At 42.5% G+C, this 144179-nt stretch overlaps 3 protein-coding genes across 4 annotated transcripts; 1 reads left to right on the top strand and 2 right to left on the bottom strand.

The window, feature by feature from the left end:
* Positions 1–22630: 22630 nt before the first annotated feature.
* On the bottom strand, positions 22631–55363 carry UBE2F (ubiquitin conjugating enzyme E2 F (putative)). 2 transcript variants are annotated; one of them, XM_033171157.1, is made up of 10 exons: positions 55247–55363; positions 53520–53653; positions 49440–49469; positions 49006–49071; positions 46896–46963; positions 39772–39842; positions 36206–36263; positions 33316–33348; positions 27798–27860; positions 22631–24636 (listed from the first exon to the last, which is right to left on the bottom strand). In XM_033171157.1, exons 2-10 carry the CDS (start codon positions 53635–53637, stop codon positions 24586–24588), a joined length of 558 nt encoding a protein of 185 aa, XP_033027048.1. In that variant the 5' UTR covers positions 53638–53653; positions 55247–55363; the 3' UTR covers positions 22631–24585. The 2 variants fall into 2 exon arrangements, with proteins under 2 accessions (XP_033027048.1, XP_033027057.1); XM_033171166.1 differs by lacking the exon at positions 49440–49469.
* An 8628-nt stretch (positions 55364–63991) lies between these two features.
* On the top strand, positions 63992–107040 carry MREG (melanoregulin). Its single transcript, XM_033171146.1, is given in 7 exon segments — positions 63992–64123; positions 74734–74893; positions 104716–104766; positions 104768–104820; positions 105101–105263; positions 106499–106504; positions 106506–107040. Coding segments are annotated over 7 exon segments (657 nt in total). The 5' UTR covers positions 63992–64028; the 3' UTR covers positions 106635–107040.
* Positions 91925–100576, bottom strand: LOC117059405 (UDP-glucuronosyltransferase 1-1-like). Its single transcript, XM_033171133.1, is given in 6 exon segments — positions 91925–92253; positions 93401–93620; positions 95009–95096; positions 98160–98291; positions 99609–100101; positions 100103–100576. Coding segments are annotated over 6 exon segments (1659 nt in total). The 5' UTR covers positions 100531–100576; the 3' UTR covers positions 91925–91955.
* Positions 107041–144179: the final 37139 nt, after the last annotated feature.

The following is a 144179-nucleotide window of genomic DNA, read 5'->3' as shown; positions in this document are numbered from 1 at the left end:
GACAACTGTTCTTAGCTTCAGCAAAGCACAACAATTTTGTTGGTGGTTTTATCCCAGGTCGTATTTAGGATCATCATCCCTCCCTTCCCTGATGACTGGCAATGACAATTTCCAGACAGATGTCAGGTTCAAAACCCGCAAGAATAAATATGTTATAGTTCTAGCCATTCCTGGGCAGGACCAGCCCAACCACTGTAGTCCATGCGCTGGTGACCTTGAGGCTGGATTGCTCAATGCGCTCTGTCTGGGGCTGGTGTTTGGTCCGGTTCGGAAACTCCACCTGGTACAGAATGCTGCAGCCTGATTGCTGGTGGGAGATTATGGTTGAGAACATGTGACACCACTGTAGAAACAGCTGCGCTGGCTGCCCATCTCCTACCAAGCCAGCTTCAAGGTTCTTTGATTGATTTTCAAAGCTCTGAACAACTTGGTTTCCCAGATATCTCAGGGATCACCTGAACCCATCTACCCCAGCTCTGTCGCAGAGATCAGGGAATTAGGCAAAAGAAAAACCACTAATTTTTTGCCATCCACTCCTTTTTTTTTACCCTGCATCTACATGACAACATCACCATATTGCTTTTTTCCTGTGTCTCCCTTGTTGTTCTGCTCAGCGGCGTAGGCATGGAGAGGGGCGGGCCAGAGAGGAGGGGTGACATACCTCCTCGCTGGCCTGCCCCTCTCCATACCCCGGCTCCACTCAGGGAGCCCAGCGGTGAAAAAGAGGCCCTTTCAGCAGCTTTCTTCGCCGCTGGCTGGAGGCGCCGATCGCGGGGGGCGGTGCCCCGCCCTGTCGCCCCCCCCAGGTCCGCCCCTGGTTCTGCTATTGCTTCTGAGGCACAACCTCCACAGAAATAAAGGCATGGTGATAGGTTCACACACCTAAAATGTCATTCGCTGCACATCTCATCTTGAAGAAGCATAGAGTGCTTCTTCAAGCATACAGTGACATATTAGGTAGTTGAATGAATCATCATGCTTCTTCTGTATCAGGGTGTGGTACCCTCCAAATGTTGCTAGCCTAGAGCTTTCTTCATCCCTGACCATTAGTCCTGCTGGTTGGGGTCGATGGGGATTGGAGTCCTGCAACTTATAAAATACATCACGTTGACTATACTCAGGCGCCCCTACTTTGTTTAGCAGTGTGTGTGTGTGTGAACACACGCATGAGCATCCACACAAGCGTGTGTTCAAATCAGTCTTTTAATTTAAGCTACCAGTAAATGCTGTATTGCCTGCATTTCTTTTTTTAAAAAACAACATAACCACAGTGCTTAAATAAAAGAAGCGTCTGAGTGCAATCGCTAGAATGGTGCATAAAGTTAAATTGAGGCAAGATGGAAGTTCTGTGAGATCACCTGCTTCAGAAGCTGGTTTTTGGTGATCTATGGTGGTACTGCCACTCTCCCACAGAGCCAGGCAGAGGTTGACAGATGTCCCCTTTGGAATTGGAGGCCCGGGCCAAGTGACCCATATGACACCCCCCCCCCCCCGTTTGGGCCTGCCCACCTCTAAGTTCACAGTGTGGGGCAGGTTTTGGCTCTGCACTAACTTGGGAGGTCTTGGCAGGGGCAGGCATGTTTCACCAGCTTTGGCAGGTATATCAGCTGTAAGCCTATTCGCAGATCATTTGAGCACTATACACAGATTGCTTGATCACTTATCTGTAGCTTTCCATTTTTCCTATGGGAGCTGCTTCTGCATCCCTTCCTCACATGTGCTGGTTATGCAATCCGTTGCCCAGCCTTTGGAGCAGTGGGTTGCATGTTGTGTCTTGTCAAGTTCATTTTCAGCCTCCATCTGTTTAAAGAATGTTCATCCACATGGAAGATCCTGTGCACTTAGGAATGCTGTCTCATTACAAACTAATTGAGGTCAGGTCTCTGGGTCCATTAAGCACTGATGCCTTTCAAACTGCACAATGATGAATTCTTGCCTGCAAGGGACACAATGAACAGTATCAGACTGAGTCATGCCTGCAGTTCACTTGAGGGAAGGACTCACAGTGGGGCACAACTTGTAGTCAGAGAAGTCTAAGGGATTCTGCTCCTCTGCCAACTTTTCAATCCTTTCCTTTCCCCCCCCCCCCCAGATAGGCTCTTCGTATACTGGGAGGAACTCAGCTGCCAAGAAGGATAGAATCATAGAATCATAGAGTTGGAAGAGACCCCAAGGGCCATCCAGTCCAACCCCCTGCCAAGCAAGAAACACCATCAAAGCATTCCTGACAGATGGCTGTCAAGCCCCTGCTTAAAGACCTCCAAAGAAAGGGAAAGAAGAGCATGATGGAGGCACAAAGAAAGGGAAAGAAGAGCATGATCAATGGTGGAAGCATAAACTGCCTGTGTGGCAGAGACTCAAGCACCATCAGTGGCCCCAGATGGCCTTGCTATAGCCTCTAGATACATGACTTAGGCCTGATCTACTCTTGTCAGGCGGTAGAATGAACGGCATCACCTCAGTATCCTTTTAACACTCACCAACTCTCCCTGCAGGTAGAAGTGACACCTGGCTTGAGAGCAGTACATGTGAAAAGGATCTAGGAGTCTTGGTAGACCACAAACTTGACATGAGTCAACAGTGTGATGCAGCAGCTAAACAAGCAAATGCAATTCTGGGCTGCATCAATAGGAGTATAGCGTCTAGATGAAGGGAAGTAATAGTACCACTGTATTCCACTCTGGTCAGACCTCACCTGGAATACTGTGTCCAGTTCTGGGCACCACAGTTCAAGAAGGATACTGACAAGCTGGAACGTGTCCAGAGGAGGGCAACCAAAATGGTCAAAGGCCTGGAAACGATGCCTTATGAGGAACGGCTTAGGGAGCTGGGTATGTTTAGCCTGGAGAAGAGAAGGTTAAGGGGTGATATGATAGCCATGTTCAAATATATAAAAGGATGTCATATAGAGGAGGGAGAAAGGTTGTTTTCTGCTGCTCCAGAGAAGCAGACACGGGGCAATGGATTCAAACTACAAGAAAGAAGATTCCACCTAAAGATTAGGAAGAACTTCCTGACAGTAAGAGCTTTTTGTCAGTGGAATTTGCTGCCAAGGAGTGTGGTGGAGTCTCCTTCTTTGGAGGTCTTTAAGCAGAGGCTTGACAGCCATCTGTCAGGAATGCTTTGATGGTGTTTCCTGCTTGGCAGGGGGTTGGACTGGATGGCCCTTGTGGTCTCTTCCAACTCTATGATTCTATGATTCTATGATAGCAGATCAGGGGAAAATATTCTAGTCAATCCCACCCCCTGCGCTGCTAGTATTCCTTCTGCCACTTCAGTATTCTGTCACCACATCCTCATATCATTGTGTTGCATGTATAGAATTGCCTGAATATTGTTTTTTTGTAAAGAAAAGCTATAGAAGCTGTAGAATTCATAGCTCAGTTGGTAGAGCATGAGGCGCTTCATCTCAAGGTCATGGATTTGAGCCACACGTTGTGCACCAGATTCCTGTATTGCAGGGGGTTGGACTAAATGATCCTTGTGGGCCTTCCAACTCTACAGTTCTAAGATTCTATGTCAGCCCCCACCTGCAGCCTGAAGTAGTTCCCTCTAAACACGTTTACTTCCTCAGTGAGCCCTTGAGACCTGCACCATCAGATTAAAAGACTAGATCATTATCAGCCTCCTGTAGTGCAAAACACATTTGGGGTGCATTGTGTATTGTGTGGTGGTTGCCAAACATGCCCTGATGTCATGGCATGCATTCCCTGGTCCCATTAGCAATGTGGGGCAGGGAGTTAAGGAAGACCATTACATCAGGCCCCATGTCGGTTGTCCTATAAAAGGGAGAATTGCAGTTCAGGCCATTGTTATCCTTGTGAAGCAATGACTGTGTATGATGTTATTCACAACAAAGTCTGCAACTAGCTGTTTTATGAAGCTCATACAGTGCTGGGATAGCTCAGAACAATAGTATATTCCTAATTTGATATGAAGGCAAGCAATTGCTGGTATCCAGAGCCCCTGAAGGATTTCCTTGTGTAAGTCAACACCATAAAGAGCAGGATGTCTGAAAATAAATAAAGCTCCTACCTGAGCTAGTAAGATTTAGCACAATATTTTGCAATGTATAGTATTTTGCTGGTGATGGCTTGCTGCTGAGGCAGAGAGTGATGCTGCTTGATTTTAGAAATCCTACTGACTACTGTGGCTGTAGGCCATAGCAAGGTCCTTGTTCAGAAACCAGAGAGAGGGTAACTGTTTCTTAACATTAAAATGTCAAAATGGGCCAAACGAGAAATAGTGAGGGCAGCCATGTTTGTTGCTTATGGGTCTGCCCCATTCACACATTATGTGTGAGTTCAAAAGTCTAATATTTACCACAAAAAGTGCAAGCTGGTAAGGGGAGCTGGACTGTTCCCACTGCCCTACTATAATTTTATTAGGACAGGCACTGCCCTTCCATCCCAGTGCAAATCAGATGCTAGGCTACTTGTTTCACATAGTTATTGGGCTGAGCTGCTGTTACAAATACATCAGTTGCTCTCAGCAAAAAAACCACGAAAATTAAAGAAGTCTGGCAGGCTGTGGAACGGGCATGCAAATAGAATTTGTCAGAAGTGCTCCATCCTGGCTGTTTACATTAAATGACAGGCTTAGGTATTTTCTTACAGTTATATTTATGCCCGAGTAACCACTACATTTCAAAGAGCAGGCTTGAAGAGAACATGGCAAAGAGGCATCCCTAAGGAAAAAGGTCTGCTATTCTAACCCACTTACCTGGGAGTAAGCGCCATTGACCTCTGTAGGACTTACTTCTGAGCAGACATGGTGAGGATTGTGCTGTTCATAATTCATAATTCAGAGACACTGAATCCTCCTGAGCAAAAGATATTTGGACACAATGAACAGTGACATGTTTCTGACATTTACTGCAAACTTTCCTCTTTGCTCAGGCATTTCCTGATCATTAATGCTGGATTCTAAAGTCCTCAATTTCTTGAACACCTGATATTTTCACTTTAAAAAATCAATTTAATTTTTCATCATTATGAACTGCTTCAAGACTTTCTAAATGGTAAGTGGTATAGAAATAATTCTAAACGATCATAAAAGATGGAAACACCCGCTTTCCCCCCTCCCCCTCTTCTTCCTAATTGTTTAAACCAATTCATAAACCCAGAATTTTTACATTGTTTCAACATTTATTATGCTATTTTTGTGATTTACAAGTGACATTAAAAACTTGGCATACTTATTTGTATAACAGGTAGGTAGCCGTGTTGGTCTGCCGTAGTCAAAACAAAATAAAATAAAAAAATTCCTTCCAGTAGCACCTTAGAGACCAACTAAGTTTGTTCTTGGTATGAGCTTTCGTGTGCATACCAAGAACAAACTTAGTTGGTCTCTAAGGTGCTACTGGAAGGAATTTTTTATTTTGTTTTGTTTTTATTTGTATAACATTATTCTTGTTTATAAAACCCAATAAAATAAAATAAAATAAAATAAAAAAAGATGGAAACCAAACTTTAGTAAAAGGCGAAAGATTTATACGATCTGAGGAGAAACCAGAGTTTTTACTTCCGGCGAGGGCGCCATTGCTGGCGGTCGTGGGTTGCCTCGGCTGCGAGGCGACCCTGGCCTCCCCGGGGGTTTGGAGCTCCGCTACCGCGCAGCGGGCTCCGTTAAGCCGCGGGTAGAGCGTCCCGCGGTGTGGGCACTCCAGCTGGCCCATTTCGCGCTAACCCTTTCTCTCGTGCCCCCTGTAAAGGGGGCACGGGAGTGAAGGGGCTATGGCGCGGGGCTGTGGAGGCTATGCCTCAGCCGGGGAGGCTAAGCGGCGCCGGCCGCCGGCAATGAGCGAATTCGTTCTTCTGGATTTGAAGTAAAAAGAAGAAACCGTAAGCTGTAAGTACGGACTTTATTCGGACTCTAAATTTTTGTATTGGGCTTTTCGGGAGGAACGTTAAAAGGAAGCCCGTTCCTTCTCCCTGCCGAACGAAGAAATAAAAATGTTTTCAGCTGCTGCTGCATTAGCTGTTACATTGTTTCTACAGAGCTTGTTGTTTTGACAAGTATGACCGGTCAAATCCCCGTGGGGGAGGACTTGGAATTTGGAGGTGTTTCTTCCTAAAAGTTGTTGGATTATAAATTCTACACCCTGACCAGGGGGAAAATGGCGGCTGAAACTTTTGGTTTGAAGATGGAAAAGTACTGAACTTTGTTATTTCCTGCCTACTTCTGACATGCTTGGTTTCGTTTTTAAGCTGGCTTTAGATCCGGGTATAACCCAAGGACAAAAGATAATATTATTGAAGTTAAAACTCTTGAACTGGAGATTGGAACTATTGAACCAGAGTGTTGATGGAGTGTTTTTCGGGAAGGGAAAGGCATATAAGAATCTTGTTAATCTGGAAGAAAACCTTGCTAGGGACCTTGAGGAAATATTTGAAAAACAAGATACAGAAACGGTGCAACTCCAAGAAGTGGAAAAGCCCTGTGAGTGTGAGAGACCCAGAGCTGAACTGAAATATGCTATATCCGATTCCTGGGGTGAGAGCCCAGGAATGAAGGTAAAAAGATTTTGGAAATTACAATTAGAAGATGACTGGAAGTTTGAAATGGAGTCGCTGGATGGTGATGCATCGTATTTCTTGAGGAGCTCTGCAAGGATGTTCTGGGACAGTGTTTTTGGTCACAAAGGAAAAGAGGACATTCTGGACAATGAGGTTGGAAAAGATCAGAAAGAGGTCTGGCGGGTGACCCCGGGTTGGTTTTGGAAAATGCCAAGAAGAGGGGTAGGGTGAAAGACTTTTTATAATGTAACTAGGACGGCTCATCATGGTACCCTGAAGTCAGTGTGTTAAGAATTGTTTGATTTGGTTTTATGAAGAGATACTTGGATTGTTTTTCTATAGCAGCAGTTTTAGTAAAATAAGGACTTAAAATTTCTTTTAAGAAGTTTATATGTATTTTAAGAAGTATATATTCGTTTTAAGAAGTTTATAATAGTTTATATTATAAAGCCATTTTTTGTTTTAAGAAGTTAGAGTTATGAAGTTAATTTTTTCTTTTTTATTGTATTAAGAAGTTACATTTAGATATTTTGATGGTAATTCATTTAAATTTGGGAGATGAGAAAGTTATTAAAGTAAATTGGAATTGGAAGCACAGGAGAGAAATGGGGGTAGTCCCCCAGTTAGATTTGAAACAAGATTTAATTAAAATAATGAAGAGTTGGTGTTCCTGTTTAGGTGTAGGTATGTATGTAGGTTTGTATTGTTTTTCTTTATTTGCTTTTTATTTTTGTTTTATCTTTTATTGTATTTGTTGTTTATTATGATGTGTGTGTCTGTTTTGTTTGTATGGAAAACCAATAAATTTTTATAAAAAAAAAAAGGAAACCAAACTTTAACTATGAAAACATCCAGGCCAAATGTGGACTGAATTCCTATTTTGGGTATGTCCTCCTAAGACACACCCCAAGACACAACAGCAGCTGTTCATCTATGCTAAAAGACTGAGAGGCCAAAGGAACAGCTGCCTTGAGTCCAAATATGCAGGCAGTTGAGGCTTCACCTCCAGATGCTGTAAACAAGTATGGGAAGAGGGTGTTCAACTTATTTTTTTACCTTTCGTTTAGAATGTTTAAATCTATTCTTGGGCAGGAGGCTGGAGAGTAGGAAGAAAAGCTGGCACACAAAGTTCACAAAATGAGCAACCAAAGAGACAATGGGGATGGACTAAATCTCATGGAAGATCTACTAACAGAAGGGTTTTGAGATACTTAGCAGAAAGTCCTGGGACTTCTGGGGAGGCATCATGGCCCGGTTAGTCATCTCGGTTGACAGAAATAATTAAGTGGTGTTTAACGATAGATACAATCTATCATATTATCTCTGAGGAACAGAGATAACAGGGAATAACTTCCAAATGCTCTGAAAGGATTGCTCCCTGCCCTGGGAGAGAGCCTCTGCTAGTCAGTGTTGATGATAGAGGGTTAGATTAACAAAAAGACTGTCACCACAACAGCAGCTAGAATTTTGATAGTTAAAAACTGGAAGACAGAAGTAATACCAACGATTGAAGAATGGCAGATGAAAATGATGGACTATATGGAGCTCGCAGTGATGACCGGGAAACTTCATGACCAGAGGAAGAAGAATGGAAGAAATTTAAACTGTATTAAAAATTATTGTATGATTGATAATTAGATATAATTTGGAAGGAAAGTCAGACTGTAGATGTAGAGTTAGGTTAAGTGTTTAAGACAGATGAAATATGAGTTAAGATAATAGTTAAGATTAATTAATTAGATAAGTTTTATAGTAAATAAGGTTATGTAAGATGTTTAGAGGTTACTAAAGATGATAGACAAAGAACGCAGGAAGAGGAGATTGGAGGAAGTCAATATACAATATTAAGGACAGTTATTAGTTATTATTAATGAGATTTTTTGTTTTGTATTGTGGTTGTCGTTTTAGGTTTGTTTTTATTGTAGGTATGTTTTTATTGTAGGTTTGTTTGTATTGTTGTGTTTATGTTTGATTGTGTTGTAGTTGTTTTTGCTTTATAAAAACCAATAAATATTTTTTTTATTTAAAAAAAAGATTAACAAAAAGACTGTCTTAGTAGAAGGCAGCTTCTTGAGTTTCCTAAGGCAGGAAGGATCCCTCCGCTTCCTTTGTTTATTTGGAGCATGTTTTCCAGGTCCAATTCTATGTATATTTACTTACTCAGGTGAAAGTCCCACTACCCCAAGGGTAGGCAACCTAAGGCCCATGGGCCAGATGCAGCCCAATCGCCTTCTCAATCCGGCCCACGGACAGTCCAGGAATCAGTGTGTTTTTACATTAGTAGAATGTGTCCTTTTATTTAAAATGCATCTCTGGGTTATTTGTGGGGCATAGGAATTCGTTCAATCCCCCCCCCCCAAAAAAAATATAGTCCGGCCCACCACATGGTCTGAGGGATGGTGGACCGGCCCACAGCTGAAAAAGGTTGCTGACCCCTGCATCCTCAGTGAGGCTTACCTTCAGGTTAGAGTGTACAGGATTGCAGGCTTCAGGCAACCAGGAGAGGGAAATAATAAAGAAACAGTACCAGTTTGGGTACAGGCAAACTGTGAAGCTAAATGCATGCTTCAGATATATTATTGCAGTAAAAGAGCTGCCAAAGCCAGACCACATGCTGAAGGCAGCCTAGTTAGCTGAAGAGCTGCCAACAGCGATTAAATTCTGATTTTTAATAAGTGCAGGCAACAGAAAATTTACTGCAGAACCTTCTATTTATGGAACCTTTCAAATTCTAGCAACAAAGGATGGAACAGCTGTGAATTCAGGAAAGCTGGAATATTAATGGGAAATTAGCATAACAGAGGACGGATAGAGGTCTGACAGAAAGCTCCTGAAAGGAACTGCTTGTCCTTTTTAATTACCCTGTTTACAATTTGTTTAACTGATTTAAGAAATACTTGCATGGAAACATAGCCTATTTCCTGCCTCAGGTACACTGAGGCATAATGTTAAGGCTACAATCCTATATGTGCCTACCTGGGAATAAGCTCTTGCACACCCCTCACCTCAGAAACTTACCTTTGTTTGAGTGGACATATATAGGATTTGCTGTTAAGTGCCTTGAATCTAAGCTGCCACATTCTTTAAAAAATACAAATTGCAACAGCTGGGTGTATGGGTGATAATTAATGGCATCAGATGAGGCATGGGAAATGAATTTAACCCCTTCCTCTCCTGCTACTGTCCTTGGATGAAATCTCAGTGCTCAAGTAATAAATTATTATTATTATTATTATTATTATTATTATTATTATTATTATTATTACCCCGCCCATCTGGCTGAGTTTCCCCAGTCACTCTGGGCGGCTCCCAATCAAGTGTTAAAAACAATACAGCATTAAATATTAAAAACTTCCCTAAACAGGGCTGCCTTCAGATGTCTTTTAAAAATAGGGTGGCTGCTTATTTCCTTGACATCTGATGGGAGGGCGTTCCACAGGGTGGGCCCCACTACCGAGAAGGCCCTCTGTCTGGTTCTCTGTAACCTCACTTGCCAATCCTGTGCATGCCAAATAGTGTAAATAAGCTTTTCTAGTAGAGATACCCACCCAATAAGCTAAGCAGAGGAAGTGACTCTTTTAACTTGAAAAATTCAAACCAACCAAAACCAATCAAGATGTCACAAAACAGCAATCAAGGGAAAAGAGAAAAAGGCTGCAAAAACTATGCGCACTTATTAGGAAGTAAATCTGATTGGCCTCAATGGGGGCGGACCTGTAAGAAAATATGCATAAATATAGTTTGGTTAAATGGAGCACAACTCTCATGTGTCTTTAACAGCTGTGTGATAAGAAGAAATTCAGTTTATAATGCTCATCCTGCTACTTTATAGAATCATAGAATTCTAGAGTTGGAAGGGACCCAAAGGGTCATCTAGTCCAATCCCTGCAATGCAGATGACCACCCAGCCTCTGCTAAAAGAATTTCCAAGGAAAGAAAGTCCATCACCTCCTGAGGCATTCTGATCCACTATCAAACAGCTCTTATTGTCAAAATGTTTTTTCTTGATGTTTAATTAGAATCTCCTCTCTCGTAACTTGACGCCATTGGTTCGGGTCCTGGCCTCCAGAGCAGTAAAAACAAGATTGCTCCATCTTCCATGTTACAGCCCTTGAGATAGTGGAAGACGGCTATCATATTGCTTATCAGTCTCCTTTTATCCTGACATACCCAACTTCCTCATGGCGCTTGATTTCCAAACCCTTGAGCATCTTGGTTGCTCTCCTTTGCACACGTTCCAGCTTGTCAACATCCTTCTTAAATTGTGGTACTCGGGACTCTAGCTGTACTCGGGACTCTAGGTGTGGTCTACTGACCAAGGCAGAATAGAGTGGGACTATTAGGCCTACTTCCCTTGATCAGGATGCTAGTCTTGATGCAGCCTAGAATAGCATTAGCTTTTTTTGCTGCTGCATCACATTATTGACTCCTGTTCAGCTTGTGGTCTACTAAGACCCCTAGATCCTTTTCGCATGTACTGCTGTTTGAGAACAGCAGCTGGGAAGAGAAGAGTTCTGGGATATTTTTAAAAAAATCTATATATATATAAATGTTCCCATTGTGTACGTGGCGGACACCGATGTTCTCCGTAACCGCTGGACCAAAGCGCATCAAATTAGTACAAAGCGTAACATGACCATCGAGGAAGCATCTGGCATAATAAATTTTTTAAAAAAACCACACCTGTCATGCCTAAAATATAGAATAAAGGCAAAAAAATGGTGCGCCTATTACAGTGTTTTTCAACCACTGTTCCGCGGCACACTAGTGTGCCGCGAGATGTTGCCTGGTGTGCCGTGGGAAAAATTGAAAAATTCAAGAGAATTACTTTATATATAGTCAATATAGGCACAGAGTTAATTTTTTAACATTTTCTAATGGTGGTGTGCCTCGTGATTTTTTTCATGAAACAAGTGTGCCTTTGCCCAAAAAAGGTTGAAAAACACTGGCCTATTATACCTCACCAGCAAAAGGAATGAAGACTCCAACAGCATCCAATAGAAAGGCAGATGGCCTGTCGACATCATCAGACCTGCCAGAGCAACAATGCCTGTGCCCTCACCTAAAATGGCCGCCGCAGCTTCGCATGCTCCGAGGGGAAAAAAACAACACAGAGCAGGAGGCATGCCTGAGAGGTTGCACTGAGTAAGACCAGCTCTGAGGGGATTTTTTCGCTGGGGTGTGTGATTTTGGGACTGGGTAATTTTGGAACTGGGGTGGGGGAGAATGCTCTTTAAGGTCGCCATTGCCCTCTCCTAAAATGGCCGCCGCAACTTTGCATGCTTGGTGTTTTTACATGAGTAGAATGTGTCCTTTTATTTAAAATGCATCTCTGGGTTATTTGTGGGGCATAGGAATTAGTTCATCCCCCCCGCAATAGGCTATAGTCCGGCCCACCACATGGTCTGAGGGACAGTGGACCGGCCCACGGCTGAAAAAGGTTGCTGACCCCTGCTCTAAAGGGACAGGGAAGAATGAAAACAGGAGCTTCCAGAATACTCTTGGGGTCAGGAGAATTTTAAAAAGCAACAAACAAACAAACAAACAAACAAACAAAAAACCAAAACTTACAGCAACGCGTGGCTGGGCCAGCTAGTAGTTTTATAAGTTGTGTGTCTTTGTTTCTCAATTTGATTTTTTTACATAGTTTTGTATGTTTTGTGGTGTTTTACGCATTGTGGTTTTCTGTTATTTTTATTGATTATAAATTGGTAGTTCTTTATTGTGGTTGATAAGTGTGAACTGTTTTAATTATTATTTGCTGATATTTAATTTTACTGTTTACTATTAGGCTGGATCTAGACACAACGAAGAAGCATTTCAGTTAAACGTGTTGTAAACTCATACAACAAAATCCGGTTGTGTCAAGGGCTGGTCTGAATCGGGAGATGGGGGAATGCAATCGCAGGAAGATCAGATTCTAACAGAAGAGGAGGGGGAATATTCGACACCCCCACCGCACCCCGTTTTCAGAGTCTCACTTAGCAGAGACAGGCAGATTCCAAGAATGCACAGTTGAGACAAGAACTACCCAGCTTTGAGATAGTAGCTAAGCAACCGGAAGGAGGGAGGCAGCTGGAAGGAGGGGGGGCGAGCCAGGAGGTATGAGCGTGTCAGAGAACAAAAGAGATGCAGGGGAGGTGGGACATCCTGTTGGAAGTCTAAGAAAGATTCCAGCATAGTCAATTTTCCCCAATTGTTTGGAAACAAAAAAGCTTCAGGTGAAAATGTTCTCTCCCCCAAGGGAGTCCCCTGCCAGAGGCTATCTTCAGGTTCTACCTATGAATCCCTGCATCCTCCCCCTTCCTCTATGGGTAGGCATAGCAGTCCTGGGCTTAGGCCAACAGCACAGGAGACAGGCACCCCAGGAGAGGAGGCCCACTGAAAGATCTTAAAGGGACCCCTGACCATCAGGTCCAGTCGTGTCCGACTCTGGGGTTGCGGCGCTCATCTCGCTCTATAGGCCGAGGGAGCCGGCGTTTGTCCGCAGACAGCTTCCGGGTCATGTGGCCAGCATGACAAAGCCGCTTCTGGTGAACCAGAGCAGCGCACGGAAACGCCGTTTACCTTCCCGCCGGAGCGGTCCCTATTTATCTACTTGCACTTTGACGTGCTTTCGAACTGCTAGGTGGGCAGGAGCTGGGACCGAGCAACGGGAGCTCACCCCGTGGCAGGGATTCGAACCGCCGACCTTCTGACCAGCTAGCCCTAGACTCTGTGGTTTAACCCACAGCGCCACCTGGGTCCCTTCTGAAAGATCTTACATATTGGTGAAAACTGTGGGAATGTTTAGGAATGTGGATGAGGATATATTGTTTAAGATATCCTATCCCAGCTTGTGTAAACAAGCTCCAAACTTAGCAGAGTTTCATTCCCCTTCTAAAGCACAGCAGAGACGGTTGCATAGGCTTGCTAAAGCCATATATATATATATATATATATATATATATATATATATATATATATATATATATATTCCTGGTATGTTCCCCTTCTTCCTTCTTAAAAACACAACACAGTACTGTTTATGAGATATAAAAGAGTTTACTTATAGTCATCCTGAGTTACAGCATATTCTCAGAAGGCAGTCTAGTTTAGATAAAAGTATTTACATGTAGTGAAGCTGGTTCCATAGGGGAACAGGCTTCACCTGTGCCCCTCTCGGCTGCAAGCCAAGAGCGCATCCTGCTCCTTGAAGAGATGAGTCCAAAAGAGAGAGATGGAGACTGGCCCTTGTGCTTTTGTGTAAACCTGCCCAGGTGAAACCACACCCATCTCCAGTTACATAGAGGAAGTTGCCTCAGTCCAGGTAAACAGGAAGTTAAGGCTGGAGGACTGAGACACCTTCATGTCCACTCTAGCAATGTTGTGTTTGACTGCTCTGTGTTTACATCTCACAAAAACAACCTGGGGCATGGGTGGAAGTGGGCCTGTGAAGCAGCAGATATGAAAGAAATCTGTACTTCCAGCACCCCAGATGTGAATCTGTGCCTTCTTGGACTGTGCTGTCAGATGTGGACCCATGGAAGATAGAACCTTTGAGGTTCCCTTCCCCTGACATACAGCACAGGGGTATGTTAAAAGATCAAGATTGGAACCATGATAGTGTGGAGTTGGCAGTGAGCTTTGGACATTCAAATAACTCTTAAGATGTGGTCAAGGTTGAGAGGATAAAGTTCAGCAATGCACAGATTACATTGGAAGGTTGTTGTTCATTTGTGTCCGACTCTTCGTGACCCCATGGACCAGAGCACGCCAGGCACCCCTATCCTCCACTGCCTCCCGCAGTTTGGCCAAACTCATGTTAGTAGCTTCGAGAACACTGTCCAACCATCTCATCCTCTGTCGTCCCCTTCTCCTTGTGCCCTCCATCTACATTGCCTACATTGGAAGGTAACCCTGCCCTAAACTTCATTTCAGTATGGTTTCCTTCCCCCACTCTTTGTGCTATTGATAGATGGCATGGGTATGTCGCCAATGGCCAGCCTGTTGAGTGCTATCCTGGGTTGCCATATGTCCAGTTTTCCCTAGACATGTATGAGATTCAAAGGGTGAAATCAGCAGGAATTTTTTAAAAAATCAGCAAAATGTCTGGGGTTTTGCAAACAGAACCAGGGAGAGAGAGAGAGAGAGAGAGAGAGAGAGAGAGAGAGAGAGAGAGAGAGAGAATCACTCTTACCTTTCTCCTATATCTATGGACGCACCTGCTCTCTGTACAAAGGCTTGCTTTGCAAGCAGAGCCAGGAAGTGTGCATGCAAGAGTCACTCTTCACCCTTTCCTATCTCTATGGTGTGCCCACATGGTGCATGCTGGGATGGGGCAAATCAGCTGATGAATGGCTCTCCTGCAAGGTCAGGGAAAGCCCCCCCCCCACACCCTTTCTGGTTTCATTGCATGATTTTAAAGTAGAGGAAAGGCAAGAGGTCTCCCTGGTGAGTTGCATCTGGGGCAGGAGAAGATTCTGCAGCTGTTTTGGAGGCAGCGCTTCAGGATGAGTGGTGGGAAATCCTTCCCCCGCCTGTTTAGAACAAGGCTCTCTCTCTCCCCGCTCCACTGTCTCCAATGAATGAACCCGCCCTACAGTGAAGCTTTGCAGAGTCACCTTTCACTCTTCCCAAGGGGCGAAGGACCTGGTGTGGCTTCTACACCCTGATGCGTCTATAGGGAGAGCTCATACCTCCCTCACCGGCTGGATTTGCCAGGTCCTACAGTTTGCAAAAAGAAGAAAAGTGGCTTTTTTTTAAAAAAAAAAGGCAACCCTGGGCGGAAGGGTGTTGTTCTTTTTCAAAGTTTAAAAAAGCATTTTTACCCCCCTCTTTTCCCCCTTCATCATCTCACTTTCAATTATTGTGCTGCTGTTATTGGTTACTGCATGCTGCAGATCTTTCGGGTTCTGGCAGATCAGGGCTTGATACCCCAACTGGCAGGAAGCAGCATTTTTAAGGGGGAGAGACGAGATCAAGGAGTGCAAGTGGGATAGTGATGAATAGTTTGGCTACCTATAAAGACCTCCACCCACGTGGCTAATATTTATGTACCGTGAAATAACAGACCGTGTTATTTCATATGCGTGTGTGTGTGTGTGTGTCTGCGCATGAGCTGTCCTCTTTTTTGCTCTTGAAAATATGGCACCCCCCCCCCCCCAGCTGCTATCCACATGCACACCAAAGCACAACCAAAGAGCAACGCGTCTTCGCTTCAGGCGGAGGGATGCACAGCCCAGCATTGTTGCAGAGCAACCATGGGATGGGTAAAAGAAAGGAGAAAGTTGGAGTGGGGGCTCAGACTCCGATAACAGAAGAGGAGGGAAAAGAGTCCGTGTGAGCAGAGAAACAACCAAGATTGGAAGATTGGCAGGATTTAAATTAAATTAAAAACAAAACAAAACACGGAGCTATTTGAATTCCAATAGGCACAAGATAATGCTTACTGAACTTGACGTTTTTGGTTAACCTTTTCTCTTTAAATTGATTTCTAGCTGTTAATAGTTTGCACCTAGTGCAACTTCGCCTGGCTCTGCTGCTTCTAATTTCACCCTTCTGCCTTCTGCTAACCTGTATTTGCTGCCAATTTCATGCTGCTGCAGACCTGATATTGTTGCTATGTGATGCTGTTGTTGACAAGGTGCTCTCCTCTCCAGACAGTCATTTTTGTGTGTGGGAGGGATTCATAGACATACTGGAAGTGTGCCATTTAAGTGGATGAAAGCACTCTGTCGCCCTAGTGCAACAAATCTACTTTTAAAAAATCCCAAGATTTTTTGCAGTTCAGAAAGTGCGGGTAAATGCGTTGAAAAGTGTGGGATGGCTAATGTGAAAATGAGTAAGCCCTGTACAAACAAATCAAGATGAATGTTCATTGTTCTTGGAAATATAGCTGAAGAAATGCTTCGTAAAGACTGGGCATAGCCTAGTACAGTTGTTCTCAAAGGGTTTGGCAGGAGAGGATGGCAAGTGTGGTGGGAAGATTGAAGGGCAATCAATATATTTTGGGAATGATCCATGTTCTTATGTCACTGCCTTGTTTTATACTTTCTGGATGTCCAGTGATCATATTATAAAGTGGTTAGTTGTGTTCTTTTATAAATCAAGCACTGATAGTTGTTGTCACTTTTTGTTTTCCAATGTATTTCTTATCAGTAAAAAAAAACTGATGTGGCACAAGCATATTTTTATTCCGAAAATGTGGCTCAGAAAAAAAAGTTTGAGAACCACCTCATAAGTTTTTGTGCAAGTAAATCAGGATGAATGATTAACAGATTGTCAGGAGGAGCCTCATGTCACTTTGATGCCACTGAACTGAGCTTGTGAAATATGTTGCAGTTGAGCTTGATGAGTTATTTTACTCCTCAAATGTATTTTGTCTTTGAACTGAACTTGCTATTAGTACTCCTGTCAACTGGATCTTTTAAACAAAAAAAAACTATTAAGAGGCTTACTCTTTTGTTTTCTTTTCCTAATGGGTACTGTCAGCCATACTCATAGACTTAAGTCCACTGATTACAATTCTAATTATGACATACTGGTAGTTGGATATTACCCAGATTCTGAGAGTATGGATTCAAGTCCATTGACCAGCAAAATTAGGTTTTATTTTGATATGTTTTTATTTTGATACATGTCAAAAAGGGAGAAAAAGATATGGAAAAAATGGAAGAGGATGGGAGGGGTAAGAGCTTTATTTTCAAAGGTTAAAACTATGAAAACTGTGAAAATATGTGAAAAATGTATTAAAAACCTGAAACCAAGTGAGGAAATGTTAAGTTCATTAATGGAACATGTGAGTTTTGTTAATAATGTTTTATAGAAGGTGGTTGTTTTACTGATGATTTGTTAATTGTTATTCCTTCTTTGCAGGAGGTTGGACTAGATGACCCTTGGGGTACCTTCCAAATCTACAATTCTATGATTCTAATTATTCTAAGTGATTTATGTTTTAATTGTGATGTTCTAGTATGTTAGTTATGTATTGTTCATAAGCAGCTTTATGACCGAGTGAAAAGCAGTATTGAAATATGATTATTTCAAACTTCTTGCTCTCTATAATATTTTGCAATCCCCCCCCAAAATTCTCACCAGTTCAGAATTCCCCCCAAATGCAATATCTCTGAAAATTGTAATTGCATTGCACAACTGGAGACTAAGAAGTGTGGTGGTTTTGTACACCACTGTCAGTTTTCATTTTTTTAAAGTTCCAATTGTAACAATAATCACAAGTTAATTTTATTGGTTTCAAATTATACGGACTGACATTATTATAATCACTGATATTTTATGCTACCTGCCCATTACACCTTACAAGGATTCACAAGCACTGCAATAGTTTTTTTATAACAAAAATTAAGGCTTTAATTTTGTGCCCACATGTGCTTGAGAGAAAGTCCACTGAATGCAGTGGATATTTATTTCTGAGCAAATATGCGTAGAATCATGCTGCACATTCAGCTTACTAGTCAAATAAATCAAAGTGATATAAAACTTTAAAAAAAGTACTTGATTGTGTATCTACTCTACAGGATATGAAATTCTGTTCTGGGACACGTATTGCTGTTTTCTCTGTTGTTGGTTGATTGAATCTCCCTTTGGCTCAGGCTTTTAAGTGCACCTTACCTTTTATAAAAGCACTTCAGGACCATCTTCCTTGTAATTTCCTCTTCTTTGAAATCAGATCCCACTCATCTTCATTCCTTAATAACTACTAAGATGATGGTCATCTGTTTACACACCGTTATTTCCCTTGCACTTAGTTTTCAGTCTTTGTAGTCCACAACTATGTCATTTCATTTACAGACATACATGCCATGTTCATCTCTGCTCAGGGCAAGACAAAATGTTACAGAGAGCGTTATCTACAAAGCCATTCCAAATTTTGTAAAGATAGAAATACTGGTTAGTAGGGGGATGCATTGGCCACAACAGTAGGCTTTTATCTGTACCTTTAGGAAGCAGACTGATTTCTTCAGAGCTGTTCTGTGTCCTTCCAGTTTGGCTTGTTATTTGGGACCAGATTAGATGCATAAAAAACAAAGCTTATTCCCATTTTCTATAGTCATACCTTGGATCTCAAACGCCTTGACTCCCAAACAAATCGGCTCCCGAACAATCAAAACCCGGAAGTGAGTGTTCCGTTTTTCGAACGATTTTCGGAAGCCAAACATCCGGCGCTTCCTGCAGCCAATCAGCTTTGGAAGTCGGACGGACTACTGGAACGGATTCCGTTCGACTTCCAAGCTAAGACTGTAATGGGGAATCTAAAAATGGCTGTAGCTCCATCCACATTTTCACAGAATTGAATGAAATTGGCAAATCCCTGGGAAAGTCTGGAATGGAGAAAATGTCACATCCCCATAAGGAGTCTTTTATCCCAATGATCACTGGTACGGGATGTGCTCTGTGCCTCGCAACAGATTTTTGGGGATAAAGCCTCTTCTCTCATTGACTTGAATAGGGAAAGGGGTGGAGGCCCTGCCCCCATTCATTCATTCATTCATTCATTCATTTGATCCTGCCTTTTTTCCTGACAGGGATTCCAGGCAGCTTACAGAAAAACTAAGAACAGTTAAAAACATGGAAAAATAATAATAAAAAACAATCAAACATAGTATATTTAATACATTTTAAACTTATTTAAGAGCAGTTTACTTGATTTACTAGTCAAGTTGCATTTGCTTCCCCACTAAGAGGTCTAAGTGGAATCTCTGCGTGCCTAAGCCCCAATGAGTTCAACTAAGGGAAAGGAGTACGACAAGGCTGTATATTGTCTCCCTGCTTATTTAACTTATATGCAGAATTCATCATGCGAAAGGCTGGGCTGGATGAATCCCAAACTGGAATTAAGATTGGCAGAAAAAATATCAACAACCTCAGATATGCTGATGATACAACCTTGATGGCAGAAAGTGAGGAGGAATTGAAGAACCTTTTAATGAGGGTGAAAGAGGAGAGCGCAAAATATGGTCTGAAGCTCAAAATCAAAAAAACTAAGATCATGGCCACTGGTCCCATCACCTCCTGGCAAATAGAAGGGGAAGAAATGGAGGCAGTGAGAGATTTCACTTTCTTGGGTTCCATGATCACTGCAGACGGTGACAGCAGTCACGAAATTAGAAGACACCTGCTACTTGGGAGAAAAGCAATGACAAACCTAGACAGCATCTTAAAAAGCAAAGACATCACCTTGCCGACAAAGGTCTGTATAGTTAAAGCTATGGTTTTCCCAGTAGTAATGTACGGAAGTGAGAGCTGGACCATCAAGAAGGCTGATCGCCGTAGAATTGATGCTTTTGAATTATGGTGCTGGAGGAGACTCTTGAGAGTCCCATGGACTGCAAAAAGATCAAACCTATCCATTCTCAAGGAAATCGGCCCTGAGTGCTCACTAGAAGGACAGATCCTGAAGTTGAGGCTCCAGTACTTTGGCCACCTCATGAGAAGAGAAGACTCCCTGGAAAAGAACCTGATATTGGGAAAGATGGAGGGCACAAGGAGAAGGGGACGACAGAGGATGAGATGGTTGGACAGTGTTCTCAAAGCTACTAACATGAGTTTGGCCAAACTGCGGGAGGCAGTGAAGGATAGGCGTGCCTGGCGTGCTCTGGTCCATGGGGTCACGAAGAATCGGACACGACTGAACGACTGAACAACAACAACAACAGCAACAAGCTTACTTCTACTTTCCTGGGAGTAAGCCTCATTGAATTCAGTAGGGCTTGCTTGTGAGTAGAAACGCAAAAAGCCCTCATCACACCAATCCCTTTTTATCAAAGGAATGGAGGGAGGGCAAGAAAGCAAATAAAGTCTCCTTTAAATAATAATAATAATAATAATAATAATAATAATAATAATAATAATAATAAACCCTTCCTTTTTGATATGGAGGAAAGCTAGGGGAAACCAACCATGTAAACACCACCAGAAAATAAAAACAAAAACTGTTCCCCCTCTTTTTTTCACTGGTGGGGGTGAGTGTGAGAGAAGAAAGAAGTGCTTTCCAGTTCTTTGTCTAGTTATTTATTTACTTTGCTTTTACTTTGCTGCTGGATCTTCTCTTATTGGTTAGTAGGGAGAGAGCAAACACAGCAGAAGACAGGGTGCCTGCAAATTATGTGCAAAGTATCGGGTGCAGCTGAGCTACCCCTTGGGAAGCTGTCAAGTTTCCACCTTTTGTTCAATGGTATATTGCCTTGTTGAAACACTTATCACAAGGTTATTTCAATTCAGATGGAGAGCAAAGCCCCATTGCAAAGCCCCAACATACTCCAAGATCCCACTCAGAGGTTTCATGTAAATGTTAAGCAGAATGAGGGATAAAACTGAAACCTGAGGAACCACACACTGAAGGCTCCACAGAGCCGAAGAGTATTCCCCAAGTATCACCCCCTCTGGAGACGACCATCCAAGTATGACTGGAACCACCACAGAATAGTGCCACCCACCCAGAACCTGGATAGCCACTACAGAAGAATACCATGGTTGATGGCAGAGGACATTATACAGGGCAACCAAAGCAGTTTCTATGCCAAAACTGAGCACAAAACTCAATTAAAATGGATCTAGAAAATCAGTTTCCTCTAAGAGCACCTGGATCTGGTCCACAACCACCCACTCAAGGGGAGATTAGCAACTGGCTGGTAATTACTTGTTGTTGTTCAGTCGTGTCCGACTCTTCGTGATCCCTTGGACCAGAGCACGCCAGGCACTCCTGTCTTCCACTTCCTCCCACAGTTTGGTCAGACTCATGTTGGTAGCTTCGAGAACACTGTCCAACCACCTCGTCCTCTGTCGTCCCCTTCTCCTTTTGCCCACCATCTTTCCCAACATCAGGGTGTTTTCCAGGGAGTCTTCTCTTCTCATGAGGTGGCCAAATACTGGAGCCTCAGCTTTAGGATCTGTCCTTCCAGTGAACTCAGGGCTGATTTCCTTCAGAATGGATAGGTCTGATCTTTTTGCAGTCCATGGGACCATAATTCTGGGAAAACCATAGCTTTAACTATACGGACCTTTGTCGGCAAGGTGATGTGCTTTTTAAGATGCTGTCTAGGTTTGTCATTGCTTTTCTCCCAAGAAGCAGGCGTCTTTTAATTTCATGACTGCTGTCACCATCTGCATGTAATCTAATTACTTAGATTTTCCAAAAAGGCAGGGACCATTATTAATCACCTTCCTGGCCCAGCCAGCTGCCCCCTCCCTGCTAGTTTTTATCAGCTAAGAGAGGCAAGGGTCCAGAGCACGGGGTCACACTGGATTACCCAAGGACACTGTCCACATCCTCAGTCCTTACTAACTTAAACTCATCTAACATAACATGACTATACAGTGCTCTGAACGCCTCTCAAGTTTCATCTGCTATAACACTGGAGTCAAGGTCCTGGCAGATGCAAGTGATTTTATCCTCAAATGCTTTGCAAAGAAGTCACAGCAAACTACTTTCAGTTCTGTCTCCTCCATTACGCCAGAGTGTAACAGGCCCCACGCTACTCAGAAAAGCTCTGCTGGGTGGCACAGTGAGGATGCAAAGTAAGCCTTCTTTGCTGCCACTAGGTAGGCTTAATGAGGAGCCCTCACCAGTTTTCAGTTGCATTGGAGTTTTCTTAGACTTGCGTTCCAGCCGTCTCCCATCTTGTTTCCTTGGCCTAAGCTCTGGGATACACCAGAGAGCCAAAAGAACTCCATGAAGTGGAAGAGGGTGCTCTGATCGTGTCAACAGCCCACATCATTTGGATATTCCAGAGGTCAGTTGGCGCTTCGACAGGAGTGCATCATATCAAATGGGAAAAACTCAAGAGCCACCTAGAAACCCATTGGATTCATCAGCCTCTTAGGGTGGCCCATTCTCCTAGGTTCCCCACTTCTGTGGAGGGGAAAATGTGCTGAAAGCCTGAATCTCAACAGGAAGTGATCTGACCATGACAAGGGACTGATGTCAACATCCCCCTACTTTCAGATCACCCTCTTGCTGCCCAGTTTTTGTTTTGCAAAACTAGTATCTGACATCAACACAATATCAAAGAGCATGAATTACTGAGCACCCATTTTAGGATATTTTCTTAAGGTGAAACGTTCCTCCCAGAGACATGACTGGATGGTCACTTATTGGACAAATCAGCAGATGGTAAAACTATGGATAACTTTAATCATACCTAAAGAAATGTATTTCCACATTATACATTAACAGGGGAAACAGTCCTTCAGGCTATATTCATGTTACTGATTTCAAAGATGAATGTGCAGTGGCTCTTATCTTTCCTGATGTTTCAGTATTTTCTTTTTAAGAAAGGGGGAAATGCTTCTCATGAAAACTGCCCTGATTAGGAATAATCTCTTTCATACTTTTCAATATAATTACACATTGCTTTATAGATTCAAAGGAATATCTTTGAATAATTTCTCAGAGGCCCAACTCTGCACACCAACATCAGTGACTAGAAAAGGTCATTTACCCAAGTTCTGAGTAGCAGCATTGCAAGTTAAAGGAACTATATGTTTTGCAACAGATCTTTAAGACATACTAGGTACAATCCCGCCAAAGGTTAAGTACTTTGTAAGTACCATTGATGGCAAAAGGAAAGTTAAACTTATGTTTAAATATTTCCCATTCAAATCGATGGGACCTAAAAGCATATAACTTTGGCTACATTGTAACAATTGCACAGCCAAATGTCTTACACTGATAAAATCTATGAAAACAATGGTGCGATTTCAGGGCTTTTGTTATCCAAGTTTTCAGTTTTTACAGTAATGGCAAATCACAAGCACCTGATGAATTTAAATGGATTCTTTCATATGGCACAGGTAACTGTTGAGGCAGGAAATGTTTTGCACAACATATGCATGAAACTACACAAACATTTATTCATTTCTGGCTTTAGTGGTAATTTATCACAGTAACCCAAAATACATTTCACTTTTATGTATGAAACCTAAATAAAATTTGATGACTATGGCTCTCTCAATTGATTCCCAGGCCAGTTACAGTATCAGCTGTGATCAACATGTCAGGAAGAAGTAGGCTAAAATAATAAACACACATTGTGTGTGGCATTTGCTTTGAACTAGTTCCTGAGGTACATGCACCCTCCCACCCAAAAGGCATGCTGCAATCTGATATATACATTCTTTGATATAGAGCTAGCTAGCTAAGTAGGCTTTAAAAAGCACTCTTCATGAACTATGCCTTTATCCCAGAGGAGTTGGTTTCCAAAAGTGTGATCATGAAATTGCAGCATGAAGTAAGTTGCTCTCATGGATTAGGTGCTAGAGCTTTGGGTAGTTCTCCCAAGTTATTACTTGAAACTTCATGTTACTTTATTATATAATAGTCTGAAATATCAACTTTCCACGGCAAAATCTAAAATTTAAAAAAGATAGTTTTAAAAAAAAACACTTCCCTTTCATTGCACCTCCATGTAAAATAATTGGGTTTTAAAAATAACACACTGCATTTATATGTAGGCCATAGAATCAGCCTTGGTTTCAGTAAGTGCTTTGCACAATAAATGCAAACTAAAAACACTGTAGGCAAAAAAGGAAGAGAAAGCAGCAATTTAAAAAAAGTTAAATTAAATATAATAACTTCAACAGTAGGTATAAACTAGCTTTATGCAATTAGCTTTGCTCAAGTGCAGGACTTTTTTTTCAGTTCCAGCAAAGGCAAATATTTATGCATCTTAAAAGTTCTATAAAGACCAATTTTATTGCCAATTTTAAGTGTTCCAGTAAACATACCATTAATTTTTACTAGACGTGAATAATTTTTAAAGCAAAAATAATCTTAATAGTGATTTCTTTTAAGTTTCAAGCATATCTCAATTCCAGATATACAGTACAATTTCAGAAAAGAAAACATTGTAAAGAGTTAGGCAAACAACCTTTTCTCCAACCAACATACACAATTTTCTTGTTGTATTGACGGTGAACTCACCATTGGACATGAACTATTTTGAAGCTTGTTATCGTCTTCAGAACAACATGGATACAGAACAAGCACATTCCAGGTTTTTTTTTGATGTTTTATCAAGTTACCAATCAACATTGTGTACACAATCCATGGTCCTGCCTTCTCCCTTCATCATCTTGCATAGCGCTTAATGTAATCTTCCACTTTAGATCGGAAATCCTCCTACACCGGGGGGGGGGGGGGGAGGAAGAGAGAAAGATTTGTCTGCAGAAATATTGGTAACATTTTTGCTGAAAGAAAGCATCTGCACCTGGAAATATACGCATTTCAGCCGGCCAATACATGTAAAGAAATGAAATCGTATCATTCACTACATTAGATTGTGCAGAGAGATATGAAACTTTAAACACCTGAAGCTTGTGCTTCCGTATTTCATGTAGAGTTAGGAGGGGTTTTTTGGGGGGGGGGGTGAAGACTGAATGCCCGCCCCCCCTTCTAATTCTTTTAATTGCCAGGTGAGCTTCCTGGTGAGGTGCTGGTCTGGGTGATGGGCCATTAAGGAACAGGGGGGAAAGGAAGGTGGTCTGTGCAAGATGGCAAATGGGTAGGGCCCCCTCCCTCAACTCATGGGTAGTTAGGACAAAAGGCCAGAGTTGAGAGTTGAGTGATGTGAGCTAGAAGCTAGCAGAAAAGCTGCAGATTAGGAAGCCCGAGCGAGTGATGTTTGATTTCTGTTTGAATCAAAGGTTTGCGGCTATGGGGGAAGCAAGGCCGTCTTGGGATACTGATGCTGTAGGCTCAGGTTGTATATATGTGGAAATAAACCATATACCATTAAGACACCGCAGGCTCCACTGTGTATCATTCTGAATGAAACATGAACCCTGGGTGTCACAGACTGGTTTGACGCATACGAATGGTAGTGGAGCCTTATTTGCCCCTACGGGTTCCCATTGTTGCGCCCAGTGAGAAAACATGGAAGCAGAAAACACCTGAGGCTTCTGGCTTCAGAGAGAGAAAGATTTATTATTCTGCATGCAGAGGTACTTCGGTGTTTAGATAGCCAAGCAAGTACAAAACTAGTCAAATTTCAGACAGTTCTTATAGACAGTTCTCTGGCTCTCTTCCCACCCCAGAAAACTTCCTCTTGTCCATATAAGGAACATTTCCTGTTGTACATATAAGGCAAATGACATTTAGCCAGAATTGGTTCATGTGCACTCCAGCAAGGCCATCCTATCTCTTGACCTAGGCAACAGTTCCTCTCTGCAAGGACAGCTCTACTGTCTGTGGAAGGTCTACTGTTATCTCCAGACACTTAGTAAGGCAAAGCTTGCCAGAGAGAAGTACAATGCAGATCAAAGTTCACAGCTTTACAGAGCAGTTTCATACAGAAAAGCTTAAGAAGTTCTTTTATACTTAATACAGTCACTGGACTAACAATACATTCAGGTGAATATATATAGGTTAGCTAATTAACCCCTTCCAGTAGGAAGAACCAGCTGGGGAACCAAGATCCACCTGACTCCCAACTTGTGCTATGGGACCCAATTTCACATATTCATTTTTTATTTATAACTTAACAGCACTAATAAGACACTTCACTAATATTGAAATGGTAATTCACAAAGCAACATACAGTGGTACCTCGGGTCACGTACTTAATTGGTTGCCGTTCGTAACTCGAAAAGTACGTAACCCGAAAATTGCGAACTGCACAGAACGCTTCTGTGCATGCGCAAACCCCACGCGCGCCGAAAAACGGTTACGGGAGTATGTAACCCAAAGTGGACGTAACCTGAGGTACAACTGTACATACCATGTTTCCCCTATTTTAAGACGTAGTGATAAAATAAGCCATAGCAGGATTTTTTCACATTTGCGAAATATAAGCTGTACCCCGAAAATAAGCCAGTGATAGGCGCAGTTCTGGAGGGTGCCAAGGAAGAGGTGGGGCTGGACGCGGCGCCCCCCGGCAACAGCTCCAGCCTGATCCAGCTTCTCTCATGCCTACGAAGCAGTCTGCCTCCACGCTCCGCTCAACTTCCCGTTAAAGGCACAGGGGGCGCAGCTGGGCTTTTGTTTTCTAAAGTTGGCAACCTCCACACCAACTCGATACTTTCCGATTCTGACTGCATATGGCTCGGGTTTTTTTTCTTTAAGCAGCACCTCCCCCCCATCTTTGCCCGCCCCCAAACCAAAGCTCCTTCCACTGCGCGCATCGAGTAGGGTGCACGGAGGACGAAGCGCGACTTTGGTGTGTTTGGGGAATAAAAAGCGAGTGGCCGGCCGGCCGGCCGAGAAAGTGCGCACCCACCTCCCTCCCGGGAGAGCCATGCCTTTAAATGCTGGGGGCTGAGCGCTCGCCAGTGACTCCAGCGCCCACCTTGATCTCTCCAGCCACCTGCTCTGGCTCCCGCTTGTTGCTTAGGCCGGCTGGTGAGGCGGGTGCACGGTGACGATGAGCCACCTGCGGCCAGGCTGAACTGGAGGGGGGGAAAGCCACAACTCTCTGTTGGCTGTTGCTCCTCCCAAGGGGGGGGGGAGAATAAAATCTCTCCAGCCTTCAGGGACAAGGCGGACTAACCAGCTCCCCAGGAGCCTTGCAGCAGCGCCGTTGCTTGGTAAGTTTCCAGCGCCATCGTTCTGTGCGTGCTTATGTAATTAAAAATAAGACATCCCCTGATAATAAGCCATAGTGTGTTTTCTTGAGGGAAAAAATATATAAGACAGTGTCTTAAAATAGGGGAAACACGGTAGTGCTACTTTGGCATTACTGTGAAATGAAAATCAGTGATTTTTACACTTTTTCTTAGCCAAACGGCTGAGGAGCTGTTGAAAACCAGTGATTGGTTGATTGAAAGACTTACCATTTCAATGAGACATTTGAGCAAACGTCATTTCAGATTTAATTCCAGTGAGCAGTGATACGTGAAAAGCTAACTCACAGCTCACCTTGAACAACCCAGTTGGGGTTTTGTTTTTGTTTTGAAGGTCACCATTGTTGAGAAGCCTGCTCACGAAGACAGGTGCTACCAAATGGCAACGGGTGAATGACTGCTTCACTTGCCAATTCTAAGTACACTTCACTAACTGATATCCAAAACGTTGGTAATATTAGTTGCTGAAACTGCACTTTTAAGGTTGTGCCACAACAGAGATCAAGAAAGAGAAGATCAGCACCCTGCACAAACGTTAATGACATATCATTGTGCAGTGGAGAAGGCAGATCGAAGATCCTTAGAATAAATTGAATACTTTTTTAAAATGATGCTTGTTAAATATCGATGCACAGAAATCATTCCCTGTCAAAGGCTACAAAAGAGATTAGAAAATTGAGTCATATTCTTACAAGATAATGTAACTGGTACATTGCTACTCACCTTGTCACGTAAATGATGCTCTGCAGCTTCAATATTCAAAGGATCATCAAAATTCAAGAGATCCTGAAGAGAAAACAGACACTTAAGGAAATGGTTGGCTATAACTATCACACAAATGAACTTTGAAACCAACCCTTTCTACCTTACGGCAAACTGTTTATGATGTGAGTCAGATGTCTCATATAGAATGTACAAGCTCTTGGACTGACTCAATGAGATCTTTGGAACGCCATCCATTGAATTTAACTAAAATTCTTATATATACGAAAATTCATTATAACTCCAAATTGAAAATCTAAACATTCAGAGGCTATATACCAATGTTTAACTATTAGGGTGTCTGCAAAGACCTGGTTCAGATATCACAACCAAGTTAACAGGCTGTGCCTTGGGTTCTTTCCATTCCATTTACACTCTTAATTCTTTCCCTCACTTATTTACTTTAAATACTTTCATACCACTTTCCCTAGTGGTTTAAAGTAGCTGGTCACAACAGCAGAAATATATATTTTAAATCCCACAAAGCTGTACCAGTAGCCTCAGAGAAAAAGCCAATTGACATGAAAGAGGCAGATCTCTTACCCTCTGAAAGCTCAGGAAATAAGTTTTCAATCTCTTTCATGATTCTATAGTATTGGAATCATAACTGAGAAAACTTGGGCGACTGCTGTTGCTGTTCTAATGTTACAAGGTTGGAATGGACAACATAATTTTTTGACCAGATTTCTGAGAATTGTAAAAACAATGGACTAACCACACTAACATTGCCTCCAAAATAGCATTGCAAACCCGGTTCGAAGTCTGCTTTGGAGCTGAATTATGGTTTCCAACAACCATTGTTTGCCCAATTCATATACTCTGGTAAACTATGGTTAACATAAACCAGGAAGTGAGGAAAAGAATTGAAGTGTACAAGGGGAAGGAGGGAAGTCAGGAAAACTCGGCGGAGTTTGTGTAATATTGTGAAACTTTATTTGAGGAACGTATTTGTATTTTGTTTGTTGATGGAAAATAAAAACATATTTGCAAAAAAAAATGAAGTGTACAAGGGGAGGAATGAGTGCAAGAAGTCCAAAGCCCATTCATGATGACTGAACAAGGGTGATCTGTGACACTTAACTGAGCCAAAGAGATTGAATTTAGCACAGAGCAACAGCTGCATAAGAATTAGATAAATAAATCTGGAACCTAAAGGCAAATCAAAGCCCTTAGGGAGGCCTACTGCAATTTTTTACTTTAAGACTTTAAGAATCAGGTTGCTATGCCTTATCACAAACAGCTTATGAACACCCACTCCTCCATTTCAACAAAGGTTCACCATTCGGCAGGTTGCGTGTGCATGTGCACACATGCTGTTATCCAAGAACTGGGTGAGCAATACTTCAGTTCCAAGCAAGCAACCACGTCAACATTACATCTCCACAAAATAAATATGTCCATAGTTCCATTAACTTTTCACTCAATAAAAACAATGATCAAGTTACCCTATAGGAGAAAACAACACTCCCAATCTAGCTAAAATTAGTTAAAATAAAGCTGCAATTCTATAAATTTGTACCTGAATGAATTCCTTCAAAATAGATATGTATACAAGTGAACTATAAATCCTATGAAAGCAATAGGACTTAAGTGGTTTCAATGGGGTTTCCACTATTTCCATGAGGCTTAATTCCAAGTGTGTGTAGGATTGCAGTCTCAGGTACGACTAATTTTAGCTAGTTTTACTGGATAATAAGGTCCAAAGTTCCAAAATGCTCACTGCAACAAACACTGCTACTCTTTTGCACGAAGGCTAAAATTTAACCTTGTTCAAATCAAAGCAGCCTGAGAGTTGACAATCTTATGCATTAATTAAGTCACTGTGAGAAGGAGGGGAAAGAAATGATCACTATGGAAACAGAAGATTGTCTGGCAATTATTTTTGCAGTGGCTGGTGCTGAAAGTGGTATAAAATCGCAACTACCACATTCTGCTTTTCTTGTTATCACGGTCACTCATTATGGGTATTTTTTTTTAATCCCCCAAACAACCCCCCAAAATGTGGTGTCTTTTAAACAAAAATAAAATATTGTACTAGCTTTAAAAACATAGCTCAGACCTGAATTGCACATGCTATATGTGATCAGGTCAAACAATATTTTTATTTTTACATAAAAGCTGCCCAAGGCACCCCAAGTTGATTGGACCAGCAGCCCTGAGGGAAGAGGTCATTAGCCTATTCAATCTGAGCAGTATTCAGAACCTGTGATCTGAAACAATCTATTGTTTACACTTTTGGGGGGCGGGGGAAGATGTGGATACTTCTTGAAATATAAATCATCGTAAAACACATATACAGCCAATAGCCAAGAGTTCAGAGTATGCAGATTCTACAGCTTGTCAGGCATTACATTTTCCAATGTCTCATGGTTCTTCTGAGTTTATAATGTAGAATGTGCTTGAATTGGGGAATGACACACACAATTCGGTTAATTCACAAAGTCTGCCTTTGAAGTAGAAAGAAAACTTGGACGTAGAAAAGATGGTCCTGGGTGCATAATTATTTACAAGGGAGGTTTAAAAATGATGCTGTTTCAGACTTCTGGTGGAGCACAGGAAGCTGAAGGGAATCCACCGCTAGCTTGTCTGCCATCAGGGATAATTATTTGTTAATAAGAGGTGGTCAGAATACCTGAGAAGCCAGCTTCAGTTCTGAAGAGATACTTGCCCATTGTTATGGGGAGGAAGGTTAAACTTCTGGGGAAGGGGAGCTTAGAACAAGCAGTTACAGCAGCTCATACACCGAATAATCGCCCTGAAATGAGGGCGTCGGGTTTGCATCTCCATTGTGTTAATTATTTTTAACGGATTGGAAAGAAAAGTAAACTGGACTCTCTATTTGTCAATAGCACCCAGTGATAAAGGTTGCTAAGGGCTACAAAAATAATATAAAATATCGTAACAGGCTGGAAATGTCCTCAAGATGCTCTAAATATCTGATAACTTTGAAAAATGTAGATCGGACTGTGACTTACTTTTCAACTGTCTACAAACTATAATTTATGTACTTGATAACTCGCAGTTTCTTTGTTTTGAGTCGATGAGAGATGGTGGCTGAATTTACAGCTGTATCACAGCTCTGGAAGAGAAATCCAGTGATCATGAAGGCTGATTTTGGGCCTCTTGTAACAAGTGCTTAAAGAGCAGTTAATGCAGTTGAAATTGGAATTTTGGAGTATGGTTAGAGACACTGGAATAAGGTTACCAGACGTCTCCGTTTCCCGGGGAGAGTGCCCGGATTTACAAATCAGTCCCCAAACAAAATCCATTGAAGTTGACAAGTGTCCCTGGATTCATTGAAAAAAATATGGTAACCTTACACTGGAATGCAGATGAGACATATGGGAGGTGATGTGAGTCTGGATTAAAAACAAGTGGAAACATTTTTAATGAATTATGAAGACTCAGAAAGAGAGGATAAATTCAACCCAGCAGATGGCGGTGTGAAGACAGAGATACAAAAATATTGCTGGGGAAAGTGCCTGTCGTAAATTCAACGAGCCGAAAATCATTTTTTAAAAAATTGCTCACATCGAAATGTCCTTAAAGAGAAGTCAGATGAAAATGTTGCCTATCTCCTGAAGGAAGATTGATTAAAAAAACTGGAAAAGCAGGAGAGAAAAGCACGAGGTTATGATTTATTGAATAAGCATCAGGCAAATAAATGTCAACTCTCATTTTATTGAGATGTGCTGGAATCCACAAAAAGAAGTATCCCATAAGAAACTGGAGAAATATTAGTTTGGGACCTTCTAAAATGAAACGTCATATTGAACTGATTGAGTATCAGAACTGGAGATGTTGGAGGCCTGCAGAGGAAATTTGAAGAAATACCATTAGCAGATGGCAGAAAGCTGCCTGCCACCTACAGCCAGGAGTTACTATGAAGTGTATCTGCCGATATTGGAAATAACTGTATTATATATAATTGGCAGATAGAAGGTGGAAGTACCTCTCCCCCCTTATTATTTAAGTTTTTATGGTTTGTTTTGATTAATATTAAATAATATTACTTATAAGTATGAGATGAGATGATAATATGATATGAAGATACATACAGAGAAAAAAATGATAGAAGAGATCTGTGTTGAGAGACAGAATAGAGTGGTTTTTCTCAGGGTGTGAGGCTGGGAAGATGTTTGTGAACTGAAAATTAAGATAGAAGGTTGAAAGAATATAAAATGTTGCTTTTGTGTGTGTGTGTGTGTCCCCTTTTCTTTTCCTTTTTATTATTTTGCTCTTTTTTGGATATTAGCTTTGTTTGGTTTTTATTATATGTTGAAAACCTTTAATAAAATTGAATAAAAATGAACTTCCCCTGAGTAGACTGTCAATACCTTATAATCATTAGTTTTCCCAGCTTCAAAGACATAAAAATGAATCTCTACTTCAGATTGCATGTTGGACAGCAGAGCAGAAATATATTCCATCTGATGCTGTAACTACGTAACTTTAAAGGGAAAAGCAATTAAGACCTTATTTATCCTTCCTTTTACTTTCCAGAAAAATAGCATGAATATTTGATCACAGAAATGTTCATTTAAAGAAGCAGCAGAAAAGTACATAGATTCAGATCTTATCATCCCAGAAGTTTAACTGTAGTTACACAAGGTAACATCCACAGAAGTTAACTGAGAGCCCAATAAAACCACAACATAAACTTAAAATGCCAAATTTACAGAAGAGTCAGGGTCGGTCCAGGATCCACCGGGACAGCAGATCCCGATGTGGATCATTATTCCCCTTCTTCTTTAACAGGGAGGAATGTGCCATCTTGTAGTTCACCTTAGGTGCCAAAATGCCTTTCTTGTCAATGTGATATGCTAGGGCAGGGGTGGCCAACTTCCAAAAACTGGCAGTGATCTACCCCCTTTGGGGGGTTCAGGTCAAAGTTGTTGAGCTTTTTTTAGGAAGGAAAGCCCTGTTTTGGGGGGTTCACACAAAAGTTGTTGAGCTTCTTTAGGGAGGAGGAAAGCAGCACTGAGCTTTTTTTAAGGAAGGAAACCCCTGTTTTTGGTGGTTCAGGTCATTTTAGGGGTGCGGGGTAAAGATATTGAGTTTTTTTAGGGAACCAAAGTTTTTTAGCTTCTTTGGGGGGAGCCACTGATCTACCTGTGATCTACCACAGACATCCAGTGATCTACCGGTAGATCACAATCTACCTGTTGGACATGCCTATGCTAGGGGAAGTAGGCTCCTGATGTTTATATGGACTACAAAGAATCTTGTAACACTCTGAAGAGAAATAATTTCATTAGGGCATAAGCTTTAGTGCAGTACAGTCTTACTTTAATCAAGTGCATGCAATGAGACTCTAGTTCACTGAAGCTTATGCCATCATAATTAGGCTGATGATATTTCAGGCCCTACAACACCAAATTCACACAGTAACTCTTCTGGAAGCACTATTTTCTTTTGCAAAGGGCAAGTCTGATGAGGCCAACTGGAAAAGATCTCAGCCAGTGCACTTGTTACTTACAGTAAATAAAGAATTTAATCCCCAGACAACATCCTGAAAAGATAAAGAAGTGGATTCAGTCAAAGAAGTTGAACAACTCAAATGTCTACACATCAGAGAAGCATTCTTGTTTATTATTTACCAAAGGCGAAATGCAAAGATATTGAATACTAGCACAAAACGTTCAGTAAATGTTGAGCTTTCCATAAAGAATGTAAAAAAAAAAAACCCCACCCCACCCTTATCTAAAGCATTTAATTTCAAGGTATCAGCAATAATTCCAGAGACAGGCTTGCCCATTTATATTCTTTGAAAATTTTAAATGGAACCAAAGGAATAACCTTGCTTATGATTTATGAGATTTTAAAATATTTTCATTTTGGGAAGAAAAAGAAGTGACTCACATATTTTAGGTAAAAAAAAAGCGTATAAACCTTTCTTTGCACCCTGATTTTTAAATGCATTTTCTTCAATCATGACCCCCAACTGCAAGATTTTGAGTTTTATCACCTATTATATTTGGGGTTTTATTCTTTTTTCACAAATGTACCTCAATAGATGAATATTATCTAAATTATGGCAATAAAAATATAATGGCTCTTCAGCAAAACTGAATTTGAAATATTTTTTTCTGAACTATTTGTAGTTATTAAGCAGCAATCCCTAAAGCAGGATATAATACAAGAAATATCAAATCTAAGAATGTTGCATAGAGTACCAGCTAAAATCTCCTTGGAACTTACTTGCTTGGTGCCATCTCAAAGTTATATTAAAGAACAATAAGCTCAACAGTTTGCAAAAATAAACATTTATTTGTACCAAGAAAAATTAAGAGTAATGCCAACGGATTATAAAATGGATATGAAATAAACCTTTCCACAACCTTGGTACTATATTTGCAGAGCTTGGCATAATACTATACGTTTAACAGGGAGCAGCTTGATCTTGGTGGACTTGGTCCTGGAAGCCAGACTCAAGTCCCAATTTAACCGTGATCTTAGGGGGAAGCTTTGAGGATTCATCTTTAAAAATGGATGCCTTGGTCTCTGTCAGAAATTCATTCTACAGTTCATAAAATACAAATTGTATATATGGGCTATATTAAGGACTGAATTTCTACCATCCACTTGCACGTACAGTGGTACCTCGTGTTAAGAACTTAATTTGTTCTGTAGCTTTGTTCTGGAACTGAACTGTTCTTAACCCGAGGTACCACTTGAGCTAATGGGGCCTCCCGCTGCCGCCACACGATTTCTGTTCTCATCCTGAAGCAAAGTTCTTAACCCGAGGTACTATTTATGGGTTAGCGGAGTCTGTAACCTGAAGCGTCTGTAACCCGAGGTACCACTGTATGTGCTTGCAACCTGTTTGTCTCACAGCAACCAGAGGGAAGGCCTTTCCAGCCGTCAGTGGCGGAGCTTCATGCTCCGGCACCGGGGGGAGGGTGGAGAGCAGGCGGGGGTGTAGCTGGCGCACGTCGTGGGGGCGTTGTGCGCCACCTGTGGGGGCGTGGCGCCCAGTGCGGACAGGGGGGCAGCCGCGATGGCACCTCACCGGGATTGCGCCGCCAGGGGCGGTGTGCTCCCCCTGCCCCCCTCTTCCTCCGCCAGTGCCAGTCGTTACGCCCTCTCTATGAAATCACCTCCTCTTTGAACTAAGGCTAGCACCAACACTAATTTCATTTCACTGCTTCCTAAAAGCTAATTAATATCCCCTTGCTTTTGCTGCCCATTAGTACCAATTTACTGTATTTATTAATTTTATGTCTGCCCTGGCCTATTGACTTTCTTATTCTGAATTGTAATTTTAGTGTATTTTTCATTGTTCACTGCCTTCTGATTTCAAACGAAAAGGGGTATGTAAGTACTTTAGATAAACAAGTAAAAATGGAACTGCAATAAGTAAATAAAGTAGCTAATTATCAACTGATGCAACCGTAACAAAAAGAGATGAAGCATTCTTACTTCATTTTAGTAAGAAATGGTAGGCGGTTCAAAATTACTTCCTTAGATACCTGTGGGATATCTGAACTTGGTAGTCCATAATTTATATTTTTAATACATATTCATATTTTCACTAGCTAGTTAACTATGCTAGTTAATTGCTAGCCCTTATCTGAAAAATAAAATAAAAAACTCATTCAAAAGATTCTAAACCATTTCCCTTTGCAGAAGCCAAGTTGATTTACATAAAAAGTTGATTTACATGGATTGACATAAAAGCTACCGAGAAAGTACTTCACCAAAGGCTCCTATGTAAATTGTTGAGAATAAATACTGAAAATAGATTTATGGCATTTCAAAATCATAGGGCTATTCTGGGGTAAAAGATACGATGTCAGGCAATCTTAAGGCTTTATTTGAAGCATGTGCTTGAAAAAAGGAATGTGCAGGGAAGGGGAATCTACATTGGCTGTCTTCCATTGCTGCGATCCATTGATTTATGTAATATTCTCTCTGCCTAGCTCAGAGTTGACAAGGGAAGCTGCTTTAAGTCTATGGAGCAAAGCCTATGGTGGGGAAAGCAAACCATTTCCAGCATTACCGTACTGTGGAATAGGCTTTATTCCATTTCCCCAATACTCCCTTCTGCCTTAACAAGACAAACTCTCACATCCACTTCATAGGTGAACAGGGGCATATGCCTCAGAGAAATCAAAACTTTCACAGAACACAAAAATACAGCTTGGGTTAAAAAAATAAACAATGAAACCACATTTAGGTCCCATTTATTTATTGGAAGAGGCAAGAAACTAATCTTATTAGAGAGCATGTGCTTAATTCACCATTCAAATCAATTCATTCAATTCAAATTTGCCCTAAATATTTACACAAATGTTTCCGATTTATGAAAGTTTTCACCTGATCAAGATTATCGCATTTATATGTTTATATGTTTAAGATAATACTACCTTTAATGTTCTAGTTGGAGCCCAGCCAGTGCCATCAATTGAATGTTCTCTCAATAAACTGAAATAAAGATGCAAATACATATTATTATACAATGAATTCATATGTGCTTTGCTTACTTTAGGATTTAAGGGACAAATTAAATGCACAGACAACTGCCTGCTAAGGAATGACAGAAATTTTTGATATTAATAGCTGAAAAGTAATTTGTGTGCATGTGTACACCTACATATAGGTGACTGCACACAAACTTGGCAAATAGTGTAAGCAGCTACCGGTAATCTTGTCCAACCTCATATCATTTGGTGATATATTCTGACTAATCTGTCTTTCATCAAGGTTCTTAATTCAATCATTCCATTTTGCTCCCACAATTTTGTATCAACTGGTTGTGATTGTGATTTGTTTTAATCTGTTTTTAATGTTGCATTTTGCATTGCACTAACCAGCCCTGGGCCTTTGTGGTAAAGGGTGGGTAATGAATCTAACTACAGTGGTGCCTCGCAAGACGAAATTAATTTGTTCCGCAAGACTTTTCGTCTTGCGGAAATTTCGTCTTGCGAGGCACCGTTTCCCATAGGAACGCATTAATATTTAATTGGGGGGGAAAGTCCGGGGGCCCCTTCCGACCGGCACCGGAGCCTCGCCGCGCCGCGTTTTAAAGCTGCAGCGAGCGCTCGTTGCAGCCTTAAAACGCAGCGCGGCGAGGCTCTGGTGGGGAGAGGCGGCGTCGGATCGCGCCCGGCCATCCAAAATGGCAGGCGCGACCCCACTCCGCCCCCCCCCGCACCAGAGCCGTGCTGTACCGCGTTTTAAAGCTGCAGGGAGCGAACAGCAGCACAGCTGTTCGCTCGTTGCAGCCTTAAAACGCGGTGGCGTGAGGCTCCGGTGGGGAGAGGCGGTGTCGGATCACGCCCGGCCATCCAAAATGGCGGGCACGATCCCACTCCGCCCCCCCGCACCGGAGCCGCGCCGTGCCGCGTTTTAAAGCTGCAGGGAGCAAACAGCAGCATTGCTGTTCGCTCGTTGCAGCCTTAAAACGCGGCGCCGTGCCATACAGGGAGCTGTAAAGGCTTACCTTTTGGCTCCGGTCGGGAGGGGTGTTGTCCATCGCGTCCATCTTGGATCGACTGTGCATGTCTGCGATCTCCAGACATGCACAGTTGATCCAAGATGGGCGCGATCCATCTTGGATTGACTGTGCATGTCTGCGATCTCCAGACATGCACAGTCGATCCAAGATGGGACACGATGGACAACACCCCTCCCTGCTGCTGTTCGCTCCCTGCAGCTTTAAAATGCGGCACAGCGCGGCTCCGGTGGGGGGGGGGCGGAGTGGGATCGCGCCCGCCATTTTGGATGGCCGGGCGCGATCCGACGCCGCCTCTCCCCACTAGAGCCTCGCCGCGCTGCGTTTTAAGGCTGCAACGAGCGAACAGCTTTGCTGTTCGCTCGCTGCAGCTTTAAAACGCGGCGCGGCGAGGCTCCGGTGCTTACAGTGGTACCTCGCCAGACGAATTCGTCTTGCGAAAAAGAGCCATAGACGAATTCGTCTCGTGAGTCCACTAAAAACTCGCAAAACCCTTTCGTTTTGCGAGTTTTTTGTTGTGCGAGGCATTTGTCTTGCGGGGTACCACTGTAATATAAAATTGTAACATGTCGTCACGCTGCAGTTCACTTGGCCACAGACAGGTGACGCTGCAAACCACAGTGTGGCAAAGAGGTGATGGATGGGCAGACCAAGCAAAGCCGCCAGACTGGGCTCCAGCTGCCATCCTGCTCTGCTGCCAGCCCTCCTGTCAGCCCTGGGACCCCTGCCTCCAGGATCCACATCTCCCAAACGGTTGGCTCTGCTATTGGTCACTTTGGAGAAGAGAAGGAAATATTATCCCCGCCCACCAATTCATTGCAAAAGGAGGGTGCTTGCAATGCCCCAAAGGGCTTTTGTCACAACTTTGTGTGTGGAAGTTGGAGAAAGTGATGGGGATGAGTTCCCTGGTCATTTTCTACCCGCCTTTGTCCTGTTTCAGGCTGTTGTGGGTTTGCAAAACCCCAATAGGTTTTTTTCTCTTAGTGTTGGAGAAGCAATTGGGATGGTTTTCCTGATTGCTTCTCTGCCTATCTGGTAGCCTGGACACGCATTTTTAAGGGAGAGAAAGGTGATCCAAGAAATGCATTTGGGTAGATTGAGAGAGAAAGGGAGGTTTGTGTCTGTATGTGGTGAGTGCACGTGTGACCAACAGAAGGTGAGTTCTGGGTGCAAGTCATTTGAATCCCCTCTCTGATTCTTCTTGTTTGTTTGTTTAGTCTGGCTTGCATGTTTTCTTTACTTTACTTCCTCACTTTACTTCCCTGCCCACTTGGTAAGATGTTGTAGCCTCTCTTCTTTTATTGCAGCAGGTTGAACTTGCTCTTTCATAGTTACCAAGATTCAAATAAAACAGCATTTAAAGCAAACAAAGTACTTGGCAGAGAGGTGGCTGTGTTAACCAGGTTGGTTCAGCTACAGACGATCATAAAACAGGCTTCTGTATGGGTGGTTTGTTTGTTTGTTTGTTGTTTTACAAACATTACTGCCTGGTGTGGAGTTTGAGCAAACCAGGAGAAATTTTTCATGCATACCGTATTTTTCGCTCCATAGGACGCTCCGGACCACAGGGCGCACCTCATTTTTAGAGGAGGAAACAAGAAAAAAAAATATTTTTCTGGTTTTCCTCCTCTAAAAGCCCTGTTTTGTTTTGTTTTTTGTTTTGTTTTTGAGGATCAGCTAAAAGTTTTGCAGCTTTTTTTGCAAAGGGAAAAGCCCTGGGGTTTTGGGGTTGTTTTTTTTGGAGGATCAGCTAAAGGTTTTGCTGCTGTTTTTGCAAAGGCAAAAGGCCTTTTTTGAGAATCAGCTAAAAGTTTTGCAGCTTTTTTTGCAAAGGGAAAAGCCCTAGGGGTTTTTTTGTTTTTGTTTTGAGGATCAGCTAAAGGTTTTGCAGCTTTTTTTGCAAAGGGGGAAAAGCAAAGAGGAAAAGCCCCATTTTTATGGGGTTTAACTCACATTTCTGAAAAATCTTAAGGAAAGGGAGCCATTTCTACTGTTTTCAGACAGATAATCTAATCAGCCAGTCACATGTCCTGGGGAAACAAACAACCTCCCTCTGCAGCACATTCAACAAAGGAGGGCGGGGCTGAAAGGGAGCCAGGACTCTTATCTCTCTCCCGATCTCCTGCTGATCAGCTGCTGAGCGGGGTCCTTTCAACACCCCCTTTTCTCTTTGTAAAATAAAAAGCACAATCTGCTTTTGGCCCCTGGGCAATTCAGCTCCAGGGACCACCATTCGCTCCATAAGACGCACAGGTATTTCCCCTTACTTCTTAGGAGGAAAAAAGTGCGTCTTATGGAGCAAAAATTACGGTACTTATGCTGAAGTAATTCCCATTTGGGGAGGATATATCACCATTTGACAGTGATATATGCTCTTTCTCTTCCACCCACATACTCACAAGAAATAGCCATTTCATCTACTGGCATTTAATTCTGACAACAGAATAAGAGAAGTGAGCTATAAAAATTATTTATTACCTTAAACAGATTTCCCCTGTCTCCGTGATGTTGGGATGCCAGATTCTAGTCAAACATTTCACTTTGGGAGGCTGCCAGAAAATAGAACATAAGATTACAAAGCTGCCCAAGCTGAAGGACAAATCAGGAATTGTTTTGGACAACCGCTCTCCAGAAATCTGCAGTGTGCCACTCCACAGCCTGCCCACCCCAGTTACTTATCCAGAGAGTAGACAATACCCACCCTCGGTTTTGTAGCTGATGTCTTTTCCTATCAAGTACTCATATCTTCTAGCAAGGTTTGTGGTGCAGGAATAAGTTCAAAATGAGGCAACATAATTAATTGCACCAGGTGTGCTTGAGCTGGAACATATGAAATACCTGCGCTGCCTAGGGATTTGCTGACTGTCAAATTTGTCTGCATGTTAGAAATATGGCTAAGTCAAGAGAATGGTCCAAGAAGGTAAGAGAAAAGACCACCCTTCACAAAGAAGGAGCAGGGTACAAAAAGATAGTGAGGGCACTGAATGCTCCTAGAGACACCATTGGATAAATAGTTCACAAGTTCAAAGTTAAAGGAACAGTGGCCATCACAGTCACCTGACTTGAACCCCACAGAAAATCTGTGGTGGGATTTGCAACCTGCAAACCCCAGAATATCACTGAACTAGAGGCCATTGCTCGAGGAATGGCCTCAGATTCCTCAGGAACACAGCCAGAAGCTCCTGTCTGGTATGCATCTCACTTGCAGCAGGTTACAGCAGCGAAAGGTTGCTCTACTAAATACTAAAGATGCTTGCCATGAAGGGGTTGAATAATAGTGAGACTGGAGAAGCCAGTAAAAGTTGCAATTTCAGTTGAATTTGGGGAACCCACTTGAAGCAACCGTTGTGTTGAGCTACATTATTTCAATTGCTTTTGTTTGATCTGCACATTGCAAACAGCTGAAAGTCTGTAATTTTTTTATAATAAACCAAATTGGCAATGGGGGTTAAATAATTTCAATTGCAACTGTAAATCCCTATTGCATTGGGAATATTCACTGCTGTTGGGCTTTACTTGCTGGTTAGCATTCAAGGAGGCAATTTGCAAGTAGCAGAGGCAAAAGTTTCAGTTGCTCTATTGCCAAAGGAAAAGTCAGTACAGTGGTACCTCGGAAGTCAAATGGAATCCGTTCCAGAACTCCATTCAACTTCCAAAACATTCAGAAACCAAGGCGTGGCTTCCAATTGGAAGCCATGTCGGACTTTCGGGTTCCAAAGAACGTTCACAAACTGGAACACTCACTTCCGGGTTTGTGGCGTTCGGGAGCCAAAATGTTTGGCTTGCAATATCCAAGGCCTTCAAGATCCAAGGTACGACTGTATAGCCAAACAATTTAGCCATAGGCTCTAGAAAGATGCAATGCTTTCAATTTTGAGATCGAGGTGGAGAAAGAAAGACTCAACTTGGCATGGTTCTATAATGCACACAAAAAGACAAATGTATCTTGCCAAACTTCACAATGTAATTATAAACAGGAACTTTATGTGAATCTTTTATTTACTAAACAAGATAAAAAAATTGGGGGGCCAACAGGGGTGCTATGATTAGTAGCAGCATATTACATTCTACAAAGTCTCCAAAAAATGCAGGGTTTTTTTTTAATGATCTCCTTATATTATTATGAAGTGACTCAACACAACTGTATTTCCCACCTTTTGTGAAATTATGCTTTTTATTTGCACATCTATTTTCCTTGGCAACTTCTCAATAGGTGTGCATGTACATAGAAAAGAACCTACAAATCGTAATACCACATCCCACAGATTGTGTTTTGTTATACAGTCATACCTTGAATCTTGAACACCTTGGCTCCCGAACGAATTGGCTCCTGAATGATCAAAACCCAGAAGTGAGTGTTCTGGTTTTCAAATGATTTTCGGAAGCTGAAAGTCCAACTTGGCCTCCGAACGTTTTGGAAGTCAAACGGACTTCTGGAACGGATTCCGTTTGACTTCCAAGGGACGACTGTACTTGGTTTACATTTGTGGGGGGAAATCTGTTTTATCATAATCATCATCATCATAATCAATAATAATAATAATAATAACAACAACAACAACAACAATAATAATTTATTATTTGTACCCCGCCCATCTGGCTGGGTCTCCCCAGCCACTCTGGGCGGCTTCCATCAAACATTAAAATACATTTAAAATATCACAGTTTAAAAACTTCCCTAAACAGGGCTGCCTTCAGAGTGATGCATATGTAAATTTGCCAGTCTAGTAAACCTCACTCCATCTTCCTTCTAATCCTTGCCACACCAACACTGGCAAACACCAAGTAACATTTATGGCAGATTATGAAGCAGCAACATGCTGGATCTATTCAGAGAAGACCTACAACAACAATCCTTGAGTACACTTCATTCAGCTCCCTAGAGTCTCGTTAAAAAAAAATGCTCTTCAGCTTATGTGATTTTCTTTTTCATTGTGTGCATGAAGGTCTGAGTAGGTGCAAGGCTGTGGTTGTAAATATAAGAGATTTTTATCATTAATTTATTGATCACCTTTTATACAATTATCTCAGGGTAATATACAATAAAAACAACAATTTAAAAACAAGAACAAGGAACAATGTGGGAGGAAGACATTTAAAATAGCAATATTCCCTCCCCGTTTTATTGTGGCCAGGTTCAGTCCCAGTTAACCAGAAACTGCAATACAGATGGATGGAGGAGAGCTTTTCTTTTGCTGCTTTTTTACTGAAGTGAATAGCTGTTATAGTAACATTCTGGGTTGTTGTTTTTTTTTAAAGAAATCAGCTCTGCAAAACTCAGACAAATATGACTACCAAACATATTTTAAAATAAGATGATCAATTCAAGTAATTTATTATAACTAATAACCATCTAACATTAATCAGTCTGGTTATATTCTAAAGCAGGCATCCCCAAACTCGGCCCTCTAGCTGTTTTGGGACTACAACTCCCATCATCCCTAACTAACAGGACCAGTGGTCAGGGATGATGGGAACTGTAGTCCCAAAACAGCTGGAGGGCCAAGTTTGGGGATTCCTGATCTAAAGTGATTCCAATATTTCTATTTTCTCTTTCATCTTCATGAATCTTTGTCTCATATACTTAAACTGATGAAACAAACAAGATTCTTTATAAACACTGGAAAATAAAATTATAATATGCAGCTCCAAAATAATCCTTACTGGTAAAAAACAACAGCTAACTCTTTCAGAAATTTTCGTAGCTCTGCCAATCATATTCTCACATTCAAACTTCAGCTGCTGCTGTGTATTTGACTGCAATTACCAGGCTTATTTTTTTCATCCAGAAAAGGTGTGGGAAACATTAACAAGAATAGTCATTTTTCTATAAAAGTTGATTATGCGAGGCAAACAGTGTAAGAGCCTGATGATAACGTTGTAGCAGCTGCTATTTATATAATCCTATTCTCAGAAACCTTAAACCACAAAGACGTGTATCTTTCACATGAGAACAAATCCAAGGGAGGCTATTTTTTATTTCAGATTTTATCAAAAATTTTATTTCTGTTTTCAAAATAATAATTAAAACAAAAACTGTCTAATGATTCACAATGGCAGCTGAAGACACTATCTAGTACAGGCATCCCCAAACTCAGCCCTCCAGATGTTTTGGGACTATTATTCCCATCATCCCTGACCACTGGTCCTGTTAGCTAGGGATGATGGGAGTTGTAGTCCTAAAACACCTGGAGGGCCGAGTTTGGGGATGCCTGATCTAGAATCTCACGATTCTGACCTTCACAGGAATGCTCTGCCTCTCACATTCTCCTTTCAGCACCTCCTGCTCACTACAATTACTGGATCTTACATAAAGGATCTGCTACATTAAATAGTTCTTAACATTCAATTCAGAATGGCATCTTGTGTGCTCTTCAGAAATAGAACCCCCTCTAAGGTGGGTATAAGTACACTCTATGCAAAATAGTTTTCTCTTGATAACTGCAGAGTCATACCTATATCTGGTGATATTTAATTCAAGAGAATTGCTTTTCAGTATTGACAATTTCCCAAGTATCATACAAAACTCATTCATACTTTTACAAATTCCTAATGGATAAAGAATTTGAATAACCCAGGAGTTCTGGGTCTGCTGCAGGCTATGGTGGACGCCGGGGATTGCTCGTCCTGAGCAACCTAATTGCTGCGAGGAGGAACCTTCTCTAAAAATCCCGGAAGGAACATTTGGGTTCTGAAGGGTCCAGCGGTGTCGGAGAACGCTCTCTAGGAGCCACCTAAGTTCTGGAGGGAGCAGCGAGAGCGCCAAGATTGAACACAGACACACGGCGCAATTGAAACTTCACAGCAAAATGTGTCCCCATTAAAGCAGTGACTTCTTTAAAAAGTAAACTGAAATCAGACCAATTTGGACAAGATAATTTTTAAAAAATATATATTTAATCAGAATTTATCAATTGGATGCACACCAGGGAGGTAAAGAGGATGTCTCCCCCTTGAAGCGGCTATCAAGCTGCATGGAATAAAATCTGCAGGGGCTAAGAAAAGAATAAATAAAATACCCACTAATTATTTTTCTTTTTAAGCATTTCATTGGATGAATTGAATAAATATTGTGATTTGAGCTAATATTGAATGCATAAGTTTAAGATTTTATAGTGCTTTTCCAGCAAGCTTGCCAAAATGGAAATGAATTTTAGACATTGGGTTGATAAGAGAAGAAAGTGGGAAATGAACTTTGTGGATTATCCATCTTAATACTTTAAGAAACATATTTATTTCCTTTGCTACTTTTTATGAACTAAAAGAGACAGACACTATATTTATGGATTTAAAATTTTAAATCAGGACTGGTTTGGAAATATTTTTAGAGCACATCATAATCGGACGGTTAAATGTTTTTATTATTTGGGTTCAATAGAGACCAGAAACAATTTGGAGATGGGGCAATTATTTTTTAAATGAACCTTGTCTGTGTAATTGGTGGGCTTTTTGAAGAAGCTGAATAAAAGGGAAAAGGAGACTTGGTACGAAAAGATCTTAAACTTTCTCTCTCTGTCTCATACACACACACACACACACACACACAAAACGTGGATATTGTGAGGGCTTTTTGAAGATGCTGAAGAAAGATATACACTGTGGAACGATACGGTTTTAGTGAATGGAAAAAGAGATTTTTAAAACTTTCACGAGCTAAAAAAAGTTTGGATTAAAGGTTATTTTATTTTTTTTATTTTCTTATATCCTGGGAAATCTTGTGAATATGCTGCGGTAAAGGAGGGAAAACAGGAAATAAGAAACCAAAACAATAGATAAGAGGGAAAGCAGAGTGAGAGAAAGCAGTGAGAGAACAAGGATAGAAACACAGTGTGGCTGGTTATAATTTTTTTTTAATTTAATTCAATTTTTATTTTATTTTTTTCCTTTTTTATGGATATCTTTTCTTTTTTTTAGAATTAACTTTTTTGTTATATTTTTTATGATTATTTTTATTTTTTAATTTTTTTGCTTCTTCTCTTTTTCTTTCTTTCTTTTTTCTTTTTTTTCTTCTCTTTTCTTTCATACCCCTTTTTTCTTTTCTTTTTCTTCCTTCATTTTTTTTTCTTTTCTTTTCTTTTCTCCCCATTAAAAAAGGATGAGGTAAAAAGTAGTGGATACAGAAGGACGAAAATAGGACACAAACAACTTATAAGTATTGTATTTAATTTTATTAAAATGTTTGGTAAGAGCTGGTTTGATAAATCATTGGATAAGATATTTATTTATTTTTGATATGCATCTGTTATTTTGTGATACTTCTGTTGATTGTTAATTTGAATTTCTTTCTTTCTTTCTTTTTCTGTATAATAAAACTGCAATAAAAATTAAAAAAAAAGAAAGAAACAGTGTGGCTGGAAAAATAATTACAGTACATGGTTTTTTTTATTTGGCTTTTTATTTTTTTTAAGTACTTTCTCATAAGAAAGGAGAGCTCGCCACCTACTGGTATTTTGATATAACTACAAGTATTGATTTTCTTTTTATATAGAAATTGAGAACTGAAGTTTAAAATATTATTTAAACTTATTTAAAACTATTTAGTTATTATTTAAAATAACAAATAAAATTTATTTTGCATTTTTAACCTTTTTTAAAAAGGGGGGAAACTTTGTTGATAAAATCATGGCTAATACAGCAAAAAACCACCAAGAGGCCCAACTACAACACCAGGTCAAAGAAAAGGTTCAATTACAGAAGGGGACACAAAGTCTGATTTAATGACAAATTTATTAGAAATGAAGAAAGAAATGAAGGAAGGAATACAGAGACTGGAACAGAAAACAGATAATAACATTGCTGAGGTTGCAAATTTGACAACAGAAATTAAAGAAATATCACATAAATTGTTAGAATTTGGGGGGGGGGGAACAGTGCAAGAATTAAAGCTTTAAACCTCCAATTTGGATGATTCTTCCAAGAAAGTACAAGTGGAGGCAAGAGACAAAAAGGGAGGGAGAGAGGTTGAAGAAAATGATGTTTAAAACAGCATTTGTTAAAAAAAAAAAGCTTTTCTTCTAGGAATTATAGGGGTAGACCTACCTAAACAGTACAGAAATGTATTCATGTATGAAACTACAGTGGCAAGAATGTTACTTGCCCAAAAATGGAAAGAAGTCCCGATGAAAGAAGAATGGATACAAAAACTTATGGACTATTCAGAAATGGCAAAACTTACCGGAAAAATAAGAAGTCAAGATAACAAACTTTTTACAAAAGAAAGGAAATGGTTTATTGAATATGTACAAATAAACTGTAAACAGGTAAGAACATTGGCAGCATTATTATAATAATCTGCAGTTTCATAAGAATACATGAATAAAAGAATAAGTTAAGTTAATTTAGAATATGCAGGAAATGATAAAAATAAATTTAAGGAATTGCAGAAAGAGGAAGAAGGAAGTCTAGTTTTGAAATGTTAAAATGGCTGTAGAACTATTGAAATGTATATAACTGAGAATCATAATTTTTTTATTAAAAAGTATGAATAACCTGGACAATATGGTACTGGACAAGTACAGTGCCATACAGTTAAAAACCAACTGCTTTTTGAAGTCTATTGTAAAAGGAAACTCAGTAAGTATTAAACTGTTCTAATTACTCACCACCATATTATAGGCATCAGGAACTTCAATTTCAAACTGAAATGTTCCATTTTGGTAATAACCTTCATCTGTTAAAAGGAAAAACAGAAGCTTAAAGGAAATATGCAACAGCACAGAAAAGAAAAATCTAGGGAAGTTACAGGTGAAATCCAATGGTGTCCATCTGCCAATGGAAGGAAGATCGTTGGCTGAAATGGCTCCCCCTCCTCTATACAGCACCTTTCATGTGCCTCCCAAACTTACTCCAGTGGATTGGGGACACTCTGGAGCAGATGTGGAGGGTCAGGGTTGGGGGAGAGAGAGGAAGGGAAAGTCTTGTTGGTGCAAGCAAAAGTCTGTCTGCATGGTGTTGGATGTCACCCTCTGCTCATAATTATTTTCTAAACAAAGGTGGTGAAAGCTTGAGACAACTGGCTTCAGCACCCTATGTTCTTAAACATATCTCAGCTAGATGAGGCTTATGGTCAACGTAGATGTGATGACAGCAGAACCTAAGGAAAGTCCTGCTAGATCAGGCCCAGGGCCATCCACTACAACATTCTGATCTCATAGTAGCCAACCAGATGGCTATGGGAAGCCCAAAAGGCAGGGCTGGGGAGGCAGGGAGTTCAAAGGAGGAATAAGGAAAATACCTCATCCATGGGGCAGACTAGAGTCAACTGGGATCATAGAACCTTAGAAGAATTGGAATGGACAGCTTTGGAAACAGGATAGTTCTGGGCAAATGGCCTGAGAAGTAAATGAATATACATCTAGAATCACCACCCATATTTGTTTAATAACTTTAACAAGAATTGAGAGTTCTACTGCCAACAACCACACATCATCAATACAGGTACAACAGTTATTCTACCAGTGCCATCTAGTGCCTACATCTATGCAGTTCAATAATTCACAACTTGTCAAAACCAGTGAAAAATACTCACTACAAACTATAGTAGTGTAGATGGCTTTCTAGCCATCTAAAAAGGAACCGAAAATTATACAGATAAAGCAACTACATTGACATGGTACCAAACCACATAATTATTTTTCATGTTCACACTTACTACTTACTACTTATCCTGCGAAAGACTCAAGAAATACCATCTCCAACCAGCATGATCAATGTGACAGTACAGTACTAGTTAAAATTCAAACTACACATTCTCTACATACCATAGAGTATATTGTGCAACAGAAATACACAATAACCCCCAAAAATAGTTATCTGGAAGAGTCAACTGAATTATCAGCAATTTATCTTTTGCTAAGCTTTACAGCTAAAGGTTTTTATTTACATTGTGTAGCAAATGAAGTAGTATGGGGCTGATTTCCCTGCTATTTAGATGGTCTTGTATAGATCTGTAACTTGTGTAAAGACACCTTAAGATGATTTATGAAAACTTTGTGAAGACACTAATTGTATAACAGTACACAGCATGAGGTGCTGATTTTGAGCAATCAACCAATAAGCTTGCCGTAAGATCAAGAACATTAACCTTTCTTGTAATGTGGTGTAATGGTTAGAGTGTTGGACTATGACCTGGGAGACCAGGGTTTGAATCCCCACCCAACTGTGAAGCTCACAGGGTCACCATAACTTAGCCTAACCTACAGCTCACAGGGTTGTTGTAAGGATGAACTGTGGGGGGATGGGAGGAGAACCATGTTCACCACCTTGAGCTCTTTGGAAGAAAAGGTGGCATATAAACCATAGAATCATAGAGTTTAATGGAATTTTAAAAAGAACATTAGGTCTAATTTATTAATTTATTGTTTAAATTATATACCTAGTCTATTACATTTGATTTTAAAACGTAAGTTTTTTTATTAAAAAAATGGTACCTTTTTGTTTTGCCACTTGCTTGACTAGGTTTTTTTTTGCATTGCATAGCCTTGATGCATCAAATATGGCTGTAAGTTAACCATCAAAATATAAATATATCTATCCACTTACCCTACATTTCTTTTCCAATAACAAATGTTCACCTTCAGTTTCCCCAAATATGTTCAAAAGAGAAGACTGGTTCTGAAAACTGTGTGTGCGCTTTCACAAACGGATTTGAGTGTTTATAGAACATTCTGCGCTTAACATTAACAGTTTCAAAATACATTCTTAAAAAATTACCTGGGTTTACAGTTAGGAGAAAATAATGGAGTTTATTTGGGTCAGGAAAGTTTACTTCACATGTACCTGAAAAACAAAATTTAAAAATCTGAAAATAACCACCAATTGTGACATTTTTGACAAGCTGTGGAGGGGAAGGCAACAAACATAGGAACGAAAGAGAAAGAGGCCTCACAAGGGAATTTATGGTCCAGTTAATATTTACAAAAGATAACTACAATCTGAGCTGAGTTCATGCATAAATCTATCTATCTATCTATCTATCTATCTATCTATCTATCTATCTATTTATTTATTTATTAAATAAGTGTATATCCCACCCTTCCTCCCAAAGGAGTCCCAGGATGCAGTATCTTCAGCTATCTGAAAATGATATACATTGGAAAAGAATAGTTTGTACACTCCTCAGAAAACTTTCTGAACACTATACTTACAAGGTAAATTTACTTCAAGTTCTGCAACTTCTGTTAAAAATGAAATAAAAATGTGAGTCAATGCCAACTTTATTTATATAGTATCTTTCTATATATAATAAGGTAATTTTGGTTTACATCTGAACTGACAAAGCAATAATAGTTACAGCAAAAACAGTATCTTAATATAGAGGATATTACATTATACATGTTAAAATGCAAGGTGCAATCAACAATATTAAGGCTATAATTAAACAACTGAATTATAACTACACAAAAAGAGTCAATGAAGTCAGTCACATAATGGCTAAAGGATAATATTGAAATAAACAACACTACCCTAAGCTTATTGACAATGCAATCCTATATATGTACAGGTGAAACTCGAAAAATTAGAATATTGTGGAAAGGTTCATTTCTTTCAGTAATTCAACTTAAAAGGTGAAACTAATACTGTATATGAGATAAACTCATGACATGCAAAGCAAGATATGTGAAGCCTTTATTTGTTATAATTGTGATGATTATGGTGTACAGCTGATGAGAACCCCAAATTAACAATTTCAACTTTGGGGTTTTCATCAGCTGTGCGCCATAATCATCACAATTATAACAAATAAAGGCTTGACATATCTCGCTTTGCATGTCACGAGTCTATCTCATATATTAAACTCCGGTAGCTAATGAAAACAATTGCTTACATAAATGGACTTTTCCACGATATTCTAATTTTCTGAGTTTCACCTGTATACTCAGAAGTAAGCCCCAGAGTTCAGTGGGGCTCACTCCAAGGGAAGTAAGTGTAGAACTGGAGTCTAAAGCACTTAAATCACCTTAACAGAAAAATACCAAGTTAATCACAACAATTTTTTTTAAAAGCAAGATATAATCACCTGTATTAATATTCACCTTTATATTTTACAAGAGTCAGTACAGAGCAATGACTTCCATATGGAAACCGTCTAAACAGTAGTTTGTATAAAAGCCAATTACCCAACTGAGCCAAAGGCCAGCAACAACTCAAACAGTATGACACCCTCCACAATTCAGACAGTCATTATTACCTAGGTCCCATAAAAATTAATAAAACAAGATGGTCACAATCCCACTGTTTTCAGAGGGGTTTAATGGATTGGACTCTAAAATTTAGGCATTTAGCACATTTACAGTACTTCTCAGTTGGGGTTGCGAACTCTGTTAGGGCCACATGCCAATGTCAGGTGCATAAGTGGGTAGAACACCCCTTTCCTCCCTCTCTGCCGCCTTCTTTCCTTGCTCTTCAGCATGAAATTAAGCCCAGGGTGACATGCTACAAGTTCTTCCCACCCCTGCTCTAAGCGCGTCACTACAATTCTGCTCCTTAAATCGTGTCAAGTGATCTACATACTTTTTACCTTACCCTTTTATATTGCTTTCAGTTTCAGTTTCCTAAAAAGTAGTACAGCGGTACCTTGGTTTATGAACTTAATCCGTTCCGGAAGTCCGTTCTTAAACCAAAGTGTTCTTAAACCAAGGTGTGCTTTCCCACAGCAGCGGGGGACTCAATTTACAAATGGAACACACTCAGCAGGAAGCAGAACATGTTCTGCTTCCAAGGCAAAGTTCACAAACCAAAACACCTAATTCTTGGTTTGCAGCGTTCTTATTCTAAGTTGTTCATAAACGAAGCTGTTCTTAAACCAAGGTACTAGTGTATAAGAGAAGGTCCCAGATCTTAGTTTTAATTTTTTTATCTCATCCTCTTTTTGAGTTAGGAGTATTTGCAATTTCAAAAAATTGACAATTTTGGCCTTGCTCATCCCAGAATTGAGATATTTCAAAACTAAAAATACCAATCTCTTCAGAACTTCATGGGTTTTAATGTGATATGGCACATGATGGACTAAATTTTAAAGTTAAGTTACATTATTTAAACATTAAAATATTTAAAAAATTAATAGGATTTAAAATGTCAAAAAATGTATTCCTTCCCCAAAAGAGCTTTTAGGGTTTTTGTGTAGTCCAGCAAGGCGAAAATTGTCAATATTCTTTAATTTCAAACTCAAAAACAGGACGAGATGAAATAAATAAATTTTAGATTTAAACTTAGTTCTGCTCATTGAACAAGCGTACAAAATATTAAGAAAACTGGACATGAGGTAAAAAAGTCATCAAAAATTGGACCACTTGATCTGGAATGACCCTCCAGATTTATTTTGGAAAACATATTTTCAAGCCTTAAATAAAGGTTAGCGGACTGCTTTAAAAAAAACCTAGTCAACTCAATGCAAAACTGACAGCACACTTTAAAGCTTAAGAGACAAAAGAACACCAAGGCAACCTGATGATCCTCTTTCTACTAATATACAACATACTTTTCCTCTACTGCTTCCACTAGCTTATATTTTCTCCAACCAAGCTAAAGCCAACTATACTCTATATCTTTCCCATCATTTGTATTCTCTTCAGCTTATTATTATTCTTGCTGCAGAGCTGATTGTGCTTAGATGAATGAATCGTAAATTTTACATTCCCACATTTTTATTTCATTTCATTAAAGAATGCAATACTGAGCAATACTAGCAACAACCCCCCTCCCATTATCGATGCAGAAACATTGATTTAGAATTCCTAGTATTTGGCAAATTAACCACATTCTTATTCAGCCTAGTGGACTGGGCCAACTGATCACTTTTCCTGTTCAAGAACACACAATTATTTGCAAATGCTCACGAATTCACAAGGCACTATTTCAAAGTGAACTACAGCCACAGCTCTTCCTTAATAGGATTCAGATTAGCATTTTAGGTACAGCACTGACAAAAATGCAGTGAGGCAGATGTGCAAAAAGCAGCATGCTTTACATCCACTTGAATACACTCTCATGTGCTATGATATACTATGATGTGGGTCAAACATTAGCCATGGAGGAAAAAAATTAGACTTATTACAGCAGTCATAGTCTGGTGTAATTCATCAGAAAAGTCAATTTTCTTTTCAATGCCCTAGAATACCTGGCAGCTGGTTTCAAGCTTCCTCTGTGCTTAAAAATATAAACTGGCCAGTTTGACCTGGATGCAATTTCTCATGAGACTCATTCAGTTCATATCTGAGGATGAATTCCATCCTTGGAACTTTTACTGTTAAATATCTGTTCAGCACAAACTTGATATGCAAGTGATACAGTCCTTTCTAGAGATATGAAGACTTATCAAAGTTCAGAAATAAAGTATTTCCCCCCTGAGAATTTTTTGTTCTTCCTTTGCAGACTGGGCGGAACAGTATTTTATATAAGGGACACATTTTAAATTCCAACAGTATTTTAAAAAGTCTATTTTAAGCCACAGATGTTAATTTTATGCATGTTCAATAAAAAATAAAACAAACCAAGTAACTATTCAAGTTTTATTAGAGCATCAGATAATTTAATTCACTCAATTTAAATAGTGCCAGTCAGTTCCAAAGCCCAATCCCATGCATGTTTAGTCATAAAAACAGGACCTTCTCTGTTCTTTCATCAACATGTTTTGCCACATAGTAATACAGGCATGTACCAGTGTCTCTCTCTCCATTCTTCTACACTTTGTAGTCTTTCATTCATCATCTGCCCACCCCAATGTGCAACCTATCCTTAGTAATATATGCCATTCTTTCTGAACCAATGCAAAGCATACAGAAAAAACAAGAATGTCAGTGTTCAACTAGCCAACCAATACCATAATGTTGTTAGTTCAGTTGTCCCCCAGCCTGAAAAAGAGGACTGGGGCCAAAAGACTGTAGGTGCATGGAGGCTAAATTGTACGTGAGCAGAATGGTGTAAGATTGTGCAATCCTATGCAGTGTTATCTGGGAGTAAACTATGGAATACAGTGGTACTTACTCCTAGGTAAACATGGACATGATTGCTTTGCACTAATTGTTTATATGATATGGAAGTTAATGTGGATCCTTAACTTACAGCTTCCATGCTTTTGGGCGTGTTCATGAATTTGTAAGCATCTTAACTTTTCTCTTTTAAAAGGTTTTTTATACTCTGTTAACCTCTGCACATTTAGTTCAATTATCAGACAGTGTATTAAATTTTAGGAGAACAGTGATATTTTATATAGAAAGCAGCATTACCTTTAACAAGTAACTTATCTCTAACAGACACTCTTCGAGTTGAATCAGAACCTGGGTTGGATGAACGGGGCCCCTTGACACCATCATCCCGTTTTAGCTTGCTTGCCAATGTTAGCATTACTGCTATCTTCCGTCTAAAGCATATATGAAATAAAAGTAAATTAGTCTTTTTTTTTAAACCTTGTTTGTATTTTCTTCCAAATATAAGGTTCAGTTACATGAAAGCATAGTTATCCTTGTATGACCTATGAACAGCAATAGGCTCAATACCTGTGAAGTACCTAATTCCTTACATAAAATTATCTGTTTTCATGAGTCAGTCTTATAAACATAGAAATGTGCATTCTGGTAAATGATACTATTGCTCCATCAGCCCAGTACTATCTACTTTAGCTGGGACCAGGTGTGCAAGGTTTCAGGCAGGAGGCTTTTCCAATCCGTACACCCAAGACTCTAGTAGAGATTGAACCTGGGGCATGTGCTCAACCACTGAACTATGGTCCCTTACCATAATCATTAAGGACACTGCTGTCAAAGCAGTCTTCTTATTGGCTAGTAAGAAGTACAAAGGTGTAGCATCTCAAAAAAGAAGAGTTAGAACATTCAAACAACTACCTAATAAGATTACAGAAGAATAAAAGTCAGGATATCTCGGTTTAGGCAGAATGCTGAGTTAACCCATGGTTAAGCATGACCGCACAGGTAAGCACAAGAAAAACAGTGTCTGCTTTGCTAGTCCTTGGTCACCCTGTTGCCATGCATGCTACCAAAGGGTAAGCCAAGATTTGCCTGAACATGAGCTCATGGTTTGTTTCGCTCCAGACAAACCACTGGCTGTAGCCAAGGTTTGCTCTTGGCTTACCACTTGTCTGGGGGGTGGCAACCCAAGAGTCCAGGAAAGCTGTTTCAAGACAGACCACCGCTCCCCCCCCCCTCAATAATTACACAATGCACTTACAGAATTCACTGGGATGTGATGTAGTGGCAAATTAAATGGCTTTTTAAAAAAATATTAATAAAAAAGGTTTGGCAAATCTAAATCTAGACCTATTGGATACTCTCCACCACAGTGCCCATTGCTTTCATGCCCTGCTTGTGGAGCTTCCCATCTAGTTGCAGGCAGAGAACAGGATGCTGTACCGGCATTTGGTCCGATGCAGCTGGGCTCCTTGGGGTGGGCAGGCACAGAAGAGAGTCCTTGGAGGATCAGGCCACCTAAGCCAGCAGAAACTTCCCAGTGATGGCCAGCCAGCTGCTCCTCATGGTGCCGCCAGCCAGGGCATGAGGGGAACCATCCCACCAGCCCCATCGTTTTCACCCCCAACACCTAGTCTACGGAGACGCCTCCATGGAGCTGCCCTGAGCAGAAATTAAATCACTGGGGGTGGTAAGGGGAGAGGCACCCCTCGAATCCCCCCCGACCCGTTTTCTGAGGCGTCCAAATCCAGCGGCCGCCGTCAGATCCTGCGGCAGTGAATCCCGCAGGTTAACCACGCGCGCCTGCGCTCCGTTTGCACTGCCTTCCTCGGCCCTGACCGAAAGAGTGTGTGTGTGTGTGTGTGTGTGTGGCCGGGGGGGGGGTTGATGGGAAGCCTCGTGTCTCCGGTGTGAGGGAGTCAAGGGCGGCCGGGGTCGGGCCGGTCGCTGAACGGGGCTCTCCTGAGGGAAGGAGGGAGGCCGGCGCGTCGGCGCTGAGGAGACTTCTAGTCGCGGGCGGCGCTGCTCACCTGGAAACGCCGTCGAGCCGCCCGGAGAAGCCAGCGCCGCCAGAAGCACCATCCCCGGCGAGGCTCCCGCTCCTCCGGCAGCTGCAGCGGCGGCGGCAACACCGCCCCCTTCACCCCTCCCCCTCCCCCTCGCTGAACCGGAAGTGGAAGGAACCGGGGGGGGCGGTGCTCCCGGGCTGAATGCTTGACAGCTGCGCAACAAGAACTTTATTGAGCCGCAGGGAGCGGGGCGAGGGAAACACAAAAGCACCCGCGGGGGACGAAAACCCGAGTTTGCGCGTGCGCACACTACAAAGGAGCGAGCGGGCTCTTTTAACCCTTCGCTTTCGCGCTCGGTGTCTGCCGCCGGTGCCCCGTCTGGCCCTCAGGCGGCAGGAGGTGGGCGAGGAGGAGGAGGAGGTTGCAGCAGACCCTCCAACATTTCTCCGGTGGAAATAGGGACATGCCGTTCCGTAATGAGAATGTTACTATTTATACCCCACACATCTGCCCCGGACAGTCTGGGCAGCTTCCAACATATATCAAAACATAATAAAACATTAAACATTATTTTTTTAAAAACTTCCCTATACAGCATTGTCTTTAGATGCCTCTGGAGTCAGATATCTCCATACTATCCGACATTTCTCCAATGAAAATAGGAGAAATGGGACATGAGGGATCAAATCAGGGACGTCCCTGGAAAATAGGGATGCCTTGGAGAGTCCGTTGCAGTGGTTTTCAAAGTTAGGTCCCAAGCTGTTGAACTACAACTTCCATCATCCCTTGGTAGCAGGGGTGATGGGAGTTGTAGTCCAACAACAGCTGGGAAACAGTGGAGGGTAACCACCTCTCCCTCATCCATTGTAGTGGGCACTGCATTTTACAGACTCCAACCCCCCAAAATATTGTACGAGGCAATGTGAGGCGACTGCCTCAGGTGGCAGGATCCACAGGGCAGCAGATCCTGATGTAGATCTTTATTCCCCCATATCCAGAAAAACATCTACTTCTGCTTCATTGACTACGCAAAAGCATTTGACTGTGTCGACCACAGCAAACTATGGCAAGTTCTTAAAGAAATGGGAGTGCCGGATCACCTCATTTGTCTCCTGAGAAATCTCTATGTGGGACAAGAAGCTACAGTTAGAACTGGATATGGAACAACTGATTGGTTCAAAATTGGGAAAGGAGTACGACAAGGCTGTATATTGTCTCCCTGCTTATTTAACTTATATGCAGAATTCATCATGCGAAAGGCTGGACTGGATGAATCCCGAGCCGGAATTAAGATTGCTGGAAAAAATATCAACAATCTCAGATATGCTGATGATACTACCTTGATGGCAGAAAGTGAGGAAGAATTAAAGAACCTTTTAATGAGGGTGAAAGAAGAGAGCGCAAAATATGGTCTGAAGCTCAACATCAAAAAAACTAAGATCATGGCCACTGGTCCCATCACCTCCTGGCAAATAGAAGGGGAAGAAATGGAGGCAGTGAGAGATTTCACTTTCTTGGGTTCCATGATCACTGCAGATGGTGACAGCAGTCACGAAATTAGAAGACGCCTGCTTCTTGGGAGAAAAGCAATGACAAACCTAGACAGCATCTTAAAAAGCAAAGACATCACCTTGCCGACAAAGGTCCGTATAGTTAAAGCTATGGTTTTCCCAGTAGTAATGTACGGAAGTGAGAGCTGGACCATTAAGAAGGCTGATCGCCGTAGAATTTATGCTTTTGAATTATGGTGCTGGAGGAGACTCTTGAGAGTCCCATGGACTGCAAGAAGATCAAACCTATCCATTCTCAAAGAAATCAGCCCTGAGTGCTCACTAGAAGGACAGATCCTGAAGTTGAGGCTCCAGTACTTTGGCCACCTCATGAGAAGAGAAGACTCCCTAGAAAAGACCCTGATGTTGGAGAAGGGGACGACAGAGGACGAGATGGTTGGACAGTGTTCTCGAAGCTACTAACATGAGTTTGGCCAAACTGCAGGAGGCAGTGAAGGATAGGCGTGCCTGGCGTGCTCTGGTCCATGGGGTCACGAAGAGTCGGACACGACTGAACGACTGAACAACAACAACAATCCTTGTTCCTTATGTAGATCTCCACTCACACCTTATTCCCTACTGAGGAGGGAGGCGCCATTTTTTGGTTTGCCTCAGCCGCCAAAATTACTTAGACCGGCCCTGTAGTTTATGAAAGCAACATTCTCCACTCCACATTGGGAGAACTAAAGCAACAGCCCCATGCCTGCCCTTCTAAGGCTGAAGGAAGGGTGCAATGCATACTGGCTGGGGTGGGTGCTCAATGCCACTTTATGCATGCAGTTGTGAGCAACACATCACAAGATGCAACGGACATTTGTATTACCTCGTTACCTTGGTGCTTTTCAGCTAAGCAACTTTCAAAAGCACTACACACACACACACACACACACACGGAATGACCAAGAACAGAACCAGTGCAGAAATATTGCAGAGGTGCCAGAGTAGGCCATGTTGTTATTTTGTAGGAAACTAGTGGTTGTAGGGTACAGTCTGAAGGTGTATGGGGCCATGCCCTTGCTGAAGATAAGGTCTGGTTGGTGCACATGTGGGTGATTACATAAGGACAACATCTATCTTTAGTTCCATGATGGAAGACTGGAGACAAATAAATGTAATAAAATAAACTTGTAAAATAGTCAGCTGGTTGTTGTGTATTGATTCAAGGGTTATCATATTTGTATTACTATTGTCTGTATTCACATTAGGGGAAAGTAACTGCCTTCCTGTTCCAGAAGGAACAGCTACTATTGGTTCATTCAAGTTCATTGGTTCATTTGGATCCTCAGTCTTATTGGTTCCCACCAAAAGGCAGCTTTGTGATTGCTTGAGATTATTCCCTCCAAAATGTATCCTTTCTAGCCAGTCTTCTGCTCCTATAAATGTAGCTTCCCTCTCCTCAGTTCCCTAGTTTTGTTTGCTTGAATACCGAGTGTTACATGAAGAAGCTGTCTCCTGCCTGCTATGTCAGAGAGCTTAAGTCACTTGCTGAATCACTATTCCAACGCTACAACGCTGGTAACCCTGGATATGCTGGGTGTGGGTGGCCAAGGCTTTCTTGACCTTATTGGTTTTATAAAGCCTCTCTTAATTCCTTGTTTGCACCTCATTCCCTCAAGAAGAAAAACATCTTTTATAGGGTGTGTGGGAGATACCAGCCCAGTGGCATCAGTACTTTGGCATTTGAGAATTAAACTGGAAAAGAGTTATAAGACCACGGGGAAGACCTGTGGCAGCAGCACCCAAAGACAGCAGACCCTCTCAGTCAAAACAGGATAAATTAATACATCTAAGTCCACTTTAAGAAATTAAACAGATGGGCTGCTCTTGGGCAGTACAGAAAACCCAAATTGTCCTTGACATTCAGCACATCTACAGAGGGTAGGACACCTTCACCAGGACAAAGGTAGTTGGATGAAAGCATTATTGGTTAAGACTTCTGGATATTTATAATGCTGCACACCATCCCAATCTCTGAGCAGTGCAAGTTTCCAGGTGTTCCAGGCGCTTAACCAGGATTTGTGTTTCCTTTGGAATGAGGTACATTATGGCTCATAAAACCAAGCCAGACAGCACTGGGCGATGGGCTCAGTGGGGTGGTGAATGCTTCCATCTTGGAGGGAGCCTTTCCGGAACCCCTTGAAGAGGCAGTTATCAAACCACTTCTTAAACAACCATCTTTGGACCCAACCATTATGGCCAATTATCAGCCATTTCAAATCTTCCATTCCTGGGCAAGGTGACTGAAATATACTAGGAGTCAGGTGTGAATTTCATGCTCTTTATTCAGCTCATAGTAGTGAGGAATGCAGTTCCCCCAAAACGTCTGCTTTATATACACTATTTACACAATGGGCCCCACGTGATTGGCTAATTCTGGGATACTCCTGTATGCCAATCGGGTTGCGGATTCACTTCCACCTGGAGCTGGATTGGGTGGCTCCTGTGGACCAATCAGACTGCTGTATTCTGGATCCTAGTGTTCTAGGACCAGACTGCTGCATTTTGGATCCTATTCAACTCAGTACATAACAGTGACTGAGCCTGGAGGGGGGTATTGTTTGCGGAACACCCCCACGTACGCTTGGAGGATGCAGGCTATTTGGACCCTTTCCATCATGTGACAGAAAACGCCTTGGTTGCACTGGTCAATGATCTCTGGTGGGATAAGGACAGAGGTGAAAGTTGTTTCCTGGGTCGGCTGGATCTCTCAGTGGCTTTTGATAGTGTTGACCACTGTAGACTCCTAGACTGTCTAGGAGGGCTGGGAGTTGGGGGCACTACTATTCAGTGATTCTGCTTCTTCCTCCTAGGTCATGTACAGAAAGTAGTGGTGGGGAATGTGTTCGGACCACATGGCACTCACCTGTGGGTTGCCTCAGGGCTCCGTCCTCTCCCCCATGCTTTTTAACAACTAACATATTACTCCATGTATTGGGGACTCAATTTTAAGAAAATGAGGGGAAATGGCCCAAAGTTGTTGAGCTTACCCCCCAACACAGCTGCGGACAGGAAAAACTCCCTAGATCGTTTCCCGTGTGCAGCGGCATGGGGGGGGGGGAGTTGCGCTCCCACCAGGCAGCAGGTTGGCGGGAGCACAACTTCCCCTGCTGTGCGCAGGAAACGATCTAGGGAGGGTTTTCCGTGTGCGGCATTTGGGGAAGCTGTGCTCCTGCCAACCGGCTGGCAGGTGGGTGTGCTGCTTCTCCCCCCCCCCCCATGCCACTATCCATGTACTGGACAACCCAACCCCTGTTTTTTGACATGATTTTTGAGTCAAAAAACCTCGTCTGATACATGGAAAAATATGGTACAGTGGTACCTCTGGTTACGAACTTAATTTGTTCTGGAGGTCCATTCTTAACCTGAAACCGTTCTTAACCTGAGGTACCACTTTAGCTAATGGGGCCTCCCGCTGTCGCCGGAGCATGATTCCTGAGGCAAAGTTCTTAACCCGAGGTACTACTTCTGGGTTAGCAGAGTCTGTAACCCAAAGCGTTTGTAACCCGAGGTGCCACTGTAAATGAAACCGCTGGGAGAGATCAGCAGGACTCTGGGCTGGTATGCTAATGATACTCATCTTCTACCCCCTGTTTAAATTGGAATTAGTGAAGGTGGTGAACGTACTGTGTGGGTGTCTGGAGGCAGTTGGAGGGTGGATAACAGTAAACGGATTGAGGTTAAATCCTGACAAGACAGAAGTACTGTTTCTGGGGAATAGAAGGCGGGCAGCTGTGAAGGATTCCCTGGTCCTGAATGGGGTAACTGTGCCACCAAAGGACCTGATACACAGCCTGGGAGTCATTCTAGACTCATAGAGGCAGAGGCAGGGCCGTCTTAAAGGGATCGGCCGCCGTGGCGCAACGATCCCTCAGCGCCCCCGGCGTGCCACCTCTCCGCCCACCCCCCTCCCGCGCTGGCCGCCCCTCGGGAGGGGGGGTGGGCGAGTGGGGGATGAGGGGCGTGGCGCTGGAGCGGCGCGGGGCTTTGCACGCCCTTCCCAGCGCTCCAGCTGGGGCTCCGGAGGGCAGCCGGCTTGCAGCTCACCCGCCGGCGCTCAAGCACCCGCTGGCGAGGGCAGGGGCAGGTTGGGGAGGGGGCGCCCGGTATGCCGGCGGGCTCGCGGGTGCGCCCCTGGGGGGCCCGGCGCCCTGGCGCGCCGCGCCACCCAGCATCTATGACGAGACGGCCCTGGGCAGAGGTTAGTTCTGTGTCCAAGGCAGCTGTCTACCAGCTCCATCTGGTACACCGGTTGAGACCCTACCTGCCTGCACAGGGTGGCACATGCTCGCTCTGGTTATGTCCCACTTGAACTACTGCAATGTGCTCTATGTGAGGATACCTTAGAAGGTGACTCGGAAACTACAACTAATCCAGAATACAGCTGCTAGACTGGTGACTGGGAGAGGCTGCCAGGACCATTTAAGACTGGCTCTAAAGGATCTGCATTGGCTCCCAGTACGTTTCTGAGCACAATTCAGTGTTGGTCCTGACCTTTAAAATGCTAAACTTCGGCACTGTATACCTGAAGGAGCATTTCCAACCCCATTATCCAACCCAGACACCGAGATCCAGCTCCAAGTGCCTTCTACTGGTTTGCAATAGGTGGGGTTATAGGGAACCAGGCAGAGGGCCTTTTCAGTAGTTGCGCCCTCCCTGTGGAATGCCTTCCCAACAGACGTCCAACAGACAAACAGCTATGTGATTTTTAAAATACATCTGAAGGCTGTATTTCAGGGAAATACAGGGAAGTTTTTAGAGTTTGGTGCTATATTGTGTTTTTACTATTTTTTGTTAGTTGCTGCCCAGAGTGGCTGGGGGAACCTAATCAGACACAGTAGGGGGCCTATAAATAACTAAAATTATTAATTATCATCTTCATCATCACCACCATTATTACCTGTGTCTCTGGCTTCCCAACCTGCTTCCTTACTTCTAGCTTCTAGCTCACAGGACTCCAACTCTCAGCTCTGGCCTTTGTCTTTCTAACTACCAGCTCCCGGCCATTGGTACTCTGCCACCAAGTCACTTTCTTTGTTCTTTTAATAGCCCACTACCTAAACTACTAACCCACCAGGAAGCTAGCCTAGCCATTCCAATAATTAGAAGGGGCCCCAGGCATTAGCAGGGTCATGGCATACAGACTACCCCCCCACAAAACCCTCATAAAAATATGATTATTATAGTGCAAGAGTTTCACATTGTAATTTATTCTGTTACCAGTGGCTGTTTCTGGAATGAACCCCCCCCCAACCTGATGACATCCAGACGTTTATTTCATTCCATGCTTCCTTTGAAGCGCTTCCAAGTGATTTCACAATGAATAAAAACTATGTTAAACAAGTTCAAATATATATATATAAAAAAACAATTTGTTGAATTTCAACTGCTATCATTCCTCTCACTGATTGCCATTCTGTCAGTGAAAGCTTGTGTGGTGTAGTGTTAATAGAGTGCTGGACCTGGGAGACCAGGGTTCAAATCTCCACTCAGCCATAAAGCTCATTAGATGACCTTGGACCAATCACGGCCTCTGACCTACCTTGTAGGGTTGTTGTGGGGGCCTAAATGAGTAGGAAGGTGGGAAACCATGCATGGCATCTTGAGCTCTTTGGAGAAAGAGGCGGGATTTAAATGCAATAAATAAATAATAAATTCTGATCAAATATCTCTATAGTGTAAATGACAGCCTATTATATGCAGGCTGCATCTTTCCTACCACGTTTCAGTTGTTATATTTTTGTATACTATACTTTTTCTTACTATAAAAATGAAAATGGGATTTTTTTAAAGTAAAAACATTGTGGCAGGACTATTAACTTTTAGAAAAGCAGCTGTAAGCTACTCTGAGCCCATTGGATGGATGGGAGTGTTTCTTTAAAAAAGAAATCTCAGTCAACGATGAGTAACACCTCATACTTCTGACAAAATAGGCTGTAACCTGTTATGTGTTGAAGTTCTCACCCTAGGCCACTAGGGGCGTTGTGTATATATAGCTTCACTCTGCCTATGGTGGCTGCAGTTCTCACTCAGGTCCGCAGATGCAAATAAAGGATTGAGATTGCCACTTACGGATTGGGTAGTTTAGAGAGAGAGAGTCGTTACTGTTGCATGTTACTGAATACTATATAAGCAGGCTGGCTCAGCCCTTCAGTTCAGTTCTGTTCCAGCCTGAGAATAAAGAGAGCTGTTTGAAAATCACTGTGTCGTCTGCTATGTCCACCCACTATTTAATGTGACCAATGAAAGGTTATGTAAGAATCTAATTACAGGTGGGTAGCCGTGTTGGTCTGCCATAGTCGAAACAAAATAGAAAATTCTTTCCAGTAGCACCTTAGAGACCAACTGAGTTTGTTCTTGGTATGAGCTTTCGTGTGCATGCACACTTCTTCAGATACCAGTACACGAAAGCTCATACCAAGAACAAACTCAGTTGGTCTCTAAGGTGCTACTGGAAAGAATTTTCTATTTTGTTTAAGAATCTAACGAAAGCCTTTCTGGGTAAGAGCAAAGGACCATTTAGTACAGCATTCTGGTTCAGATTGTGGTCAGCTGTTAGCTGTTTCTTTCTGTGAAGCCCATGAGCTGGACATGGCTTCTGAATAACTGGCCTTCAGAAGTATATTTCCTCTGAACAAGGAGGTTCCATTCCATGGTTAATAACCATTGCTAAATTACTTCTGTTAGACCTGAGAAGCCACTAAATTGAGCAAACGCCAGACAGCAGCCATTATGGCTTGAAATGAATGACAGAAATGGAAAGGTCCGAATGTGCACCCCAATCTCCAAGCCGTGTGAGATTCCGGGGTCCAGCAGGTGCTGACTCAGGGTTCATGTTTCCTTCCTGCAGAATGAAACCGTTTCATCTAGCGCGGTGCAAATTAAAGCCCGGGTTGTGAGAAGCGCACACACCCGAGAGAGATCTGCGTCGTGGGCATGGAGACTGTGTGGCTTTCGTCAACCTCCCCGGGCGGCGGGCCTGCTGCTCGTTTCCCCCGGGAGGTGGCAGCCACGAGAGCGCGCGCGGCCGCTGCAAAGAAGGTGCCGGTGTTGCTCATGCGCCTCGTAGAGCGCAAGGCCAGCAGACGCGCCGAAGGGGATTTGGGCGGTGAGCATGATGCGGGCGGCGCGCCTTCGGGCATTGCTGCGCGCTCGGCCGCGGAGGAGCTGAGCGAGGCTCTTGCGGCGGGCGCTTTGTAAGTGCCTCCTCCGCCGCTTCCGAGGCGGGCTCAGCCCGGCGACGGAGGAGCTCTTCCATGGGGCTGAGCGACTGGCTGGAGGCTTGGTGCTGCTGCCTTCGAGGACGATGCCCGGGCGACGCGGCGCTTCCAGAGAAGGAGCCCCTGGTGAGGTAAGGGGGGAAGAGAGAGAGGAGGAAGGGGGCGACAGGTTGCGCCGCCGCCGAGCCGCCATCCTCCAAGCATTTGCTTCACGCCAGCCCGTGGCCACGCCGAGGGTGCCGGGCGGGCGCATTGGCCAAGTGGCCCCCGGCGAAGGACAGCGGGGAGGGGGCTCTTGGCTCCTCTGCGGGGGACCCAGCGCAGTTGCAGACCCGCGCCTCTCAGTCTCCTAAATTGCTGCACCGTGCAGGTGGGTCCACCTGGTCAGCATTCTCTTTCCAAGAGCCCCTGTCAGGTATCGCCGAGAAGCCTGCAAACATGGCTTGAAGGCAAGGCAACAGTCCTCCAGAATGTGTGTGTGTGGGGGGGTATACTGCCTCTGAACGTGGAGGTTCTGTTGAGTTGCCATGCATGTTTCCAGATGGAGGTCTATTATGGAGTCGTCGTGGTTCGTGCGTGCAAGTTTTTGCACCATCCACATGACGTTTTCAAAATGCCAGCCTGTGCTTTTTTTTTACTTCCGGATTTCCCTTTAGTGTGGCAAATCTGTGAAGTAAAAAACTGGTGCGCATTTTAGTGTATTTTTAAGGCACACTTGGGCGTCTATCATCACGTGGCTACTTTTGTTTGCTCCTCATCCGAGCATGCCCCTGTCATCTTGTTTCCAGTTCCCCAAGCAATATTAGCACCGATTGGCACCTGCTGAAGTCATGTTCAAATTTCAACAACTGGAAGAATTCAATAACATTTGAATTGTTGAGCTGGATGGGCATTGCTTGCTTGAGTCTTCTGTTTGCATCTTTGCCATCTTTCTGGGGTGTTCCGCTACCTGCTTTTGATGCACATGGGCGTAGCCAGGATTTTTGTTGGGGGGCAGGACCTCAGTTAGCTATGTATTTTTATTAATTGGTGGAGCAGCTGCCCCTCCCTGCCCCCCTTGGTTACACCCATGATGCATGTGGATGATCTGTTGGGTATCTGCTGGAGAGACTGTCCTTGCTTGTAACGCCTTTTCAGCTACCCGTAGAAACACCTTTGTGCGAGAAGCAAAGTTGAAATGATTTTTAAAATGATGCATGAGAGTGCAATTAAGGGCTGGAAAATGGAGCTCCATTTGGAATCTGCCTTGGTTCGCTCTAGTTTGTGGAATAACTGGCACACTACTGCCACCAAGCCACTATGCTCCTGGGCCTAGTTTCACTGAGGTGGTAAACATGTGTTTGGGCGATAGGGGATACACAGGGGTAAATGCTTCCGAACAATAATAATCTTGGCTAGTTTGGAGTGGGATGAGGGCTAGCATGTTTTTTATACGGTGAGCCAAATTGTATTTTGTTCTTGCTATTCCATTTATCAGATGAGTTGTGAGTACAAGGTACAATTTGCCTGGCTAACTTGGCTGGATGCTACAGACAACTTCATCCCCACAGCCATGCCCATTACAAACAGCTGTGATGAGCAACCTGTTTGTAGCCATCCTCAATGGATGGAGGTTATTGGTACAACTCTGGGGTTTTAATTTGTGCGTGGGTAACTGTGTATGGAGTAGTTCAGCAGCCAAGCTCTAGTAAATAATAATTTTGTACTTTTGTGATAAAAGTACAGAATTTGGTATACACAAAGGGCACCCTATGAAGTTCAAATTAAGATAGGGAGGCATTTCTAATCTCAAATTCAAATTAGTGGCCATTTTTTGTAACTCTTCCCTCAACTGTTGTGCTAGCCTAGAAGTAGGTTTCCAGATCTGGGGTATAGCTTCCTCACTTGGGCTGAACTCCAAAATGCACTGACCAGGAATTTAGGGTCTTGATTCATTGGGGCTTCAGATGTGCACAGGAGTACACAGTGTTGGTGCTGAGGACTCAGAAACTCTATGTGACTATTACAGAACATAACTTGAGGCACTGCTTGTGTGAACAAAGCTGTTGATGTCAAGAAAGCATATCACAATGAAAAAGGAACAGAACTAGTATCATCTTGTGCATATATGTTCAGGGTGTGATTTTTTTTCTCAAGAGAGCTTAGAACTGCAGTGTACAACCTTTCTGACCGTAGATAATGTTTATTGTGCTATTAGCCTGATTCTTGATTTTATTTAGATTTCCAAGTAAGGCTAGAATTGTAGATTTTGTGGGAGTTATTTGTAGCAAACATTTTTTAATAGTGAGGTTCTTGTCTCCTCCAGTTCGTAACTGGAATCCTGTATTTTGTTTTATGTTTTAACTTGATTGCTTTTGTTTTGTTTTTGAAGAGTCTGCATTTCTGTCTTGTGGCCTGTGGGTGAAGGGTACACTATAAACACTTTCAATAAAATGACAATTGCTCAGTATAAAACAGTGTTGAGACCTAATGTAGTAATTGCCCGTGGCTCCATTTGGGCAACATGCCAAACCATGAACAGTGCTGACTCTTATTTCAGAACCCAAGGCAGGACTGGAGCAAACTACAGTAATTTTAGAGCATTTGATCTGCTTTCTCTTTCTATCAGAACTCAAAACTTTCTAAGCCCTACTCCCCTTGTTCATGGCCTAGCAGCCTGAGGAGATAGTGTGACGGTCACAACTTGTGGACAGATAGATAGATATTCTTTATTCGGCTATAAGCCCACAAAGTAAAACAAATCAATAAATAAAACGGCATTTTACATTCTAAAATATCAACTAAAATATTTCAACGCATAATCTCCTTCGCATTACTTACAATCTCTAGATGTACCATATTATGGCCTTGAAGATAAAGATGGTGCATAGAGTTGACTAGATTTTTAATAGTCATGCAGCATTCCATGAAGTCTTTTATATGAAAGAACTGAAACCAGGAATCTGGCAACTTGTAATGTTCTATAAGAGTCTATGTCCTGGAGTAGATAAGCTAGATGCAATTCAGGTGGTTTAGCAACAATTTCCAGAACGATTGAACTCAGAATCCTTGATCGGGGAACACTGTATAATGGGCAATTAAACAAGATATGGTAAAGGGATTCTATTGATTTGTTATCACATGCGCATAAAACAGAGGATTTACCGTTAGAAAATCTATTGCTCAGAACATTTGAGGGGAACACATTAAATCTGGCTCTAACAAATGCGAATCTGTGCGACGCAACCGATAAGGTAGACAGATATCGAGGTATCTGGGACATAGGTGTAATGCCCATATTTATCGGAGAACATGTACCGAACAACTTGTGGACAGTGCATCAAACCGTAGTTAAGGTTCCTTAATTGTAGCATGACATGTTATCTGAATAGAGTGAGAATGAGATGTTTGTTGCTAGGATTGTCATTCATAGTAATTTTAATCCAAGCTTTGGTATGGTATTTATAATACTTATAGCCTACTTCTCCCCCACAAGTGGAACTCAAGAGGGGTGTGCATAGGCTTTCCAAACATTCTCCCCTCCCTCCACTAACTAGACACAGTTTAGTTCAGGGTGGATTTGATTTAAATCAAACTGATTTAAATCACTAGTCAGTAAGGCTTGATTTAAATCACAGTTTTCTACATAAAGACTAATTCTTGCTGGTATAACTTTAATGTGGGGATAACCAACATCTGGGACAGCCAGTAATTCCGGGAGTGCCTGCTCCCACTGGCCGTGAATGGGTCCGCTGGTTATGAAGCTGAAGGTCGTGAGATTGTTGTTTGGAGTTCCGAAGGTTTCTTTGGAGTCACGAAGGCTCCTCTGGAGTTACGAAGGCTTGAGGTTCCAAAAAGGAAAGGATAAAAAAAGAGGTGGCCAAAACTAAGAAGGCGGCCAAATAAAATTTAGAAATAAAAGAAGTAAGAGACTGCAGTCAATGGTGGAGTTGCGCTCTCCTGAGTACCACTCGGTCTCGCATGGTTGTTCTCTCTTGGCTTGTCTCGCGCACTCAACACACCGCTACAGAGAGCAGGGGCCATTTATTAGTAAACTGAACAACGTCATAACATCATCATCAACCAATCACAACATAGTATTCTGCTGAGTTTCCGGGCGGGAAACTGCTTCCTGACAGTTACTAAAAGCTATTTTGGCGCGCTTTGCCTCAAACGCGTAGGGATCCAGGCAACAAACCTTTGCCTGATCTCATTGCTTTCCGTGCATAGCGCGGAAGGTTACCATACTGCGGCAAGGTGCAGGAGCACCTGAAAACGTATTCCCACACTTTAATATGCAAGTAGATGAAGATTTTTAGAATAAAAACTTTTCATATTTTTATCCCCAGTTTAATAGGTTAATCATTCATATTTGGACAACTTTTCTGTTGTACTTAGGAAGGAGTAAAAATAATCATTACCTTAATAATAACAATTTAAAAAGATTTATTAGATCCATTCCACTCCAAACAATCAGAAAAATATTGCTTCTATTCTATTCACTGAACTTGTTGAAACTTAACACTGAAGGGGTTGATTCTGTATTCATAGGTTTGTAGAACAATAGGATTAAGGTCTTTTTCTCAACTCTGTTCATGTTATAACATTTTTGCTGTGAAGAAGAGGCATGTGATCTCTGCTGAGTCAAATTCAGTTTTGAGAACTGCAAAAGTAAACCAAGCATCTGTGATAATATCTTGTAGGCAGAGAAACTGCCCAATAATCTTACAAAAACCTCTGAAAGAGCATAAATGACATTGTGAATGGATTAATGGATTTTTTTAACCAAAAAATTAAACATATACAGCCTTATTCTACATAATTAAAAAACTAATCTTTGTTTCATGATTTAATAACCTTTGGATGGTAATATATTTTCCCCAAAAAGCATTTTATTTTAAAAAATCCAATTTAAATTAAAAAAAATCCGATTTATATATATATATATTTTAAAAAATCATTGATTTTTATCCACCCTGGTTTAGTTTACTGTACTTCTAGCAAAGTAACTACATCATGTGTTTCCCAACCTGGGACTTGTAGCAGCTTGTGAGCAGGAGTGTTTGAAACTAGCTAGGCATGTTTAGTTACTGGCACAGGTCCAACTGCGACCATGTGGAGATTTCTGGGTGCCAGCTTGGCGACTGATGTCTCCATCTGGCTGGTCTCTCCAGCTTTCTAAAGCTGGTAAGCAGAAGAGCTTATTTGCTACATTTATATCCCGCCTTTTTATTCAGGGAGTACATGGTTCACCCCCTTCCACAGTTAATCCCTACAACAACCCGGCAAGGGAGGCTATGACTGGCCCAAAGTCATTCAGTGAGATTCCTGACTGAGTGGGGATTTGAACCCTGATCTCGAGTTCTTCTGCTAAGGGGCAGCTCTATAAGTAGGTAAATAAATACATATGGGGAAAGCAAAATGTCACTTGGAGAAGGATATGAACTGTTTTCCTTGAAACTTGAATTTCTTTTGTTCAGGATTGTTTCATTTGATGTTTTAATGTGTTGTAAACCACTTTGAGTTTTTTTCCTTTAAAATCTAAAGTGGCATAGAAATGAAAGTAATAATAATAAAATCTCATGTAAAAAAAGGTGCCTAGATGTTGTGCCCATAACCTGGGTTTAAGGTGCCGTTTGGCAATTATCACTGGGCTGGACAATGTATGTGCCACGGTTCTTCTCTAACCAAGGAAGTTTACAGCAAAGAGGCAGAACTTGAATGCCCACTCTCTTGCTTGCTGTACAGGATGAAACATGAGCTTATGCTGGGCATGCTACTATTTGTGCCCATAGACAAGCGGCTACTGTCTTTTCACAGTATGGGGTTGTAAATGAATGCCCTTTTTGAGGCTCAAAGGATATTTGTGCTTCTGGCCAATAATATTCCTGGTTGGTTTGCCAGGGTGGGCGGGTATATTGCTGCTTTTTTCAGGCAGGAGTTATTGGTACTTCAATAGTGTTTTTGGAAGAAGGCGCTGACAAAATGGAAAGTAACTTGACACTGTGTTGTGGGTTATTTTTTTCATATTATGAAATTGTGCGGCTTTCGCAAGTGTGAGTAATACATCTTTCTACGATGTCATGCCCCACGCCCAAGTGCTGTTTGTTCATTCATGTAATTCTGTCACTGATTTCTAATGTTCATAGCTTGCCACTTCTTAAACAATAGGCCTCAAATGCCAACTCATTTGGATGAATCTTTCATAGTTTGTGGATTAAACACATATGATTAATGGTGTCCTTTTAGTAAGTGAGCATATGTATGTGCAGTACAAGCAGTGGCCATTGTGTGTGTGTGTGTGTGTGTGTGTGTGTGTATGGGGGCCGTTTCCATTCCTGGCCCCTATGCACATTGGCGGAGTTCATATAAGTGCCCACTCCCCGTTCTGGGTCCTAAAGGACCTGCCAATTGCAGGTCAATTGGACACACCTAAAATGGCCACTGCTTGTTTTGAAGTGTCGCCATATGTGTACAGCACAGTAACATTTATATTCCACTCTTTTTTTGTTTGCATAAGATTGACCAGCCATCATTGACATATATGTAGCAGGCGGCAAACTGTTGGCTACGGGCCACGTAAGAAAAACCATACAGACCACCTGTGATGCCTGTTAGATATGTGCAGTTATTACACCTGGGATTTGTTTTTATTTTTTAAAATAATTTTTATTAATTTTCAATTAATAACATTCCAATCGGTAGCAAATCAAATCAAATCTCGCCACACCACAATACAAACAATTAAGCCAATTATACATCCCGAATTAAAAATTTGCAGAGGGCTTCCCATGTTCTGGCTGTCGGGAGAAAGTTCTTTCACTTGTTCCTGCTTTCTTCTCTCTTACACCTGGGATTTGTGCTCCACCCCCGCCCCCATAGAAGTACTTCATGTGCAGGGAATTTGTTTGAAAATGATCTTAAGATTTAATGGTCTTGCGGTTCCTCTGCTCATCTTGTTTTGCATTGTAACTGATGCCTTGCTGAAGAATCTAAAGGATTTACCTGCCTGTAATGCCCTATGCTGTTGATGCTCATGGTTTGCCACAACACCTGTTTTGAGTGTGATGTGTTGTGAGTATGGCTCTGAGCTGTAGTGACCTCCCCTTCCTTTCCTCCCTTCTCCAGACCATTGGCACTGTGGCAGACAAAAGAAGCTGCAGTATTCATAGAGGAACATCTGCTTTATAAATTTTAGAGTACGCTGTGCAAAATCTCTTAATTTGCACATGTTGCAGTTTGTTTTAGGGAAGTCTTCCTGGTTGATCCAGTAGATTTGTAATAGAATATATTTCCTTAGTAGGGCTTTAAAACTATCAATGTGAGCTAACTAATACAGTAATAGTTACAGGTAGGTAGCCGTGTTGGACTGCCATAGTCCAAAAAATAAAAATAAAAAATCCTTCCAGTAGCACCTTAGAGAACAAACTTAGTTGGTCTCTAAGGTGCTACTGGAAGGATTTTTTTATTTTATTTTGTTAATACAGTAATGACTTTACAAAGGAAATTATGTAGAGGAATTGTAATTTACTGCTATAACTAGTGGGGTTTGCAAACTGGGCAAACATTACTGAATGTTGATGGCTAGTTTAAAAATACAAAACAGTCTCCAAGCAAGCACATTTGTTTGCAGGGTCGTCACACTAACATTTTAAGACGGTACTTTGTTTATAGGATAAGTAAATGGAATAATGTGGTGACGGTAACGTCTTTCCCACCTCTTCCTAAGAGTTACGCTGCAGCATTTAATTGATATGAACTTTTAATATTAATAGGCTACTCATAATAATAATAATCTTTCCTATGTGAGTGTATAGTAGTACCTGCTGCAATACAAATCTGTGTTGTTGTTTTTTTGTCAAGCCTTTGTTTTATTCATATGAACCGTTATGCAGATTCGGTTAAATCCTAGAAATCTGTACTAAAGCTCATGATTAATTAAACCAGGATTTCCTTGATCACATAACTGTCCTATTTAGAACCTGTGTGGGGCAAAATATTTCTGCACCTTATTCATCCTTGTGCAGGCTTCTTTCATTCCCACTAGGCCTCTTAAGTGAGTCCTGGTGAGATGGGATTAGTATAATTGGCTTTTTAAAGAAATGTGAACTAGAGAAAATGTTCCTGCCTAATTGAAGTGGCCCATTAAAGAATAACTGTTTTGTGGCCTTTATCCAACTATATTCTGGTGTTTTCAGTGGTGAATTTGTCGTGGCAATGCACCTAAAAGAATTGTTTAGCGTTTAATTGAGGTTCTGTAAGTGGTATGTACTAATCCAAACCCATTATGTCTAAAGACATTGTCAATACCTTACTCTGAAAAAGGAGTTTGTTATTTTGTGGATACTAATGGAAATTATTCATGCTTCTAATTGCAGAATTTATTTTAAAAAGCAACAGAGTGAAACATAAATTCACAACAGCTGTCAGTGATGCCAAATGACTTCCATTTTCTGCTATTCTCTATAACAGGCATAGGCAGCCTCGGCCCTCCAGAGGTTTTGGGACTTCAACTCCCATGATCCCTAGCTAACAGGACCAGTGGTCAGGGATGTTGGGAATTGTAGTCCCAAAACATCTGGAGGGCCGAAGTTTGGGGGTGCCTGCTCTATAAGCAAGTCCATATTTTGTAGGGAGATCTAAATGGACAACTCATCAGAGAAGAAGTGTTGTCTAAAGGCAAAACCTTTTTCATTTTCTTTTTATAAACATAACTTACTACTGGTACAACATTATGAAACTCTGATACCTATTCTTTTGATGAAGCATGCCTAAAGCAGGGCTGCCTTCAGATGTCTTCTAAAAGTCTGGTAGTTGTTTTTCTCTTTGACATCTGGTGGGAGGGCGTTCCACAGGGCGGGTGCCACTACTGAGAAGGCCCTCTGCCTGGTTCCCTGCAACTTGGCTTCTCGTAGCGAGGGAACCACCAGAAGGCCCTCGGCGCTGGATCTCAGTGTCCGGGCAGAACGATGGGGGTGGAGACGCTCCTTCAGGTATACTGGACCGAGGTCGTTTAGGGCTTTAAAGGTCAGCACCAACACTTTGAATTGTGCTCGGAAACGTACTTCAGGCTTCACATGCCCCAGCTGAAGAAGTCTAACAGAGCCACCACTTCGCCACTGGCTTGAGCAAGCCAGAGACAGGGTAGGGGCTCCTTGAGACTTCTCATTGGAGGGGTGTGGGTAAGTTAAGACTTCCCCATTATACTTCCTACCCCGGCCAAGGTGATGGTGGCTGAGGCAGGCCTGTGTGTGCTTGCCTCGTCCTCCAGTGCTTGGCACAGAGTTGGGCAGGCTACCTCCTTCTCCCTGGAAAAAGAGCCCGTTGGCTACCGTCGTCAGGCTGTCTTCGCCTGGGAGGGTGGGCTACATCCCCTGTCACTCCAGCTCATACACAATATGGAGGGACGTGGGGCTTGCTCAGCTCAGGGGGGGCGGGAGCCTTCTCGCACCCCGGCTGAGAAGTGCACGGAGAATTCCTCTGGCTTGTGTGGCTTGCTCAGGGGGCAGGAGCCCCCCAGCTGAGCAGTGCAAGTTCCCTCCAGGCCAAGCCCTGGGCACAAGCTGTGTCGTCCTTGGCCCCATGAAAGCACCTTGGCTTCCTCGAGAGCAGCGGCAGTTTCACCCTGGAGCCTCATGGGGCTGGGGTCAACGCATCGTGGGGTCAATGCATGCAGACCCCACAATGTTTGGATGGTGAAGTTGCTCTGGTGCATTTTCTCTTTGCCTTGGCTCTCCAGACCCTTAAATACAGTGAGGGAGTGGGGAGGGGTATTACTCAGAAGGGTGGTGGGAATGGGTGATCAGCTGATATACCGGTATTTAAGGGTCTGCTGACTTCCGTTTCAGTGTATCTGAAGAAGTGTGCATGCACACGAAAGCTCATACCAAGAACAAACTTAGTTGGTCTCTAAGGTGCTACTGGAAGGAATTTTTTATTTTATTTTGTTTTCCTCACATCAGCTTGGAGGGGAGAATTTCTCCCTGGGTGTCGTGGTTCTGTATATCCCTCTCCTCAGGTGCGCTTAGCCTTTCTGCAACCTGCTTTAGGCAATGAGAAGAAGCCAGAGTGCTGGATTTAAAGAACCTTGTGGGAGATGTGATCACAGCTATCCTCTTGTCTTATTTAGTTCGGCCTTCACTAAGGGAAGAAATCTGTTTCTGGGCTGAACCACTTCAGACGGGAAATGCTTGGGGGAGAGGTGGTCTAGTCTTTGCTTTGCTACTTGCAGAGAATCACCCTTAACCCTAATCCCACCTCATATTCCCTGGGCCTCTCTTAACTAAAAATCAAAGTGCTGGCAGAGAAAAGTTTGAATTAAGTTTTCTTGCTTTGTGAGCTTCCCAGAGATCTCCTGCCATGGAGTGGCCATATAAAGGGAGAATAAAATGAAAGCTAAATCTTGGATCTGCTGTGTAATGTGTGGTTTCTAGCATAGGACGAGCCCTGCTTAATCATCCGTAACCTCTAAGCAGCATACATAGATTCTAAAATGTCCCTTAGAAATATTGATAAAGCCAAACATTAAAAGTAAGTTAATCTAAAAATGCATTAAAATACAAGTTAAATCAGTTGTTTAAAATGTACATAAAATAATAAAACCACATACTAAAATTGCATGCCTTCTTGTACAGTAACCTAGAAGTGATACAAAATGTAAATGTAAAATATAAGTGATGCTGGCAATTCATATGATTGACATCATTATTTCAAAGCTGCATTGCTAACAGAGCTTCCATTTCTTTCTTTTTTTGTATTTCAGTAATAACAATCCTTATGCTTCATTTGGAACAACTCAGGCATGGGATGAAGAGAAAAACTTGTGGAGTGCCCCTCATGACATCTCGCACACAGAAGCGGATGATGACCGGATATTGTACAACTTAATTGTGGTTAGAGACAAATTGGACAAAGATTCTGAGGTAAGTCCTGCATGTGGACACTGAATAAATGCTCAAGGTATGCTAAGAGTGAATGATTATGGTTACGATTTAAAAAAAAAAACAAAAAACATGCCCTTATTGTTAACCTGATGGTTGCTGTTAGTTCTATTAACTTGATCCAGAAATCTCGAACATTGGTTTTTAAAAAATGTTAATTTGCACATATCTCTTCAGCAAGAGAAAACACAGCTGAAAAAAATTAAGCACCTAATTAGATTAAGCAAAAGAGGTGCTTAGGAATTTCTAATTTAGGGTTGCCATATTTTGAAGAGCAGATCAGACTTTTAACCCAACCTATGGCAACCCAACCTATGGATGCGGGTGGCGCTGTGGTCTAAACCACTGAGCCTAGGGCTTGCCGATCAGAAGGTCGGCGGTTCGAATCCCTGTGACGGGTTGAGCTCCCATTGCTCGGTCCCTGCTCCTGCCAACCTAGCAGTTCAAAAGCACGTCAAAGTGCAAGTAGATAAATAGGTACCGCTCTGCCGGGAAGGTAAACGGGCGTTTCTGTGCGCTTCTCTGGTTCGTCAGAAGTGGCTTAGTCATGCTAGCCACATGACCCAGAAAAACTGTCTGTGGACAAACGCCGGCTCCCTCAAGCCAGTAAAACGAGATGAGCGCCACAACGCCAGAGTCATCTGCAACTGGACTTAATGGTCAGGGGTCCCTTTACCTTTACCTTTACGGCAACCCTAGTATGTGTTTGTATTTGTGTGTATCTATGCACTCATATAAAGGAGGGGTAGAAGGGGAGGGGAGTGTGGGTGTAGAGGGAAGAATAGAATGAGAGGATAGATGAAGATTAAAATGAAAAGAAAAAGGAAGGGGGGTGGGGAGGATTGAATGAGGGTAAAGAGAGCAAGAGTGAGAGTAGGAGTAGGGGTTTGGAGGTAAAAGTCAGAGTTCAAGACAGAATCAAGTTAAAAATGGGAGGTGATGTTAAGAAATCAAAATGTAAAGATTCCCCCACCCTTTCTTTGGAGTTAAAAATGCAAAATCAAGATTCAAATTAAGGTTTGACAGAATAAACCAAAAAGTGAAAGTTAAAAGGTTAAAATCTTTGGAGGTAGAGTTTAACCAACTGCTGTGTGGTTCTCCTTACCTCTGGGTCCTGGTATACTCAGCTGAGAGTTAACGCAGCTCTATCCTGCCTCTTCAGATTGGCAGAGGGGGTGGGTGGGATGAGGATTTAGATGAAATAAAACGATAACAAAGTAAAAATAAAAATAAGAGGGATGGAGAGGGGAAAATCCCTTTGAAAAAAGAGGAAAGGGGAGGCAAGATGGTGATTGCCACTGCCGCACAGAGCTGCTAGGGACCACCAATACCAATTACATGGTTCGGCTGGTCCGCACGCCACCAACACCACCACTGCTGCTGCAAATGGGGGAGAGCCAAGGGAGCCCAACGTGAGATCCAAAGAGGCCGCTTGGAGCCCCCTGTTCCCCAACAACCTCTGCCCCGGATCACCCTGGTGGCATTCAAACAGAGCCCAGAGGCCTGGGGAGCTGAGCAAAGAAACTCACCCCGCTCCAGAGCTGCGGAAAGAATGCAGCAGTGCCCCCCACCATCCGAGCATCCCTCAACTGCCACCACTGCTGTTTCCGCCACCGCAGGAGGAAGGCAGGAAGGGACTGGGAGAGCCAAGGAGGCCATTCACAGCCTGATCAAGGCCCGACCCCGAACCAACCTCATGGGTGGCTGGTAACGGGAGCAGGCCAGGGAGCTGCACACCGGGGCTCATCCTGGGAGGAAGTGCACATTGTGCGAGTCTTTTCCCTTCCAGCGGAGCGGTGCTGGCAGCAGCCAGTGACGGGTACATCAAGCAGTGGTGGTGATGATCTCAGGGAGTGGGGTTGGGTTACCCAATCATAGAATCCTAGAGTTGGAAGAGACCCCAAGGGCCATCCAGTCCAACCCCCTGCCAAGCAGGAAACACCATCAAAGCATTCCTGACAGATGGCTGTCAAGCCTCTGCTTAAAGACCTCCAAAGAAGGAGACTCCACCACACTCCTTGGTAGCAAATTCCACTGCCGAACAGCTCTCACTGTCAGGAAGTTCTTCCTAATGTTTAAGTGGAATCTTCTTTCTTGTAGTTTGAATCCATTGCTCCGTGTCCGCTTCCAATTCAGCTCTTGCCTTGTTATCAGACTTAAATTTAAACAATAACTTGAACTGCAGAGACTTAGTATTTTTTCTATTATCAGCAGCTCAATTAACGATAGTCAGATACTGGAAACAACCTATAGAAATCCCCATTGCAATCTGGGTACCGGTAAATAATATTTGGAATGTGGCTCTATCGTGATGCCTTACTCGCTGCAGAAGGGTAATTAAAGGCACTTCAAGAATAGACACTTTTGGCAAGACTTGGCTTCCATTCCTTTTGTTTATAAGTGAGATGAAAGGTACTTTTATTCCACCCTCAATACAAGAATCTCTGTGGAGAGGATACTTGAATTGAGAATGCATAAATAAACATACTGCTCACGTACTGTGTGCTACATATACAGTCATACCTCGGGTTATGTTCACTTCGGGTTGCATTTTTTTGGGTTGTGAACGCGGTTGTTTACTTCCAGGTTTCGCCGGGCAAGCATATGCAGAAGCGTTCTGAGCGGTTTGCACAAGTGCAGAAGCATTGTATCATGCTTTCGCGCATGCACAAAAGCTCCCCTTGGGTTACGGACTTTTCGGGGTGCAAATGGCACCCCGGAATGGATTGGGTCCGTAACCCGAGGTACCACTGTAAAACTGAATAAGAATGTACCACTGGACCAGTTACTGTAGTTATATGTTGTTCTTGTATTTACATGAAAACCAATAAAAATTATTTGGACCAAAAAAAAGTGGCATTTGTTTTGATTTTCCCCAAACAACACTAAAATCAAGGGTGGGATTCAAGATGTTCAAGGGTGGGGAAACAAAGCCTTATGAGGAACAGTTGAAGAAGCTGGGTATGTCTAGCCTGGAAAAGAGGAAAGAGCCTTGAGAGGAATATCTTCAAATATCTCAAGGGCTGTCACATGGAAGATGGAGAAAGCTTGCTTTCTCCTGCTCCAGAGGGTAGGACCCGAACCAGTGGCATCAAGTTACAAGAAAGGACAGTCCAACTAAACATCAGGAAGAACAAGAGATGTTTCACAATGAAACAGACTCCCAGGAGAGGTACAGTACTGGACATTCCTTCCTTAGAGGTTTTTAAATAGAGGGTGGATTGTTAGATCTAGTTTAGATTCCTGCATTGCAGGGGGTTAGGCTAGATGACCACCAGGGTCCCTTACAACTAGTAATTCCCATCAGTGAAACTGTGCAAGAGCTTGCACAACGGGGCTTCCCTGTCTTATTCCCCCATATGCCCCCAAAATTGGCTTGGAAAGAGGTTCAGGAGAACCCTTGTAGCAACATGCAGGGAGCAGGAGATGGAGATTGTTTGTCCCAGTGGAATGGTTGCCTTGGTGTGGTGTTCAATGCATCCTCTAGAGTACACATGAATGACACGGGCTGATCTTAAGTGGGGCCAAAATGGATCAGACATCTTAGTCTAGACAGGGAAGTTGTAAATTGTGTTCCAGAAAAACGACTTCTGATTCTGTTAGCTTGTTATAAGCTGCTTTATCTTACAAGAGGCTTGTAACTTACTGTATTAATATTTTAAGATACAACAGTGTTTGAGTGTATTATTGTCTTGATTGAAGTCCCCAACCATGCCCAAGAGAAGAGTGAGGGGAAACATGGATCAAATATCGAGTCTCCTAAGCTATTCAGAAGAAATGTATTGATGGGAGTATTGGGAAATGTTAATTTGCATGTACAAGTTACAGGTGGGTAGCTGTGTTGGTCTGCCATAGTCGAAACAAAATAGAAAATTCTTTCCAGTAGCACCTTAGAGACCAACTGAGTTTGTTCTTGGTATGAGCTTTCGTGTGCATGCACACTTCTTCAGATACACTGAAACAGAAGTCACCAGATCCTTAAATATAGTGAGGGAGTGGGGAGGGGTATTACTCAGAAGGGTGGTGGGAATGGGTGATCAGCTGATAGGTGTGGAAAACCTGTTGACGACTCTTATTGCGACTCTTCTGTTTCAGTGTATCTGAAGAAGTGTGCATGTACACGAAAGCTCATACCAAGAAGAAACTCAGTTGGTCTCTAAGGTGCTACTGGAAAGAATTTTCTATTTTGCATGTACAAGCATGTCATACTGCTAGACATTGGCATGATCTCCAGAAATAGATTTCTGGATACAGATGATAGCTTATAAAAATGCCTAGTGCTACTTTTCTATAAAAAGAGGTGCTGGAACTCACCTGGAACGCCTCCCTTGTTCTCTTATAATGGCAATGGTGCCCACCTGAGAGGTGCTGGAACTGAGTTCTGAATGAAAAAAAGCCCTGCATATGCCAAGCACAAAGGGAGGGCTTGTCCACACTTCTGCTTTTCTTGCCTCATTCCCCCCAGGGAAAACACACTCTTTACCACTGAATCGGAGCAAACAACAGTTGGGTTTTCCATGGACTGATGTTTGCTTAGATTTAGCAGTAAAGAGCAAGCTTTCCAGGGGAAAGCAGCAGGGAAAACAGCTCAGACCTATGCTTTCTGGGGACTGGACCAGCAGAAGTGTGGATGAGCCTTAAGGCAATGCTATTGAACTTGCTCAGATAAAAGAATGAAAGCAAGGAACTGAATCAGCAAAGATGTTTACAAAGGATTTCCTGGAATAGAAGTCACGAAACCTCCTTTCCTGTTTCCAGAAATGGCTCCATAATCCCCCCCCCCGTCATTATAGTGTCAACATGGTCAAATAAATCCCTCTTTACGTAGAAGAAATAAGACTTAAGATACTTCCAGATTAGTGAGTGATCTTGGAAAGTAAAAGTCCAGCAAAGTAAGTGTGTGTGTGTGTGTGTGTGTGTGTGTGTGTATCACTTGAAGGAGCTCAGAGGAGGTTGAAGGAGCAGACTAGGAGAGCAGCAAGCTCATATATGCAATGACTTTCATCTTGAGTAAAGAGCAAAATCACTTTTCCCACTTCTTTAAAGAGGACTTGGTCCTCTGTGACAAGCAGTGGTTTTAGATGGGAGCTATAACGGCATGTGACTGGACATAATCCTCTTAGTGTTGTTACATTCCAGCTCTCCACATGGGTTTAGTATAAGCTGGTAGCCTTTCAGATTCAGAGGATAGGTTTGAGATGTTAGGAAGTGATGGTGTCAGTTTTCCTGGTGAAGGGTAATGCTTTACTGTTCATCCTGCAACTCACTGGATCCTGGATCTTCCATTTGCGTGGGATTGAGGCTTAGAATTGCAGTGATATAAATGTTTATTTCCTGCAAAGTACAGTGGACGCTCGGGTTGCGAACGCGATCCATGCGGAAGGCGCATTCACAACCCGCAGAGTCCGTAACCTGCAGTGCCGCGCCTGTGCACGTGCGGGTTGCGATTTGCCACTTCTGCGCATGCACAAAGCGTCGAACCCGGAAGTAACCTGTTCCGGTACTTCCGGGTTTGGCGCGTTCATATCCCGTAGCGAACGCAACCCACAGCGAACACAACCCAAGGTATGACTGTATACCCTAATAATAGAGTGACTGAAAATGTGTGTGGTGGGTATTAATTATGTTTAAGACTGGTTTTTTTTTACTAAAAAACAATGTCAAAAGTTAGGGGGTATCTTATACACGGGGCCATCTCCCCCCGCTTTCTTAAATCTGAGTCCCCCAAAATAGGAGGCGTCTTATACATGGGGCGTCTTATAGATGGAAAAATTCTCTTTATGTAACTTTATGTACCTTTATGAGAATTAAGCCCTGAGTTAACTATTGTGGGGGTTCCTTTTGTCTATATGTGAATGAAAGGGGTTCAGCAGCTAGAATAATTTAATTTATTTATTGCATTAGCCCTATGGCCATAGCACATAGTAATAGACCAGGCAGTAGCCTGACACGATTATGCAGAGAAAACAACAGATACAGTTAAAACAATTGGAAGTAAAATTGTACAGGTTAAAACAAATAAAATAAAAAAGCACTAGCGGGCGTGACGACAGTGTCCATGTTGGGAATATACATAAGACTTAGGCTAAGGGAAGTTGGCCAAAAAGGTGGTCCTGGGCTTCAGGGCCTGTAATATGTAGATGGCCACTCCACGTGAAACCAAGGGGTTGGCATCCGCCAGTAGATATTTCATGCAGTCATCGTCCCTGGCGATAGTCGGCGGGATTAGAGGGAGAAGCCTAGATCTTATTGAGGCATATAGTGGGCAGTAGAGGAAGAAGCGAATAAAGTCCTCTATCTTACCATTGTTGCATGGGCAGAGTCGAAGAATAAGCTAGAATAAGCAGCCACGAAGTTTTGGGAACCTTGCCTTATATAAAAATGTGCTTCCATATCATAGTGTGTGGATTTCTCTCTCTCTAAAGCAGGGGTAGTCAACCTTCTTTTACCTACTGCCGACTAAGGCATCTTTCTTGATGGTAAAATTTCCTTACCGCCCCCAGTGCTCGATGGATGATTCAGCTTGTGCCATAGAACCCCCTACTGCCCACCTAGAATCCTGAAACGCTCACTATTGGGCAGTAGGGACCAGGTTGACAACCCCTGCTCTAAAGAATAGAAGACAGAGGTTTGTGCAAAATTGTAGACATACTGACCGAAGGTAACCTTCAATATACCATCATGTTCCAAGCCACAAGACTGAAAAAGTGAAACAAAAGTCCCGATGTTGCTTTCACTTCTAGGTTTGCATCTCAGTTTGATTCCTGTAATGACTTGTGGAAAGTACCACTGTGCTGTTACGTAATTAATTTCCACTAGGTTGGTTTCTTTAAAACAAAAACCTGTGCTTCATTTAACATTCTTTTCATAACAAAATGAATGCATATAATTTACTTTTTTCTGATTTCTGACTGTTGGAATCTTGCAACGAACAGCTGCAACTAGATTTAAGTACATTTAATAAACATTTTATTTTGAAAATCCAGTTTCACATCAGTTTTCAGTGTGCAAAGTGCTTTATTTCTTTTTGATCCCCACAACAATCCCCACAAATGGAAAAACCTGCTGGATAGCTCAGTTTGTTAGAATGTAGTGCTGATAACACCAAAATCTCAGATTCGACCCCCATATTCCTGCATTGCAGGAGGTTGGACTAGAGATGATTCTCAGGGTCCCTTTCAATTCTGTGATTTATGGTTTTGAACTGCAGTGATTAATAAACTATATGTCTGTGCCTCAGATAATTATGTTTGTTGAACTTCACAAGGCCAGTGAAGTGAGAGGCAGCCAAAAGTTGGATTGCAGGCAGATATTTCAACAATATTAATTTTAAAATATAATAATAATTTATTATTTGCACCCCGCCCATCTGGCTGGGTCCCCCAGCCACTCTGGACGGCCTCCAACAGATATTAAAATACATTAAAATATCACAGGTTAAAAACTTCCCTAAACAGGGCTGCCTTCAGGTATTTTCTGAATGTCAGATAGTTATTTATCTCTTTGACCTCCGCTGGGAGGGCGTTCCACAGGGCGGGTGCCACTACCGAGAAGGCCCTCTGCCTGGTTCCCTGTAGCTTTGCTTCTCGCAGCGAGGGAACCGCCAGAATGCTCTAAAACATGTACCACACAGAAATGCTCTAAAACATGTATCACACATATCTAAGTAAGAAGGTGGGTTACTTCATGTTTCAAAATGGCTCCTGACTGCTTTCTTTTATTCTACAACATCCCAGTCTTACACTTCTACTTCTATCTTCTCAATAGGGAAAGGGAATCTGTCAACTGCTTTCAGGGAGATAATGACATTGGAGAATAAAGTAACCCAAAGACTTGTTAGAGAACTGTGAAAGGCTTTGACAGTTGGGTAAATCAGCCACATCTTAAGCGAATGTGAACTTTTTCTTTGAGCCACAGACAGCACAGTACACCAACACAAGGGAAAGAGAACTTAGACCCCAATTATTTGGCCTGCGTTCTTTGAAAGAAATCCAAATTTGGTGTCCCAATTATTGAAGGAACTGTATTCAGTGCTGGTGGTGACCTTGCGAGAAGAATGCTACGAAAGCTAAGCACAATGAAGCTGCTCTGCTGGACTGTCACATCCAGCAGTACAAAAGAAGCCAAGCTCTTGGTGAGAGAGGGACAGAACATTTGGAGAACAATGATGTACGGTCTGTTGGCATGACGTGTATTTAAGCCTTTGGTTTTGTGTTTAATTTGGCTTACATTTTTACATCTAGTACTCTCCTTTATGGGTGGATTTGAAATCTTCAGCTCACGGAGCAAAAGTTCTAGAAATTTTGCAGGATAGATATTGAGAACTTGGTGTTGTCCATTTCTCCTGGGCAGAAAGACTAGAGACACAGGGCCTGTTATTGATATTCCAGGTTGACCAGAGCATCTGGCATGCCCTCCCAGTTAGCTCACTCAATAACGGCCGAAAACTGCCGGTTGAGTTTCCGTCCCTGGAGCAGCGGAAATCATGGCCCTAGTCTACAGCCAGCCAGGCACACCTTCAGATTTCCTTCAGCAGCAGAAGTTGGCATAACAGAGGCTTGTGTGAACGTTTTAAACAAGCATCTTTATTAAACAAAACAGCAGGACAAAACCTGAGGTAAAAGAATAGACGTTTTTAGAAGCACACACATCGGCAGACAGCCCAAGTCACATGTCCAACACTTAAGGTGGAATGAAAGAATTACAACAGGGCCATCCCACCCATCAGGTGGGGTGAAGCAGGTGCCTCAGGTGGCAGAAACGCAGGAGGCCATGCCCCCGCAGGCATCCTGCCCCAATGCCACCACCAAAGCAAACCGGGTAAGGGAGGCTTTGGCAGCCGTGTAGTGTTCTGCCACCCAGGGGGGTGATTTCAGGTTTGCAAAGCTAATCTTTCTGTTAAGCTCTTGGATTTCATAATGCTTTTGCCATGATACCCCGTAGCCTTAAAGTCTAGAAATGACTGCATAGGTTGCGATAGGATTAGGCAGTTGATAACATACATGTACATTATCCTTCTATTTTTCTCGCACGCATTTAAGAGCTTTCTGTGTTTGTATATTGATGCTCAGCTGAGCCTGTTGAAAAGCAGAGGTGGGGAACTGCCTGGCCAGCAGGCCAAATCCCTGAGTCCACTATCCTCCATAGGCCAACTTGGACAGGTGGGCTGGTGTCAGGTGACGGACACCTGTGAAAGTTCAGTAAAGGCTTTGGAGTCCAGCCCTTTATCTTATTCTGCTTCCAGACTGCTCCACAACTGCACTGCACAGTCATATTTCAGTTTATCCTTAAAGTTGTATATTTTCCCCAGAGTACTTCTACATGGTGCTATTCCTGTTGAGCTATGCTTTTATATCCAAAACTAGTGCTTTAAACCCATTAAATAAACAGGCGCTAGAACATTCCTTCCGGCGTCTCTTCCATAGCTCTCTCTCCTCCGCTGCTTCGCTTCTGCCCGTGCTCCCTCGGCTACCTTCCGGTCTGGCCACGCTTGCTCCTGCCATGGGTCCCCCTGGCTCCCTCGCCGCGCAGCCTTTCCATTCCGCCTGCCGGCTCCCTCTGCCTCGCCCGCCATGCTTCGTGGCTGGGCCGCCCCCAGGAAAGAGCCGCCTGGGGGTTTCTGCTCGATCCCTAGGAGATCCAGGGGCCCCTGCGCTCCCTTGCTCCCACCTGCTAGGCGCCGTAGTTGCTCTCGGGGTCGCTGAGCGGCACGCAGCGTGAAGTCTCTGCGCTCCAAGTCCCAACGGCTGTCCGTGGGGCACATGCGCAGTAGCGCAATCCCACGGACACAGGGACTGGACGCAGAGACACTTGCACTTTATTAGTGTAGATAGTGTCATTCAGCTAAGATTACAGACTGAGGAAGGGAAATCAAATGCACCCAATTGGTATATTACACAAGAAAGTCATTCAGTTTTTGTTTTATTTCTTAGTGTTCTTACAGTATTTCTTTTTATGTTGTGAACCACCCTGTGATCTTTGAAGGGCAGTATACAAATTTAATTAATTAATAATACAATCGGATGTTGCAAATTTGGTTTTCCTAATAACTGCTACTTGTGAAATTGTGAGGAGAGTCCCCCTACAGCTGTGGATCTCAAGCATTTTTCAGAGGCCTGTTTTATTTTATTTTATTATTTTATATTTATTTTATTTTAGATACCATCCTATACCTGCAGGCCTCAGGGCGGCTTACAAAATAAATTTACAGTAGGAAAACACAAAATGCATAATCAAAATATAAACAGAATAAAAATATAAACAAAATATAATCAGGAACAGCCTCCCCCGCAGCACACATAGTTAAAAACAATTTCAAACAATTTTAAAAACGCAATTAAAAAGCACTTTAAAAGAATGTGAACAGTACTCTGCTGGTGAAGTCCTTGTGAAGCCTGTCAGGCCCCGTCTTAGACATGGTGGAGAGGTAGGAGCAGGACCCTGAGGCTCTTGGCAGATGTTCTTTCCTTGCTGGGCAAGGAAGTCCGTAGTCTGTCAGGCCCTAGCACTTAAAATATTCTTATCTCTCTTCTGGACCCAGTAGTCAGAGAAATTAGACTCCTTTTATTCCTAGTTACATTTTTGTCCCTAACAAAGACAATTTGGGATTGTAAGACGCTGTCCAAGACATTAAACTGTGGAGACTTATTAGAAGTCTTGCTTCTTGCTTCTGTCCTCTTGACATTTTGTTCTTTGGTAAGAGCACCATGCTGATGTGCTTTGTCAGTATCCCAAAAAAGGCTTTGAACGACATTTTAGAAACTTGTCCTTCCATATAAATTGTTTGCATATGTACTTAGCAAAGGAATAATTTTGTATACCACTTAACAAGTTTCAGCATGCTCATATTTTTGAGAAATTATCTAATATGGGCCAGTATTTTTGCTTCCACTGGGAGACCCCACTTAGTTTCTTTTGTGATTTTTTGGTGCCCTCTAGTGGGGAAATTTGGTGCCCTCTAGTGGGACCTAACAGAAGCAGAAGACATCAAGAAGAGGTGGCAAGAATACACAGAGGAACTATACCAGAAAGATATAGAGGTCTCATACACCCCAGGTAGTGTGGTTGCTGACCTTGAGCCAGACATCCTGGAGAGTGAAGTCAAATGGGCCTTAGAAAGCCTTGCTAACAAACAAGGCCAGTGGAAGTGATGATATTCCAGCTGAACTATTTAAAATCCTAAAAGATGATGCTGTTAAGGTGCTACACTCAATATGCCAACAAGTTTGGAAAACTCAGCAGTGGCCAGAGGATTGGAGAAGATCAGTTTACATCCCAATCCCAAAGAAGGGCAGTGCCAAAGAATGCTCTAACTACCACACAATTGCACTCATTTCACACGCTAGCAAGGTTATGCTTAAAATTCTACAAGGCAGGCTTAAGCAGTACGTGGACCGAGAACTCCCAGAAGTGCAAGCTGGATTTCGAAGGGGCAGAGGAACCAGAGACCAAATTGCAAACATGCGCTGGATTATGGAGAAAGCTAGAGAGTTCCAGAAAAACATCTACTTCTGCTTCATTGACTACGCAAAAGCATTTGACTGTGTCGACCACAGCAAACTATGGCAAGTTCTTAAAGAAATGGGAGTGCCTGATCACCTCATCCATCTCCTGAGAAATCTGTATGTGGGACAAGAAGCTACAGTTAGAACTGGATATGGAATAACTGATTGGTTCAAAATTGGGAAAGGAGTACGACAAGGCTGTATATTGTCCCCCTGCTTATTTAACTTATATGCAGAATTCATCATGCGAAAGGCTGGGCTGGATGAATCCCAAACCGGAATTAAGATTGCCGGAAAAAATATCAACAACCTCAGATATGCTGATGATACAACCTTGATGGCAGAAAGTGAGGAGGAATTGAAGAACCTTTTAATGAGGGTGAAAGAGGAAAGCGCAAAATATGGTCTGAAGCTCAACATCAAAAAACTAAGATCATGGCCACTGGTCCCATCACCTCCTGGCAAATAGAAGGGGAAGAAATGGAGGCAGTGAGAGATTTCACTTTCTGGGTTCCATGATCACTGCAGATGGTGACAGCAGTCACGAAATTAGAAGACGCCTGCTTCTTGGGAGGAAAAGCAATGACAAACCTAGACAGCATCTTAAAAAGCAAAGACATCACCTTGCCGACAAAGGTCCGTATAGTTAAAGCTATGGTTTTTCCAGTAGTAATGTACGGAAGTGAGAGCTGGACCATCAAGAAGGCTGATCGCCGAAGAATTGATGCTTTTGAATTATGGTGCTGGAGGAGACTCTTGAGAGTCCCATGGACTGCAAGAAGATCAAACCTATCCATTCTCAAGGAAATCGGCCCTGAGTGCTCACTAGAAGGACAGATCCTGAAGTTGAGGCTCCAGTACTTTGGCCACCTCATGAGAAGAGAAGACTCCCTGGAAAAGACCCTGATGTTGGGAAAGATTGAGGGCACAAGGAAAAGGGGACGACAGAGGATGAGATGGTTGGACAGTATCCTCGAAGCTACTAACATGAGTTTGGCCAAACTGCGGGAGGCAGTGAAGGATAGGCGTGCCTGGCGTGCTCTGGTCCATGGGGTCACGAAGAGTCGGACACGACTGAACGACTGAACAACAACAACAACAAGTGGGGAAATTACACAGATCAATGCTATTTGAAGTTAAACCAGTAATTGCACAAGTATCTGAGAAGGAACTACTTATATGTGGGACTGCTGTTTGCCAACACAAAGTTCTTGTTTCTGTGCCAGGCTATGCTACCTTTCTGTGTTCTGTTGGCATCTTCTTTCCTCCAATGATTTAGCTCCAATTACAGCTTCTATGTTTTAGTTTCCTTTAGGGTTGCTATACTTCTGTGAATTCCCGGACGTGTACTCTTTTGTGCGTCCTACACGCCTGCCTGGGGGGGGGGGGGATTTTACATTTGAAAGCAAATATCCTGGATTTTTGTGTTTTTTTTTAAAGTGTGGGGTGGGTGCTCTGGTTGGTCAGGCTCTGGTCTGGCATGGGAAGCTTGGCTCGGCGGCGGCACTATTGGGCAACTGCCCTAAAAAAGCTTGCCCCTTCCACTTTCTGGCTATAATAATTCGTGCAGCTGTCAATAAATTGTGAGCCATACTTCATAGCCTGTGAACCTTCCACCCCATCGTAAATTGATAATAATGCTACCTCTGGATTTTTCAGTCAGCTTTAACCCAGTGATTTCCGTTATCACTTAAACACCCTTTGCCCAAAAAATAGCACATATTTACACCCCCACCACAAGTGAACTATTTCCGTGTTTCCTGGCATCCCTCCAACATAACACCGAATATTCCTTGTTTATTTGATTTAATCTGACTGGTGTCAGACCATCTCCAAATTAATTTATAAAAAATTTCTTTTATTCTTTTCAGCGTACGTTTCTCCCATATTTATTTATTCTTTTCAGCATACGTTTCTCCCATATTTTCCCCACCCCAGCTTTTGACTATCTATTTTCCCTGATGTCTCCTTTTTCCCATACCATTTTTAATTGATCTTCTTGATCCTCCATTTCTAGTAATATTTTATAAATTTCACTGGTTTCCCCTTTTAAACTGTATTTTCTTTTTTTATCTCCCTTTTTAATATTTTTTTTTCAAATTTTGTATATTCTTTGCAGTCTTGTTTTCCCTTAACCACTTCTTTGCCCATTGCTCCAGTTGTATACAGTGATACCATGTTATTTTACTTCCTATTAAAGTGTCTCTTATTTGTTCTTTGCTTCTCATTTTCTCCACCCAATCCTTTCTTTTAAGTATTTTCTTCTCTTTCGCTTCTTTGTCAATTTCCTTTTTTCATTTACTGGGAAGTCTTCTATCATCACCACCAGGGTTAGTGGGGAATTTGCTGGTATCAATTTTCCTTATATTTCGCCCATATCTCAATAATCTTTTTTAATAAGGGATTTTCAATGTTCTGCCACTATTTTCTATTTGGTTTGATAAAAATATATATTCACTCACTTCTTCATTTCCTGTGTACCACTTTCTACCATTCTAACTTTCCTGTTCTGTTATCCCATGTATGGACATATCTTAACTGATTTGCTATATAATATAACTTTATGTTAGGGAGCCCCAGTCCACCTAATATTCATTCCCTCATCACTGCTTTCATTGCATTCCATATTATTTACTTTCCCTCTTCTTACTGATCTCCATATAGCTAATAATTCTTTCCCTATCTTATTTACTGTTTAACTATTATTGAAGATCCTTGTGTCTAACCTCCATCTTCTGGCTTCCTTGTAATCTTTCTTTATTTTTAATACCATATTGACCAATGTGTAGTCGGTTACCTTTATTATTCCAATTTCCGTATTCATTATTTTAGATACTAAGTTTTTTGAAAACAAAGATATGATCGATCCTGAGTAGGTCTTATGCACCGGTGAGAAGAACGAAAATTTCTTCTCTCCTCCCCTCATCACTCTCCAAACATCTTTCATATCTTTCCTTTTCATAATTTTAGCTAATCCTGTCATGTTATTACATCTTTCTCTGGGGTAGGATTTGACTTATCCAGTCATTTATCTAATACCATATTGAAATCTCCTGCCATAATCATATAACCCTTTTGTAATATCCTCCATTCCTTAAACACTTTATCAAAAAATTCACCTGATTTTCATCGGGAGCATCAAATATTAATTATAGTGTATTCTTCCCCCGCATTGATCCCTGAATTATAATGTAATCTTCCCTCAGGATCTTTCTTCATCTTTAATATACTAAACCCGCATCTCTTTGAAATTATAGTTGCTATCCCTCTTGATTTGAAGTACCATATGTTTTTTTCATAATTATTTATACCTCTCAGTCTGAGTTGATTAACCCCCTCTTTCGCCTGATGCGTTTCCTGTAAAAATGTTATAACTGCTTTATCTTTATTCAAGTAGACGTTTCTACCTCCTTTTCATATCGACCCCAGCCCTCTAATGTTTAAGGTTGAAATCCTTATTTCAGTTATCAATGAGTTAAATGTACTTCTTAATTTCTGGCCTCAGTGTCTATGATACTTCTATAACCCCATTACCCATCCCATTCAATCCCCCCCCCATCCCTCCCACCCCTACCATACCCATACATTCCATTTTGTCGTCTCCCCTATTTTTCTGAGAGCATTTCACACTTTCCCATTGTCCTAATTTCCCTCAAGGAGGAGGGTTGAGAAGAGCTCCTCCGATCACGGAGCCACAGCAGAACTACTTCTCCAATTATATTTGTTATGTCTTCACTCTGATATAATTTTGTTCAGCGTTTACTTTCAGTTCTCAATAGTCATTTTTTTTGTCTCCTGCCACCCCTGGTTCCTGAAAACAGGATGCAGTATTAAATGGACCACTGGCCTTATGTTTCTATGTAAAAGATGTTTCTGAAAAGGGCCCCTTATAGACAACCAAACCGGCAGTATTAGTAAGGCCCTCACAAGGATGTTCACTGTCTTCTTAATCTTACAGGAGATGCTGTCACAACAACTTTTCTGAAGTAGGAGGGGAAACAGGAGTTTGTTCTAACGTTCTAATTAACACTTGTAGCCAAAAAACACTGCTGTGCTGCCATTTCAAAGGGAGAGGGTCATCTGTGAAGGCATGTATATTTTGAAAGTGCTTGGACTTGGATTGACTATAGGCACCAGTAACCCACTCAACTGATATGGGAATGGCTCATGTATACCATTAATAGTCAACATTTTCAGGTCCACCAGCAAAGCTGGTTCCACTTTAAATCTTATTGCATATGCCCATCCTGTCCTCCTCCACCTTATATTTATTGGCATTATAAGGCCATACCTTGTTCTTCTCTTTCCAGGATGACTAGATGGAAAGGAGGGGGCAGGGGGTTCCTATGGAAGGCGGCATTCCCATGAGCAGCTTTTATCAACCCTGTGCAATACGCTGCACTTGTCAGAATCCATTCTCTTACTCAATTGTTAAAGGTAGCCCAGCTTTCTTCCTCTGCTATCTGAACATTTCCATTGTGTTTTCCAGCTCTCTTCCCGTTAAAACAACCCTCCCTCCAAAACACTGGTGGCACCACTGACCCCATTTGTGGGTCTCCACCCATCACTGCAAGATAAGTTATGCAAACAATTGATTCCCCAACAGATCAATTGACTACAGAACTGTGGGATCTGTATGGAAGTTCACAGGTCCCTTGGCTATCAAACTGCTTGTTCATTGACTAAAATAGTTTGAATGCATATATAGGCATGGAAGTGACCTTGCAAATCATCATGTATGTTTTTTTTTTAGTTTGGCATCATTTTTTGAATATAATCTTTATTAGTTTTTGAACTTCATACTTCAGATACATATTGTATTACATTGTACATTTGCTGTTTATGCCTACAAGTTGGCTTCCTTCCTTCCTTCTTCTGGCTTCTTTTTGTCCCTTCTAATTTTCTCGCATTCTAAATATAGTAGTTCTAACTACACAGTTGTCCATAAGTTGTCTATAATTAAATATATCTTTCTATATATACAATTCTTCTTTATCTGTATACCACTTGTAGATATAATTGATTACTTTGTCAAATTTTCCCCATTAGTTTGGCTATTTCCGCGTACTCCAGCACTTTCTGTTTCCAATCTTCCACTGTTGGCATTTGCTGTTGTTTCCAAACCTGTGCTAACAGCAGTCTGGCCGCTGTTGTTGCATATAAAAACAGTTTCTGGTCATTCTTTGCGATATCTTCTCCAACCATTCCCAACAAGAATGCTTCTGGCTTTTTTCTGGAACGTGTATCTAAAGATCTTATTTAATTCATTATATTTGTTGTCATGTATGTGTTTTTAAGAGCTCCTGCAAATTGGGACTGAGACTGAGGAAGGATGCTTTAAGACAGGGGTAGACAACATAGCGCCCTCCAGATATTTTGTACCACAGCTCTTGTCATCTCTGACCATGCTAGCTAGGTCTGATGGGAGTTGTAATCCAAAACCTCTGGATCACATCATGTTGGCTACCTCTGCCTTCTGAACCCCAAGAGCAGGACCCAGTTTCTTCTCTTCCTCTTCATCTTACATGCCCCACCCCATTTCAATGTGATTTTGATTTGCTTTTCTTGCTCATCCTTCCACTTTTACAGAAACACTTTCTGCAGCAAAACAGGCAGCACTTCAGTGAGATAAATAGGGCAAGGAGTACAACAGCCAGGAGGAAGGCAATGACGTCAATAGAGTGATACTGGATCCAGTTGAGGTCATGTGCTGCTGGCCTCAAGTGGGGCGCCCCCTTGTGCTTCATCACAAACTCCACCCAATGAACCGCAAGATCAAGAGGTTCAATGGGCCTGTCCAGGTGGAGAGCTGAGAGACGCTGGATGTTCTCTTTGTACCTAAAAGAAAAGAACCTCTTTAGGAAATAAATATTACAGGAAATAAAACACACAACGCAGAAGCAGATTTCCAAAGCATTTGAAATCCAAGTGGAGTTGATACTGTTCTCTAGTTTATATTACTGAAGTTATTATTCCATAGCAAATGTGGATTCCCCGAGTAGCTGGGACCTCCACTGCATAGAGGCTGGACATGCTGAGAGACTGGGGACATGGGATGCAAACTCACCCCCCTGTTCCTATGGGGCAGGTGCACACACTTCAAGATACTCTGTATACAGCTTATACAGGGTGACTGAGGCCAGAGTTCCTATGCTTTTAGTAGTTGAACCCTAATTTTTCTCTGGTGGATCTTTCACATAGCTGATCTGTCTCCTACGTGACAGCTGCCGCTAATCAGAGGTCCTTGGAGATAAAAATGGAGAATGATGCAGTGTCCAGGAACTTCTGTGGGGCAACTGATGATACTGGTGACCACCAGCAGGTGGCAGTTGGGGGAGCTAGCAGTACGCATTAGAAGATACTCATTGTAGGGAAAGCTATCTTTTATGGAACATTGCCACTACTTAACTTTTCATCGATAATACACTGATTAGCTTCTGAGAATGCCACGGTCTGACAGAATACATTTTTAAAACCACTAGTGTAGAGGACCCAGAGTCCCGATAAAGAATCAAAGCAGTAAAAAGAGAGGGGTTGTTGAGAAGAGACTTCCTTCTTCACCTGTCATTAGCAGCGGTGTAGCAACCCCCGCTGATTTCAGTGACGAGCAGTGGCTCCGCCCCCCAGCAGTGCCCGAATCAGTAAGCAACCGCCGTGCTGCCCTCAAGCTCACATCCCACCAGGAAGTCCACCCTCCAGCAGCCCCCTGCCACCCAACAGACCCCCGTGGCACCCTACAACCCTCCCCCGCCCGGTGCAGAACGCTTCCCCGCCCCTGCCTAGCTACACTCCTGGTCACCAGGCATTATTTTATTTCCTCTGAATAACCAATAACTGCCAGTGAGAAAGACAACAATGCACCGAAGAAAAGAAGAATCCCTTCCATGGTATCTCACACTTCCTTGCATATTCTGATTTTAAATGTACTTTGGGCCAACTCTAAAATGCGTTTTGTACCACTCATTTTGTACCCCTCATTACTCACTTTTTATCATAAATAACAGCCTTCAGTGCATCAGATAAATCCTTGGAAGTCATTTCAACTACTTTCAGAGTCACTCCTGCTCCTCGAGATTCCATCCGCTTTGCATTGTCCATTTGATCTCCAAAAAGTGGCATCAACACCATTGGTACTGCATTGCAGATCCCCTCATAGATCCCATGGGAGCCAGCATGAGTGATAAAGGCTCTGGCTTTTGGATGAGCTGTTGAGGAAAGAACAGGGGTGGAGAAATACAAACAGGTTTATTATTCTGCTAATTACAACGTATCTAGGCCAAGTTTTAAAATTGCATTTTTATGGAAGCAGCCAATTGAAGTTCATATTAAAAAGCTGTATGATTAAGCTGATCTCCTTGGACTGTTATGTACAGTCTAGCAAAATGTCTTTCAGAAGGATGGTACAGAACTGTGGGAAGAGAGAAGTGACTCCCTTCTAGGCCATCTAGGCCAGGGGTGGGGACCCTTTGTCAGCCAAAGGGTCACATTCCTTCATGCACAGCCTTCTAGGACTCCTGCTACTCGCCATTCAATTCTCGATCCCTGATCCCTCAGTTCAATACAAAGGGTGGAGGCCCTCTTGCCTGAGAGCCAGATTTGACCCACCAGATTTGGCCTGTGAGGCTGTTTTCTTCAAACCACACCCACCTGCCCCATACTTGACATCACATGTAATGTCAGATGTGGGACAAGTAGAGATGCAGAACTGAACATCAAGTGATGGGCAGGGAGTCCCGTCCTCTTGGGACCAAGCGTGCAAGAGAGTTCTCAGGTGCACATGTAGAAAGCAGGTTATCAGCTGTCTAGTTTGGTGGAAAATTCCATTAAAGCCATTTGTACTTTGGTCAGACATGGTTTTCAATAGAATTGAATGCAATTTTTCACTCCAGCAAGTGGTTGTGGGTAAGGATGAGCAAACCAGTCAATTTTGGTTTCTCCCAGTTTCTCATCTTACTAGTCATGTTCAGTTCTTCATATTTCTATGCCAGTTTGCGATTATTATTATTATTATTAGTCATCACAAAAACTTGACAATGTTTTAGTGTGAATCTCTCCTAATATAATGGATTCCTGTAGGTTATTTTTACTACTTTGAGCATTTTTATGCATGCCTCACCATAGTATATACATTTTTGTACATTGCCTGCATTCCAGAATTTGGAGCAGTATGAATTTTGAAGGACGGCTGTGATTCAGTTCACATATTGTTTTGGATAGTGTGAATGAAGTAAGCTTGCCTTTCAATGCAAACTGAATCAAATTTCTCCCTCACCCCTATTTCATGGCTCACATTTTGGCATCTGTGCCCACTGTCCTTTCAACCATTTCCTTAGTTTTTTATGCACACTATGAGCATAAAGCTCCAGGCAGGGTTTTCTTTTCCTAGCCCGGCTTTTACAGCTACAGGGCTTTGCTATGAGTGCACAGTACCAAGAACAAAGTGGGAGCATGTCCATCCAACATCACATTACTTTAGACTTTGCTAGACAGTATTTAGATACACTCTCTCATGGTATTGTTAAGATGCTAATGGCATAGAAGCAGCATTAAGTGCTGGTTATAGACAACAACGTAATTCCTGTCCCAGACATACCAAGCAGATCATTTTGTGGTAGCCACTTCACAAGCTTTGTGTTCTTTGCAAGATTTGGGGGTGTTTCTCCTGTATATCTCCATAGCACCTTCACAAGGAAGGAAATACATAGATTAGGAAATATATCTTTTCACTTCAAACACAAAAATTGAACTTGAACAAGCATTCTCTCATATCTCTTACGTAGGGTGCAATGCGTCTTCAAAGAGCCCCATTAATTGGAAAGGTGGGATATCAGTTAACAACAAATAAATAAGGTACTGCCTGTATATAAAGGAATGAAAGTGCACTTCTAGTTTTTACCCATACATAAGTTTAACTGAAGAATGAAATATCAATAGTTATTATTGTTCCCAGGGGTTGTGAATGCATATGTGTATCCTTTTGTTTTGTGTGTGTAAGAATGGACTAAACAGTCCTATTCTTTATCCGAAACTGAATGACACATATCACCTATCTTTAGAGCAGTGCTATTCCCAATTTACTGATGGAGAATTCAGGTCTACTTAACACCCAGTGGCTGTGTTTGGGATCATATCTCAGCTTTACAGGCTGAGATACGAACGAGCCTTTTGCCCCTTTGCTACTCCCTTCATAGCACAAGCAATCAAGCCAAGAACTCTAATTAACCATGGTACCTTATTTCATCCAAACCAGGAAACTCTGTGGACAAACCTTGGTTACAGAATGTAGTTAAGGAACAGAGACCTTAACTACAACTCTCAGTTCAGATGACATGCTATGCCAAACCTTGGCTTAGCTGCCATGCCAAGCTCAGGTAAAAAACCAACAAGGAGGAAAGCATGTGTGAGTTCCTCTTCGGGAGCCATCGCATAGTTTGCCTTGCCATGATGTGTGAACCAGGCCAAAGAGTTAGCTAGGATTTGAATCCAGGTCTTGTGCCTAAATCCAACACATTTCAGTAGTCACAGAGGGAAGATAATTCATTGCAAATGCTTTGTCCTAAGTTAGGCAAATATAAACAGAAACGAACAATATTGCACTCTCTCTGTGACTCTAAAAAAATGTAAAGCTTACCAAAAATCCAAACACAAACCACTCTCAATAATTTATCTCATAAAATAGCATGTAATCATGTCCATAAGTCTATAATGGTCTGAGTCTGCATGGGATCTCAGGCTAGGATAAAGTAATATGGAATTAGTGTCATGATTATTCAGACACTGAAAAATATTATATTTCTTCACAATATTCAAAGGGAATACTTTCAAATATCTAAAAACTTTCCTCAAATATGAACTCAGACACTAAGCAGGTTTAAGAATGTCCTGGAAGACAGAATTAGAATGTGACATAACTGAATATACTTGGTTTACCATGTGGAAAAATCTCCTTTTCATAATATATCAGCTGAATGTACTAGAAGACTCTTGTATAAATTCATCAGCTTACCCAAGGTGCTGGAGGGGGTGTTCAGAAATTGGGTCATACATCCATCTATGGCGGGGTTGTGTTAGAGTGCAAGAATTTTCAGCAACGGCATTCAGAGAAATAGATAAGATCTTAAGCCGCCACATTATCCTAACATCTCAATTAGCCCTTTTATTTCCCCCCTTATATCTGAGGGTAATCAAAATTTGCACAATAAAGTGTGGTAGTACACCTGCTTGTCACAGCTAGAATGACCATTGCAGTTTTGGGGGGAAATAGATGGTGCCAATCTTTCTGTGTGATACTGCCCTGCTAGAAAAACTAACTAATAAGCTAAGAGTCCTTAGGGGCCAAAGAAAGAAGGATGATTTTGTATTTGTTTAGTTTGACTTCATTTCAGTTGTAAGCAAAGAGAAACTTGGCCAAGGACACCCTCAGCCTACAAATGAATATGGCTCAGTGACTCAGGGCATTTGAATACTTTAATCACTTTCCCTTGGTACAATAGAGTCTATGTTTTGTAACCTTCTCTAGTTTAACCATTAAGTCTGTGCTATAAATAGCTCTAGTCGCTACCCCCCACGCGTCACATACGTGTAGTTTATTTATTTTGGTTTTATTTTATGTCCGTTTTTATCCAACAGTAATCTATGGTTGTATAAAGAATTTGTATATTTTCATCAGGTCCTGTTTGATAACAGTGTATTTTGTAGAATTTTGTAAAACCTTTCTTTCATTTTTGGGGGAAACTTAACATTTTTTTAAAAAAAAATAATAAAATAATAATCCAGGGACTGACAGAGCCTATTTTTATATTGCCATGGCCACCATGATGCCCTCCAGACGTTCTGTACTACATCTCCCATCTTCCTTGACCACTGGCCACGCTGGCTGGGGCAGATGGGAACTGTAGTCAAATGCATCTGGAAGACACCAGGTTTAGGAAGTCTGACATCGGGCAACATGATGGATGCCGCTAAAGCAGCTATTTCTTACTTCGAAGAAGGATGCTGCAAGCTTGGGAAATCAATTTATTATTGACTCCTTTCACTTCTTAGCAGTGATGGAGCTGTATTCTCAGAAGACTCATGTTATGGTAGCAAAAAAATGCAGAGCAGGCAAAATTTCACCAGTTTCTGGACTGGTAATTGATTAGCTAATATGGCTATACTGCAATCTATTATCACTAAAACGTTTTCCAATAGATGTCTCTAGCCTCTGGATTTCAGGTAGCACGGATAATCTTTTAGCCCACCCTCCCCAACTTAAAGAAACAAGACCTAGTCCTTATGACCTGAAATTTAGTTGCAGAATGTTGGTTATGAAGATCAGCAGGGTTTTCTGCATTGTTCCACTTGTGGTTGCTGTGCAATTAGGGGAACCCGCCGAGGGCTCAGCTCCGGCAGCTTTATCTGGTGGAATGCAGCCAAACGTGACAACTGTCGGGGAACTATTCACGTATTGTTCCCCTGTTGTCTTATTGCAGCAATATCAGCTGTAGCTGTGCAGAGCTTTTGAGCAGGGTCTGAGCCAGCAGCTGGCATCTAAATTACCATGGCAATATTTCTAAAGAGCTGTATGTGAACAGCTTCCCAGTTCATGCTGTGTCAAGCTGCAAGATTGCTTGTTGGGCTGAGGCAAAGGGTTGTGTGTCAGCTTTAGCTTCGGAGCCACTTTTAAAGCAGACAGCAACACATGCATAATGAACCAAAATATTTAACTTCCTACATGAATAGAGGTTACCATTTTTCCTTCTTACCGTCTGAGGTATTGTTCCCAACGCTTCGGCAATTTCCATAGCCTTTTTCATTGGAATTTCAGAAACCATTGAACCCAAGGAAAACACCACAATGCCATGTTCACCAGAGCTGTTAACCATGGCTTCAAATTCCTAGGCAAAACAAACAAACAAACTTTTGGTCAGAATTCTGCGTCATGTGGGAACATTTTCATCTCTCCCAAAAAGCTAAAAGAAAAAGTAACCTTTGCTGGGTAAGTGTGTGTAAACACAGACCATTTCTAGGACCAGATCTGTCTGGGGCAGGCAGTGTGGGGTCTAGGATAAATCCTTCTGTGTAGGCTCTCCTGCTGCCCCCATCTCCTCTCTCCCCTCCCCAGCAGGGACCCTTTCTCTCCCCTCCACTTACTTTTGCTGTTGTTTTGCCACTACTGTAACAGTGGCAGCCTCTCCTCTTCTTCCTCCTCCTCCTCCTCCTCCTCTCCTCTGCCCTGGCTCACATTTTTCTTTTGCCCCTGAGAAGAATTGTTTTAAACCGGCCTAATGATCTACCTGCCCTCACATTCAGTCAAATCTTTAAAAATGTAGTATAAACACCGACAACTGGGAAACACTGGCCTGTGAGCACTCCAGCCTTCACCAAAGGTGTCATGGGCTTTGAAGACACTCGAACTCAGGACACAAGGGAGAAACATGCTAAGAGGAAGGCACACTTGGCAAATCCACACCGTGATCAACTCCTGCCCGGAAACCAATGTCCCCACTGTGGAAGGACGTGTGGATCCAGAATGGGCCTCCACAGTCACAGACTCATTGTTAAAACCGTGTTTATGGAAGACAATCTTACTCAGCTATGAGTGATTGCCAAAGAATAATAATAATATTGAATTTCAGGAATGTCTACAACAACATATCATATGCATTCATTCATTTAGGATATTTCTAAATTCCTCTTCATCCCAGAAATCATCATAGAGCAGGTTACAACAGAAAACGCAAATGCAGTAAGTACAGCAACCAATAAATAATCATCATCATAATCATACACTATAAAGTTTTCCACATCAGCAAAGCAAGTTAGCATGGTGACATAAATATGATATAAGGCAGTTCTCTAACTTCAGCTAAGGTATTAGGCATTAGGATTTATAAACCCAGGGCCTCTGTGCATATTATTTTAAATCTGCTGCTTGGTAATTGCATTGTGCCTCTTGATTCCAATATTAAGTCTCCCTTCCAAGTACTAACCAGGCCTGACCATGCTTAGCTTCCGAGACCAGACAAGATCGGGCGTGTTCAGGGTAGTATGGCCGCAGACATTCTGATATTATGTCAAAAGGGAGATGGCACCATGCTGTTAATTTTCCAATCTACTGAAATATCTCAATCCTAATCCCTTTCTCATCCTCCATTTTTAAACTGAAGTTTTGAACTGTCTCGGTAAGGGGGAGTGGAGAGATGGACTCCCACCTGAGTTAGTGGATTTTCCTTTGCACAGTTTATACCCCCAATGAAGACCATGTTGGGCATGATAGGCCTGGGATATTCAAAAACAAAGTCATAGCGCAGAAGCCAAATTGATGCTTGACTATAAAGGTCTGCTACTGTCATATCTTGGTGCAGGAATTCCTTGTTCAGTGTTCCATAGGGTGAATAAAGAAAATTGCATATCATGAATTCCAGTGAGCCGATTAAAAAATTCTTCACTCTCTGGTTAAAGTTCATGTGGTCTGTATTGCCCGAGAAAAATTTTGGGACGTAGGAATGAGGGTTTGGACACTGTGTTGCCACAAAGTCTAAACCACATGGAATTCCCCGCAAGTAGTAAATAGAAGGAAGGGATAAATACTCAGCCAAGATCTGCCCACATGGAAACAATGGATCCATAAATACAACGTTGAATTTGGTTTCTTCAAGGTAAGAAATCAGCTCTTTGTTGTATAAAAGTTCCTTGCAATTATTATATAGAAGCATTAATATTTCTTATTCTTGAAAATGTCCTAGTCATTCTTTCCAGGAAAGGCTGACGTGCAAAAATATTGTGACCAAGCTTTAGGAATTCTGCTTTCAAGTATTCCTTTGAGTAGGGCACGGCAAACGTTTTCAATGTATAATGTACAGATGACTTTATCCATAAGTTGGTCTCAGGAGCAACGACAACTACTTGGTGTCCTCTCTGCTGAAGATGTTCCATAACTGGATGGATACTGAGCCAGTGACTGCCATCCATGGGTATAACCAACACCTTTCCTCCATCCGTAAGGCTCCAGAAAAAGAAAGTAAGCAAAACACATGCAGGTAGCTGACAAATGCCTTGACGCATAGAAATCTTCTTGCTGGTTCCATTGTGGCGTAATTCTAACCCAAAATGAAATGAATGTAAAAAAACCATCGCGAACAGCACAGGAAACAAAGCCTCTTGTGAGCCTTTAGCTCTGTCTTCTTCTGCAAATAGTTATTTTCTGTGGCGCATTTTTTAAGGCAGTGTGGAATGTTTAAATCTTGGTCAAAGGTCGGTTTTGCAAACCAGCCTTGATTGGGTGATAAGGACTCAGCAGACTAACCTGCTTGCGTAAGTGTCTCTACTACCACTTTTGTACTCAGTCAGTGACTTCCATTCTGTGGCATCACTAACAGCTTCCCACTTCCAGCACAATGCCACAAACAGAAGAAAAAGGCAAGGCCCACAACAGCTGGTTGAGACCTTGAATTCATCCTTCCTATCATGGAATCAAGGAGCCCTGAACTCGTCGTACGCTTTGTGTGCCTAATGTATGAATAAAACACTGGTGCAGCCCACAGGATCACAGACTCTAAGCATCAAGTAAATGTTTAATGTGTTGCCTCTCCTGAACCCCTTGTCAGGACAAATAGCCCATATATCCAATTATAAGAGCAATGTTAACTGAGTTGATGTTTTAAACAGCTCAGGACCACAGTACCCCAAGGACCATCTATCTCAGTATGAACCGACCCAGATCCTGCGGTCATCCTCTGAGGCCTTCTTTGTGTGCCTCCTCCACGACAGATCAGGAGGGTGGCAACATGAGAACGGGCCTTTTCTGTAGTGGTTCCCTGTTTGTAGAATGTTCTCCCCAGGGAGGTTCATCTGGTGCCTTCATTATACACTTTGAGGCGCCAGGCAAAAACATTCTTTATCAACAAGGACTTTGGCTAATTAACAGTCTATGTCCTTTTAAATGTGTTTGTGGAAACAGGGTTATTGGTTTGTTTGGGTTTTGTTCTTGTTTAGTTATGTACTTTGTGGTATTATTCTGTATTTTTATGCTGTGAACCCCAATGAAGTCTTCAGATGAAGGGTGGCATACACATTGAATAAATAAAATAAAATAAAATAAACCCCTAAAACCCTTTAGCCAGCAAAATAATAATTTTTTTAATCAAATACTCAAAACTAAAAAAAAATACTAAAAATAAGCAGTACAATCCAGTGATCAGAACTTGGGAAACACTGAAACAAAGGACTGCTCCACACAGGAGTTTACCGTACTGTCAATTTGCTGTTAGTCATGTGTGTTAGTTGAGCTTTTTTTTCCTTTGCAATCTCCCATTTGACATCTGTTATAAGAAAATGCCTATATCCAAATATATCATTTCGTTGTTTACAGTCTATCTGTGTTATAGTAGTTTCTGTGTTACCGGTAGTTATTTCCAAAGTGTGTTTCTACTTGAGACTGTAATGTGAAGCTTTGTTTCTGTATCAATATGATATACTGTATGTATCTGATCTTACATGGTGACAAGGGATGCGGGTGGTGCTGTGGTCTAACCACTGAGCCTCTTGGGCTTGCTGATTGGAAGGTCGGAGGTTCGAATCCCTGTGACAAGGTGAGCTCCCATTACTCTGTCCCAGCTCCTGCCAACCTAGCATTTTGAAAGCACACATGTGCAAGTAGATAATAGGTACTGCTGTGGCAGGAAGGTAAACAGTGTTTTTGTGTGCTCTGGTTTCCGCCACTGTGTTCCATTGTGCCAGAAGTGGTTTAGTCATGCTTCGGCCACGTGACCCGGAAAGCTAGCTGTGGACAAACGCCAGCTCCCTCTGCCTGAAAGTGAGATGAGTGCCGCACCCCATAGTTGCCTTTGACTGGACTTAACTGTCCATGAGCCCTTTACCTTTTTACACGGTGACAGTTGTTGCTGTTGTTCAGTCGTGTCCGACTCTTCGTGACCCCATGGACCAGAGCACACCAGGCACCCCTATCCTCCACTGCCTCCCGCAGTTTGGCCAAACTCATGCCAGTTGCTTCGAGAACACTGTCCAACCATCTCATCCTCTGTTGTCCCCTTCTCCTTGTGCCCTCCATCTTTCCCAACATCAGGGTCTTTTCCAGGGAGTCTTCTCTTCTCATGAGGTGGCCAAAGTACTGGAGCCTCAACTTCAGGATCTGCCCTTCCAGTGAGCACTCAGGACTGATTTCTTTAAGGATGGATAAGTTTGATCTTTTTGCAGCCCATGGGACTCTCAAGAGTCTCCTCCAGCACCATAATTCAAAAGCATCAATTCTTCGGCAATCAGTCTTCTTCTTGTACTGTACGGTGACAGTACAGGTGCCTAAACAGCACCACAGCACCACCTACAGAGTCTACAAAGACAACACTCCAATTCACAAGTTTACTGCTTTTAATGAATAGGTCATTCATAAACTGATACAGGACACTCATAGAACATTCAAGCTCAGGGCCGTCTTACCCATAGGCACTAGGGGTGTGGGGCACCCAGGCGCCAGGCTCTCAGGGATGCCAGGCCGAGAGTCTGGCGCCCGAGAGTTGAGTCCAGGGAAGAGCTCGCTCATTGGTTGGAGCACTGTGGCAGGCTCTTCTGCTGCGGGTGGCTCTGCGCCGCAAGTTTGGGGGCGACCGAGCCAGTGAGACGCTGAGGTTGCCGGCCGGCTCCACCCTCCTGCACGCCAGGGACAGGGCAACCTGGGGGGTGGGCGCCAGGCGGATCTTTGCAGCCTGGCACCGTTTCAAGCTCCATTCATAAATATGTCAACACACATTGTTGCAAGCACAGGCAAATGCCCAATTTCAGGTAACATTCTCCCGCGAATCAGTAGTTGGAACATATCCAGACAAATAAGGGCTTCTCCACATGTCCGTTTGCTGTGCATTTGCTCTTAGTTATTGGAGCAAGGTTTTTCAATGTGTACACATCATCCTCAACAAAATGGCAGCCCCAAATTCCTACACATTTAATCCAGATTTTCCCAATCCATGGACTAATCCACTTAGGAAAAATTGGCCCAGTACAAAACTGTAGTCATTGCTGTCAGGGAAGCTTCTTTGGTTGAATCTACACACATATAAAAACCATTCTGAAAATGCTTTTTGAAAAGTGTTTTTAAAAAACAGTACATTGAATTTTTTGTAAAGCTCACTATTGCCATCTAGTGTCACATTGTATATTGCAACTTAAACCACACTTAAAACATTTTATTTGCAGCTGTACAGTTATACCCCGGGTTGTGCACATTTGAGTTAAGAACGCCTGCAACCCGGAAGTGTTTCCACAGCACGCACGACCCCTGGATGCACAGTACGCTTCTGCACACTTTCATGCATGCGCAGAAGCGCTCAAATCGCGCTACTTCCACGTTTTCGGGGTTTTTTCATGCATTCGGGATACGCACGCCCCGCGTTACGCACGGCGACCCGGAATGGATCGCATGCGTAACCCGGGTTTCCACTGTATAGCTTGAGTCTTCGGTGCACTTTTTTTTTGGGGGGGAAGGTAGTTTGTCATGTACCCCTCTGGGTAGGAGGGGCTTTTATTTTCATACCTCTTACCTGTATGTGCTGCTCAGCTGAATACAAACTAGCCATTTCGTTTCCAGTGACCAAATGCTGCTGCACACTGAAGGCACAACGAAAACACATCTGAAGTCTATAACTACTGTAACAATATTCAACAACAACAACAATAGCACGGAGGTCTTGTGTAGGCCTGGAAGCCAGTGTTAATTCTGTTTAGAAATATACCATGTATCTGCAAAAACAAAAGAAAAACACCCCACAAGCTTCTATTTTGCCCATCATCAATTGGCTGAACTGGTATTTATCTGCCCCCCGCATTTAGTTATCTGCCCCCACCCCCACCCCTTTGCAGCGACCACAAATCACACACACACACACACACACACAACCCCACACACATTGCAGTATTTGATTCATAAACAGATTTCAGCTTTTCAAACTTAAGCAAATTCGCATTCTGGACCAGATAACTACAATATCACTAATTGTTTAAGCTGGTCCTTTCTGTGATTTTTTTAAATTGCTTTGATTTAAACCACTCCCCATCAAAAATATCCACCTATAAGCAATTGTTCTGAAGAAAAATATTTGGTTGATGAGTTCAAATAAACTCCCTGACACGCCCCCTCAGTGAGCATAATTAGAGTACAGTAATGGGAAAAAAACTGTCTTAGAGGCATATAGAATAAAATTGTGTTTAAAAGGCAAATGTACCTGTGAATGTGAAGACCTTTGGAGATCAGAGACAGCTGAATTAAGGCATTCAGGAGTAAAGTTTGCTGATCTTCTTCCTTTGCAGGAATGGCAAAAACTGAACTATGACATCTATACCCTACGGCAAATGCGAAGGGGAAGTGAGAAACAGATGGAAATGCATTTTGGAAGATTTGGGTAAGCCAGTTAAGTTCAGGCTATTTCTTATAGTTAACATACAAACAGTATGTATATGTGAGGGAGGGATATCTAATATATACACAAAGAAAAACAAAGATATGTGCACTCAATTGTGTGTGATAGTGAGATATTTCAACCTCCCCCCACCATTATTTAATACGGTGCCCCCTTTTCATTTTACCACTGGGTTTCCCATGTGTCTGCAAGATGAAGGCTACCTTTTGATCCTTTGCAAATATATTTTGCAGTAACCTGCATTTGCTAAAATGGGACTTAAAATCCTGCCCTAGTTTTCTGAAGGAAGCAGATACCCTGTTATCAGTGACCAAACGAAGCATTGTCAGTGACTCTCAGAACATGAGCAAAGCCCGAGAGATCCTCTTGAAGCTGTCTGAGGAGACAGCTATTTTCCCAACAAGCTGGGAGCTTTCAGAGAGATACCTCTTTGTGGTGGTAAGTCTTGACTTCTCTCTCTCCTGTGATTGCTTTTTCACACTCTTTCATGGAACTGCTCAGTACGATTTGGAAAGTACATTGGATTATGACCTAGTAGTGCCTGTCTAGCTCCATACAGTCCTGCTCATGACTGGTCCGAGAAGAGGAATGACCTATTCAGCCCAAGATTTACATCACTGTAGTTGCTTTTAATATAGAAATATAGCAACTTTTGCGCCAGAAGTGGCATATTGATAGTTGTCTCTGACACTGAGTCAAGAGTTAGTTTCATCTGGTTGCTTTATAGACACTTCCTTCCAAAGAAATCTGCCCCAGAGTGTGAGCCGAGAGAGACAGTTGGTAGTACCCCAGACATACAGAAAGACTGTTTTACATCTGGCTCACGAATCTGCCTTTTCAGGACACTTGGGGTTTAAGCATACATTGGGAAAGGTTACTGGAGAATTTTATTGGCCTGTTTTTTTGAGATGTTATATGTCAGGTCTTGTGATGTATACCAATGAGTGGGACATGACTGAGATCATAAGCGTTTCCTGTTACAGCCCAGTGAGATTACTGGGAACCATTCACTAAAATTGGAATAGATATTATGGGCCAAATGCCACAAGCCACAAAATTTGGCAAGAAGTATAACTTAACTGTTATTGATTATTGTCCTTGTTTTGTAAACGATTCCATTATCACAAATTAGTGCCCCTTTGTGGCAAGAGCTTTATTAAGTGTTTTCTTTTGCTGGGGCTTACCACAAACTATTGCCAGTGACTTAGGTGGAGCTTTCATCTCCCGGTTAATGCAGCATATTTTGAAATTACTAAATTGAACATAAGACAAGCCCAGCTTATTGTCATTGGTCCAATGGCTTAGTTGAAAGGCTGAATAAATCTATAGGGCGCACGTTGCTGAAATAGCTCATGGAAAGTATGGCACCAGCACCTTCTGCTTTCGATGTGTGTGCGTGGATTCAGTGCAGGAGAGTCTAGTATAAGGGAGGTCTTTGCGCAACCCATTAAGCTTGTAAAACAACAATGGGAGGGAGGGTTGCAAACAATCCCTTTGTCTGTTCAAGATTATATGCAGAAGCTGCGAACAACCTTGGGTGATGTTTGGAAAACTTCCCAAGAGAGTCTTAAAGTTGCCCAGCAGGGGCCAAAAACGTTACTATGATAGAAATTCTACCTGGAGATATAAAGTGTTGAGTTTGCATGGAGTTCATCCGCTTTTTCTCTCTACAGGACCGTCTTAATTGCCCTTGATGCTGCTGATGAATTCTTTCGAATTGCCAGTGCAACCTATCCAAAGAGTGAAAGATGTACAGTGAAAGAGGAAGTCAATCTGATTGCGGTCCAGTTCAGTTCTTCTCTGTCCTAACGCTGCTCACCTTTGGATGGACTTTTGGTTTGGAAGGGGTTGGCCGGAAGTAATGTGACTTCTTCCTTCAGAGAAACTAGTATATCTCAGAAGTGCAGGATGAATCCAGGATGATGTACCTGTTGTATAGCGTGATGCAGTAGAGACTCACCTTGACTCGGGAGGAAAGTCCATGATGGTGATGATTGGAGTCTGCTATAAGCTTTGGTGCTAGATTAGATGCCGGTGGTAGTCTTACAGCTGCAGTGAATATGAAAAGTGCAGTGACAGAAACCTCCTGTACTGCTTCAGATGTAATATATTTCTCTTTTGACAGCTTGGTACAATTGGTACAGTTATTTCCCATAACTGACCATTCTCCTGTGTTCCTGTTTAAGTGGGATTTTAACAGGGTGGAAAGTTAACTCCTTTTTCATCAAGTTCTTCTCTCTTGAGAATACACTACGTATCGTGCCAGCCAAAACTCCTCATATCCATCTATGCAATTAGAGATTCTCTGTCTGGTAGATGTGGGTGACGTATTCATCAACAATGGCAGAATGTTGTGAGAACCATCAAAAAACCATACTGCAAATTACTTCCTAGCAGCAAAATAGTCTTAATCTGTCTTACGTAGCATTTTTAGAAGTGAAGAAATCAAATCCTGCTATTTCTGAGCTGGTTTTGCCTCAAGATTCGAAAATCTACAATGGCTGTTACTGAGCTTTCCTCATCATAGCACGAATCCATTGTTCCACTGAGAAAGATTCTTGTGTGAGCATCTATTTTAAGATGTTGTATTGAAAACATCTGCAAGCCTTCCTTTTGTCCTAGATCCTTATGCAGTAGCTATTGATTCCTGTTATCTCCTCTGTTCAAGCTGATATTTTTTATCACATACTGAACTTGGACATTATGGTGTCCTGAGGTTTTGCTCAAAATGGAACATACAGTAATTGAGGGGCAGTGTTTTTTTTTGCACTTGCATCTATTTTTCACCAACTGTTGGAACAAATGTGTTTATTGAAATATATATTGTGTTACAAAAGCTAATGATACAAATGTTTTAATATAGCCCAAACCGTATCTTGCTGTTTTGGTCTGGTAATGAGCAATGATTTTAAGCTACGGATGTGGTGATCGTTCATTGTCACTACTACTTTTTTAAAGCAAAAAGCTGGTGCTCTCACCAGATGGTATTTGGTTTTTGTGGCTGCAACATACCTAACAAAATGGCAAGAGGTATTTTAAGTGTTTGTACCAGTGATGTTAAAACAGTTATATTAATGTGTGCTTTGTCACTTCCTAGGGGGAAAAACCTGTATTGATTCTATACTTTCGTACCTTAATTTAATAATAAAATCTCTAGTGATTCTTCCCTATTTTGAAGTATGTTTTGTCTCTGTAAAGCAGATTAATGAATGTGAGACATACAGTATTGAGGTTCCAACCATTTTTCTAAGGCAATTTAGAAATTTTAGAATACAAAAATAATTCTGGTCCTTGCAGATTACTTTGTGAAATTTACAGTGTAGTTCTATGCATATTTACTTGAGAACTAAGTCCCATTGTGATTTATTGGTTACTCTCTAGAAAGGATGTTTAGGATGTTAAGGTAAAGCTACACTGCATGTTGTCAGTTTCAGTATTTGAGTGAGAAACACACTTTCTCTCCCCTCCCCATCTCTCTCTCCTCCTCCCCCCCCTCTCTCTCTCACACACTATTCATGGCTCCCTTGCCTCAAAATATTTTGTTGGGAGTGCTACCTGTAGGATGATACCAAGGATGCTGCCCAGGTAATCCTGATTCAGTGTGGAGCACCATTTAATTTCTGTCCCTGTACACCATATTTAAGGATCTTTTGTAAGCCCCTGAGATCCATCCTCTGGGTCTATAAAGCAGGATATACATATTCTACCTGATACAAAAAGTCTTGTGGCCTGTCTCAGTAACATTTTTATTACAGCGAGTGTTCTAATATCAAACGTGTACAGATCTGTTTCAATATTAGTGGGCAGCATGTGGTTTTTGCTCAACTCCACGTTCACAGGTAGTTTGAAATGTTGCAGGAAATATGCCCCCGATGCCACAGGATCAGAAACAAGAAAACAGTAGGCATTTAATATTCATGAGTTACTATGCCTTTGGCATTGATACATTAAGGTTTTCAAAGGACTGATGATTCAAAGCTCTGCATGGAAGGGTAGCAGTTCTCAGATAAAAGTACTGTCAAGTAATGTTTGCAGCTGTATTAACTACATTGTTATTTCCCTTTTATAAATACTGTATTGAAATGGGAGCCCCAGCTTGCCATCTCTAAAGCGGCCGTGCTCTTTCTGATTTGCCCACAACTGGAGTAGTTTAGTGGTTCCCAGATTTAAAATTGAGTTAGCTATAAGTTTAGCTATGAATTCCTCCTCTGTTTTGTGGTGGGACTGTGCCTCAGGCCTGCTTTTGGCAGTTTTGCTGCTGCAAGATCCAAGTCTACCTTGGTGACTTCACAAACGATCTCCAAGTGACCCCCCCAAGAAGATATTATGAGTCCCCCTGTCCATTGCAGAGCAGGCCTGGGGAAAGAGGGAATTGTGCTGCTCTAGGAAAGTTGACTAGCTGAGATGTGCAGATTACTTTCTTCCTTTGTGACCTGCTGCAGTGAGATGAGGAAGAATTGCAGGTTGTACCTCAGAAGAAACAGGAACAGCAGCCGCCATGGCTTCTCCAGTGGTTTCACAACTCTCCCAACCATCTTCTGGCAAATGCATTTGCGACTGTGGGTATGTATATGCCGCGTTCTGGCTTGTGCAATCATAGATTAAGATACACACCTCCATTGCCATTCACTGTTAAGTCGCTTTCACACAGCTATTATGAACAGACAGAATCTCTCCTCACTGTGTTGCAGTACATGGTCCCATGGCCAAGAGTATGGGTTGATTTTCAGAGCAGTCACGTGACATTTTTTTCCCCTCCATTTGTATGGTAACTTGCTTATTGTATTTCTGTGCCACTCTTGGAGTAGCTTTTGTGGGGCTCCCAACAGCTTCTCACCTCAGTGCAGATCAGGTTAACTACTTAGCTTCAAAACTGCTGCATTGGGTGCAACCAGATCACACAGTGAGGCCAGCTTTTGCAGTCTGCCAGCTGGGAATACACATGGAAAGTGGGTTGTCTGAAAGGTGCTATTGCACCATGGATTCCATGATTCCACAGTATGTTTCACTAATATTGATAGATTATCATTTTACAGGCCAAGTCAGCATTAAGTTAACCCAACTGGAAGGACTGTTTTTTAAATAGTTGTGTGAAAGCACAAATAAATTATGGAGAGCAAACTCAAGGTTCAGATCCACAGCAGGCTCTGAATCCAGGCCTTCAGAATTCCTGATATTTATGATTCTGGAAGGTTATAGGTTGACATTATTTTTAAACAAAATCTCCCTCTCCCCTCTACTGAAATTACTGATTGGGAGAAGGAAGTTCAATTTGTGGCTCCTGGAGAAAAAACACTTTGTTGTAATGCCTCCTCTGTCCAGTTTCTTGTTTGCAGGCAATTGAACAGTTACAGTTTATGCAACTTGAGTACTCACAATCACAATTTAGCACCAATGCCAACTGAGGGAGGCTCTCTCTCCACAAGTCAAAACAAAAGATGCAGAATGGGGCATAAATTCCAGAAAGAGAGGAGAAAAATTCAGAGACTGGGAAGCACCCCCAAAATTAAGAGGGGGTTAAGGTGAATGCTGATGTCCTGCTCAATCTCGTATCTGTAGGCAAAGTAGCAGAGAACTTAGGGCAATAGCAAACTGCTTCCTAACAACTAACTTCATGGTCACAGCTGCCTTGTAACCTTAGCACCCATTATCCTTGGAAATCAAAACAAACAAAATACAAAATTCCTTCCACTAGCACCTTAGAGACCAACTAAGTTTGTTCTGTGGTATGAGCTTTCCGTGTGCATGAAAGTGTGTACTTTCCTGGAGACGTACAGCAGTGGCAGGGGGAGGAAACGGCTGGGGCACAAGTGATATCCAGAAACTTGTGGAAAAACTGAAGCACCCAAGAAACGAGTCACTGCCGTGTCTTCTGTCCAACCCTGGACAGTCTGTTCAGAAGGATTTCCATGGTTAGTGTTGCCAAAAGGATTGAAGAAAACTGAGTGTCACACTCCCTCCTGTCTGTGTCTCAGCAGAGGTCATCCACAGGACACAAAAATCAGTTTCCGTTCCAAAACCTAGGCCTCCAAGTCCACCTGAAGCGGATCTAGTAAATCAGTGTTGTCCACAGAGAGTCAGGAGCTGAGCAACCGCCCACTCAAACACCTCGCCAAGGAAGAGATTTCTTTTGATCTGACTTACTAGTTATTACACCTCCTTGGTTAAGACTATGTTGCTTTAGGAACAGTATGGTCATTGCATGCTTTAAAGGCTCTGGATCCAACGCCTCTTTGATGAGGAATTTAGCCACCTGGACATAAGTATGTGGAATTTCTGTCTCGTTGTCCTTTCAGATGCCGGAGGCTTGTTGATGTTTCCTAGCGCATATAATTATTTGTGACCTTGCCCGTTGTGGGGCATAACATAAGGGGAATGCTACATCTATCAGCAGGAAGCTATTTAGTCTGGGCTGTGGAGCCATATTAGGGATATCCATCAGGACCCTCTGCAGGGCTGGAGAGTGATCCAACTGCCTGTGTGTCAACAGGGTGGCTATTTATTATTTGCTCCAAAGAATAGAGCTGTGTGTATCTTGCTGGGTTGCTTTCTGCTTTGACCAAGAGACCTGAACACGTGGGAAGCCGTTTCTCTTCTCAAAAGTTTTTTTTTTTTTAATGCATGTAACTGGTTCTTCCATCCTTCATGGTGAGGTGAAAATATGTAGATATGGGTTAAAAGTACCTAGTGTGAAATATTTACATTTCAAGAGGGCATTCAACACCTGCTGCCCTCATTTGAGTATGCAGTGCAAGCTCCAGAAGCCATTCAAATAACTGCAGCAGAAGAACAGAGCCACCTAGGTGCATTATTTTGAATATTGACTTTAATATGAAAGTAGTTACAGGTAGGTAGCCATGTTGGTCTACCATAGTCGAAACAAAATTTAAAAATTTCTTTCTTTTTTTTTTTTATAAAGAATTTATTAGTTTTCCAAAACAAAGAATCACACAACAAAAACATACATACAAACCCAAACCCAACCCCAACATTGATACAAATACATTATAACAACAATTCTTTTTCTTGGTTACAAAAAAAAAGAAAAAAAAACTTTCTTGGTTGAATCATTGTCACGTGACTTCCCCCGCTATCTCTCCTCCGGTTCCAGTTCCATTCTTGCTTTAGTAATTTATCATCTCTGAAAAAATCATTTAACAATCTAAGCTTAACATAATTCTTAAAAACTTATTTTAAATTAATAATCTTCAACTTACATTGTATCTAATCCCATTTTAACTTCATAACCATTAGTAATTCAACTTCATAACTTCATAACACCAAATATTACCTCTTATTTTATATCATAAAATTTAAAAATTCTTCCAGTAGCACCTTGTTGTTGTGTTCAGTCGTTCAGTCGTGTCCGACTCTTCGTGACCCCATGGACCAGAGCACGCCAGGCACGCCTATCTTTCACTGCCTCCAGTAGCACCTTAGAGACCAACAAAGTTTGTTCTTGGTATGAGCTTTTGTGTGCATGCACACTTCTTTAGATACCAAATGTATCTAAAGAAGTGTGCATGCACACAAAAGCTCATACCAATGACAAACTTACGGTAGTTGGTCTCTAAGGTGCTCCTGGAAGGAATTTTTAAATTTTGTTTTAATATGGAAGGTGCACTTAAGCCATTGTATGTTTGCACAGTTGGTGGCAGATCAACCTGCCGACCCACTAGGTACTATGGGCTGTGGATATTGCATTATTAAGACCTTGATGTAGGTATAATTGGTTGCCATATTCAGGGCCAGGAAGAAATTTGCCTGCAAACTGGGCCCGTCGGTGGGTGGGGTTTGCCTACCTCATAGCAATTCTCACAACTTTGGGTGGAATTGGGTTGAGTCCTGTACATCAACATTGGGTACAACCTACCCAGGGGGTCCGTGGCACCATTCAAAAACTACCGTAGAGATTTCATCTCGCAACTTAACCCAGGCATGACTCTGAAAATCACCAATCAACAGGCAGGAAAATTAATGAGGGTGCACACCGAAGGCCTAAGCTTAAGCCTAGCTACACCTGTGATCAATAAAGTTGTGGCCATTTTCAGTCCTAGAACAATGCTGTGTCAGTTTGTTCACTGTTTATCGGCTTTCCTCTTCCTTCCATGGGGCACACAAACTCTTTCGTGATCAAATTAATCTGAAAAAGGTAAAATATTAAAAACTCAAAATGACACAAGTGATTGGTGGATTGGGTGTAACACTAGATGGAGAAAGATTCCTCTTCTACCACTAGATGGCAACAGAAACTTGCACCTTGGCTTCTATGATCAGTGGATGTTCCCCACAAGTCTACTCCAATCTCTATTTCTGTGCTCAAAGCATAAAATGCACATCTTTTAAAGGACTGCTGTTGCTGTTATTCTTTTGTAGCTCTCTAATATCAATTCGGTGGATGCTAAAAACAACCACCCTATTATGATAAGAATCCCCCAGTTGTGCCCTTTGTTCCTTGCATTTTTCAAATGTTTTACAATATCACATTCTTTGCATTGCAAATTAATTCATCTTTTGAGCATTCTTTAATAGTTACTAACATTATAAATCAATTTGATTGGTTAAACTAACATTATACTTCCTGGTCCACTTTAGGCAAAGTCTATACAAGACAAGGCTGGGCTCTTGACCAACAGATTCCTTCTTTTAAATATCCAGACACAACAGCCTGAACGATTTTGCCCACTCCTGGTTCGTATTAGCCACTTGTCAGAGCGGATGTAGTTTCTGAAACCTGAAAAAAATTGCACCAGCCTGAGCAATGTTTTTTGGCTGGAATCTCCTATGGCAGGGGAACAGTTAAACAAATTGTCTGGACTTCAAAGTTCTGATTCAGGAGACCAAAAGCTCCCTGAAAGTTACTGTTTTCAAATCCTGGCCCAATGACAGCAAACCATGAATCAAGGGAAGCCTGCTCTATCGGAGAGTTGACTTTTTAAGGAAAACGCGTCTGAGGACTGTACACTCCGGAAGCTCTTACATTGCTCTGCAGTCTTGCTGAGGATATAATGAATACCAGGCCTATTTTCCTTCAGTATTCACATGTCTAACTCTTCCCTCTTTCAACTCCCTCTCATGGGCTCCGAACTCCAGGGAGATTTCACTTTTCCATAAGAGAAACTGTGGAAGCAAGTCTATGATCTCATCATTGTCATCTTCTGCAAACCAGCCCCTGACAGAACTTTTCCATTGTGTTTTTCCATTTCTGCATGCAGGGGATGAAGTGGGTTTCCTGTAAATGGCTCGTGTGAACTCTACCAAAAGCAGCAAGCAAGCTTCATTCCTAAAGCTTGATTAAATAGAGTGTCCCCAGGGAAACCCAGCCTTCTGAAACTGTTGTGCCCAGACTCCCCCCACCCATATAAGGAATTCTGATTTATTAATCATAGCTTTTCCAGGAATGTCTGTCTTTTATACTAGGTTGTTTTCACTTTTGGATATATTTTATATTTGCGTAATATTTGGCAGAATTTGCTGGCTGCATTTTATTGAGAGTACCAAAACTTGCTACAGGTCCCTGTCCCTTAGAGCCAGTGTGGTGTAGTGGTTAAGAGCGGGTAGACTTGTAATCTGGTGTGAACGGGTTTGGTCTCCTCTCGTCCCATGCAGCTGCTGGGTGACTTTGGGCTAGTCACACTTCTCTGAAGTCTCTCAGCCCCATCACCTCACAGAGTTTTGTTGTGGGGGGGAGGGGAAAGGAGAATGTAGCTGCTTGAGACTCCTTCGGGTAGTGAAAAGTGGGATATCAAATCAAAACTCTTTCTCTTAATGGATTTCAGAGGCTTCTGGAACCAGGGTAGGTGGATTTCTAGGGTACCCACCTGTCCCAGAGATATATGGCGTACCCTCCACCTTCTCGATGAAAATAGGGACATCCTAAGGAAAAGTGAGACACTTTTGAGAACCTTGAGGAGGGATTTGCAATGAGTCAGAGAGGTGGGTGTTCTAAGGGGAGTTCCAGGACTTTGGAAAAGCAAGGGAGAACCACAGAGAAGAGCAGAAGAAGGGGAAATCCTGTGGAAGGAGATACTGGGGTGTGCGGTCAAAGGGGGGTCACAATTCCTCCTATTTATTTTAGTCTCACTATTTGCTAAAGTTGCATTTTCTCCTGTCTGGTCTGTGAATGACACAGACTAGAATGGGTGTGGGGTTAGGGTTATATGGCTTACTCACCAATTACTCATCAGCCACTCGCTCTTGGGGATGATGAGTTCAAACGAAGTTCTGAAAGGTGACCCAATAAAGCTGCTGTAAAATGTCCCAGGTGAACAAAAACCTGGCTTGAAGTCTGGATCCTCCATCATGTGTGGCTTGAATGAAAAAGCAGCATCCATTTCCCCCAACTAAGCTAAAAACCATATGGACAGGCTGAGCCACAACATTAGTTAATCTGTAGAATGAAACCTTATTTTTCACAAGTGTGACAGCGATACCTTCAGTAGGCTGTTTCTCAAAGTACTGCACTTTTTGGGGGGGAATCCCACGAGCACTTGGTGCCTGAATACAATTGTAAATGTCTTGTTGGATTATTCCAGACAGAAGTGGCTCCACAGTTCACAGTCTGAAGGATCAAGTGAATGTATTCATGCCCACTGCTCACTCTGGTAAAACATGTTCAAATTGATCCAGGCAGACTATGACATGTGGGAGTCCATATCAGAAAACAGGCATGGCTTTAAAAAAAAAAAAATCTGGGACTTTAAATTTCTTCCATACAAACTGATTCCCTCAGGAGCAATCAAGTTTCATAACCAAGTTGGAATAAGCTCTTGAGATCTGGGGGCCTCAGTGCACTAGTTGGGAGGGGATAAAATTCACATTGAGTCAGAACATTTGCTTTGATAAACACATAAAAAAAATATCTGCACATTAGTTTTCCATTGGTTTCTAGGCTTGGGATTACCCACTGTGTGCAGGGGAAGGGGTGGAGAAAGAAGGGGACGAGGAAGACTCATGCATTCTTGGATAGCTTTCAGGAAGCTTGGCTGAAAGCTGGTTGGTTTCCAGCAAGAAGTCAGAATTATGTATTTATCGGATTCCTCTTGCTTTCTCCTTGCCTTTAAAACCAGAGATGCAAAACTTAAAATATCTCATTTCTAGTTCTGAAACCTGGCATTGATTTGATTTTTTTTTAAATTTTTCTTTATCAGAGTTAAGTGTTCCTTATTTCAACTGCACTGCTTATTCTGCTGTAAGTAGAAGTACTACAGAGTGCAGAGATGCAGTCGGTTCGAATCCCCGCGACAGGGTGAGCTCCCATTGCTTGGTCCCTGCTCCTGCCAACCTAGCAGTTCGAAAGCACGTCAAAGTGCAAGTAGATAAATAGGTACCGCTCCAGCAGGAAGGTAAACGGCATTTCCATGCGCTGCTCTGGTTTCTCTAGAAGCGGCTTAGTCATGCTGGCCACATGACCTGGGAAAACTGTCTGCGGACAAACCTCGGCTCCCTCGGCCAGTAAAGCGAGATGAGCACCGCAACCCCAGAGTCGTCCGCGACTGGACCTAATGGTCAGGGGGCCCTTTACCTTTACTACAGAGTGCAATATAATATGACCAGGAAACCTTTCTTTGTGGGGTGCTGGATAATGTACTACAGAATTTTTAGTTAATGTATGATTCTGTGTTTCATTGATAGTTTTTCGCTTGCTTGAAATTGTAGTTCTATAAAAACCTGCTCAAATAGTTAAGGCACACTCTGATGAATATTCAAGTAGATATGAAAGCCATGGGAACTGATTCCAGACATCTAAGGTGCCCTAGCGAGGCTGTAAGACAAACAAGTACCTGCTAATCTTTTCCCCAGAAAATGAAGAACTAGAAAGAAAAATGTGAGTTTAGCATTCTGAAGATCTGAGACATTTTAAAGAGAATTTAACTTGCACAATTTCAACTCTGCACGGTTGAAGACAGACCAGTTGAAATTCTGCAAGTTAAATGTAAGCAAGGCGAAAAGCTTAAAACCTATTTTTGTGCTCTCTGCTTTGGTGTCCTAGTGTCTCCTGATATCTTAGGGACAATTCATTTCAAGGTGTGTCACATTTTGGTGTACAGTGAAACTTGGTTGTTGAACGTAATCCGTTCTGGAAGACAGTTCGACTTCTGAAACGTTCAACAACTGAGGCACAATTGCTGGCCTGCAAAATCTATTGAAAAAATGGAGAAACGTGCCTCAGAAGTCGTTCAACTTCCAAGGCACATTCGGAATCGGAAGCATTCACTTCCGGGTTGTCGGCGTTCGGGTTCCAAATTGTTTGGCTTCCAAAGCGTTTTACAACTGAGGTTCCACTGTACCTTGATAAAATCCTGGTTATGAAAGAACTGAAGTGGAAAGCTTACAAGAGCAATCAGGATGTATGTTCCTTGGAACAGGTCCCTAAGGATGCTAATAATGTAACTTAAATGCATTTTCTTACAGGGAACCAGGCAGAGGGCCTTCTTGGTGGTGGCACTACCAGACTTTTAGAAGACATCTGAAGGCAGTCCTGTTTAGGGAAGCTTTTAATGTTTGATTGATTATTGTATTTTAATGTTTTGTTGGAAGCTGCCCAGAGTGGCTGGGGTATAAGTTATTATTATTATTTCTTACAGCTAATCATGTACTTGGGAGGTACTGTAGGTGGCTGACACCCAGTAGGAAGAGAAGGTATTTAGCATTTCCAAGGCATCCCCATCAGTGTTGCAATCTATACTACTATACTACTATACTACTACTAATTTATTATTTATATGCCGCTCATCTGACTGGGTTGCCCCAGCCACTCTGGGGAGCTCCCAACAAAAAATAGTAAAAGCACAATACAATACAATACAACACACACACTGAAAACTTCACTGAACAGGGCTGCTGTAGCGGATCCACCGCGTACCCCGATTAATAGTGTGGTGGGCTCACCCGCTAACTGCTGCCAATTACATATGGCACATACACCTCACTATATGCCATTTACACCAGGTTTTACAATTTACCATGGGCTATCATGTGGGGAACTTGTGCAGGGGCGTAGCAAGGGGGGCGGGGGGGCCCGGGCAGCGCCCCTGCTGGGGGTGACACTTTGGGTGGTGGCCCCGCCCCCTGGGCTTTTTTTTAAAGGCTATTTTTGGCACTGCCGGGGTGGAGCCGCAGGGGCGGCCAGCCAGGAGGGGTGTCAACCCCCCCCCCGCTGGCTGCCCCTGCAGCTCCGCCCCGGCAGCGCCGAAAATAGTCCCCCTTCCAGCGGCGGAGCTTGGCATGGAGGCAAGGGGCGGGCCAGCAAGGTGGGGTGCCACCCCCTCCTCGCTGGCCCGCACCTTGCCTCTATGCCGAGCTCTGCCGCCGGCTGGCTTGTGGAGCCGGGGCATGGAGAATGCCATTTAGGGCTTTAAAGGTTAGCAGCAACACTTTGAATTGTGCTCAGAAATGTACCAGGAGCCAACGCAGTTCTTTTAGGACTGGTACTGAAATGCTTTTTAGGAGTGTTAAATTATTGTGGTAAACTCTTATCACATTGCCAACTTAGTACTGTATTAGACCCATTACTCAAGTTTTTGCAAATGGGAGCAAGGTTCTAGCTGGGTTGTGAACCAGGTACAGCTTTTGTGGAAACAAATAAATTACTGAGGTTGTGAGGTACGCTCTAGCTGTATTTCATGTCCAGATATATTTTCCTTCTGAATGCTCCCCCCCCCCATGTTCACTTTCATATGTATTTGTTTAGGACTGCTGCGCTGTGTACAAGCTCATACCTTTAACTCCTAATTAACACAAAACTACAAATTACTTCTTGGTTCTATATTCACAGTCACTAAACTGAATTAGATGTTCCAGTTCACTTACGAGCATTGACTGAAGTGGAATATCCATTCTTTTACCACCCTGTAAATATAAAAAGATGGTTAAAGGGTGCTAAGGGATATTTACTTGTGTTCGTCCAAACAGCTGCAGCAGCAGCATAATACATTCATAAGGACCGAGCGAAAGCTGAAATTAATGATGATACAGCTTGGATTCTGCCCCACCCCCACCCAGTGAATCGTCATGGCTGCCTGAACTTTTGGGACATTAGTCCTTCTTTATGAAGATGTATATATGGGAGGGCCCCACCTTACTTTCATAAGACTTGCTACACAGAGTACATCTGTTTCCTTTCATAAACCGCAGTTTAATGCTTGCCATTTTTCAGCAGGCTATAGTAACAAAAAATTGTTCCCACTTCCATCTGCTGCATGAATGTGCAAATCTGGCAGATAATACTCTGAACACTTTGTGTCAAAATCACAGTTTGTCTTCCTGTATTTCAGATTCTCCCTCACCACAACCTCTGGGACTTTTAGAGGGTTATGCTGCTCTATAGAAGCTCAAAAGTAAACTGTTATTTACGTTCCAACAGTTTTAATTGATTTCCCCCTCATAATAAATACATGACTAAAATGCAGTTTGCAGCATACTAATTTTGACATTATTGTTGAAGTTATTAGTATTTTATTTTTATTAAATCACACAGCAGCATCAATACATATAGCATTTTGAAGAGTTCCCATAAACTAAAAAAGGCACATCTAGCTAAACCACACATTACAGAGAATTAGGTAGTGGACTGATGTGGTACATTTCTAGACCATGTTGGCTTCTGTCCTCCTGCTAAAATTGTTGCTTGTTAGTTTGCTTGAGCGGAGGAGCTTCTTTCTTTCTTTCTTTCTTTCTTTCTTTCTTTCTTTCTTTCTTTCTTCTTTCCGCAATAGTGTCTATTGATGTTTTGCATGCTGTTTGGAGGGAGTTGTTTGTGGCGCCCAAAAAAGTCTTTGTGGCAAACTATGTTCCTAGGTCCCCAAAGGTTACAGGCTCCTTTTCCAGACCATATCAGTTCTGACTGCAGGTGGAAGCAAGGCTGAGTGAGTCATACTTGCATGCATGCCATGCATGCTTATTCTTTAAAAAGGAAATAAAAAGTAAACTGCTTGTATTAAAGCTACCACTTTAAAGTTTCGGCATATCATTCTCTCATGCTACACAGGCAGGGAGGTGTTTTGTTAGAGCATTCAAAAAATATGATGTCATGCCTACCCATGGAAGTGACACAGTCCAGAATCAAGCTACATCCACCGGCCACCTCACTCTGTCTGTCTGGGGTGGGGAACCTGGGGCCCTCCAAAAGTTGCTGGACTTCAGCTTCAGCCAGCATGGGCAGTGGCCAGGGACAATAGGAGATGCAGCGGCCAGAATTGCAGCTCTGCTAACTATTTTCAGTCAAGTATTGCCATTTTCATTTCTGCCAAGGCTCCAGTGCATTTAGCAGTCACCAGGCCTGTAAAAAGTAATTTCCTATTATTATTATTATTATTATTATTATTATTATTATTATTATTATTTATTATATCTTTATTACGGTCATAGACCAGCAAAAGAGAAAATAAAACGATAGTACATAGTATAAATAATTCTTAAATATCGTCTTTTAACAATACTATTTCAGATCCCGTGTTAGAGCTAAAATTAAGCTAAAATTTAATGGGAGATAATTCCATTTAACTATTATCTACTATGGCTTGGTGGACGGCTTTATCGCTGTTGTTAGTTGATGTCACGACGCGTCTCAGTCTTGCCGCATGGTAACAAAATTTGGCTACATCATAGTTCGCTCTGGGTTGGTGTCCTCAATTAAATATCTAGTCAGCATTTCAATTGAACGGCCCAGTAGATTTTATAACAGGGGTTCAATTAACTCCTTCCTCAAATCTCGATACAGAGTGCAGTGTAGGAGAACGTGGCTAATAGATTCGATTTCCTTGTGATCGCAAGGACATAGTCTCTGTTCTATCGGGATCTGAAGATATCTACCAGTTAATAGCGCCGAGGGTAATGCATTAAAACGAGCCCTAGTAAAAGCCCATCGGTGTTTCGGGTTTTCTAACGTCTTTAGATAGATAGCTGGGTGGTTTGGCCGGTGCATTATTATTATTATTATTATTATTATTATTATTAATCTTTGTATCTGCATCTTTAGCTCTCCTGTCCATTGCCCAATTCCCACCCTCTTGCATGTTTTCTTACCACACATTACATAAGCTGGGCTCTAGGTGTGTTGCACACCACAGAAACATGCAGAATTCTATAACAGAAACTGCAGGTTACACTTATGCAAAAAGAACCAGCTGCACAAATGTAAGATGGAGGACACCTGGCTTGCTAGTAGTACCTGTGAAAAGGATTTAGGGGTTGTAGACCACAAGCTTAACCATAGCTGTCAACCCTCCCTGCTGTTTCCCAATGCTATAATAAGGGAATTTCCCACAAAAAAGGGAAAGGTTGACAGCTATGAGCTTAACATGTCAAAACAAAATAAAAAAAATCCTTCCAGTAGTACCTTAGAGACCAACTAAGTTTGTTATTGGTATGAGCTTTCGTGTGCATGCACACTTCTTCAGACACTATGAGTCAATAGTGTGACGCAGCAGCAAATGAAGCTAATGCTATTCTAGGCTACATCAACAGTAGTAGTTGTTATTGGGATGCGAATGGCGCTGTATTCTAAACCACTGAGCCTCTTGGGCTTGCCAGTCAGAAGGTTGGTGGTTCGAATCCCCATGATGGGGTGAGCTCTCGTCGCTCTGTCCCAGCTTCTGCCAACCTAGCAGTTCGAAAGCACACCAGTGCAGGTAGATAAATAGGTACCGCTGTGGCACGACGGTAAATGGCGTTTCTGTGCGCTCTGGTTTCTGCCACGGTGTTCCGTTGTGCCAGAAGCGACTTAGTCCTGCTGGCCACATGACCTGGAAAGCTGTCTGTGGACAAACACCAGCTCCCTTGGCCTGAAGCGAGATGAGTGCTGCAACTTCATAGTCACCTTTGACTGGACTTAACCCTCCAGAGGCCCTGAGTTTAATCTATTCTTTGTATGCTGACACTGGAGATTGTAATCTGGTAGCGAAAGAGTTAAATGAAAACGTTGCATTTTGTACCATACAGTATTTGTTTTCATTCTGGATGCCACAAGGTTGAACCCTCTGGAACTGTGCAGGCCTTTAAAATGTTTAAACTGCAGAAGAGGGCATTGGTAAGTTAAGCTGTGATCATGGGAAAAAGAGATAAAGACAGTCCCTCTGGGGCTACAGTGAACTTTGTGATAGTGAGTCCTGAAATGCAATTGCTATGGGATTTCAGTTACAACTGCTATGAACCACCTGTGGATCCTTCTGTTTACGACAAAAGCTTTTGTTTCTGTGTTAAAGAACTCATCTGGAAAAGGAAGCGGTGGTGTAGTGGTACAGGAATGCGGGGGAACATGGCTCCAGGACCTGTTTTTGGAGGGGATCCAGAATTTCAGGGTTACACATTTATCATGGGGTCGCCATATTTCAAAAAGTGGAAATCTCCCAAAAAAGAGAGGAGTTTTAAAGTTATTTTTAAGGGGAAAACAAACACTTCTGACACCATTTTCGACGGACGGATCTCGGCTATGTCCAGGAAATTCCGGATGCATGGCAGCCCTACCAGAACACCAAGGCAACCAACAGACCCTACCTCGCTAACTTAATCCTTATCTTTCCTGTGTGTTGTGTTTCAAAGTAATGAAGCAGCTAAAGAATGGTCCATCTATTTTGTTACCGCTGAGCTCCTACTTCCATTTCCTATCAGTGTATTAGTATGCTGGTTACACACAGTTAAAAGCACCGTGGAAAAGCCCTCTCCCACTCTTTTGATTTTATTTAATCTATGAAAATGGCGGAAAGCTTATTTAGGTGTCCTCAACCTTTGAATGACTGAAAGGCTAGTAGGGTAATGATGTCACTGAACTTCATGCTCCTGTTGCTTCAGTAACTGAGATCTCATACAATGATTACTTTCCCTCAGGAGATGAATTCATTCAGGTGCTTAACTTTCAGTAAACATGTGCATATTGCTTCCCAAAGTGAACTGAGGGCTTTTTCTTTAGGCTGCCTAAAACATTCTTTCCTTCTTTTTTGGTCAGACAGAGTTCTTTTTATTTTCATACACTCCCTTCAATTAAATGTTCTGACATTTCTGAGTCACCCTACGTTCTCCCTAGGAAAAGAAGGAAATTCCTGATAGCTCCATACTGGAGGTAGGGTGGGAAAGCAAGCAGAAAATTATTTTGCAGTTGAGAGCAGAGGAGGAAGACTTGGAGGTTTGTAGGCCTGCTTTCACATTTCACTCATTTTACCACTCATTGCTAAACAGAATGGAATAATGCCCATGCCTGATTTTGATGTATTTTTTCTCCTTCCATCTTTCATTCTTCAGTTCATAGAGGACCTCTTGCATCACCATCATGAAGATCATGAATTTATTTGATTATTAATGGTCTATCTGAAGCACTTGTTCTGTTGGAAATGTCAAGGGAAGTAAAAGTACCACTGTATTCTGCTCTGGTCAGACCTCACCTGGAATACTGTGTCCAGTTCTGGGCACCACAGTTCAAGAAGGATACTGACAAGCTGGAACGTGTCCAGAGGAACGGCTTAGGGAGCTGGGTATGTTTAGCCTGGAGAAGAGAAGGTTAAGGGGTGATATGATAGCCATGTTCAAATATATCAAAGGATGTCATATAGAGGAGGGAGAAAGGTTGTTTTCTGCTGCTCCAGAGAAGCGGACACGGGGCAATGGATTCAAACTACAAGAAAGAAGATTCCACCTAAACATTAGGAAGAACTTCCTGACAGTAAGAGCTGTTGGACAGTGGAATTTGCTGCCAAGGAGTGTGGTGGACTCTCCTTCTTTGGAGGTCTTTAAGCGGAGGATTGACAGCCATTTTGTGGTCTCTTCCAACTCTATGATTCTATGGAAAGATGTTTGGAAACAAAGGTTTGAGGACTGGGCAAGAAACTGGGGGGATATGATATTCCATTTTATTTTTTTTTTTATAAGAATTTATTGGCATTTTTCTATAACAACATAAACCCACACCCACACCTACAATTAAACAAATGCAAAACAGATAAAACAAATACAGACAGTGTCAAGTTTTCTTATTACATCTTTCTAAAAAGAAAAAAGTTCTATTTCCATATCTTGACCATTGACTTCCCCTGCCTTTTCACCTTCGAGTTTATATCCTTGATCTATTTTATAACCATTTCTCCTGCAAAAAAAAACATTGACTTCAATTATATAATTACATTCAATTATATCTTCAACATTTTACTAAAAATACATCATCATAATAATACCTCATCATAGTTCTTATTCATTAATTCTTAACAATTTCATCTTATAATCTTCTTGATCCAATAATTTAATCCACTTAGATTCACTTTGCTTATACTCCACCTCATAGATCTTCACAAATCATTCACGTCTAATCTATCTCTTCTATCCTTAAGGTTGCTGCTAATAACATAATAACTTGAAATGTCTCCTTTCATGTTCAAATAAAAATTTTAACGAAATATTGTTGACAGTATTCACCCTCCAATTTCAATTTACCATATCAGGCTACTTAAAGTTTTACTTAATGCTTCACCCCACACCCCCTCTGTCCATTATTCTTCTCCTGGATATTCCATTTTAATCCTACATTGTCTTCTTCAGTTGACGGCTTTGGCCAATGAGTTATGTCCACAAGTATAATTTCTGATTATCAGGTCACTAAGACAATGGTCACCACTGAGGGCTTATCCATGCTTCCTCTTGTCCATTTGCTTTCCCTCGGGGAAAACTGCTCTTTAGCATTCCCTTGGAGTGAATGGTAAAATGGGTTTTCTCAGGAAAACCATTCAGACCTATGCTTTCTAGGCATGGGACAAATGGAAGTGTGGATGGAGCCCTGACTGGCTGCTTCCTCAGTGTTTTGACTGCACTGAGTTGCAAAACGTTAGTGTAGTTTGCCAGTCATTTGGGGTTCCTTTTTCCAGTTAGCAGAGTCACCTGGGAAGTCTTCCAGAATCTCCTTTTTTCAGTTCAGCTGCTCATCTGCTGTTGAACTCCCATGTGAGAGTAAACACCTCACCTATTTCAGTATTTATTGTAGAATTAACACTACAGTGTATATAACTTATATAACTAAGGAAAATAAAATGGAACTATATACAGTGGAACCTTGGATTACGTACCATCCTCCTTACGAATGCTTCGGGTAACGAGCTCCGCTAACCCGGAAGTAGATGCCCCTAGTTGCGAACTTTGCCCCGGGATGCGAGCGGAAGTTGTGCACTGGCGGTGCAGCAGCAGTGGGAGGCCCCATTAGCAAAAGCGTGCCTCGTGTTAAGAACGGTTTCAGCTTAAGAACGGACCTCTGGAACGAATTAAGTTCATAACCGGATGTACCACTGCACAGAGAATCATTCTATCTCACTGCTCTTCAGCCATCTGGCCACAGTAACAGTCTCCACACCACACTCTCTCTCCTGCAGGGCATGCCTTATAAAGAAGTCTGTTGTCAAGGGCAACCCTGTTGCTGGGGGAGTCTGCTCATCTTCTGGGATGGGCAGTGTTGCGGTATGGCCCCGAACCACACCAAGTGATCCGACAAATGGCAGGCTGGATTGCCCAGCTGCCGGCGAATTGGCCAATGCTGGCAGACATTAGCTGGGAGTTCCCTTGGTGGCGGGCCCAACCAACCAATGGTGATGCTTGGGCCCGCTTCCAGGAGAGGTGAAATTGTGGCATGCCTGGCACCCTTTCTCAGCCATTTCGTTATTACGTGCACTTCCAGCAAATGGGCTAGAGTGGAATAGCAATGGCTTTACCCAATGTCTATGCCCAAAACCCAAAATGCTGTTGTCCAGTGTGGTTATTTATCTCCCCAGGGAACTGCGGAGTGATGGGGCCTTGGCACACAAGGGCTGTTGCTAGGGGCAAACTTGTTGCTAGGGGCAAAACTTTTCAAGGATCATTTCAAGTCTATTTTTAGACTACACTAACACAAAGTTCTCTCTCTTCTGCGGAAATTATGTTTCTCCTTTTGTTAAGGTCATGGTATATACAGTACATCATTCTAAATTTTTCCATTACTGCTATACAGGGATGACACTTTGACTTCCAAGAGCATGGAGGGGATAGAGGATGATTCAAGTCTTTAGGGCATAGTTTATTCCAAGTTTTAAATGGTTCCTCAAAGTGCTCAGCAAAAATGTTATGATTCAGATTTGTACTTAAGGTAAAAACAACAGCAGCCCACTGTTTCCAGAAATCCTCAACCAGTACAGAGAAAATATTTATTTATTTAAAGCATTTTTTACTCCATTCTTCAGCCAAAAAAGGCTCCCAGAGTAACTTACAAAGAAGCCCTTTATATGTGTGTTTTGGGGTGGGGTGGGAATTGGAAAAATGTTCCTCTAGCTGGTTGGATAATATCCTTCTGGTTACTGCTAGGCAGATTTTCTCCTGAGGTCTACATGCATGCCTATATGCATAGACCGTGCAAACATCTGTAGCAGGGAGGCCTTTGCAAATACAGCTGTGCGCAGGAAGGTTACCATGCAGCTAGGAACCCAGTGCAATTAGGCTTCCCAGTCATGCAGCCTTTGTGCAAACAGCTGTACATGCAAGGGCTTCTCAGATGACTGTGTTGTTTCAAAGTTATAACAGCTGTTTTGCCTCAGTGAACTGAATGATGAGTACATACAGATGTCCTCAAGGCAAACCAAAAGTTGAAAAGCAGTGGTGCTAATGAGCTTCCCATGGAAGAACTGTCTTTTACTCCTTGCAGCCATGTTGTGGGATCATTTTCCCAATTCTGTGATGAAGTAGTAGTAAAGTAACTGGGATGATTTTCATGAAACACGAGCAGTTCCTCTTCCATTTTCATTTTATCAGAAACAAGCCCATAAGGACTTGCTGGAACTGAGAAGGTAAGTGAGCAGAGGAGGTGACCAAATCCATCAGCAAGTTTCATTCCAATCTCACCATAAAGCATAACCATTCATATGACAGTAATTCACCTCTCTCATGATAGTAGAACACAGAGGTCACCCCACGAAATTGGTTTTCAAGTCAGTTTAGGCCGCACAAAAGAAAATGCTGGTTATGCAACATATAATTATGGAATTCACAACCACAGTATCTGATGATGATCACTAAACTAAATGGTTTATTTAAAAGAATAGACATATTCATAGATGGTAGACCTCTCAACGGCCTCGACAGCAAAATGAGGTCTCCAGATGCTGTAGTCAAATCATAAGGGATGATTTTCATGCCTGTCTTACAAGCAGGGCTTTTTTCAGGGGGAACTCACAGGAATTCACTTCCAGCACCTCTCAGGTGGATGCCATTGCCATTCTAAGAGAACAAGGGGAGGTGTTTATGGTGAGTTCTGGCACAACTTTTTCTAGAAAAAGAGCACTGCATAAGGTTTCAGAGTCAACAGCCTGGCCACTTTTCTAAAATAATGCTAGACTATAAGGATGTTTACCGAATTCTTTCTGGCAAGAAACATTTGTATGGGGAGCAATTACATATTTGGCCCTACCTGTTTGGTTCCTTCATCTAAATTCTAACCAGAAATAGATGGAAAGAAGCCACGAGGAAGTGATCTCTGCAGTAATGTATGCATACGGGGAGTAGGCTTTGCTATCAAAAATGATCTTGCAAAGCTCTTGTCAGAAGTCCCTGCTGGCATTAATTTCAACCCTTCGAATAAAACTTACCAAAAGCCAGTAGGCAACTATTTTAAGTGCTTATGCACTAACACTGGATGCTGATGAAGACATTAAAGAAAAAAATTATTCTCAGCTGGATGCCATCCTATCAGAGACACCTAAGGAGGATAAGATTATCCTCCTGGGTGATATTAACATAAGAGTTGGGTGATATTTCAATCTGTGGTCAGGGACTATTGGGAAAGAAGGAATTGGCAACAGCAACCAGAACGGAATCTTACTTTTGACTATATGTGCAGTGCACAACTTATTATTACCAATGCACTCTTTGGACAAAAAAGTAAATTAAAATATAATGGAAGCGCCCTCAGTCGAACCACTGGCACCTCTTAGACTATGTCATTCTCCGAGCTAAAGATCACTGTGATGTGCTCCTTACCAGAGCTATGACCAGGGCTGCAGGAAGGCCCTCGCCAGGTGTGCAGGAGAAGGGAAGGGGCTCCCGCTGGCAGTCACACCATGTCCCTGCCTCCTCTATTGCGCCACCACCTGCTGCTGCCCCAGCTCCAAAATCCGCAGCAGCTGTCTCTGCCAACCCCGGAGGGTCCCAAAAAGTTGGCGGCGCCCCTCTCGCCCGAGCTCAAGGCAGCTGCCACACAACAGAGGTGCTTAGGCTGCCAGGACCCCCCCCCAACAACAGCCGCCCTGGCCATGGGGGCACCTCCGGCGGTGTGAGGCCACTTGGTTGTGGGGCTGCCAGGCTCAGGCGTGCACTCCAGTGAGAGCCTTTGCGCGGCGTTGCAAGTGGGGTGTGGGGAGGCTGTGCTGTGCTTCTTGCTCAGCCTGCCCCTCAAGGCAGTCCGGGTGCTGCAGCGCTGGAGCCTGGAGAAGCAGCAGCAGCACCAGTGACCACATGGGAGAATGCCCCGCTCTGTCTCCCAGGATGCCACAAAGCGCCCCCTGGCTGGGTGCTTGGCCACCGCCGACGGGGACTTGTGTGCCCTGCTGCAGGTGTCGCTGCTCAACGAGCGCCACCTCTATGGAGTACACCTCTGTGGAGTACAACGGCGAAGGGGCGGCCTACACCCCTGGAGTGAGGGCTGTTGACGAAGTTTTTGACAGAATTATGTCTGAAATGAAAAAAAGACCTCAGGTATACGATACTGTTACATCAGATTTCAGGGAAAGTTTAAAGTGAAAGTCCAACTTCCCATCTTGAAAAATGTGCCTCAGATTTTGGTACCAATTACAGCCGAGACATTGATACAGTGGTAAATGAAGTAGCTTCTTCCAAATTTCAAGCAGCAAAACTACTTGAAAACATTGGCGCGGCTTCCCATTTAGATACGTATGTTGAAATGTAGTGGGTTAAGAGATGTTTATCCTAATATTGAAATAGCACTGAGAATATTTCTCACTAAGAAAGTGTAGCATCCTGTGAACATAGTTTCAATAAATTAAAACTCAGAAAAAACTACTTAAGATAAAGTATGAGTGAAACCAGACTAAAAAAATCTAGCAATCTTGTCCATCGAGTATGAACCAGCATCAAAAATAAACTTGGATGAAATTATTAGAGAGGCAGAAAGAAGAGCTAATTTGTCCGTGGCTTGGGGGCGCAATCTGGACGGTTCTGCCAGGGACACAAGATTCGTAGCTACAGCTCTGGCTATGATGAGTGCTGACGACTGCTGGTCAGATAACCAATCAATATGTTCCACGATGGCTATATGATCAAAACAGGTTGTAACCCAAGGTGCGCTTTCGCCAATGGGGCCTCAAAAAATAATAATAATAATATTGGGTGTAATCCAAAAAAATTGGGTTGTAATCCAAAAACAGGACAGATGTTTCAGGGTTTGAAGTGGTTGTAATTCAAAATGGTTGTAACCCAAAACGGTTGCAAACTAAGGTACCACTGTAGTTCTCTTTCAGTGTTGTACATGCAGTGAATTTCAAATCCACCTTCCAAAGTTTATCCCAGTCACTCATTTGAATATTATATCTCAGAGCTTTTGCCCACTTTATCATTTCACACTTAACCTCTTCATCCTTTGTTTCCCATTATAGCAGCAAGCTATACATTTTCTTCAATAATTTATTATTGTCCTCTACAATTTTTCTTTGAAATCTGGATATTATATAACTAAATCCTGTCTTTTTATCCTCCTTAAAAATCTCATTTAACTCAAAATATTGTAACCAATCTGTTATCTTTCCTCTTATTTCTTCAGATTTTCTTAATTTTAATTGATTTTCCACTTTGATTAGGAGCTCTCTATATGTTGGACCCAGGTGGCGCTGTGGCTTAAACCACTGTGCCTAGGACTTGCTGATGAGAACATCGGCAGTTCGAATCCCTGCAACGGGGTGATCTCCTCTTGCTCGGTACCAGCTCCTGCCCACCTAGCAGTTCGAAAGCATGTTAAAGTGCAAGTAAATAAATAGGTACCGCTCCGGTGGGAAGGTAAACCGCGTTTCCGTGCGCTGCTCTGGTTCGCCAGAAGTGGCTTTGTCATGCTGGCCACTTGACCCGGAAGCTGTACGCCGGCTCCCTCGGCCAGTAACGCGAGATGATCGCCGCAACCCCAGAGTCAGACACGGCTGGACCTAATGGTCAGGGGTCCCTTTACCTTTACCTTTATATGTTGGCCAATTTGTCCTCATATTTTTCTTTTTGAGAGATATTGCTTCCGTCGGTGACAACCACCATGGTGTCTTTTGTTCTATTAAATGTTTGTATCTCTCCCTTAGCAAACCCTCTCTTAACTATATCTGAGGATACCCTTCCTGAATCTCCTGAATCTCAAAATGGTTTCCGACAGTGGATATGATTCTCACTGCCTGACAGCTTCAAGAAAAATGCAGAGTGCAAAACCAACCCCTGTATATGGTGTTTATTGACCTGACTAAGGCCTTCGATACGGGAAATTGTCCTGCCCTGTGGAATGTCCTTCTGAAAATTGGCTGCCCAGATAAAATTTTGGGAACAACCTTTGGCTCCCCTGATAATACAACGACAACAAGCGCTGATAAACACCAGGTAGAAATTATATATCAAACAGATGGAAAGCTCTTTAACTTGAGTAGGCTGAAAGCAAAGAGTAAGGTTACCATAACATCTGTCATAGAGCTTCAATATGCTGATGACAACGTAGTGCGTGCACACTCGGAAGATGACTTCTGAACCATCCTAAATATCTTCACAGGAGCTTACAAAAAGCTTGGCCTACCACTCAATATCCAAACAATGAAAGTGCTTGCACTAACAAACACAAAACAACCCCTCCGCAGCACCACAAATCCAACTTATGGTGTAACAGTGGAAAGTGTTGATCACTTTTCCTACCTGGCAGTTATCTTTCCACAAGGGCTGACATCAGTGCTGAAATTCCAGCATTGTCTGAGCTCTATGAGAGCAGCTTTCTCCCAACTGAAGCACAGAGTGTTTCAGGACCGGAACATTCACAGGGAAACCAAAATACTTGTTTACAAAGCTATTGTACTACCAACTTTACTGTATGCTTGTGAAACATGGACCACTTATAAACGCCATCTTCAACTCCTTGATAGATTCCATCAATGGTGTCTCTGAAAATTTTTACATATCACTTGGGAAGACAGGCAAACTAATGTCAGTGTACTGGAGAAGCAAAGATCACCAGTGTCAAAGCAATGATTCTTCAACATCAACTTCGTTGGACTGGTCATGTTATTTGGATGCCTGATTATCGTTTTCCAAAGCAACTACTTTATTCCCAACTTAAGAATGGAAAGTGAAATGCCGGTGGACAACAAAATAAGTTTAAAGACTCTCTCAAGGCAAATATAAAAAATGCGGTATAAACATGGATAGTTGGGAAACACTGGCCTGCAAGTGCTCCAATTGGAGAATAGCCTCCACCAAAAGCGTAATGGACTTCGAAGAAGATCAAACTCAGGAATAAAAGGGAGAAATGTGCTAAGAGGAAGGCATGTTTGGCAAATCCTCACTGTGATCAACTCCTGCCAGAAACCTATGTCCTCACTGTGGAAGGACATGTGGATCCAGAATTGCCTCCATAGTCACCTACAGACTCACTGTTAAGACCATATTCATGGAAGACAATCTTACTCGGCTATGAGTGATTGCAGAATAAGAAGAAGACAGTCTTGCTGTATGGTGAAGATAGTTTAATCTGTCCTCCCAACTGGCGTGGTCATACAGCCAATCTTCGGATATTTCTGTCTTTAAACTGCTCTGTCCACTGTAGCCATGACACTTTGGATATGGATTGGAACTATGCGGCAGTCATGGACTTATACTAGAATAGCCCTCAGCTAGTGAAAATAAGTCTCTCACTGAAGCCTCTGCCAGCCTCTGCTGTGTGTATCTTTGTCTTCCCGCTTTCCTGATTGAGTCACAGAAAGTGGCCTCAGTATACTTCTTGGTCTGAGTTGGTGATGTCTTGTTTAAATGGAAAAGTCCCAATAAAATCCCAGGGCAAGGTCAATTCTCTGAGATAGCATTGCTGTCAAAATTTAATTTGCCATCATATGGAGGCCTTGGTGTAGTGTTGATTCAAGGGGCAGAGAGGTACACCACCTGAACTGCCAAACACCACTGAACTGTGGTCTTTCCTGGCTATAGATCTAGGGAGAATATATTTCTGTTTCTCTTTTGCTTTTTATTTATCCTAGGTTATTTTCCATCATGCTAGACTTCCTTGAGTTCTTTCACTGCTGTGAGATGTTTGACTACTTGTCTAAGATTTTGTTCAAGACATAACAACTGGTGTTTAATCAGTGGCTGTAACTAACCACACAAAGAGAGAAGTGAATAATTCCCTTTTGATGTGAAGCTGCCATCCAACCCACATGACATCTCTTGTAAATACCATTAGAGATGGAGTCTTTTGGTTATTTGATGTCAATTCTATAATTGGTGATTCGAAGTTGTCTCATTTAAAAACAGAAAGTTCTTGTCATATTAGCTCCAGAGAATGATATCGTTTCAGTTAAGTTTAATCAAACTGTGGTTGGGGGAGGCTGTCCATGTACATTTCAACCTACAGTGAGATGCACCCAGGTTTCCTCCTTATCCTTTTCCTGTATGTGTGAGTTGTGCAGTGCAAAAAAAGCATGCAATACACTTGACCTGGGCATGCTCAACCCTATATTTGGCATTCATGTGCCAGTGATTCTTCACTGTCAGACCCTTCACAGCCCCAATCAACTGCAACCACTGATTAGTCTTCCCCATGAAAAATAGTCCCATTTCCTTCTAGTAATACTGATGTTGCAATGCTGTCAATCATGTGTGATGATGTCACTGAGGGTAAATGAAATTCAGAGTGAGGGTACTGCCTATGCAAAAGTTGGCATCATTTGTTCTTGGTGAAATAGTCATATTACCAAATCTGACTGGCTGTATGACAAAACTAATAGGGAGAAAGAAGATGTGTTGTTGTTGTTGTTCCTTCAGGTATACTGGACCGAGGCCATTTAGGGCTTTAAAGGTCAGCACCAACACTTTGAATTGTGCTTGGAAACGTACTGGGAGCCATCACCAGATAAAAGAGAGTCCATCAGCATGACCCAAAGTTAGAAGTCGGCGAAGATGTCCTCTTTTTGGCTCGTTGCAATATAATAACCCTAGTTTGGGAGTTTTCAGCAGATCTGGAAGAAATGTTCAGTGTAAGACTATTTTAATTTGGGAACATTTAGTCATCTAGGATAAACATAGAGTTATTTTAGCTCTGCTTTTTAATCTTATCAATGGTCTTTTTATATAAACTATTTTAAATCAGTCCTTAAATTAGAAGTACAAAAAAACCTACCACAATTTCTTCAAATTCTTGCATACTATCACACCATCAGAAGGATGTCTGGTTTTCTTTTCTTTTTTAAGCTACCATCAATAGGGATAGTGAGTAGAATTTCTCTAGGGAACATGTTGGATACAAATAAGAGCTTTTTGGAATGGAGATTTCTGAAAGGTCCCCCAAAATTTACCTTTCCCAAAACTATTTGCTGTTGCTCATAGGCTCACAGCCCCAATGAGCAGTTAACTTCAGTACCATTTTTGTTTAAAAGTACGGTCCGTATAGTTAAAGCTATGGTTTTCCCAGTAGTAATGTATGGAAGTGAGAGCTGGACCATAAAGACTGATCGCCGTAGAATTGATGCTTTTGAATTATGGTGCTGGAGGAGACTCTTGAGAGTCCCATGGACTGCAAAAAGATCAAACTTATCCATCCTTAAAGAAATCAGCCCTGAGTGCTCACCGGAAGGACAGATCCTGAAGTTGAGGCTCCAGTACTTTGGCCACCTCATGAGAAGAGAAGACTCTCTGGAAAAGACCCTGATGTTGGGAAAGATGGAGGGCACAAGGAGAAGGGGACAGCAGAGGATGAGATGGTTGGACAGTGTTCTCGAAGTGACTAGCATGAGTTTGGCCAAACTGCGGGAGGCAGTGAAAGATAGGCGTGCCTGGCGTGCTCTGGTCCATGGGGTCACGAAGAGTCGGACACGACTGAACGACTGAACAACAACACAACCTGAGCCTACAATGGGATTGCTCCCAGCATCAATACCCCAAGAAGGTCTTGCTTCTCCCTTAGTTAAAGCCTTGGATTCGAGCAGAAGTCAAGGATGAAGCTCGTTCTCTGGCTTCTGCCCAGCTCACACAACTCAACTCTGGCCTTTGTCCTTCTCACTACTAGCCAGGTGAGAGAAGGGGCCTACCCATTTGGCATCTGGCACAAAGCCATTTCCTTTGTTATGCTAAGGAGCAGACTTAGGCCCATTAACTCACCAAGAAGCTGGCCTGGCTACTTGCACAACTGAATCCTCCATTAGACTTTTAACCCTTGCTGGATTCCAAGAATTACAAGGGACTCGGGCATCATGCAGGGTAACCCTTCAAACTCACAACAATATACAAACTGGTTCCTTGGCATCCGCCTGTCTCGGGAGACAATGGAAGAATGTGTGGTGTACAAGAAGCAACTGTTCCCCCCCCCTTTAGATCTACTTACAGTCCACATCCACCCTACATTCACATAGAGAAACTGGGATTTTAATGAATTATTGGGACTATAACAATTTCATTTAGAATACAATAGAAGAGTTTTAGCATAGCAGAGTGGCTAATAGACTGAGCTGCATATCAGGATATCCCCAGTTCAGATCTCAGCTCCACTTTAAAAGTAACGTGAAGCACTTAAAAGAAGAAGAAGAAGAGTTTGGATTTGATATCCCGCTTTTCACTACCCGAAGGAGTCTCCTTTCCCTTCCTCCCCCACAACAAACACTCTGTGAGGTGAGTGGGGCTGAGAGACTTCAGAGAAGTGTGACTAGCCCAAGGTCACCCAGCAGCTGCATGTGGAGGAGCGGAGACGCGAACTCGGTTCACCAGATTACGAGTCTACCGCTCTTAACCACTACACCACACTGGCTCTCAAGAAGTGTATCCATGTGAGGTTACATCATACCCTCTAACATTTACAGACAAAAACTTTGACATTCTCACAACATCCCTATTATCACAAAAAGGGTCACTTTGCAAGCCCCACATGACTCAGTGCTGAAGGTGCTAGTTGTCTGCTGTAAGCCATGTGTTCACTTACTCTGCATTCAGCCTGTCTTCCACTGATCTAAAATATTTTGGTTAACGATGCACTTCAAAAAAGCAATTTGTCCTATGAAATGGTACCAATAGTTCAAATATACTCTGTCAGCTGCAGTATGTGAAATACCAGGCGGCGCATGCATAGCGTTGCATGGTGCCTTAGTGTTCATGTGCATATATTTACTTACATATCCACCTACCTCCTCAGAGATTTAATTTATAGAGACTCTAGAGGAAGGAAACCAGATCCTGAAAAATGACAAGGCTGGCAACTCACACTAACAACATCAAAAAATAGCAAGGAATTCCCCAAAGGCAAAAAAAAAAAGCGCAGGTAGGCTACTGGAAAATAGGGATTGTACCTGGTGAAGAGAGGCAGCTGAAGCAAGTGCAGTAGTTTCATTTTAATATCAAGTAATATTAGCACCAGAATCAAGTAAAATTATCACATGCCAGGAACCCACACTTGGAAGCACGTGGTCAGGGCCGGATTTAGGTTTGATGAGGCCCTAAGCTACTGAAGGTAGAGTCATTCCTCGTGTTGTGTTAGGTACATGTTGTCTTTGGCTTGTGAACGCGGCAAACCTGGAAGTGTATACTTCCGGGTTTCGCTGCGTGTGCATGCGCAGAAGCATTCTGTGCGCTTCGCACATGCGCAGAAGTGCTCTATCACGCTCTGTGCTTGTGCAGATGGCACCCTAGAACGGATCGTGTCCGCAACTAGAGGTACCACTGTAATGGGGCCCTTTATATGTCCAGCTGTCCTTTGTCAACAACAAATTGCCGCTGTTTTTTGTGTTGAATATATGCTATATGGTAATTTATGGACCTAATAGGTATCTAAAGCCATTTGCACATAACAAAATATGTGATATTTTAGGGAGCAGGCTAGCAGGCAGGGCCCATTACTTACATCATAGGAAACTACACAACTCAAAACACTGTTGCTGTATGTAGGTTTTATTTTATTTGTTTTTTATCTTATACTAGCTGGCCCAGCCACGCGTTGCTGTGGGTTTTGTTTTGTTTTTGGCTTTTTAAAATTCTCCTGACCCCGAGAGTATTCTGGAAGCTCCTGTTTTCATTCTTCCCTGTCCCTGTCAGCAACCTTTTTCAGCCTTGGGCCGGTCCACTGTCCCTCAGACCATGTGGTGGGCTGGACTATATTTTAGGGGGGGGATGAACTAATTCCTATGCCCCACAAATAACCCAGAGATGCATTTTGCATAAAAGAACACATTCTACTCATGTAAAAACACAACGATTCCCATTACATAAAAGAACACATTCTACTCATGTAAAAACACCAGGCATGCGAAGCTGCGGCGGCCATTTTATGTGAGGGCACTGGCGACCTTAAAGAGCATTCTCCCCCACCCCAGTCCCAAAATTACCCATTCCCAAAATCACGCACCCCAGCAAAACAATGCCCTCAGATCTGGTCTTACTCAGTGCGACCTCTCAGGCATGCCTCCTGCTCTCTGTTTTTTTTTTTTTTCTTGGAGCATGCGAAGCTGCGGCAGCCATTTTAGGTGAGGGCACAGGCATTGTTGCTCTGGCCAGGTCTGATTATGTCAACGGGCCATCTGCCTTTCTATTGGATGCTGTTGGAGTCTTCATTACTTTTGCTGGTGAGGTATAATAGACGCGCCATTTTTTTGCCTTTATTCTATAATTTAGGCATGACAGGTGTGGTGTTTTTTTAAAAAAAATTATTATGCCAGATGCTTCCTCGATGGTCATGTTATGCTTTGTACTCATTTGATGCGCTTTGGTCCAGCATTTACGGAGAACATCGGTGTCCGCCGCGCACACAATGGTAACATTTATATATATATATATAGATTTTGGAAATGTACAAGAGCGTGGGGCCCTAAACTATAGCTTGTTTGGCTTATACGTAAATTCGGCAGTGTGTGTGGTGCATGCAAGTGGAACACCCCAGGGCACTTCTACATGGGAGCCGCCTGCCAATTTATTTCCCCTTCTTATTCCACTTTTATCAGACCAGGTGATAGCATGGCACTTTCCACACCTTTCTGGATTTTCTATTTTTTACATCCATGGTATCGCATCCACAGCAGTGGGTGGTGCATGCCTGAAAGTGTCTATCTAGCACAAAACCAATACAAAACTGCAACCCTTCAGCCAAAGAACTGGCTGATTAGTCAAAACCCATGAAAATTCAGCCCTGCCACCACTGCATTTTGGCCCTCATCGCCTCCTGTGAGCAGCGGGGTCACAATGCTGCTTTGACAGTAGAACTGCAACTTGCGAGAAGAAGCAGGAAGAAGGAGGTAAAAGCCTGGAAGTAATAAGTCATCTACCAACAATGAGTTAGTTATTCATTGCAAGCATTGTTGGTTTACTCCCAGCAAAGCTGACAGCTTCCCCCTACATAATCTGGTCTGCACCTTCTTTATTTCCCTGAGAAACTAAACGCTCTGAGCCATTCCACCAGCTCTGCCAGTGGCAGAAGAGCAGGTGTGTGGTGAAAACTAATGCATAACGTACCCTAATACAAATTGGCTATTTCTCTTTAACATGCTCCAGTGAAAACATATTTAAATCTGATTTATTGTACCTCAGAAACCAGAGTTTTAGAGCTAGATTAATGGCCGCTTTCAAAGTTACATCATGCACACAAACTGTCAAGACAGAACAGGACTAAAATTGCAAAGGACAGTTTAGTCATAGTCTCTCGTTAAAAGGAATGAAACGACTGCTGTTTCTAAGTAACTCAGCACGATAACCTAGCAGATAGGTCGCACACGGAATAAATCTGGAAATTTTTTAGCATCTTACGTAGTACTGTAGCAGTAGAGATGGGAGTGAACGCATCATATTACATGGGCAGGCTGTATATTTTAAACAACTGAGATGTGACTCAGGCTCATGTCTCTGCTCTGAGTTAATAATGAGAGTGGTTTTCGCCCTAGATCATACTTTCACACATTGCAGGGAAAATCACACTTAGTTTTACTTGCACTAGACATAGTGGGAGATGGGACTAGTTCCAATAGACTATTTCTTCCACACAGAGGAAAGGCCTGTAGGGTAAGATGCTTCCCTGCAGTCTCTTGCAATTCAGTTTCCCATACTTGAAGTAACTCACGGGCTCATCAGGAAAATTCCCCTGTCGTTGTTTTCATGCAAGTTCAAGATATGAGGTTCAGAGCCACAGCAGGATACATTTTGCATTTCAGATGGATAATTATGTAATTATTAGGCTACGGTACTGTTGTAAGAATTTGTGATCTTTTTAATATTTATATAATATATATTATTAATTCACCAAGCAAACACAGGAAAAACAGGCCTCACACCATCTTTCACTCCCAAACTGTCGAACTGTTTCTCTGCAGGGAGGGAGGAGGTGGGGGAATCCTTCCCATTATCTCAGGAATTAAAAGTGATAATCCCTGGCATCCTGTTGCCTGAGTGCCAGACTGGGTGGCCATTCCAAAGATGGCAGGGTCAGATGTAGACAAAAAGGTGTGGTAGCCTTGGCTTGGAAACAGGGAAATGTAAATACAGTATCTCTTTTGTTTTACTTGATGGGTTTTGGTGGAGGGCAAGAGAAGACATGGGGGCAGGGTCCAGGATGCTCAGATCACTGCTACCAGACCCTCCCAATTTGTGATGTAATTCTGATGTATGTATGATGTATGGAGGGGTGGTCTTGAGCTGGAGGGGGGCGATTTCAAAAAGTCTATATAGGAGCTTGCGCGCTTTTGTTCAAGGTCTTTTGCTTGTAAAACACCCTGCTGCAGCAGTTTCTAATAAACAAGGCCTTGCTTTGGGAGACTCGGTATTTGTCTTTGTGCTGCATTGTCAGGAAGGGGCTCTTAAATTATAGCGCTCCTCCTGGGGTTATGGACTCCCTTCTGGAGACGGACCCCATATTTTATTCAAGTTGGCATCCCTGTCAGATTCCCTACCCCTGATCTAGACTTTGGAAAACTTTCCAAAATGTGTATTGAAAGTGCACAGTCGTTTGCAGTTTTGTATGGGGCCACTTGCCAGAATCTGGCAGGTACACCCACAAGAAAAATTATTTTGGGACGTGCCATTAGACTAAAAATTACCAGTCTAATGGGTGATGAAAAATGTTATTTTCTTAAAAAAAACATATTTCTGTAAGATCTGGACATAACTGTAGAATCTATCTTCCTTTTCTAGAGTAACTAGGGTATCAACCCATGCTGTGGGTTCAACTTCATCTATCATAATTAAATCTGTCTTTCTAATTCCTCTTTTTCCTTATTTCTAAGAAGCAGAGGGATATTTCTGGTCATATGTATGTCAAGGCAGAGGGAGAAAATGTCAATTAGTTCTTTTCTTCACATTCTGCTGATAGATTTCCTATCCTTTCCAGATAAATTGAAACTGGCTGTCAGAGTTCCCATCCTTCCACACAATTTCATAATAAGACCTTGGGTCCAGACAGATATCCCAATCCCAATCGCTGAAACAATTATACAGGTAAATGATAACGTCACCACACTATTGTTTGCCTGAACATGTAGTCACAAATGCTCAAAGCTTGAATGTGTTCTCTGCTGGAAATTTTAAGTTAGGTCTGTTTGTACTCAAATGTGGCTTGGCTTTCTCTTGAAGCCTCTCACAGCAATCTCAGACAATAAATTTACTGGAACACCAGTATCCAACTTTTAAGCAAGAGAAGTCTCGCTTGTATCCAAAGTAATTCTTCAATCACTGGATCTAGCTATCTCTCGAAGACTTGTATCAAAAAGTGGCAGGTGGGGGGAGAGTTTCCTCCTGTGCAACGCTGTCATTTTTCACTGTGTGGATATTGCTGATCCTCGGTTTCTTGCTGGGTCCAGTTTCTGCTTGCTTGCAAACTTCTGCAAAATGATTCTGCATTTTTGCAATTGTGACAGGTCTGTAGAAAGGCAGAGCATTGCCTGGGTCTGTGCCTGCTTCCACAGCATGAACAATAATTTGTGTTGTCATTTGCAGATTCATTCTGGGTTTTTCTTGTACAGTTCAAATTGCAAAATTCTGCTGTTTTGAGCCTGCATGCCCCATCAGCACTGAGACTGGGCTGATCCAGTCCACTGTTGCATGATTGTCTCACTTTCCCTCCCAAACCTGCAGCTTGGAAAAAAAAAATTCTGATTGATATTTCTGTTTAAATCCAGGTTCTCAAAGTACCCTGTGCAAAACCAAAAGTTGGCGCCCACTGCCTCTCACCTTCCATTCTACTCACTATGTCATAGTTGTGATGCCCTGCAGCACCCCCTAGGCTTGCCACCCAGTGTGGCGGAATTGAGCATTTTTGTTGTTCAGTCGTTCAGTCGTGTCCGACTCTTTGTGACCCCATGGACCAGAGCACGCCAGGCACGCCTGTCCTTCACTGCCTCCCGCAGTTTGGCCAAACTCATGCCAGTCGCTTCAAGAACACTGTCCAACCATCTCATCCTCTGTTGTCCCCTTCTCCTTGTGCCCTCCATCTTCCCCAACATCAGGATCTTTTCTAGGGAGTCTTCTCTTCTCATGAGGTGGCCAAAGTACTGGAGCCTCAACTTCAGGATCTGTCCTAGTGAGCACTCAGGGCCGATTTCCTTGAGAATGGATAGGTTTGATCTTCTTGCAGTCCATGGGACTCTCAAGAGTCTCCTCCAGCACCATAATTCATAATTCATAATTGAGCATACAACTTGAGAATATCCCAGGTTTCCAAAATTGCACAGATCTGTAATGGAAGATTCAAATGTCCCCGACTTTGCATGTACTTTCATATAAAGCTGACAGATCTCAAAGGATATGTTTAGTTTAGGGGGTGAAATATTCCTAAAATTCCTGCAACTCTGTCTCATAACCATTAAACAGATTCTTAACTAACAAGGACAAAACCTCATTTCACTGTCAACTGTGATACGTTTGTATATTTCTGTCACTTGGCAACCGAAGGTCCCATTATTTCTCATTTGCACTTTCATAATTCTCACCCAAATGGCATTATAAACAAAGGGCGTCTTGTCAAGGCTTCACTCTGATGACTTCAAACTGTTCAAGATAAGCTTTTGGCAGTTCTGTATCCGGCTCACTTGTTGCAAGCTGAAACATGCTGCCTTTGGGTACGAATTCATTTGGTTTTCAGTGCTTCAGGGTCACAGTAAATGAAGCAGTTTAGCTGATTGCCCAAGAAAACAAAACAAAAAGTCTGCAAGTGTATTTTTTTCTGGCACGTTTATGTTTACTCCAAACCATGGGATATTGAAAGTTGCAAGATGTGCCATGAGCAGGGCTGGCCCTGCCATTACTCAAAGGGACCATCAGGTGCTGGGTGGGAAGTGACAGCAGCCGCCCTCCGGCTGTTCCTCCTAAGCCCCAGGGCCACCCCCCACTGTAAGGAGAGTTACAGAGCTCTCTCTGCTACATGGCCAAACAGCCCTAGACACCCTGTATGAGCCTGCTGCCTCAGGTGCAAGGGGGACACCTGCCCATCAGCAGAGCTGAAGTAAGATCCAGCTGCCAGCCCTGGTGCCTCCGTAGGTGGAGAGGGGGAAGGGCGCCATGTTGTCTTTTGCCTCAGGCAGAAGCATGTCTTGGGTTGGCCCTGACCAAGAGAAGCCATCTATACCCAATCTCTAATTCTGTCTAACACCATGTGTACTTGGCTTAAAACACCATTAGTGGTACCACACTAGAGCTGGAGTGAACACTAAAGTGTACACAGCCTTAGTCTTTCACAGATCATATTTATTTTCTCTCTGGACTCTTCCCTTCCTTCTGTTGTGTTTCCTTTCTTGTTGATGGCGTTAACATAAAATCATAGCATTGTAGCATTGGAAGGGACCCAAGGGGACATCTAGTCCAACCCCCAAATGAGAGGAGAGGCCAAAGATTCAAAGGATGCAGAGATCCACTGAAGGAAGCAGCCATCTTGGCTAGAGATTTCCAAGGAGAAGGAGCCCTGGGAGAGAGTGAGATGCTCAGTTTCTGCTCCTAAGGAGAAAGTTCTTTTTCCATCCACTTTCTGACTAGCAGGAGGAAGCCCAATTACGGTGTTTCTGGGTAGGGGTAGGTTTGGCGTGGGTGGTGGGGCACATGGCACAGGCAGTGAGTGACTGTGCCATGTGCCCGCCCCTCCTCTAACCAGGGGAATTGTGGTTGTCCTCAGCCCGCCCTTGGGTCTGCAGCTGCTGCTGCTGAATGCCAGGTCAGCACAGAATAAAATCTCTCTCATCCATGATCTGATTATAGATGAGGAGGCTGATTTGGCTCACTATCACTGAAACCTGGGTTGGTGAACAATGTGGAGTTGGTCTCACCCAGCTGTGCCCACCTGGGTACTCAGTGCAGCATCAGGCCAAACTTGAGGGTCATGGAGGGGGAGTTGCTGTGGTCTATAGATTCTCTCTCTATCTCCAGGCTCTCTGTCCAGCTGTGGAGGAATCTAGAGTGTGTGTTCTTGGCAATCGGGACAGATCAGGGATTCTGGTTTACCGCCCACCTCACTGCCCAGCAGTCTCCCTACCTGAGCTGACAGAGCTGGTCTCGGAGGCAGTGTTGAGGACTCCCAGACTGTTGGTTCTGGGAGACTTCAACATCCATGCTGGCTCTGGGGTGGCTCAGGACTTCATGGCCACCATGACAACCATGGGGCTGCCCCAACATGTCACCGGCCCAACGCACATGGCAGGCCTCACTCTGGACCTTGTTTTCTCGACTGGGCAGGAAGAGGGTGATCTGAAGGTGGAGGACATTGACATCAGTCCCTTGTCGTGGTCAGATCACTTCCTGTTGAGATATAGGCTGTCAGCACCTTTCCCCCTCTGTAGAGATGGGAGACCTATTAGGAAGGTTCGCCCTTGGAGGCTGATGGATCCAGTGGGATTCCAAACGGCTCTGGGGCCTTTTCTGGCTGATATGACTGGCGCCCCTGTCGAAGCCCTGGCCGACCTCTGGAACATCCGAAAGGCTTGAGCTATTGACATGATCACACCTGAGTGCCCTCTCCCACTTTGTGGAGCCTGTTGGAGCTCCTGGTATATGCCAGAGCTTAGGGCGAGGAAACAAGCTGGGAAATAGCTTGAATGCAAGTGGAGGAGAGATCTGAATGAATGCAACCGAACACTGGTAAGGTCTCATTATTGAGCCTGCCTAGTCGTGGCAGTGAAGGCAGCAGAGAAGGCATACATTGCTGTCTCCATTGCGTCCTCAGTACAGTCATACCTTGTGTTACAGCCGCTGCGGGTTGCATTCAGTGCAGGTTACAAATGCCCCGAACCTGGAAGTACCGGAACAGGTTACTACTGGGTTTGGCGGTTTGCGCATGCGCAGAAGCGCCGAATCGCGTCGTGCATATGCGCAGATGCGACGCTTCATGATGCGTTCTGCTCATGATGCGAACGGGGCTCTAGAACGGATCCCGTTCGAATCCAGAGGTACCACTGTATGTCATCCGGCAGAGCTTTTCCGGGTTGTACAGGGCCTTTTACAGACTGGCCCAAAGGAGGTGGTAGAAGCAACAGAAGCTTGCTGTCACTTGTTTGCAAAGCATTTTGAAGATAAAATTGCTTGCATCCACTAAGACCTTGATTCTGCTGTTATAGCAGATGAATCTCATGAGGTGTCCAGAGCACAGTCTACTCCTGTTGTGTTGGATGAGTTTCAGTTGGTAAGGCTTGAGGATGTGGACAAAGTGCTTGGATCAGTCAGGGCAACCACTTGCGCTCTAGACCCTTGCCCCTCTTGGCTGATAAAAACCAGCAGGGAGGGAAAAGCTGGCTTGGACCGCAATACCTCAAGGACCCCCTCTTTCCATATGAACCGCCCCAGACCCTGAGATCACCTTCTGAGGCCCTTCTTCATCTGCCTCCTCCTTGAGAGGTCCAGAGGGTGGCAACAAGAGGGCCTTCTCTGCAGTGGCTCCCCGTCTGTAGAATGCTCTCTCCAGGAAAGTTCGCCTGGCGCCTTCATTATACACCTTTAGGCACCAGGCAAAAATGTTCCTTTTTAACCAGGTCTTTGGTTGATTTGATTGGCATCCTATGCCCTCTTAAAATGTGGTGGTTTTTTGGGGGGGTTATTGGGTTGTTGTTTTTATTTTAATGATGTGTTTTGGGGTTTTATATTTTGATTTTATTATGTGAACCGCCCTGAGACCTCTGGGTATAGGGCAATATATTATTAATAATAATAATAATAATAATAATAATAATAATAATAATTTCT

Source organism: Lacerta agilis, chromosome 1 (assembly GCF_009819535.1).
Source record: "Lacerta agilis isolate rLacAgi1 chromosome 1, rLacAgi1.pri, whole genome shotgun sequence".
NCBI classification, from domain to species: Eukaryota; Metazoa; Chordata; class Lepidosauria; order Squamata; family Lacertidae; genus Lacerta; species Lacerta agilis.
This window is presented reverse-complemented; position numbering and strand designations above follow the sequence as displayed.

Excerpts from the sequence above, each read along its gene's own strand:
- UBE2F (XM_033171157.1), bottom strand. The coding sequence starts at position 53,637 with ATGCTAACATTGGCAAGCAAGCTAAAACGGGATGATGGTGTCAAGGGG. Across the intron at positions 33,349-36,205 it reads CTCCAACTAGAACATTAAAG|GATGTTGTCTGGGGATTAAA; the intron begins GTAGTATTATCT and ends TTATCTTTTCAG. Across the intron at positions 27,861-33,315 it reads GATTAAATTCTTTATTTACT|GATCTCTTGAATTTTGATGA; the intron begins GTAAGTAACAAG and ends TTTTCTCTTCAG.